This window comes from Haliotis cracherodii, unplaced genomic scaffold (genome assembly GCF_022045235.1).
Source record: "Haliotis cracherodii isolate W230 unplaced genomic scaffold, xgHalCrac1.p SCAF_13, whole genome shotgun sequence".
In the NCBI taxonomy this organism is placed as follows: Eukaryota; Metazoa; Mollusca; class Gastropoda; order Lepetellida; family Haliotidae; genus Haliotis; species Haliotis cracherodii.
In genome coordinates, this window is record NW_027266268.1 from 36,722,459 (window position 1) to 36,866,637 (window position 144,179).

The 144,179-nt window shown below is 40.2% G+C and overlaps 4 protein-coding genes and 1 pseudogene across 4 annotated transcripts; all 5 read left to right on the plus strand.

Annotated features, from left to right (window-relative positions):
* Positions 1–4,066: 4,066 nt before the first annotated feature.
* Positions 4,067–18,253, plus strand: LOC139459279 (ornithine decarboxylase-like). Its single transcript, XM_071240730.1, has 11 exons — positions 4,067–4,106; positions 4,256–4,437; positions 5,968–6,070; positions 10,362–10,438; positions 11,648–11,820; positions 12,772–12,909; positions 14,022–14,187; positions 15,174–15,315; positions 16,573–16,685; positions 17,141–17,358; positions 18,043–18,253. The coding sequence occupies exons 2-11, from the start codon at positions 4,357–4,359 to the stop codon at positions 18,125–18,127; spliced, it is 1,296 nt and encodes a 431-aa protein (XP_071096831.1). The 5' UTR covers positions 4,067–4,106; positions 4,256–4,356; the 3' UTR covers positions 18,128–18,253.
* A 12,486-nt stretch (positions 18,254–30,739) lies between these two features.
* Positions 30,740–62,211, plus strand: LOC139459280 (ornithine decarboxylase-like). The gene is made up of 11 exons (XM_071240731.1): positions 30,740–30,842; positions 48,490–48,589; positions 49,105–49,207; positions 49,716–49,792; positions 53,053–53,225; positions 54,058–54,195; positions 55,021–55,186; positions 55,886–56,027; positions 58,614–58,720; positions 59,542–59,759; positions 62,014–62,211. The coding sequence occupies exons 1-11, from the start codon at positions 30,775–30,777 to the stop codon at positions 62,057–62,059; spliced, it is 1,338 nt and encodes a 445-aa protein (XP_071096832.1). The 5' UTR covers positions 30,740–30,774; the 3' UTR covers positions 62,060–62,211.
* Positions 62,212–95,363: 33,152 nt separating this feature from the next.
* On the plus strand, positions 95,364–109,658 carry LOC139459281 (ornithine decarboxylase-like). Its single transcript, XM_071240733.1, has 10 exons — positions 95,364–95,444; positions 95,932–96,034; positions 97,131–97,207; positions 100,879–101,051; positions 101,626–101,763; positions 102,607–102,772; positions 103,472–103,630; positions 106,046–106,141; positions 106,747–106,964; positions 109,264–109,658. The coding sequence occupies exons 1-10, from the start codon at positions 95,364–95,366 to the stop codon at positions 109,307–109,309; spliced, it is 1,257 nt and encodes a 418-aa protein (XP_071096834.1). The 3' UTR covers positions 109,310–109,658.
* Positions 109,659–112,371: 2,713 nt separating this feature from the next.
* LOC139459282 (uncharacterized) lies at positions 112,372–114,165 on the plus strand (annotated as a pseudogene).
* A 10,829-nt stretch (positions 114,166–124,994) lies between these two features.
* LOC139458681 (perlucin-like) lies at positions 124,995–132,268 on the plus strand. Its single transcript, XM_071240095.1, has 5 exons — positions 124,995–125,082; positions 125,479–125,688; positions 128,190–128,290; positions 129,745–129,835; positions 132,036–132,268. Exons 1-5 carry the CDS (start codon positions 124,995–124,997, stop codon positions 132,266–132,268), a joined length of 723 nt encoding a protein of 240 aa, XP_071096196.1.
* The last annotated feature ends 11,911 nt before the right edge of the window (positions 132,269–144,179 follow it).

Here is a 144,179-nt window from a genome sequence, read left to right on the forward strand (position 1 = left end):
AATCGTTCGATGGTAATTCCTCTTTGTCAGAATGTAAGAAAGTGCTCGGTAACTGTTAATAAACTAAATATGGAATACATAAATAAAATTTGTATAACCATAACTATGTCAGACCGAATGATGGACAAATGTATGTTCAATTTGATATATTCTCAAACGCCAATTTGACAATTTTGTTAATCCGTTTGCAGCACCTCAACCAGCTGTCTTAACATTTACTTTCTGGAACCATATTTTTGTTTGTTTTCGTGGCTACTGCCTGTTTTTAGTTCAAAGATTGATTGATTGATTGATTGGTTGTTGTTTAACGCCGCACTCATCAATATTCCAGCTATATGAAGGTGCTCTGTAAATAATCGAAATAGTCTTGACCAGACAATCCACCCATCGATCCACCCATTTTGGATACGATGACATACATCAACCAAGTCAGCGAGCCTGACCACCCGATCCCGTCAGTCGCCTCTTAAGACAAGCAAAGTCGCCTTGTACAGCAGGCATGGGTTGCTGAAGACCTATTCTAACCCGGATCATCGTGGATGTTTTAGTTCAAAGCAATAAATGACAAATTACTCCAAAATGCGCTCAGGATGAACTTGCTTCCATTTTGCTCAGGAAATATGAAGAAAAGACCCCCCACATTAAGCTGACACGCCGTGATATAACTGGAATAATGTTCAAAGCTGTGTTAAAAGCCAACTCACACACCAATTGCTGCACAAAGTTTCATAGTGATACATTAAAACATGTTTATAGTTCTAACGCCAAAATACGCTCTTAATGTAAATTCCTGTCTTCAATAAATGTGTGAATGGATTAACGAGATGACTACTGTCTTATCTCCTCACGAGGAAAATGTGTCAGTTCGCCATCTGTTTGATATGATTGCCCCATGCAGAAACATATTCCAGCCCTGGAAAAAAAACACGTAAACTGAACAAAAGCGGCGACAGTGGTCAAGATTCCGAGATGGGCTAGGCAGGGAATCAGGGATGAGCGATCCTCACATGAAGGCGGGCAAGAGACAGCTGCAGGTACGCTCCTGTCCAACTATATTTACAGTCTTACTGGCTTCAAGAACTTTCCAGACAATGCCGTAAGGCTCTATACAATGCGGGACTAGTCTCTTCGATTCAGAAAGTTTATACACCACATACGCATCTGCAAATAGTAACTTCCTGACGACTGCTTAGATTGAATGGTACTACATTCCTGACAACTAATCACTTTCCAAATACATTGCAATGAGCGTGTGTGTAATGCACACAAACGAGCATCTCGAACACATTCAAGCGTCATCCATGACGGGAACAAGCAAGTGACGTTTCAGCTTCATTGGTTCAGTGGTAAGAAGATGATATTACAAGGCCTCAGTAAAGCTTTAAAAAAATCTTCTTTTGGTGTACATGTGGAGTTCATTTCCCAATTTGACGCGTCAGTGGCGAACAATAATCCGATGAATAATTGACTTGCCTTTGCATGTGTTTGTGACGAGTGCCACCGGTGGGGCATGATACTCTCAACATTTCGCGAACACCTGGTGTCATCACCTTTTGATGGTGATTCACAAACACCTGCTCATGATAAAGTCGGAATCGTACAGTCGAAATTTCTGATGAATATGTAAAGGCTTTTCTTTCGCTTTTATTTACAGTTCAGATACATCTATGGTGATATAATGTGGAAACACAGTTAACGTGCAACGTGTGTTCGTTGTTTCATGAAGGAATTGTAAACGGCGTTTGTCTTCCTCTCCGGTAATGAACCGGAAAGACAGATGGACATGCTGACCTTCCTCCACCTCACAATGATATGCAGGGGAGACAACAATTATCATTTAGATGATTGTGCGAGACATAAAAGTACATTATCGCTGTTATAGGCATGTTCCTCGCTAAAAAAATTCTTCCAGCCCATTAGCCAAGCATTATTGCAAAACTAGACAATCAATCGATGCATGAATCGTTGTGAAGTAATGTGTTCATTTTGATAATTACGTTTTTTGTTGTAGATATCAGTTATCAATTCGCCCACGATTGTACTAATTGTAAACACGCAAAGCGTCAAAGGTACATGTTGTTTGTTGTTAATTAATACTTATTTTCATTACAAACCTGACGGACCAATAGTAAATCATTTTTTTTCTCCTGCTTAACGCCACATTCATCAATATTCCAGCTGTACGGCGTCGGCCTGGACATAATGAAGGCTGGACAAGATAATCCAGCAATCCACTTTGTCAGGGTAGGCTGTCGCCCAATCAACCCAGCCACCCATCCGATCTATTTCTTACTGTCAATCCGATCTATTTCTAACCCGACATGCCACGGGGTGGTTCACATGTGGAAAACAACCCGGGATGTTTTCTTTGACTGCTGAAATGGTCTCATGTATCAAGTAATGAAACAAGTTGTGGTAGAAACCCCCTAACGCCCAACATAGGTCACGAGGCGTACCTGACGCCTGAAATTGAATATATTTGATTAAAAAATCTGTTCAAATACCTGAGGCTACCTAAAAAGCTTTCATCACAATTCAGTTAGGATCCACATACAACATTTGTCGGTCCTCCTTTGTTTTTCGATGGGACGAGGATAATATTTCAATATAAACATATGGTATATACTGTGTATTGCATCAATATGTATTGTTGTTATCTTAGAATATACTATGTCTTATAAACACTTAATAGTATATACTTGTATACAAACTAAGGTTTGGAATCGAATGTACTTTTACTTTAAGAAGTATACATTTATAATCATCACTCACAAAGTACACATCTTAAATGGCGACCTGAAAGTGAAAGTACCATAATTCATGTCAGTAGATCCTTAAAATTTTGTATATATGATATCTCAATAAGCCGAAGAGGTTTCCTTTGTATTCGGGGGAACGGGTGGCCCAGACGTCTAAGGCGCCGCGATTCGCTGTGAAGAGTTGTGGCCCTTGGGCACGCCAGAAACCTATGATCGTGGGTTCGAATCCCGGTTCGCGCCGATTATGGTTCTAGGTTTGTCAGCACCATACCCGTGCTCGTGGGTTTCACTGAAGTGGTAAACGTCTCGGGCCTGCATCACTTCGGGTTTTCTTTCCACATTAAGCTGACACGCCGTGATAAAACTGGAATACTGTTAAAAGCGGCGTTAAAGCCAACTCATTCACTCCTTTGCATTTCCGTAACACTCGAATCTGTGTACTAAAGTACTCACGGAAATGAAAAAAAAACTGTTTTTTCGCAATTTAAAAATCGACACAAAGTGTTACGTAGCTGTAAATACGAAATGACAAAACAACTCGAAACGTACTAGTCTGGATTTGCTAGTTTGATCTCAGTGAACAATACAAAATGTACTTTACAGGAGGTATTTTGTCGGCACTTCCAACATTCAAAAATAAAACTAAGTCCAAATTGACAGAGCAGAAACAGACTATAGGCATTATGCACCTGTTCTCATCTGTCGTCAGGGTGTCATAGGTCACCTTGATCCACTTACACCTGGTTATGCCCTGTTTCACAATAGTCTGTTTTATTCACATTTTTACACACTTTTACGTGTAAAAAGGCATAAAAACATTTGATACGCTGTATTTGTGCCACGGCCCAATTAGTACTAATTTAGTTGTTTGAATGTTTACATATTTTGTATATTAACTGCATTTATTTAAGATCTGAGGTCGAAAAAAACCAGGTTTTTTTCATTTCCGTGAGTATTTTAGTACATAACTAGAAAGGAACACATATTTCTGTCAACCTGGACATCTGCCGCGAAACACAGAAAAAGTTACAAATGCATTCGACATATTGATGTGAATACCACGACGATGACAAAGCTCCTCCTACCTGTCACCAAAAAGCCACCTCAAACCCCACACCAAACCCCACACCAAACCCCACCCACACCCCATCCCCAACAATCCAGGTTCTTCCTCGTCGCCAATAACTAAAGAGCCAGGGAAAACACAATTTCAAGCACGGATTCACACTGTAAAAACATTGGCTGTCACACTGCTCGGGACTACTCATAAATGCATTTTAACCTCAGAGATTGCATTACATGCTCTTAAACTGATACCAACCGTGGAGAGACAGCAGTTACAAGGCTGTAAGTATTGGAACATACATATATAGCTTCAAGCCATGTAAGCACAACGTCACATACCTCTGCCATTACTCATAGGGTCGATATTTGAATCAAATCTGTTTGTCTGTTAATTGTGATCAAATACAGTTTCCAGCTTTCACTTTTGTTAGATTTCTGGAACGTCATACGCCAGTCTGTAACGGAAGGCGAACTCGGACTGTTCTGTTTCAACCAGTGGTTTTACATAAATAAAGGATCTACCAGTGGAAGCATGGACCGTGTGATCCTGTACGAAGATGGCGAAGATATCAAAGACATCATCAACAAGATTATTACACAAGAAAGGAAAAAGGTACTACAATCTCTGCTTTGTATAATGTATGATTCATGTTTTTGATGAAATGAAAACCACAGTGAAGCATCTAGTACTAGTAGTAGTTTACTTACTTTAATCTGCTACTCCGTGACTGGTCTTCATCAACCCATACTTGTTGTTTTGTCATACTGTGTCATATTTTGTCAGCAGCTGTAGAACCAGATAATTTTCTAATTAAAACTATGATCCTGTATATTTTCTTAATCAAACACCTTGCTTTTGTAGCACACAATTTCTTTCTCTTCAACAGTCTGAAGCATAATTATATCACACCTTGACACAATGTAAGTTTTGTAGCAGACAATATATCTTTTTCTTCAACAATCTGAGGTACAATTTTATTTTTTAAGATTTTTTGTGGGTCAATCTATTTTAATTGATAACCTCCAGACCTATAGTTTAAATTTAAATCTAATCTCCCAGTTATCCACCGAAACAGAATCCCCTGTGCGTAAAAGAGAAAATAGCGGTGACAAATATTCGAATGTATCACTCAAAATCAGTGATGACACCAAGTGTTCGCGATAAGACGAAACATGTCCTGCCTTAGCGGTAGTTCCCGCAATTTGCATAAAAAAGTATTTTTAAGAGCGCTTGAAATAGCTGCCACTAACAATCATCGGAAACAGACTTACTACATCTACTGCCACATAACATCTGGCCCTTACGACTTGTGACACGGTAAGATTATGGAAGGGATACTCAAGGAAAGCTCTATACTATCAATGAAATCATGATTAACATGTGCAATTCTAGTTCAAAAACTGTATGTCATAAAAGAAACCAAAATGAGCGTGCCCGTGTTCAAAAGAATTTCAGTTATGTCACAGTGACTGAGATTTGGTAACCACATCGGTTATCCTACGAGCACAGCTATGATGCTAACGAATCATAAAGGAATTTCTGACTAGTTTCAAAATTTGCAACGGTTTGAAATGTGATAAATGTGAGTTTATTTTTATTTTTTTACAAGTTTACATTTTTTTATATGTGACCATATTACCAGAACTAAAACAAGATAATCAGACATGTTTCCATCTTGTGAAATATTTGTTTTCACAGTGATGTATGCTGATAGATGTGCTCTCAATGGTCATATAACCTCATTAACCCCGCAGCGCCAAGGATCTGGCTCAGCAAAACACTATTGCACAAGTTGGCACCCTCACTGGGACTTGGCATGTATTACATGGGGCAATGAGATAGTTTGCTGACCCCCCAGTTTATGAAACATTTGCTCATGCCCCACCACCATACACCCATCCCACCCCACCACCATACACCCACCCCACCCACCCCACCCACCCTACCCCACCCCACCCAACCCCATACATACACTTCACCTTGTCAGGAACACCTGAGATCATCAATATCTGATAGTGAGTCATAAACACAGGCTTATGACATTTCTTACGGTAACGTTTTGGTCACTTTTTACTTCTTTAAATCCAACTGTTGGTGCATAAACATTTTCATGTACGTGTTTATTATGTCTTTCATCACAAGGATAAACAATTTGGAGCTGCCTTCTATGCCATTGACCTGGGTGATGTAATGCTGAAAATGGACAGATGGCTTAAGCACCTCCCAAGGGTGGAACCACACTTTGGTATGTGGAATACAATTACCAAGTCATGTTGACATTTATTTTATTTTATGTCAAACATTGCTTTAGAGTATGCAAAAGAAAAATAATCATACGGTGAAACAATATTAGAATATCACAACACAGATCTGAGGACATTTTATTACGGGTCTTTTCAGAACGACCGTTTTCAAACTTTGACCGACCAATGAAATGACCAACGAGAATTCAGTATAACAGCATACAGGACAATTTTCAAACTGGTGACTTTGAAAAATATTTTGACAAAGTTCGCCCTTCGAAATTTGAAACATGAACAAAAGAACATTCTGGAATGTCTAACAGATGACCTAGATTCTATGGCAGTCTTTTCCGTTCAAATGTTTATGAAATTATCACAAATAAGTGACAGATACATGATTTTTTGACGGATTTAATCGTAAAGCCCGTAACTGTCACTCCGAATATCAGGTGTTAAACTTTTCGAAATTGCATGATTTGAAAGCACATTCAGATGTCACTTTTCTGAACTTCCCCGCGTTGGGACCCGGAGTCGCTATGAATTTGTCCTCAATTCCCATTGCTGGTCGTAAAAGGTGACCGAATTGGTCAACCTGTTTGCCGTTGGTTGCGCACCTGGGTTGGCGGAGGACGGGATTCTGGTGGTTCAGGGCATTGGAGACAGGAACAGATGTTCCTTTAGCCCAACTCACCACTTCGACCCTTACTTCACCAACACGGGTGGTAGAATTGGCTGGCCACGCCATGCCCTGTGCATGGAATACTTGATAATTTAGACATATCATATCACACAGGTTTGGGTCAGAATATATGATGAGCTTGAATATGTAAACTAAAGTTTTGCCGAGAGTCCTATGCTAGAAGGCTGTGGCTCATGGGCCAATCTGGTGACACAGACCACTGAATTCTGTGTTTTTATAGGAACAATGCCATAGGCCTAACCAGCCTGACATTCCTCCTGTTATTAACGACAGGTGTTTCTGGTGTAAAACACCCCTGTAGCCCTAGTGTTTGTAGTCTGTTACCTGTTACTCCTGCAACACTGTATTTGTTGACATTCCATGGATGATGGGGAGCAGGGTTGTTGAATCAATTTCCTTTCATTATGGCTACCTCACAGTTCCCTGGTTCTCGTACAAAATCAAAGAGAAGGCATATTGATACAGACACTGTTGTGTCTTCTGATGAGGCATCTATACTCAATGTTGACTCTTGGCCACGATATCTGGTACTGTCAAGACTGTTACTTGTCTCTGTTCCGACTTACTGCTTGTGGAGAGTGCAAAGAGACAACAATATGTTGTCTTCTCCAAGCATTTCATTTCGCAAATGCTGAGATTGTTGTCTCAGTGCACAAAATTCATGTCGAGGCATCTCCTCTTATGGTGAGGCGGGGCATCATTCACAGTCCCTCTCAATACCACTCTGCAGGCTGTTGCAGTACGGGTAACATTAAATATTGTTTTTACTTCGTGTTCTTTGTATGTCCCACCATCGTACTCTCTCCGACAGTCTATTCTTCAGGCACTGTATGACCAGCTCCCTAAACCATGTGTCATCAAGAGAGATCTGAATGGTCATAACCAACTTGGGGTACCGGTAGTACTGACAAGAATAACTAAGGGAAATTACTGGAGGATTTTTTCTTAACTAGCGACTTATACATTTTTAATGATGGTTTTCCTACATATCACAGGCGAAACATCTTTCTATTCCTTATAATCTAAAGCACGTTAGGTTGTGCTTATCCAAATGGATTATCAAGCACCATGCGAAAGACATGCTGAACAAACGAAAGTGGCTGAATTGACAATGTATGTAAACGTTGTAGACGGATGTGAAGACTACGTATGTACTCGCCGATGTGCCTTATCGATTCCAAAGGTGAAATGGGGTCAAACATCGTAATTCAAAATTATTTCACTGATACACCGACGTGCATGCACGTGTGATTGACGGCTGTGCAGCAAATGATTGACTCGCTGGTATGGGGTATCGATTCCAAAAGTGAGGTGAAGTTGGGTTCAATATCGAAATTCAAAATTATTGCACAAACTTTCATCAGGCTACTGGAGAATGAGCGAGGGTCAGATGATTCGAATTCGTCTACATGCAGCTCATTTGTTGTGTGCGCCCCTCATAAATCGTCATTTTGTCAACAAATGTCAAAGATGCACACAACCTCCAAACTGGTTGCTGGTCACGTGTCATGCTTTCAGATGAGTGCCGATTCACTATGCAAGTCCTTGATAGGTGTGGCGACGTCGAAATGAACGTGAAGCCTGTCTCATCTTGACCTCATGACAGATTTGTTGGTGGAGCGGATATGATGTGGGGTGGCATCACTATGACGCAGCCGACCACACTTCGTATTGTGCAAGGAAGGGTCACAGGACCATCAGGACAACATACTGACACCCTTTGTTGCCTTGTTTGCAGGGCGTGTGGATCGCCGCTTTAGTCTTTCAGGATGACAATACCCATGCTCACCGTGCATTGAACACACCAGGGACGTGATAAAATGCTGGTGCGTCAATTGTCATAGGCCGCTGACCACGTTGGCTGAACTTGTCTAGGCGCTGCAAGATGGGAGGGACAGACTGCACCAAATAATCGTTGGGAGAATCAAATGTGTAGATTGAAGGAATGCTTGACAAATCATGGCGTAATTAAGCCCTACTGATGCAAAAACGTCAACTTGCAAAACTTCCAATCTTATTATCGCCCTTCAAAATCGTTGGATGTCATAACATCTACTGTCATACTTCACTGTCAGTTGCAGTTCCATTTATGATTATCATACAACTATTACTAGGAAGTATCTCTTACAAACTTGGTGATATGAAGTTTTTTGTGTGTATCCCATGCCTTGTTTTAAAGAGTATATTTGCTTAATATTTAAGTCAAGATAAAGGGATTGGTCACTTTTCAGGTACTTCTGCTTCCGTGTGTACCGAACCAAGTGTATGTGCTTCTGTAACATGCTTGCTTGCTGCAAGCACCCAGAGTTTCAACTAGAAATAATCATGTGATTTGCTCAAATTGAGAGTCAAGGTTATGAAACCAGAAGTGCATAAAAATCTCTTATGAAGGTAGCTGGTGTTTTACGATACCAGATGGGATATCATGAAATATAATTTGTTTTAAAGCCTTTTTTAGGAGAGGTATTAAGAGAAATGGGAATATCTGTTTAAAAGCTGTATTGTATTGTGGACGTTTTCCCACTCATCCGGTGTCAGTGAGTGAGTTGTGTTTAACGCCGCTTTTAACAGTATTCCTGTTATATCGCGGCATGTCAGCTTAATGTGGGAGGAAAGCCTGAAGTGATGCAGATCTCAGAAGTTTATCACTTGAAACGGTGAAACCCATGAGCACGAGTATGGTACTGACAAGCCTAGAAACATAATCGGGCCGAACCGGGTTTCGAACCCACAATCATAGGTTTCTGGCGTGTTCCCAAACCGGAAACGATATCACTTTGTTATGTAAGCTAGTTATAGGCAGAGGACTTTCTGTTTCAAAGTTGTGATAATAGTTGTGTTCTATTATAATATTATAATAGAATCGCTTAAAGCCTTGTTATTAAGGTAGCTAAAGGTACAGTTTGGGGGCATTCAGGACAAAAGTGGTTGTGCATGTCGTACAATACTTGTCTAGTTTTGCTCCGATTATGGACAGTGGTGCTAACGTTGTTGGTCGTGCCTAACAACTTGTTGCATTATTTGAAAAATGTACTGGGATGTTTGTGTGTGTTTCTTTAAGACGCATTCCAATTTCACGATTTTGTTTTATTAGGTGGGTGGCTATGTCGTAATTTCAAGAAATAAGTGAATGCTTTTAAGACGTCAATTTCTGACTGCTTTATGCAGAGATTTCTCTCGATATGGTAAGGGTTTTGTCGCTTTATTTAATTATACTTCTGTGGTGGAGAGAGACTACTACAGTGAAAGGCACAGCGAAAGCTTTTCAACACCAGTTCTGAATTTAAAGAGAATATACAGGGTTTTGTAGGCATCCATACTTACTGTTAGCTGTTCTTGGCAATGATTCGCAAAACTTTCATCCGACAAACTGCTGTATTAAATGAAATTGTCCTTTTCACCATTGACGAATATTGCATTGAGATCTGTCCTCTGAAAACAGATCGCATCACAAAGCCAATTAATGTGCAAAATAATAATAATGGCACATAATATTTGTCATTGCAACACAATACGAATATAACTCTTGAGGACGATTTGAACTACTGTTAAAAAATCAACCATAGACATGCTGATCATTATCTGTGTTTCAGCTGTCAAGAGTAACAGCAACCCACAGATCCTCTCTCTATTAGCTGACCTCGGTGCCTCATTCGACTGTGCCAGCAGGGTAGGGTTATGGTCTCATGATCGCTCTTTCCATGAATGTGGGAATAATCAATGTGCATGTAATTTAAGTTGTCCATAATCAGGAAATGGAACCTATTCTGCTTTTGAGATGGTTCATCGTTGACCAAAAATGGTATAAGTAACATTTAGCAGTCTAGAATTAAGAATTGAAGTTATATTTGTTGACGTTCATCATAAATCGGCTCACGTGAGGCATTGTCTTCATCAGCTGATGAACGTCAACAAATACAACTTCGATCCTTATATTGACAGATACAAATCAAAACAAATACACCATTAAACACCAACCTTTAATTATTTGAAGTGAACTGTATCGACGCGGAGATTCGTGACGTCGTGACGTCATCGGTCCTTATCATTGCATTTGGAGTGACATCCCTAGGTTTTACAAACGGCAGAAAATGGCGGCTACAGCTATGTCATTCACTTGAAATGAGCACCCAGATAAAGTTAGCGTTTGAAAGAAATCCAGACCCGGCTGATGGAAATGGGTTGATATTAACGTTCTGCGAAATTTTGGTCTGTGTCTGAGTCATACTACAGCTGCTGATGACGGAGATTCTCAAAGTAATATACACGACAGTGTAGAGCTCAGAGAATCTTTTGGGTAAGTCGAGCATTCTCTGTCATAAATTCGAATGGACTTCGTCATATACATGATCTGTCTGGCCCCAAAGTCTGCATCATTCATAGCCTTGATCAATGCCGTCAGTTTTCCCTAATGATTTTTAATGTTATGTTAAGACATTGAGGAATTCCCATAAAGTAGTTCTGTACATGGATGTCTCCGCTGATTGACATCGTAATCACGTGACATACTGACGTTCATCGGGAAATGAACGACAGTCAGCTTGGTAGTGTTCACCTAGGCGAGGTCACCCGCTACTGTCAATATTCAACGATGAACAACCTCAAAATATATAGACAGAATAGGTTTATATCCATTCTTCCATGACTAAAATGGACTCTTTTTCTTGTGCATACATTCAGTGTAGTGATAAAGTCAGATATGGTTATCGACTACTTCAAATTTATTTTTTAACCAATAAAGTTAGATCATCCTCCAATGGCATGGTCTAATTGATAACATGCCAAAATAAAGAAAATAAATTATTCACCCAAGTAACTGAAATGGTAATTTCAATGATCATCTTCAAATCCCGAAGATCGACTGTTTTGGTATTTTCAGGGTGAAATCGGGACTATTCTTGATATGGGACTGGGACCAACCCGGATCGTGTACTCCCACAGCGTCAAACATCCCACTGACATCAGATATGCACAAGCGAGGGGCGTCGATTTGATTGCATTTGATAACGAGGAGGAACTGGTCAAAATGAAGTCGCTGCATCCTAACGCCAGGTATGTAATTATATGATTATAAATACAATGAAAGCCATGAACAAACTGACAAAGGCAAGATTACACTGCAGCTACTCATCACACAGGCTGTTAGGTGTCAGTTAGTAAATCAAACTTCAATATAATGCATAGACATACTTGACGGCGCTCTGATATGAGGGTGTCATTGAGGGTGGTTCTCTGAACGGTAATGCGATTTTAATTACCAATTCTCCGAGAGAAACGATAAAAGATATCATCCATTCTAAATATTTTATATGCAGTTAATCAACGACTAATTACTGCTTTTTTGTACAAAAATCGAAAGAAAGCGAAAATACGACATACCAATCAGACTGCGCGTATGACATACATCAGGTACTTCGATCAAAGAATCCCTCGGGAATAATATTTGATTTTACAAATGTCTTGCATCTAAAATATACCCTAAATATGTTTTTTATAAAGTATGACAGAACATATTAAACTAATTCCCGATGTGTTTTAAATAACATCTGGAACATATATGACATGGGGGAAATATACGTGAATCATTACGCAACGAGTTGACAATTCTTTTACCTATGCCCATTTGCGCTTTGACGGAAACAGTCGCAAAAACGGCCACGAGAGAGGCACGGCTCGCTATTCGGCTTGTCCCGGAATAACACGAGTTGGTCACGAATGATCATCAAGAGAACGAGTGTGTGAAAGCGCTCGGTTCAAATTTATAATAAAGAGGTACTCCCCTAGTATCTACTCTACAGAGGGACTACATCAAATTTCAAAACACAGTAGGTTTATCTCCTCATTACCCTTTATTGCAGCTATACCGCATTCCTGCACAAAACGGTTCCTATTGTGGAGTTAAACTAGTGAGTGCACCAGATCACTATCCAAACAACTAACTTGTTCATGAGGTATATGGATTGACTGCTATTGATGTGTTTTGTTCATTTTGTACACATTTAGATTACTGCTGAGAATCCAGAGTTCCGACAAATATGAAGTGGAACACCACTTGAGCGTCCAGTATGGATGCGAACAGAATGAAGTCCGGTATCTTCTTGGGAAAGCCAAGAACATGCGACTGAATGTGGTGGGAGTCAGGTACTTTCCGTTCCAAAGGTCGATACATTCATTCAGTCTAATTCTGAACACTGGTCGGGCTAGTCAAGGGGGTTAACGTTTTCGAATGCCACTTTGTTGTGCCAGTTCGATTGTATGGTCGGAGTCACAAAAGGTGCTTCACAGGAACCAGTCAATAAAGGGACCTGAGTGTACTTCTACTTCTACATACAAGCCGAAATAATGCCAAGGTTATAAATACACGTACCACTGAACATAATTAACCTAATAATATAAATTAACATTAACATAATCACAACGTGCATGCAGAACTGGCCTCAATGCGAACAATGCCAAAAAGGAAAGAAATTAAGCGATTGGAATGAATATGAATATTCAAAACTGAAGATACTCACACTGTGGTAAGCCATAATCTTTGAACAAAGAACATGCCGGCCGAGGTACACGGAGTACACGTACCTTACATAGATGCATTGAGAAAAACAAATCTCCAGGACTGAAGAAATCATATGTCATGCCTCAACATACAAAACATATTACGTGTAACAGAACGTTTGACATAATTTCGATTTTCGCTGCTTCAATAATCTTCTCGTAACTTCAATGATTTTCTCAAAACTACGAGATTTTTCTCGTTACTGCAAATATTTTCTCGTTATTTTATCTCAAAACTCGTTGTTTAGAAATGTTTTCTTTAAATATTTTCTCGTTGCTTTGATCTTTTTCTCGTTACTAGGACATGTTCAAATATTCGAAAAAATTTTTTTCGTTATTTCAATTGTTTTCTCGAAATTTCGATATGTTTCTCGTTACTTAAATTTTTTTTTCGTTATATTGATTATTTCATCATTGTTTAAAAAAGAAAGAAATTGGATTTACTATCTTCACTTATTTTCTTGAATGTACGAGTTCTTTCTAGTTATTTCGAATATTTTCTCATTATTTCAAGTTTATCCCCAAAACTCAAAATTTAAAGCTTATGTTCAACTTTAAAATCGCTTGATTTGAGTTGCCAATAATTTCCAGTTGTTCTCACATGATTTGCGAAATGACAAACTTGTTACTATATAAGTTTCAAATCCGTTGCGTATAGATGATAAATCTAAGCATATTCCATTGTATGCATCTGACAGTTTCCATGTTGGAAGTGGCATAGTGGATGGCAGAGTCTTCATTGATGCTCTAGAGAGAACTGACAGGGTGTTCAAAATAGCCTCTGAACTCAACATGTCTCTGAGTGTGGTGGATATTGGAGGAGGGTTTTATGGGCACAAGACACCACCGGCCGAATTTGAAGAGGTAATATCAGATTTCATACAGGCACAGATCGATGAAAACATAGTGTCCTTGTTTCCTTGCAGTGTTTTGAAACGTATATTCTTTTTACAAAAATACAATTGTGTTCTGAACAGATCATCATTTCAACAAGAGCAAGTATAATGCAATGTCAAACTAGCAATGCCTGTTCAACTCTTTGGACTGTGTTCATAGCTGTTTCATACGGGTTTCACTCAGTCGGAAGAGTTTTGTGAGTGTTTGTCATGGGAAGCCCAAGAACCAGGAACCACGACTAATGCGCTGACAACACACATGAAATGATACACTGTAATAAATTAAGCGACAAAACCCTTTCCACATCCAACAGAAATCCCTGCATAAAGCAAAGTCGACAGTACGATTCCGACCATATCATGAGCATGTGTTTATGAACCATTACCAAATAGTGATGATACCACGTGAAAGGGTGAGCGTATCCTGCCCTACCGGTGGCACCCGTCTCAAGCGCATGAAAAGGCAAGTCAATTGTCCACCTCCACAAACACGGGTACATATGGTTCAGACCCGTGAAGATTCCGGGGTAGAATAGGTCTTCAGCAACCCATGCTTGCCGTAAAAGGTGACTATGCTTGTCGTAAAAGGCGACTAACGGGATCGGGTGGTCGGGTTCGCTGACTTGGTTGATGCATGTCATCGATCCCAAATGCGTGGATTGCTGCTCATGATATTAATCACTGGACTGTCTGGTCCAGACTCAATTATTTACAGACCGCCGTCATATAGCTGGAATTTTGCTGAGTGCGGCGTAAGACAACAAACCATCCATCCATACATATGGTTCAAGTCAAAATAGGGAATTGCATCAAATTTGGAAATGTCATCCACATGTCTACCATAAAACTTTTTGAAAGCTTTACTGAGACCTTGAATGCGTAACCTTGACCAAACAAATTCTGAAACAAAGAATAATTGGTGGGTGGTAAGCTTGTGTTTATTGGTGTGTGCAGGTTGCAAGACACCTCAACGACGCCCTGGATGAGTACTTTCCTGATGAGAGAGGAGTTAGGATCATTGCAGAGCCTGGCCGCTTCTTTGTGACTTCGTGTGCGACCTTGGTCATAACAGTTATAGGAAAGCGGATCAGGCGTGGTTCGTTCTACACTATGTAGCATAATTAAACTAAAGGGGTGGCTTGAGTAGTGAGATGCAGAATAAACGAGTTCCTTTAGAATTTGCATATAAAGGAATATATATCGGTTGGTATTTACTTGGCTCTGTAGTAATGGATGCAGTAATGGTATCATCTGGATTTGTCCAAGGCGGATTAGTCCATTTTTTTGTCAGTTAACAGTAAATATGATTCTATGAACTAGGAAATTGTTTTCATCAACCAAACATATCTAAATGTGCTCTACCCATTCTCGTTGCAATTGATCTTTGTGTAATGCACAGCTGTTCTCCAATATCATAGAGTTCATCATCTTCTCGTAAGGGGCGACTAACGGGATCGACTGGTCAGGCTCGCTGACTTGGTTGATACCAGTCATCGTAACCCAACTGCGTAGATTGATACTCATGATGTCAAATCAGTAGATTATTTACAGATCGCTGTGATACAGCTGGAATTCTGCTCAGTGCGGCGTTAGAGACAAACAAACAAACAAACAAACAAACAGGTTCCTTGATGATGGCATGTATCAAGAGCACGTTAACCTTCACATTTGACCATCACCTCTCCAGGAAATCATGACCTCTACTAGGGAATCTTACAAAATGATAATAAATACAAGAAACAAAACTCTTTCCTTATTCATAAGTGATCTCTGTCTAAAACAGAGTCGATTGTACGATCCCTCCCGACTATGTCATGAGCATGTGTTTATGAATCACCATCAAATAGTGATGATACCAGGTGTTTGTTTAAAAGGATTAAGAAGTTGAAGTTAGAGAGAAGAAAACCCAATTACTTTGATTTTGTTTTGGTTTCCGAATTTCAGTGACGACACTATTTCGATTGTTATCACACTATGCATCAAGGCTTCACCATTTGTAAATCACATAGCTGCAAACACAATTTTTGAATGTCTCTTTACAAGAGGAAATAGTAAATGACTGGTAAATATATTTTTCCCCTCCTGAGATAAGCATTAAGTTCCTCTCTCACACATCTGATCAGTGTACGATAATACGAGCGACAAAACCTTTTCTAAAAGCATCAGATGCCATTTCTCGAATCTCCCGCCATATTGCTTCTTTACTTACAAAACTCCCAACACATGCAAATGCAAGTCAAATTTCATCTGACCAAACAGGGGAAATTTAAATAGGTTCTTGGACACTGATGCATCAAATTTGGAAAGAAAGGCGTGAAACAGCTGTCATACATCAATCATTGTATGTCTTCAGGTGGAAAAGAAGGTGAAGACGAGTACCTATACTTTGTGAACGACAGCATCTTTGGGACCTTCAACCATACCTTCAAAAGATGCAGCAGGGCCGAATTACCATCACTGCTAAAGGTAGGATTTAACGTCTGTACCACACTATTTGGAACCATTTTTAACTAGTAATGATTCACAAAACGGACGGATTGATCATGAATGCAATGAAATGCACAATACCTTTTGAAGACAGAAAAATGTCATTCTGAACGGAAACAACGAGGACGTGTTTTCCCTTTATTCCTGCAAAGCAATGTGTTTCCTGAAGCCTAAGCAAGAACCGATCATCAAAACTCTCTTAAACACAGCTCCCACAATGTGTTGCTATGACTATGACTAACATGATATTAAAGATACGTAAACACGCTCAGTCAACGTTTCCCAATTGCTATGGATATTAATGAAATTTCTTACGTATATATTATATTGAGAAACATACTTTTTGTGAAAGCGAAACATGACATAATAAATCCCCAAACTGGCAAATACATGGAAGTACTTGGTCACATAAGTCCTCCGTATTTCTGTTCCAGGACCCGCGCAGCGAGGAGACTTTCAAGTCCAGTGTCTGGGGACAGACCTGTGCTGGTGACGACTCTCTCTTCGAGGAGTGTTACTTACCAGAGCTTGAAATTGGAGACACATTGTTTGTTGAGAATGTGGGCGCTTACCCCATGTCGATAAACAAAGACGGATCTTTTAATGGAATGCCACAACCGATACCAATCTATGTCTGCAAGAAAGAAGCATGGTAGGATATATTTTCTGGACTATTCCTCAGCTTGATGTTTTGGCTGGGAATTTGTATGGATACGAGATACTGTGTCAGCTATAGTTTTGAGTCTAAACATGTTTTGGTTAATAACACATTGCAACAATGTAATTTTTGTGGTAGACAATTACTTAATTGATCGACCCGTGAAAATTCCGGGGTAGAATAGGTCTTCAGCAACCCATACTTACCGTAAAAGGCGACTATGCTTGTCGTAAAAGGCGACTAACGGGATCGGGTGGTCAGGTTCGCTGACTTGGTTGATACATGTCATTGATCCCAATTGCGTGGATCGATGTTCATGCTGTCAATCACGGGATTGTCTCGATTTTTTACAGACCGCCGTCATATAGCTGGAATATTGCTGAGTGCGGCGTTAAACAACAAACAAACAAAACAAAAAACTTAATTGATCTTAATAGTCTTAGACTATTTTGTTTCGATATTCCCCCACTCCTACCAAATAACAAAGGATCGGTTTCTTACAATGGTGCAGGGGTCTTGGCTTACCACACGTGGACAGATGTAAGATCAATGTGTTTACTGTGTTTCATCTCACATCAACTATTACCTGCTTTGATGCACGATTAGGAGGAACTGTTTGTCAGTGCTTATTTTGCACACTTTTAATATTGACCTTCATATCTGATTTAATTCTGCCAGGAAATCCCATATCAACATGGTACAGAGAGCATCTCCCGCGAACAAATGCGTGCCAGGAAACATCACTGAAGAGAACATCTTTTGAAATGGACGAAGGAACCTTCGGGGATATACACCCACCATGTTAACTCTAGTTATAGTTGTGTCTGTTGTTTTAACGCCGCATTCAGCAATTTTACAGCTTTGTGACCGTCCTCTGTAAAAAATAAAGTATTTGCCAGACAAAACAATAATAGATATTATGTGTAAATTCTTGAAACGACGGGATATGATGTCAAGCAATCAACGAAGACGCCTAGTTGGTATGATCCAGTCAAATGAGTGGCTTCGTTCCAGACGCATACGTTGCTAAGGGCCAGTTCTTAGCCGGAAGCAGGCCTAGGGCTCCTCATTCTAGTGAAATGCATGCGGATCATGCCACAGACGCTTAACAACATATTTGTTTATTTAACTTCTCATCCTGTTAACATTACCCGTGAAGATTCGGGGTAGAATGGATCTGCAGCAACCCCTGCTTGCCGTAAAAGACGACTATGCTTGTCGTAAAAGGCGACTAACGGGATCGGGTGGTCAGGCTCACTGACTTGGTTGATGCATGTCACCAGTGTTCTGGTAGCACTGCTGCATTTTGCATATATGCGTCTTGAGGGCTTGAACAATATATCAACATAACCATTTTGCAACCACATACGTTTGAAGGAAATTTTGAGCTGTTAAAAGCTTTCACAGAAATGCACGTGACTACAATGCAATTTCATAACATATACCTTTGTCTTTCATATACACAAATTTGTATTGTTATGTTAATAGGGATTCATTAACACATGCTCATGATTTAGTCCGAAGCGTACAATTGATTCTGCTTTAATCTGAGATGTCTTATGAACAGTTGATAGTAGTGAAGGTTTCAGTTATCCGGGCACCGGTGTCTAAAGCGACGCAGATTTGCGACCCTCAGGCGTCCCAGAAACCTATGATTGTGGGTTCGTATCCCAATTCGTCCTGATTATGTTTGTAGGTTTGTCACCGAAGTGGTACACGTCTAAGATCTGCATCACATGGGCTTTTCTCCCGCATCAAGCAACAAGCCGTGGTAATACCCGCAATACTGCTTAAAGCAGCGTTAAACAAACCCACTCACTCATACACTTTCAGTTATCAGCTCATTCATTGATTTATAACTGCAAACGATACTCATTAAAACATAACAGAATCTTTTTATCACACGTTTTGTTTTGCTTAAACAAGTGCACGATTAGTGATTAATGTCTATTTCAGCGAAACCACATGAAAATGAACAGATAGACACACAGTTGTTTATTTATGTTCCCATTTGTTACATTTACATATATATTAAAAGTACTGAGCAATTCATTATATACATTCTGAGAGACAAAAGAAATTATGAGATATAAAATAAATAATTCAAAGCAATTATATTTAACATTCCACATGCATATCACATACCTCCTTCGGTTCAACATTAAAAAGTACACATGCACCTCGTCTTCGACATCGGCTAAACAATGAAAACATTTCTGTTATCCACCGGTACGCTTTCATAACGTCAAGTTGCTATCCTCGCAGAAGCTACTCCACACCTAAACTTTGTTAATTCAGTACATACATACAATCTTTTTAAGCACACTTGATATTCTGAAATCTTAAAACAAAACTATTTAATCTGTCAGGCATGTTCGTGAAGCGACACCAATGTCTTGCAATGCTTGTCCACTCTCCAACAGTGGGTGATGCCCAAACCATGACCACATTTATTGCAACATTGGAGGCATATTGTCAAAGGCCAAGCCAACTCTACTATATTTTTTCACGTGAAATGATTTGGTATAAAATTTCTTGAAACTACGTTATTTCAATGAAAGTTATTCTTGGTATTTGTTAAACGAGTAGTTGTTCACCTGAAATAATACAACCTTCTAATATTTTGAAGCTGAATAATATTTTTTGTTTTGTTTTTGTGATACGGATTTTCTAAGTCATCATGAAACTTCTAGTCTGTCATACATAGTTAGAATTGTAAGGATGTTTGTTCAAGCAGCACATCATTCATATGGTCTGTAGGTATATGTTTTCAGTAGATGTAGTAGTCGTGATGACTCCTCGGTTAGTGTCCGTCTGACAATTGCCTATTGAAAAGACTTGATCCGGTATGGTGGTCAGGCGCGAGATTCAAACCATGTTCATGTAACGCCCAGTCAAGAAACTTCTAGTCTGACATACATTGATTACATGCCTTTGAAAAGCAGCAGTCTGTGACGATACATTTCTATACCATAAATGAATTATATATACATAATGAAAAGAGACATTATATTGAAAATATTTTAAACAAAATAACATTTCACTCTCACAAGGCTGTAACCTAGTACATAGCTCTGACGATGGTTCAATTAGTGTTCACTGAGTGTGACAGAAGACATTGGTGACTGAAATGTGTTGAGGGAACAAAGTGTTTTCACTGTACAATATTCATGAAATACCGTTTACGTACGTGGACGAACAGGTCGCATAAGGTCAGGTCAAGAACAGGTTATTAAGTACATGGTGATGTGCACGTCATGGTAGTAATAACTCTGATCGGCTGAGCTCAATGAGGTCAAGGTCAGGTTATTAAGTACAAGGTTAAGTTCAAGTGTTCGTCACGCTTAAGAACGTCTATTGTTCCATTGTTATGGTATTGAATGCCTCAGGCGACGTGTCTATTATACCATTGTTCACTAATTGCATTCCATAGGTGACACGTTCATTGTTCCATTGTTACAAATTGAATACCTCACTTTTAATGAAGGCGTTCACGCTATGATACCATTGTCAATGGAGGCGTTCATGCTATGATTCCATTGTCAATGGAGGCGTTCACGCTATGATTCCATTGTCAGTGGAGGCGTTCACGCTATGATTCCATTGTCAATGGAGGCGTTCACGCTATGATTCCATTGTCAATGGAGGCGTTCACGCTGTGATTCCATTGTTCCTCTGTTGTCTTCACGACGCGGCAAATATATATCTGCTAACATGACAATTATATAATTCTTTGAAATAGGCATGACATTGTCTTTTATGACATGGCATGTGCAAATATAAATGCCATGCTTGCATCCCAAGTACCAAGTTGTTCTCTGTGCCTTAGTTTTGGTACCTCCCATCTGACTATGGGGGAGTACCCGGGTTTGCTGCCAGGAATATAGCCCTTCTGGTTAATACAGAGGGATGCAGTGTTGGGGAGTCTTCACTTGTCCCGAAATGTTCTGGTTTGGGTTCAACAAGGCTGATCTTCCTGGGAGAAGTCCCATTCGCTGTCTGGGCTGCATGTAGAGGGGACAAGGGCCCTGAGCTGATGATAAGCCTAACCTGACTGCGCCCGGATTCCCCAAATTGTCACCCAAACCTGTTGCATTTTTATTCTTAATCTGTATATGCTAACAATTCTAATAACATTGGGATCCTTTAAAAAGTGACTGAGTGAGTTAAAATTGTAAATAACATTTCAGCCATTGTGACAATGAAAAGTTATACATAAGAAACACGTTTTGACTTTATAAAAGCCTGTTAACCAAGGACAGTTAAATGATTAGACTATCACAGAAAAAATATCAATAACGTGTGCATATAAAAAGGCACTATACATCACAATAAAATAAAAAAACGGGCTATAGATCATGGCCACCATACTTGGGACCATGGAGACTAACAGTACTTCTGCAACCTACATCATATCAGCAGCAGGATCAACACCATCCCTTCAGCTGCTGGCGCTGGTAAGTATACTACGATAATAAATGAAGTAGGTCTGCATTTACTTAAAATGTTGAGGAACTTAAAGGAGGACAATAATTATACAGTACCCCTCCCCCCTTCTCGAGGACACACACACACTAACAACCTCAGTTAAAACGACATTTTTTTGTTACAAAACATTTCAATAACAAATGTCAAACAATTCTATTTCTTTTAAAAGCAAAAAAATAAACGAATCCTGGCATTATTTGAAGGTGATGAATAGGAATGTTTATCCCTGGTGAAGGAAAAGTCAAGGAGGTCATGCCAGGCCTGGCCATGCCAGGTAACAAGTACCATCTTTTAACGTACTTTGGTGTGACTCTTTCCGGGGATCGAACCCCGGACCTTCCGCTCTACCACGGAGGCCCTTCTAAGATTCATAGTGACAAAACACTCTCCAGAAGACTGACAAGAGAGATGACTTCGTCTTTAAAATAGTCAACTTTCCCTAGTTGTCGAGCGTCATCCCTGCAGCTCCAGCCCTTGTCTACATTTCACAAGACGCGTGAAGATTCCGGGGTAGAAGAGGTCTTCAGCAACCCACACTTGCCGTAAAAGGCGACTATGCTTGTCGTAAAAGGCGACTAACGGGATCGGGTAGTCAGGCGCGCTGACTTGGTTGATGCATGTCATCGATCCCAAATGCGTGGATCGATGCTCATGATGTCAATCACTGGATTGTCTGGTCCAGATTCGATTATTTTACAGACCGCCGTCATATAGCTGGAATATTGCTGAGTGCGGCGTTAAACAACAAACCAAACCAAAAACATTTAACAATCTATGAGGTTCAATCGGGCATGCTCTACAAATGTTGTGTGGTAGACATGTAGAATGCTTCTCCAAATTTGACGCATCATTGACAAAAGTGATGTATTTGGACTTAACGATATGTAACTGTGTGTTTTTCAGGTTAACTATTGATTTGCCTTTGCGCGTGTTTGTGACGGGTGTCACTGGTGGAACAGTGAGTGAGTGAGTATGGTTTTACGCCGCTTTTAGCAATATTCCAGCAATATCACGGCGGGGGACACCACAAATGAGCTTCACACATTGTACCCATGTCGGGAATCGAACCCGGGTCTTCGGCGTGACGAGCGAACGCTTTAACCACTAGGCTACCCGACCGCCCCCACTGGTGGAACAGAATACGCTCACCTTTTGGCGAACACTTGGTATCATAACTATTTGATAATGATTCATAAACACATTATCATGATGTAGTCGGAATTCTACATTCGTCTCTGCTTTTGGTAGAGATACGTTATGAATATGGAAAGGGTCTGAATGCTTTTAGTATCCCATCGGTATATAATATCCGTCCGTCCGTCTGTACCATATCTCTAACATGTCTTCTTTCATGAAACTTTGTACACACAAACACCATCTTTTTAGGGATGTTTTAGAAGTTTTATTCTTTCCGTTTCCATGGCAACAACTTCATATTCGTGTGTTTGTCCGGACCATACTCTAAAACTAATAATCATTGTTTCATGAAATGTTGCACACACAAAGACCAGGTTGTCAACTGATGCCTTTGGTCTTGATATTTTTATAGAAGTTTTGTTTGCTTTCCTTTTTGCACGGCGCCAAGGTTAACTTTGACTTTGTTCATAGTGTTGTATCTGTCAGGACCACATCTCTAAATATCACTGATTTGTCATCTTCTGATGACTCTTGTTTGAATATACATGTGGTGCACTGAGTAGTTTTAGAAATGATGGGACCCGCGAAGATCCGTTGTAGACTAGATCTTCAGCAACCAATGCTTGCCGTAAAACGCGACTATGCTTGTCGTAAGAGGCGACAAACGAGATCCCGTGGTCAGGCTCGCTGACTTGGTTGATGCATGCCCTCGATCCAAAATTGCGTGGATCGATGTTTGTGATGTGAATCACTGGATTGTCTGGACCAGACTCGATTATTTACAGACCGCCTCATATAGCTGGAATATTGCTGACTGCGGCGTTAAACAACAAACAAACCAACAATCAAAAGAAATGATGGATATTTATAAATAATATATTGTGGTTGAAGGAAAAGGTTGTTTCAATAGTTATCAGCCAAATACAAATTGGCCATTTTATTTTTAATCAACTGAATAATACAGTCATAAGTAACTTTTCACCTATACAAACATTAAATTGTTTGATAGGCATTACTTAGAAGTTGACGGATGACAAGCTAGACACAATTTTAAGGATAATAACTTCTTTAATACTGTGAAAAGCGACGTTTCGGTATAGATCCTTGCTTGACCACGGTATAAGGAAACGTCCCCTTTCATGGTATTAAAGAAGTTGTTATCCATAAAATTGTGTCTATCTTATAAAAAACATTTAAGTTTATATATATTTCAGTATAATTAAGTAAATGCGATTTGGGATCGATCACTTGATATTCCAGTGGGTGGGGTGGGGTGGTGGTGTTTTGTATTGAGATTAGATATTGTATCAGCTACAGCCTCCAAACCAGATATTTTATAATTTGAAGTCATGCATTTCGTAGATGTTAACTACTTTGGTGAAAGTCATGCGCTCAGGTATGGTGCTGAAACTAGGATTCGAACCCAGGATCTAGCATGCCTACGTAACTCCTCATATTAAACACATCTCTGCACAGCAAATTGCGGCGCCTGAGTCGACTGGGCCGCCTTCTCCCCTATGTGTAGAAGTGTCATCAGCACCTGCAGCATGCATGTAGGGAGACCATGTGTACCTAGGTTTGTCGACGAAGTGTGTGACATATATGTACTACATGCAACCAATCCAGTTATACGTAACAACTGCGAATAATTATGTGTACCTGAGCGCATAGTAGATTACTACTTCCCTTGTCTGTAAACAAAGGGACGATTAGAGTGCTTTGAAACATGTAATATGTCTGATAAATAACAACATGGCAGCAAACACAATACAAATGCACACCTGGAACAGCATTAGGTATGCATTTATCGGTAGATTGTCAATTGTCTAGTGACACTATCATGGAAATTCAACAATCCATGTCCCATGAAGACAAAGGAATTATAACTGGGGAGTATTGATATCCATTCATGTAAAGGTAACAAGTGTTTTCATTCTGCTACTCGCTTGGATTGTGCACCATAGCCTTAACATAAAAGCGGAAGAGTGTCCAATTTCTAACTTGCAATGTAATTACAGACAAACATATTCTAATAACGAACCCTTTCTCGTCAGTGAAATAATTCAATGTTGTCAATCAGACGTGCACAAGCAGTCAGCCTTGGTAATATGTGAAGATGTGCAGACACTCGTCCATTGGTACATGAATATAAAAACATTTTGATACACACAGTATGTACATCTCTCTCTATATATATATGTATATGGTTTAAACTTAATTTTATTTCAAAAGAAATCTGGATTGGTAAACAAGCCAAACTTGCTTATGTTAATACCTCTCCAGGTAATAACTTGACAACAGCTGGTTATATATCAGATTATATGTAAGATAGTGCTAAACATAAACATACTAAATGCCCAAATGAATTATATGAAGCCAATACAAGTGGTGTCTGTGAAATAAGATATAGCAGTTTTCCATTACTTCATGCGTAAAATTAAGCTACGCGAATCTTTTGCTTTTGACAATGAAATCGTGAACTGATTTAAGAAAAGTCATGTTTGTAGAACTGCTGACTGAACTACTGCCATGTAATATCGTTTTTAGATCATACCCATGTGTGTAGAAATGCATAGTGTTTCTGATATTATGGTATTTTTGACAGGTATAGAACAAATGAATTGCGTCTTCAAAGTGATACCCAGAAGTGCAGTCTGATATGTCTGATACATGTCGTTTAAACTTATCAGCGTTAAGGTCACTGCAGCCGAGCCTAAGGCTGGACAATTTGGCTTAATCTATGACCGTATTTTAGGTCAAAATTATTAACAATTGTATCAGAATGATTAATTAAGGATTTGAATTCTTTTAATGAGCAAGAATTAGTAACTTCATTGGGTAGAGCGTTTCACAGGTTAATCGTATCCGGAAGAAATGATTTAGCATAGGTCTGGGTTCTACATTTGATCGTTTGTATGTTAGATCTATTTCTAAGGTTATAATTGCTATTATCAGAGACTGGACTTGGAATGAGATCCTTGAGATATACAGGTGAAATACTGTTTTTCATTTTGTAAAATGTAATCAGTTTGAAGCGGTGTCGTCGTTCTTTTAAGGACTGAAAGTTTGTTTCGTTATAAATTTTAACATGACTGGTACCCCGAACCGCCCCACAAATAGCTCTCAATGCGTCCAAATGTAAATTTTCGAGTAACAATGATTGTTCGATTGTAAGTAGTCCCAAATATGACAGCAGTAGTCGAAGTTTGGTAGGATAAAAGATGTGTACATAGTTTCAAGCGTATGTCTTGTTAGACTATATTTAAAGCTCCTTAGGCAGTTGATCATTGGACTGATTTTTCTAATAATTTCGTTAATGTGTTTTTTCCATAACAATCAGATTGAAGTGTAATTCCTAAATGTTTATGACTTTGTACTTCTTCAATAACAGTAGTCTCCATGTATAAGTTTGGTCTAAAACCAGAATTGACTTTGCGACTGAATGTTATAGTTTTGGTGTTATCGGGGTTGAAACCTACTTGCGATTTTTGGGCCCAGTTTGAGATTTTTGCCAAATCATTGTTGATACAATTTTCTGCAGAGATTTGATCATCAATGATGACATATATAGATGTATCGTCTGCGAACAGGCGTATATTACTCTCGATACCTTCGACAATGTCGTTTATATAAACAATAAAAAGCAGTGGTCCAAGGACTGACCCTTTGGGGACCCCAGCTTGTACAAATTTTGATTCTGAGGTATAACCATTAATGTCTACCTTTTGGACTCTATGTTCTAAGTAGCTTTCAAACCATTTCAAAAGATCACCTTGGATACCGTAAGCATTGAGTTTATAAATAATTCCTTTGTACCATACTCTATCAAAGGCTTTGCTGAAATCGCAAAAAACAGCTCTGATTTCTTTACCTTCGTCTAATGCCCTAGCAATAAAATTATATAGGTAAGTGAGTTGATAAGATGTGGATACACTAGGCACGAAACCCGACTGTAAATTTGTCAACAATTCGTTTTCTCTGAAAAAGTTAAACACATATTTGAATATACACTTTTCAAGAATTTGGGCTAAGCAACATGTTAGAGCTACAGGTCTACAGTTTGAGCATTCATGTACATCGCTTTTATGTGAATTGGTGTTACTGATGCTTGTTTCCAAACTAACGGGAAGGTTTTGTTTTTGAGCGACAAGTTAAATAATTTTGTCAGGATCGGAGCTGGACGAGTCGCTGTTAATTTAAGTAACTTGTTACCTATACCATCTGGCCCTGTTGCCTTAGTTGTATCTACAGAAAGAAGAATATCTCGAACTTCTTCTTGATTTAAATTCACAGATAGCAATGGATCGTCGATTGTATATGGAAGGTCAGAATCGGGCTTTCTTACTCTTGCTTGATCAGTGAAAAATTAATTTAGGACATTTGTAATATCTTCAATATCATCATATAAAACATTATTTGATACTAATGACGGAAACGACGAAGTACCATATGAAGTATTTATGATGTTATCTATTTTTAATTCATGAGCTCTTTTGGCTATTCTGACTGATGATATTACTTTATTCCTGCAAAGCCTAAATTTTACCCAATCTGACGGTCGATTTCTGTTTTTAGCAATTTTGTGAATACGATTACGTTTCCTAATAAGAGAGCGTATCTCGTTATTTATCCATAGAGGATCCTTTGTTGGTATTGTGACAGTCTTAGTTGGAATGTATTTATCAAATATGTCTTTAAGTTTACAAGTCAGATCTTCAGTGATAATGTTAATATTATCAGATGAGAATAGGCTATCCAGGTCGATCTCATTAATACCTTGATTTATACCATCTGCATCTTCCAAGGGATAGTTATATATTTTTCTCTTAAACGCGTAGTTTCTGGGTATAGTTTCTTTTATGTGATCAAAGATAGGGCAGTGATTGCTACAGATTGGATCAAGTACACCAGAAGGCCTCACATTATTTTCACAGGATACGAATATTAAATCGATCAAAGATTTAGAATTAGAGGTTATTCTTGTGAGATTTAAACCATACATAGATTGTAAATGTTCAATCTTTTTAGTGGTTTCGCATAGAATATCTAGATTGAAGTCGCTAGTAACAATAGTAAACATATCAAGATCAACAGCATTGCCTATTGATTGATCAATTAAATTCCAATAATTGGCACATTTATCGGCACGATAAAATGTAATAATTAAGTAATTTCGAGTTTTACATTTAACCTGTATCCATATCGCCTCAAGCTCGGCAAGTTCTAAATTTCTCATTATTTTAGCGTTTAGATTATGTTTAACATAAGCGGCAACCCCACCACCACGTTTTGTTCTGTCTTTTCTAAATGGAGATTGAAACCGGGAATTTGTATTTCATTGTTTCGAATATCTTCACTTAACCATGTTTCAGTCAAACATATTACATCGTATGGCCCAAACTCAATTTATCCCTGAGACTACGAACATTTAGGTGTATAATATTTAAGTCTTTTAAGTACTTAGGTCCAGGATGAGGGTGAACATCTCCACAGCAGAGGAGTAGAAAAATTAAGAATATTGATAGTCGCAGATTATACAAACATCGAAATTTAAAAATGTGTAAAAAAATCAGAAACTTATATGAGTATTTAACATGAAGTGTAACTGCAAATGTACCCACTGCTTGTCTATATTGTGATATGTCAACCGACATTGAATGTTAGTATGATAACCAAAGGCACAGTGGGTCTCAAAAGAAATGGAAAAACACACAGACACACACAAGCTACAGATGTGGCTCGGTACAAGATACATAAATAAGCACTATTTGGGTTTTCTTTTCTTGGACAATAAACAAGTGCGAAACATTTATCAAAAACAGAGATGAAAAAGTGAATGAACAACACAAACATAGTTTTCTCGGTTCGAGAAACAAAATATCCGATAAAAACAATCAGGGATAATGCATATCTTAATATTAGGGTTTCACATCAATACAACAGAGAATTACAGCTGTTGGACATAATCAAGTGTCATACTCAAGGCGAATGATGGCCAATGTTATACAGTAATTATAGTTGTATGCTGTATACTGGGATAGGGCGAGAGACACGATTAAGTTACATAACATAAGTTGGCTGCACGCTTCACGCAAGTGGTTTTAATTCCGTTGGATACCTGTTACAATAAAGAAAGAAAACATAAAAAGTATTTGTTGAATACAATTTTAAGACAGTTATACAATAGATGTATTAAATAATGTTTGGTTGAGGGAAATATATAGCGCTGTATCAGAATGAGTGGTCAGCCGGGGTTTTAATAAGTCAGCAATCATATCATATACAAGCAAAGTGGATCACATCAGTGTTTCGACATTGAATTCGTAAACCTTACTGGATTGTGATGGTAATTTTAAACCATGATTATAGAGTATTTACTATTTGTAGTTATTTAATATGTGATTAGCTGTGACTTGATTCAATTTACATAAGTTAACATTTAAAGTAGGACTGCATACAATGCATGTGTCCATAAATATGCAGTAGAATGTCATACACCGCATGGTTTATTTTACAAGGTCATTGGGTTGAGGTACCAGTACATGTACAGTTTAAGAGAAGAAGAAGAAGAAGAAGAAATTGTTTTATTAGCGTGTCACATGCTGCAGTACAAAATATATTGACATATAAACATCATTAAAAAACAGTACCCAGCCAGTTGGCCTACGAGACACTAATTACATAATGGTACATTTAAAATATAAAAAAGAAAAAAGAAAAATTAGTTGTAACTTTGTATATTACTACACCCACACCCACACCCACACCCGCACCTGCACCCATACACCCACGCCCACATCCGCATTAAAATCCCGCTCAAAGCATGCAAACAGGTAAGCATACAGAACGTTCACAGCAATCTCATACAAAACACAGCAATCTCATGCAGAACATTCACAGCAGTCTCATACAAAACACTCACAGCAATCTCATACAGAACACTCACAACAATCTCATACAGAACACTCGTAGCATTCTCATACAAAACACTCACGGCAATCTCATACATGTCATACATCTATACACACATGTGTCCATATACACACAACTTAATTCATCAATCGTGTATACTAACCTACATGTATAACCAGCATACATACTAACATACCAACCTACATACATACCTATATCCATCAAACATAAATCAATCCGTATTATACATACACAGGCCCATCCATACCTATGTCCGTTCAAACACACCTCAATCCAAATATACTAACACACATACAACCATACATCCATACATATATATATCCATTCAAACACACCTCAATCCAAATATACTAACACACATACAACCATACATCCATACATATATATATCCATTCAAACACACCTCAATCCAAATATACTAACACACATACAACCATACATCCATACCTATATCCATCCATACACATATCGATCCATATATACATACACACATACAACCATACCTATATCCATCCATTCAAACATCAGTCCATATATACATACACACATACAACCATGCCTATATCCATCCATAAACACATCAATCCATATATACATACACACATACAACCATACAAGAGTCGTACTGAATACAATATGAACATACATTAAATACAACAGATAATATAAATGAGAGGCACTGTATACTAACGTACATAAACACACTCGCCTACACACCTACGTGCATATATTAGACAATGCATAACATTATGGATGGGATAAAAAGTAATTAAAATAAAATCTAACAGTTTATATAAAGTTTACGGCGCCTGTACATTCTGTAGACAAGGGTGGCTAGGGATTTACTTATTCATGGAGTATTCATTAAATAGCAGGTCTGTTGAAGTAGAGAACAGGTCGGGAAGGAGGGCTCCATGGAGGTAATATAATTCCATAAATCATATCTTAAATCAGAATAAAAGTTACATTCAGTTAGAAAGTGGATTTCATCTTCGATTGCTTTAGAGTCACACATTTTACATATCCTTTCTTCCAATGGGACAGTCGGTCGTGAAAATCTCCCGGTCTCTATTTCAAGAGATAAAGTTCCTGTACGTATTTTTGCGAGTGTACTTCGATAAGATCGGTCCATTATAAGTTGAGCATATGGTTCAGTGTTAAGCAAGCCCTTAAAGAGTCTATATGTTCTAAGTTTGTTACCGTTTATAAGCCCTCGATCGTTCCACAGCTGACGTAGCCAGTCATGGTAATCATTTGATATAAGCCAAGTCTTTATGTAGTCCATGTCAGGAGGTGTTAAATTAAATATATCCAAAATAGGAAGTTGCCACGACTTGATAAGTGTAAAAACCTTATTAGTCCATGATTTACGATAATTACGTGACCATAGATGGACTTTACTACTCACCCGAATGTTGTCACAGTTTTGTAGACGATACCATAGTTGTAAAATTTCTAACTTTTGCTTGGTATAAGGCGAATATCCCCTCGAACTGACAAGTTTGGTGACTTACAGCCCACTCCGAGAAAGAATCTACATGCTCGGTTTTGTACAGCATTGATACAACTGAACTGACGTGTGCCCCACACAGCAGATCCGTATGAGAGAATCGGTTGCACAAGGTTTTCATATAACTTATTAAACACATCGTAAGCCATTCCTCCACTGGCTTTGAATTTACACACAATCACACCTAGGGCACGATGAGCTATCTTGGCTATTTCCTTGGCTGTGAAATTAAGATCTAGGTGTTCATGAAACCAAACACCAAGATATTTATATACATGAGTATAACACACTTCATTTTCACCGATAGTGAAAGTAACACCTGATATACTGGAACCTCTTGACCGGAAATGGACAACATGTGTTTTCTTCAAATTAACAGACATAAGAGAATAGGTGGCCAATAATTTCTATGCCGTAAGCGCAGCACACTGGGGTAATACAGGAGACTCAATTAACTAACATAACATAAGCTGCTGCACGCTTTACGCAAGCGACCTCAATGCGAGTCTGTCGGCTGTTTTCATACCGTTGGATACCCATTACAATAAAGAAAGAAAACACAAAAAGTATTTGTTGAATACAATTTTAAGAGAGTTATGCAATAGATGTTTTAAATATTGTTTGGTTGAGGGAAATATATGGCGCTGTAATCAGAATCAGAATGAGTGGTCAGCCGGGGTTATGAATATGTCAACAATCATAATATTGTTTAGACATTGAATTCTAAAACTTCCTGGATTGAGATGGTAATTCTAAGCTATGACTATAGAGTATTTACTATTTGTGTTATTCAGTATGTGATTAGCTGCGACTTGATCAGTTTGTGTAAGTTAATACTTAAAGTATAATCCTTTATGTTTTGATCAGAAGTGGATCAGGACATGAAGAGTGTATTCATATTCCAACTTTGATCAATTTAAACATAAGTTAATTAGTGCATATCCAATTTGAATCTTATACCTGAGTGTACGTTATATATGTCAAAAGTAGAATGGAATATATGTTATAGACATGTTTGTTGTGATCACATACTTGTGTACTAAGACTGTACATATTTGAAATCAAAAGTTTAAATAAAATACACCTTTTCAGTCAGAGGTACATATTGTGCATGTGAAAAACAATCCATACCCACATTGCAAACTTCACATAATATACATACATATAAATACACATACATACACACACACATACACTCACACATATACATAAACATACACACATATACATACACACATACACACACATATACATACATACACACATATACATACACACATATACATATATACATATACACATATACATACTTACATATATATACATATACATATACATACATACACATACATACATACACATACATATACATACATATACACATACACATACAAGTATATGTATATATAGTTGTTTTTTGGTGTTTTTAAATTTTTTTTAAAGTTTCCAGATATAAGAATCTATCTTAAGCATGTGCCAACAGATTTTAAGTGCACCAACAATGAACACATGAAAGTAATTTACATAATCATAGGATTGCAATCTATGAATGGGCCAATAGTTTCAAAACACATTCATATTTGCCAAAACCACATGATTAAATCATCAACTGATAGGATCTAGGAATGCATACAATGCATACAATGCAAGAAGATAATCACCACATGAATTATCTTTCAAGATCTTTGGGTTGAGGTACAAGTACATGTACCAACCGTTAATAACACCATTGATAACCAGTACATGTTCATTTACAGAATCCTGGAATGTGAAGACTATTTTAAACACAAAGTCACTCATCATATGATGTTGCTGTACACACTCCTAGGAATTAATATATGCAGTTTGTATGTACCTTGTCAATCACCACTTAGGTTCTTAGGTGTTGGGCTTTTGCTTAGCTGTAAAAGCACTGTTTTCCCATACACTTCCTGCCAGTGAAATTATGTTTTCACCAGATACAGGAATATGTCTTATACATGTGCCAACAGATTCTAAGGGCACAGGCAATGAACACATAAAAGTAATTTACACAATTATAGGTTTGCAATCTGTGCATGAGCCATCAGATTCATACACATTCATATTCGTCACAGCCGCTTTATTGAGTTATCGACAGATATGATTTAGGATGAATGCTATGCCTGTGTACACAGACATTCAGTAGATAGTCAATCACCACATGATTTATCTACACAGCCCTTGATTGAGGTACTAATTCATGAACTAAAATTGTATAATCCCATTTATTACCAGTACATATTTAAGCATAAAAACAGTCACCACCTGCTATTGTCTCACTCACTCCTAGGAATGAATAGGTGCAGTTGATATGCACACTGTCAATCACCACTTGGGTTTTTAGGTGTTGGGGTTTGGCTCAGCTGTATAAGCATCTTAAGTCTGTTTTTTTCATACACTTCCTGTAAGTGGGATCTTGCTGTCACTTTCATGAGTTTCCTATCTTTATGTTTGACTAGGATAACCCCTGCAGTCACCAAGGTTGATTCTATTTTGTGGTCGGTGACTAAACCTCTGGCTTGTTTTGCTAGGAACGCCCTTGTTTTTGAAAGGTCCTCGTTGATGTAGGCTTTAGCAGAATTTGGTGACATATTCTTCAGCTAAGATCTGTTAGCGAGTGGTGCACGCTTGGTAGCACTGCTGATGAACATCACAATTATGGATCTCGGGTTTGACTGGGGTGTTGTCGGGAATCTCGGCACTCTGTGGCTAATGTCGATATCCGCCAGGGATATATCCATACCAATTGATTTAGCGATGTTAATCACAATCTCATCGGTTGACTCTTCTGCTTTTTCAGGGATACCAATAATTCTGATTTTATTCCTCCTTGTATACTGCTCCATTCTGTCTAGCTTATCAGACAGATTTTCTATTACCTCATCTTTCTCGTCTCTTTTGGACTTCAATTCAGCCACCTCGCTTGCTAGTTGCTTGTTTTGCTCGATAAGTAGAGACATTTCCTCCCTCAGGGTAGGTCTAATAGCCTCACCTACAGCTGCACCTATAATCCTGAACACATCGTTGCTTTTCAGGGCTACAAGTAGCTGGTTTATAAACTGTCCAGCATCTAGAATATTAGACGCATCACTATTCTCCAGGTCACTCATAGCTGATACTGGTGTGTCACAATGGCTATCACAAATTCTGAGTCGGAGTCACTCACGTTTGTCGACAATTGACACTGTCTTTTATAGTCACTGTCCGAATCGGGGGAGGTGAACACTTCGTCAAGATTTCGTTTAGTTGAAACAGGTGTGTTTTCCATAAGTAATCTCTTTACCACATATCTTCTACTCCGTTGTGAAGTTAGAGCATGGCCTTTTATGTTTACGATATATGACACTGACATAGATAAAAGAAAATAATTAAAATAACGATCAAAAACAAATTCAATTAATGTCTGTTTGTTTGTTGTTTAACGCCGCACTCGGCAATATTCCAGCTATATGACGGCGGACTGTAAATAATCGCTCTAGACCAGACAATCCAGTAATTGACATCATGAGCATCGATAACGCAATTGGGATCGATGACATGTATCAACCAAGTCAGTGAACCTGACCACCCGATCCCGTTTGTCGCCTTTTACGACAACCACAGTCGCCATTTAGGGCAAGCATGGGTTGCTGAAGACCTATTCCACCCCGGATCTTCACGAATGCTACAAAAATGTTACCATTAGGCTTTCGTAGCTGACAGGCATACTGAAATATAGTCACATGCATACAGGTAACTGATCATGGACATAGATAAATACACCAACTGTACACTGATATGTGTTCATGTGTGTGTTCATGCATTTGCAGCTATAAACACGCATGTGGATAGGTGTGTGTTTTCACTGGCATACATAAATAATCAAACATGTACAGATGTGTCATGATATACGTACAGAAATATATACACCTCTACAGAGACGTGTGTTCATAAATCTACAGATACACACACATGTACACTGACGTGTGTTCACAGATATGTGTTTATAGATCCACAGAGGTACACACACCGATGTGTGTTCAAAGACATAAAATATAGACACACGTGTACAAAGACAAGTGTTCACAGACATACAGAAATACGCACATGTCCATAGATCAACAGAAATGCACTGGCGTTTTGGTATAGACAAATTAAAAGATATACAGACTAAGTAAAAATTAAGGACAAGTACGAGTTCAACATTTGTTTTGCTAACATCCCGGCCGGGGCTCCTCCCATCTATCACACAAAGCTCCTCCCACAATTCAGGTTTTCTCCCTCAGGCCACTGGCAAATAAAACCGGGTTTATACAACCGTGGCACAATTTCATGCGCGGGTTCACACTTTGAGACCACTGGCTGTAACTGCCCTCGACAACTATATAAGTAATATGATGATATACACTGACCAAGGCCCCGTGTCCGTGTACTGATGCAAGCCTTGTCGAGACATCCCTCATAAACGGCTGTGAGTATATGCATATGCACCTACTGAAGGAGCAGAAAGTAGGCGTGTGGTCACACGAATCTATTGTCATTTACAGTGCATTTCGTCAGTACCTTCTGCTTGTTTCGCGCATTTCTTCCGCTTCTAAAGGTATTATCGTGCCTCTTTTGCGGCATTAACTTTCGTGCCATTGTCAAGATAAATTGTAACAAGATCGCGCCACTTTCAAGCCAACAAAGCGACACGTTTGTGCCACTATTTCGCAACTTTTGCAACACAGTAGGCAAGTATCTACTCAAGTTTGCCACATTTGTCATACAACCTGCTGTTTTACTTTCATTGTTCCTGATTTGGGATACTTGGTTTTTAATCTGGATTGTTTGGACTGCAAGGTCGTTAATCTCTGTATATTTTCAATACTGATATTGCTATTCTAGTTAGGTGGTAAATCTAAAATGATCACCAGCTGCAGTGTATGAATACTACAACCTCCATCACGCTTAGTAGATGTACATGACTGCAACAAGGCTAGAAAGGAATCACAATCACAATCTTTTATAGGCCAATATGACCTTCAGGAATACTCTCAAGCAACTAATGTTCAGTGCATGTCTAGTATCCCATAAAATCTCTTTATTCCGGATGTATTCAAAAATACTCTTCATTCTGGATGTATTCTGACTAACTGAGGAATGTTTTACGCCGCTTTTAGCAATATCCCATTAATATCACGGCGGGGGACACCAGAAATGGGCTTCACACATTGTACCCATGCCGGGAATCGAACCCGGGTCTTCGGCGTGACGAGCGAATGCTTTAACCACTAGGCTACCCGCCCGCCCCTCTGGATGTATTCAATAGTCCGGACAAAATTGTTTTGTTCTGAAGGCTTTTTTCTGTGTTAAAGCAAGTCTTTCACTTACATATAACGACATTTAGTACGATTTGTATGCTATGGATAAACTATATTATTCACTTTGTGCTAAAATACACTTTTCGAGATGTAACGATTTGTGACTGTGGATTAAACCTAGGGTGACCAAACAACAATCAGAGTTGAAGTAACTGACATGACCGCCACAAAAGAAGACACAGGCTGTCTTTTCTATTGGAAAGGATATGGCTTCTGGGAGGCGGAGTGGGACGTCAGGTTGGACTGTCATAAGATGGCATATTCTGTTACGCGTTTAACTGATTGTTGTTGAAACAATGTTGAATCAAGGTCGTGCTTCAACGTTTAAATGACATTGACGTTTGGTTAGATTTGAAAGTTCAACATTGAATAAACATCAGGTACCATGGTTGAAGTTTGGTTGGGTGTTGGTTGGATAGTTGTTGCATTCAGCTCTATAGTACAATATAATCAGGTCACACCCCAGCTAACACACTACGTTTTCACAACGTTTGGTAATGTTGTGGACTGGTAACATCGATATATAACATTTCCACAACGTTATAATTACGTTACTGTGTAACGTTTTTTTTCACGTCAAAACAACGTTGCACATTTACGATGTGAAAACCTTGTGTAACGGATACCTTACGTTTTTTTTCCACAACGTCATACAACGTTGCACAGTTACGTTGTGAAAACGAAATGCAAACGGTGTGTATCGGATATCTGACAACGTTTTTTTCACAGTGTCATTAAACGTTGCACATTTAAGTTGTGAAAACGTTGTGTATCGGATATCTGACAATGTTGTTTAACTATGTTAGTGTATTGTTATACAGTTTTCTTAATGATAGTCAAAGGACTGGAAGTGTTTCATCAAAATGAGTAATGCATTACTTTCCCATATGTTCAGCATAAGGTACTCCATCTCTAAATATTATAATGTCCTGAACGTAATTGCTTCTCTCTTAGACAACGTTAGTATTACATTACAATGTATTGAAAACCATGCAAATTTACGTTATGCAAACGTTGTGCTTTGGACATCATTCAATGTGTTCGTACTTCCGTTTCTGAAACGTTGTAGCGACGTCATACAGTTTATTGCTTCACGATACTCGTAGGAGTAGAAGACTTTTGAAGTGTTTCATCACAATCAACTTGATTTCGTCAGAAAACTCAGCCAGTAAGGCATATGGAGAACATTTCCAAATGTTACGCATCAGTGATAAATATGATCTCCGATGCAATTCCCTATTTTGACATGATCCACATGTTTTTCAGGTGAACAGTTAACTTGAATTGCATGTGTTTGTGACAGATTCCATGGTTGGGGCAGAAAACACTCATCTTCTCGCGAACACCTGGTATCATCACTACTTGATAAACACAAGTCATGATCATGATAAAGTCGGAATCGTACAATCGACACTGCTTTGTTCAGAGATTTCTGTTGGATATGAAAAGGTTTTTGTCGCTTAATCTGGATCTGTAAAATGTTTCCATACTTTGAGGATTTATGTGGCCTCTGATGGACATGTTCAAAATCAGTCGGTTCTGACACCCCATCGAACCCTTCAATGAAAGGGAAACAATGTATGTACACAATAGATGACTCTCATTGACAGGGTTGGGAATTTAAGTGGTTGTTCACAAAAGGACAATACTGCCTGTTGTCGAATCAATGTTGGGCGGCGACTTTGATCTCGCCTCAAACCATACATGTTATATATAATGAACCATTAAATGATGATACACATTTTAGAATTGCAGGAAAATAAACAAGAATCGTTCTTGTTGCATATCAAGGCAAAAAATCATCTGTTATTTACTTTAAGTGTCGTTGTGCCAAGTATTTTCCCATTAATGTTTACATAGTACTTCAGCCTCCGTGGTCATGTGGAAGAGTGTCTGCCCTGAGATGGGAGGTCTGGGGTTTGATCCCCGGCCGCGTCATTAAAAAATACGTTAAAAGGTGGTACTTGTTGTTACCCTGCCTGGTTCTGGTGCTCGGCATAAAGGGACCAAAACAAGCACTGGTAGGCTAGGAGTCAGTATACTGTGTCTGATTGGGTTATTCGTGTTACACTGCGACATGGGATAGCACTCGGCATTTGTCCGGACCAGTACAAGCAGCCACACACACTCATGTACATGCACGTCACTTTAATCTTGCAATAATGTTGAACGCGACGTTAAACCCCATTTCACCATTTCACTTATAACTTCAATAACGATCTGGCAAAGCTCAAGTTGGAGAAAAAACAGTCGTTGACGTTGAATGAATATATACATAGTACCTGACCCGTGAAGGTTCCGGGGTAGAATAGGTATTCAGCAACCCATGCTTGCCGTAAAAGGTGACTATGCTTGTCGTAAATGGGGACTAACGGGATCGGGTGGCCAGGCTCGCTGACTTGGTTGATGCATGTCATCGATCCCAATTGCGTGGATCGATGCTCATGATATAAATCACTGGATTGTCTGGTCCAGACCCGATCATTTACAGACCGCCGTCATATAGCTGGAATATTGCTGAGTGCGGCGTTAAACAACAAACCAACCAACAACCAACGTACCTACACATGACGACGATCTGAAATCCAACGATAGAAAAACTTACTTACTATTCTATGGTATGCAAGAAGGAAACACAAAAACAAAATTCAAATTTCAAAATTTAGCATTGTGAGACAGAACAGGTTCTCAGGAACTCATGTTAGCCGTACTAGGCGACTAAAGGGATCGGATTGTCAGGCTCGCTGACTTGGTTGATACATGTCATCGCATCCCAGTTGCGTAGATCGATGCACATCATATCAGTCACTGGGTTGTGTGCTCATATTCGATTATTTACAAACCGCAGTGACAAAGCGGGAATATTGTTGTATGCGGGATTGCACAAGAACGAAACGAACAAAACAATAATACGCAAATAATCCATCGCCCATCCGTTGTACCACAGCAACGTGATTATACGTACCTGACACATAAGAAGCTGTTTTCGAAGCAAGATCTTTTCTGAGAGGAACGGGGGAAAGTGTGCAGTCCGACCTTCCTCCCATGTTAAAAAAAGACACGTGCGATTCTCGGAAGGCAAGCAAGGGAGATATGGAAACGCGACGGATTTTGGACCCGTGTCCGTGTAATCTGAACAGACATTGTTATTGAAACAAAGGACCCTCGTTTCCGACTAAGGCGCCGCGATTCGCTGTGCTGAGTTGCATCCCTTGAGCACGCCAGAAGTCCATGATTGTATATGTATATCTGTAATTGTGATATTAAATATTAAAAGCGACAAAAACATTTTCGTAATCATAAGAAATCTCAAACACCGACAAAAATAGGCAGAAGCAAGAGTACACTGCAATGTATAATGTGTTACTTAAATCAATTATTGCCAATAACTTGACCCGGCTTAATGACATTTTACTGAGAAAATGATAGGCAGCATGTGACGGATGAGGTGTTTGTGACAGTTTCCTTAACGATATCAAGCCATTTCATGCCAGTCCGTGTTTTAGTGCCAAAACTGAAGCATCTCTGATGAAGGAGCAGGAAGCTGCTCTGAAACGTGTAAACAAAGAATAAAAGAAGCTGCTGTCGATGTATTCATCATAATCATGTGTTTATGAATCACTAGCACTAGCTAGCTGGCTGCTAAGCACCTGGTTTAGGCTGATTTACGTGTGCTATCTAATCCAACATGTTTATGCGTGATGTTGTCATTGGCAGAAAACACAAACAGAAAAAGAGGACACCAGCTGTCATCTAAAGTCTGTCTGACCTTCATCAACAGTTTTAGTTATTCCCACTGACAAGGCGTCAAGTAACATAAGGGAACACGGATGGCCCAGTCGTCTAAAGCGCCGCGATTCGCTATACAGATTTGCGTCCCTTGGGCGTTTGATTGTGGGTTCGAATCACGGTTCGCCCCGATTATGTTTCTAGGTTTGTCCGCACCATACCCGTGCTCGTGGGTTTCACCGAAGTGGTAAACGTCTGAGACGGCATCACATCGGGCTTTCCTCCCACATTAAGCTGACACGCCGCGATATAACTGGAATAATGTTAAAAGCGGTGTTAAACCCAACTCAATCACTCACTCATTTGTGTGTCACACATATTAGCAACTAAATATCTCTGTTTTGAATTCCTATATGTGCCAACATAGTCTCATGACAATATTGAGATACAGGGAAAGACCTTATGAAGTGTAGTGATTTGGGGCACTGGTGGCTCACTCACAATGTGATGGTTGATATGTCCCTTGTGTTTTCAAAGGTTTGAGTCATGCATTATTTGTTTTGTTATTCCCCTGTTCTTTTGAAATATGTTTTGGTAGAACCAATGTTTCTAAAGCCGTGAGATCGTATGTTTATACCATGTTACACTTTCAACTGATTATCAAAGATGGGGAAGTCAATTTTAAAATAGCAGGGTGACTGTTACCTGACATGCCTGAATGTAAATAACTCTACAGCCATGCTATTATCTTCCCATGCACGTGAATGCACGCCTTTCCCGCAAACCTTGAGACAGAGGTCACGTGACTGCCTTCACTTCAAGCGAGTATTACACGCACATGTGTATTGAGTTGACAGTTGTATAAGATGATTACCAAAGACTGTAGAATGTGAGTACTGTTAATCTTTCATCATGTTGGTACATTTCCATATTGCTGGTTGATATACACCCTGTGTTCTCGCGGGTACCGCTTTTTTGTGGTTATTACCCTATGTTTGATGTAGAGTTTGAATAAAACAATGTTTCATAAGCGGTTTTCGTATGTGTATGTGATTTTTAATCCACTAACGCACTGTAACTGAATTGAAACTGTTAAACTTACAATCAATGGACTATCGAAGATCGGGGAGTTATTTATTTTATAGTTACAGGATTGCTCTTTTCTAAAGTGCCTGTATGTATGTATGTCTACAGTTGTAAGGAAAACATTGCAATTATCTTTCCATGACAGTGAATGCACGTTATCCACATATCCGGGTTACGTGGCTGTCTTTAATTCAAGCATATGTTGTTACCGAGATGACAGCTGTTTTTAATTACAACCAAAGACTGCAGAGCGTATTGCGAATCTAGGGGGATATATATATATGTATATATATATAATGGGAGGAAATGTAACTCGCATTTTTTTAAGGTTTGATTATAAATAAAGCGTCAAAATTCTTTCCATATCCAATAGAAATCTCTGCATAAAGCAGTGTCATGGGTCGATTAAGACTTTATCATGAGCTAGATGATTCGTCAGATTTGAAAATGTCCTCCACGTGTCTACCATAAATCATTTTTTAAAGTTTTTACTGAGGCATTGAATGTTGTAACCTCGACCAACCAACTTCTGAGCAGGAGTTGTATGACACTCTTTGAAACCTTTGTGGAAAGAGCATGCTTGATTGTATCTCTAAAGTTGTGTAATGTAAACACCCAAGGCTGGAGCTGCTGGAATATTGCTCGACATGAAGGGAAAGTTGACCACTGGAAAGTTGAAGTCATCCCTCTTTTCATACAGTCTCGTGGAGAGTGTTTTGTCAATCTGAATCTTTATACATAGATCTAAATATGAAACAGATGAGGCGGTCTCATGGTCTCCTTCATTTCCAGTTCAGGTGGGTAAATCAGTGGCTATTTGATGGTTATTGAATGACATCAGATCATCGATATACCTGAAGCTTAAGTTAAAGCTTTTTGGCCAAATAACCTTGTTTTCGTAATCATTGTGCCAATCCGAGCATAAATTCCGATTCATATGCATAAAGAAACAGATCCACCGTACGGAAACAGACAAACATAAATTGTTATCAAGTTGAATGTTTCCAAAACAGTCATATTTTATGTTTGTACAACACTTAAATCATTTACATATTGAAACTTGGTCTAGATTCTCGAAACGATGGTAGCTAAGATTAATCTTAACAACTTACGTTCAAAGATGAGATATCTTAAGGTTAAGATAAGATAGATTTTCGAACCTATCGTAACTCTGACAGAGAACTCATTTGTGTTAGAGATTGAAAAAGCGGGGTATTTCCCAATGACGTCACGGGGATTTCCAAGCCGCTAGCAATAAAAATATGGAGAAGTGACACGGAATTCATGATCACATTCATTGTTAGGTCACAATGTCTAACAAGCAACTATTTGAGTGACATTCCGTACAATCCTACATATGTCCTACATGTAGACGTTTTGTACTTATGATATAAAGATGCCACGACAACCCGAACACAAATAGCCTTCGTTTTTAATGCAAAGGCTTTTTCAAACCCAATAAATGTTAAATCAATAAGTGTTGTGTTACCACAAATGCCTCTCAAAAAGGTTAATCTCTATTAGAATTGAAATAATGTGCCGAAAGATACTTCACTATTTTCCCTGCTAATGGTCCTCTCGAGAGTGCGCTGAACTTCAAATAAACACATAGCGACAAATCAAGGCCGAAAGTAAGGGACGTTATTCTAAATGACAATGACGAGACCATTGATCGAACAGCAGGCCTAGGCGTTCAGCATTTAAGATGAGTGTTCAAGTCTGATGATACATGATGTGATACAATACTGCATGTTTTTGTATGTTTATGTCAAAAGTCAAGTTTATAGAGAAAACACCAACATTATACCTGGAAACACTCAAAACAAAAATTGTTCAGGAAGCAGCGCACCCACGATCGAGACAGTTACAATGACAATGTAAGCTTGTTAAGTTTGTCTTGCTATTTATACATCTCATATATTTCACGAATAAACAAAGGACTCAAATACAATATAAAACTATTTTTATTTAGATGATGTAATTATATTTTTTTATCTGTCTAGATTTTCAAAATTTGAAAGTGATATACTAATTTTCGTTCAAAGGGAGACAATTTAGGAATTGTCGAGTTATGTTGTCTCATGGACCATGCCACATGTTGACGTGAACATACACATAATGTAGTCCTCTTCTATCTTTTTTACTTAAGAAGAGCTAATAAGAGTTCAAACTTTGCTGCTTTTATGACATTTTAAATCCAATGCGAACCTATTTTTAATTTGATTTTGCAAATCGCCATTCTTGAAAATACGATACAAATCTGGGCGTAACTTTTGCTGTCAAAATTATTAAAAAATGCTATATGTAATGGAATAAATCTATGCCGTTAATCATCTGTTGCAGTTGTTCAATTTAACGGTAAGGCTATTTTTCAGGGTATTTTCATTTGCAGAAGCCCGAGGTCTTCCATTAACTGCCCGACGAAGGAGGGCAGTTGAAAAGACAGAGGGCTTCTGCAAATGATAATGCCCTGAAAAATAGCGTTACCGTTATTATAGCTGAAATGGATCGAATTTGTTATCAAATAAAATGAAGCAACAATATCGGTTTTGAAACATTTACTGCAATCAAGACGAATGTTACTAACCCGCTTTTACAAATATGGAAACGTCATAGAACAAACCAGATGACGTCACTATTGAACGTGACGTCACCTAACAACGGGCGTGATAATGGCCCGTCGTCAGCAATATGAGGGCATTATCAAGTTACGGTGGCCCGCTCATTTCTGATAACATGCGGGCGGTTTAATGATAATTCTATCCATTTTAGCTATAACAGACAATATTTGACTTTCAATAACATAGATGTCCTACGTGTTGTTTTTAAAAGCCTATATTGTTTAATCGAATATACTACACAAATATTTGATACTTGATTTCCTTGTTAAATCAATAAATATACTCTATAGTTAATATTCAACTGTTAAAACCGCTCGTCCCACACCATTTCAGATGTAAAACCTAATGATGGTTTTGCACTTCATCACACATGTAGATTGATATAATTTTATGAAATAAGAAAATATAGACTAAAGCATTGTCGCAAATGCGATCCAGAAAATAAAACAACGGAACTCTGCGCTTTATGAAAACTGTAACGTTGGGCAAGGTTTAGCCTGGCGAATACAAAGGGAAACCACTCTCAGTTAGAGCATGAAATGAGATTAGCTGCCCCTGAGTTATCAATAAGGTCACGGTCATTACTATAGCCTGCCGACATTAAATCCTTCCTAAATTATCAAAAAGGTATGTTGTTTCACACCTCTTCAGCATGGACTCGGATAGAAATGTATTGTCAGCTATCGACTCCATAGTTATGTGGATCGCTGTCGCGATTAAGAACATTTCTGACTTCAAATATTTGATGCGTCCTTCGTGTTTTCGAAGTGTCAATTTGAATCACACAGTTTTACAAAATGAAATGTCTATGTTTGTGCGTAAAGCAGACTAATTGTTTGACAAAATATCTATGGCAAAGTATGCCGCCAACTTGGATGAAGATAAGATAAACTTACGAACGGTAGATCTATGGGTCTATCTTAGATTTACGACAAACTTAAGATAGCTTAGGGCTACGATAATTTCGAAAATAGGCTACGATAGCGTACGATTTCCTTACGATTACATTGCGATAATTTTAGGGCTACGATCGTTTCGAAAATCTAGGCCCTGTATTACATAAACAATTGACTATGAAAGATCGGGGAGATGTAACCATACGTTCATGCTGCTGGTAAATGGAGAGGTGGTAGGTTTATTTCGTTATGTAGTCCGTTCGCTCGTCACGCCGAAGACCCGGGTTCGATTCCCGACATGGGTACAATGTGTGAAGCCCATTTCTGGTGTCCCCCGCCGTGATGTTGCGGGAATATTGCTAAAAGCGGCGTAAAACCGAACTCACTCGCTCACTCACTCGTTATGTAGTCCATCATACTCAATTATATCTATGAAAAAGGCAAGGTAAGGGAAAAAATCATTGCAATATTTTTTTGCGAATATTAATTGTCCAATATATTTTATCATAAAATCATAAAATCAGTAGAAAGTATTTACATGTCCAAGTGAAAGTGCCGAATCACACGCTCGGAAATCAACTTCTAAAACTGACATATTTAAAGCGTACAAACCTGAACTTGTATTCGTCACAGCCAAGTGACGACACCTCTTAGATTTTGGAATTTTCTGTAAATCAATCTGCGCTTTTGCCACAGGAAAATACTGTTTGTTGTCTGTAATTTGTTTTATATCCCAAATCGTGCTAGATGATTAATATGTTCACTGACTCATTGATATATATTTTAAAGTTTTCATTCAGTACAGTGTGTTTTGAGATACAAGTTGTGTTATATATGAAATGCCCCTCTTAATCACAAATTGTCTTACCAGTCAACACGCTCGAGTGAATTTATATGTGGGACCTGTGAAAATCCGGCTTAGAATAGGTCAAGCAACCCATGCTTGCCGTAAAAGACGACTATGCTTGAAAGAGACGACTAACGGGATCAGGTGGCCAGACTCATTTACTTGGTTGATGAATGTCATCGTATCCCAATGACGTGAGCTCGATGCTCATGATGTCAATCAGTGGATTGTCTGGTCCAGACTCGATTATTTACAGACCGCCTTCATAAGCTGGAATATTGCTGAGTGCGGTGTCTAAGGTGAATCATGTGAACAGCTGTTTGAATCCCGAATCCCCTTCATCTGTTCTGGTTTGTGGCAGTTACTTGACTCTGATATTGTTGGTGTTAATAACGTATACTCATTTATTCGGAATTATTTTCCCTACCACGCCTGTGACGAGTGATAAGCGAGAATGGTTGTCCGCCGCTCGTAGCATTATCCCAGCAATATCGGGGGCACGGGTGGCCCAGTCGTCTAAGGCGCCGCAATTCGCTGTGCAGAGTTGCGTCCCTTAGGCACGCCAGAAACCTATGATTGTGGGTTCGAATTCCAGTTCGCCCTGATTAAGTTTCTAGGTTTGTCAGCACCATACCCGTGCTCGTGGGTTTCACCGAAGTGGTAAACGTCTGAGACGGTGAGACCTGCATCAATTCCGGCTTTCCTCCCACATTAAGCTGACACGCCGTGATATGACTGGAATACTGTTCAAAGCGGCGTTAAACCCAACTCACTCACTCACTCACTATATCACGGCGGGGGACACCAGAAATAGGCTTCTCACATTGTACCCAATGGGAAATCGAACCCGGGTCATTGGCGTGAAGACTGGACGCTTTAACCACAAGGATACCATACCGCCCACACTGTGATACGCTTTGTAAGTATTTTGACTGTTGCAATGTACATAATAAATTTCTACCGCCTCCGCGGTCAAGTGGTAGAGCGTCCGCCCGGAGAGCGGAAGGTCCGGGGTTCGATCCCCGACCGCATGATACCAAAAGACGTTAAAAGGTGGTACTTGTTGTTACCCTGTCTGGTGCTCGGCATTAAGGGGCAAAAACAAGGACTGGTCGGCTCGGAGTCAGTGTACTGTGTCTGAGTGGGGTATTCATGTTAAACTGCGGCTTGGTATCTCGGTGAGCTAGACACACAAACACACACACGTACATGCACGTCGCTATATAAGTGCAATAATCTTGGACGCGACGTTAAACCCCATTTCACCTCACCACAATAATATATTTCTTGTCCATGCTGTGATTCATTTCAAGAGAGTTATGCGTCTAGGCTATTTGCCATTCCACTTCGAGGTAATGTGTTTTGCATCACGCCGCCCGCAGTAATGTTATTCAAATTTCGGGAAAAATATGCTTGTACATTTCGCTGTAAATGTCAGGGCGGCGGTACAGATGCTATCATGCCTGTTATATGGATGAAGAAAATGATATATCAAATGCCGTTCTCTTCAGGAAAGCAGATACATGCATGTCCAAATGGAGGAAATGCTAATATGTGCGTCACACGTATTAGCGAATAGAAACATTTGTTAACAAATAATATCTAATTGGTTGATATAAAACGTGTAAATATGTTGTATCTATGAAGAAATACACATTTTGTCTGGACATGACCATGTAAAGCTTGGTATTATCAGTGTATGTAACCGACTACGCATCTCTAACATATAATATGAGTGAAACAAAGACGATTTACACATTCTTAATATAGCTGCATGTATAAATCTGTACTTTCAATTCGGATATAGGAGGAAGCAAAACACAATAGTATTTCTTCAATAATACGCCTTCATGAAAATAACTTTTACTGGAGAGGTATTAACATAAGCCGTTTGGCTTGTTTACCGATCCAGATTAATTGAATAAACATATGTTTACATCACAATAGTATCTCAAAACATTGTGTGCCAAATACAGTGTATATGTTGTGGGCTTGTGGGGCATAAGTGACAAAGTCTTTTAGTCGTACCAGGATCCGACAATCACCCTAATTACACTACGAGGGTGATCTTGGATTTCACAAAGGTGGTAACGTTTACAGCCCCGGCTAAGCGCTCACATAAATCCGACATGCAGTGATATGACTACTATTACAAAAGGAGGGACCCGTGAAGATCCGGGGTAGCATAGGTCTTCAGCAACCCATACTTGCCGTAAAAGGCAACTATGCTTGTCGTAAGAGGATCGGGTGGTCAGGCTCGCGGATTGGGTTGAATCATGTCATCGATCCAAATTGCGTGGATCGATGCTCATGATATCAATCAATGGATTGTCTGGTCCAGACTCGATTATTTACAGACCGCCGTCATATAGCTGTAATATTGCTGAGTGCGGCATAAAACAACAAAACAACCAAACCAAACCAACAAAAGGAGGCCTTAGCCGAAATCTCAGTACACAAACTCTAGCTTGTGACGGAAAACACAGACAATGAGAACTGTTTTGCTTACCTTCAGGAAGGCAGACGTTACAAGTATGGACAGCATGGTACTTTACGAAGATGGTGAAGACATCAAAGACAAAATCAACAGAGTTATTACACAAGAAAGGGAAAAGGTATTCTCTACATTTTGTTAGAAAGGGCTACTTCTTGTCAAGATGCAATGGAAGGATACCGAATACAAAGTGGAAAATCGACCAGATCTACTTTCATTGCAAACTGGGCGCACGGGTGGCCCAGTCTTCTAAGGCGCCGCGATTCGCTGTGCAGAGTTGCGTCCGTTGGGCACGCCAGAAACCTATGGTAGTGGGTTCGAATCCTGGTTAGCCCCAATTATGTTTCTAGGTTTGTCAGCATACCCGTGCTCGTGGGTTTCACCGAAGTAGTAAACGTCTGAGACCTGCATCACTTCGGGCTTTCCTCCCACATTAAGCTGACACGCCGTGATATAACTGGAATACTGTTAAAAACGGTGTTAAATTTAACCCAACTAACTCACTCATTGTAAACTTAATTCTTACTTAACTTTGTAAGAGTAACATGTACGACCTGCAAAAACCGTTCAACATTATGCGATTTGTTGATATTTTGTGTCTAGCTAAAGACGTTTATGAAATATTTTCTTTTCTAGGATGAATATTATGAAGATGCCTTTATTACCATTGATATGGATGACGTCATTAAACAGTTGAAACAGTGGCGAAAGTATCTTCCAAGAGTGGAGCCGTACTTCGGTACGTAGAAAGTAAACTGTCAATAAACAAAAGCAACAAAACCCCTTCATGGAGTCTACTGTTCGATTCTAACTATGTCATAATTATACAGGGCGGTCGGGTAGCCTATTGGTTGAAGCGTTCGCTCGCCACGCCGAAGACCAGGGTTCGATTCCCGACATGGTTGCATTGTGTGAAGCCCATTTCTGGTGTTCCCCGCCGTGGTATAGCTGGAATATTGCTAAAAGCGGCGTTAAACCATACTCACTCACAATTATGTGTCTATTAATCAGTATCAAGTGGTGATGATGCCAGGTGTTCGTGAGAAGGTGAGCGTATCCAGCCCCACCGGTGGCACCTTCACAAACACATGCAAAGGCAAGTCAAGTGTTCACCTAGAAAAAAGACACGGGAACATAAGGGTACAAATCAAAATAAGGAATTACATCGGACATTCGTTTTGTCATTGATTGAAACAAAATATATATTTAATGGACCCTGTGCGGGCAATGTTTACATCGGATTTCAGCTATCAAGAGCAACAACGACCCAAAGATTCTCTCTCTCCTAGCTGATCTCGGTGTCTTCTTCGACTGTGCCAGCAAGGTAGGGAAAATTGTCTCTTAACAGCCAGTATTGTTTGATAGGCATTACTGAGAAGTTGACGGATGACAAAGTAGACACAATTTATGGATAACAACTACTTTAATTACTGTAAAGGCGACGTTTCAGTATAGATCCTTATACCATTGTCAAGCAAGACTGAATGATGAACATGATAGAGAATATATACTCAACAACGAAAGTTCCTGTGACACCAATGTTTTGTGTATTTTTCAAACAAGTAAAGTTTTGTTTTCAATATTGTAGTACATGTATGGAATCAAGTCACAAAAACGCAACTGCTACAGAAAAGCATGCATTCAATGCAAAAGTTTACTTTTATGCAAGCCCCATGCATTTCACTACCCAAGAATGGGTATAAAAACATGTGCGTTAACGGGATTCCATATGTATTCTTTAGCATCGTGCTGACAACCACTCAGAAAAACAACAAAATTACTCAATTATTCAACATTACGAAATGCCGCGCCTGTCCGAAAATGAGCGTCTGCGAGCCATTGGTATGCTTGAAGCAGGATCGAGTCAACTTGATGTTGCAAGACAATTTAACGTCCACAGAAACACCATTTGGTGTTTATGGCAACGTTTGCAATGCGAGTGATCTGACAGGTCAACATGCCGTTGTGATAACACACACGTCATTGATTATTGCGTAAATGGGTGACATGTAAACACCCAGCCACGTGGGCAGCTTCACAACATCAAACAATCAAAATATTTTTCAACAAACGCGAAAGTCTTTGGTTTCAAAACCGACCTGCTATGTCATCTTCACATCTTCATAAAATGGTATTTATTCAGTGAAGTCCAACACACACAAATTAGTTCTGCTCTCGTAGACCTATTCGAAACAAGTTGTGTCCTGATGAATGAGAGCGGTGTTATTAAAACATTCAACATAATATGTATTAAGGTATCAAACGTATTCTTGTGTACTGTGTCTTGTGTATATTTGCAGTTTATGAATATCATTTCGCAAAAGACCGCCTCCGTGGTCGAGTGGCAGAGCGTCCGCCCGGAGAGCGGAAGGTCTGGGGTTCGATCCCCGGCCTCGTCATACCAAAAGACGTTAAAAGACGGTACTTGTTGGTACCCTGTCTGGCGCTCGGCATTAAGGGGCTAAAACAAGGACTGGTCGGCTAGGTGTCAGTATACTGTATCTGAGTGGGGTATTCATGTTAAAACTGCCGCATGGTATCTCAGTGTGCTAGCACTATAAATCGGCATCAGTCCGGACTAGTACAAGCAAGCAGACACAGACACACACACACACACAGACACACACAGACACACACGGACACACACAGAGACACACACACGGACACACACACACACACACACACACACACACACACACACACACACACACACACAGAGATACACTTCACCTTACCTCACCATTTCTCAAAATATCAACGACTATCGGTGATTTTTAGCAGTGTATTTTTTAGTCGTGTTCGTCTTGCCTTCATCTGGAATCTGCATGACAAATACAAAAAGATCGTGAAAACCCTGATAATGGTCAAAAATAATTTCATGTGATGAAAGTAGGTTCTTCTCGTTTCCGTCACATGTTTTCGTTGCTCAGTAGCAATGGGTTGGGGCAGCGGCTCACTTGTCCGAAAGCTCCTCGTGCAAAGGCACTCTGTGAAACATTGCGGGTCCCCGTGACCCAGATTTTAATTCCCTGTTGATTCCTCTTGGGGCATGCCAGATGTCATTTGTGTAAGGCTATCCATATAATTTATGTGTTTCTAATGTTGATCCCCAACCTCAACCAACAAGGGAGCGGGTGGACGAAACGAAATGTATAATTATAAATATAAAAACATGTCTTTCAATAATTGTGTAAATTATTTTATGACATTTTTTCGAAGGTTTAAAGCACTTTGTACTCGTGACAATGATCCACTAATCCCAAGATTCGCCACTGAAGTTCTGTAGCACTTGCAAAGGCGGGAAGAGAGGCACCATCTTGTTGATTCGAGACAGCCGGATTGATGTCATCTTGAATTGGAACTTTCTCAACCATTAAGTCACAAATGTCATAATGGAAACGACCAAAGGCTAGCCTGATGTCGCAAGCAGTAATCAGATACGCGCTCGGGGCGTGGTTACTAGGTTTGTTTGTTTGGTGTTTAACGCCGCACTCAGCGGTATTCCAGCTATATGACGGCGGTCTGTATGGACCAGACAATCCAGTGATTGACATCATGAGCATCGATCCATGCAACTGGGATACGATGAAATGCATCAACCAAGTCAGCGAACCTGACCACCCGATCCCGTTAGTCGCCTGTTACGACAAGCATGTTTTGCTGGAGACCTATTCCACCCCGGATCTTCACGGGTCTGGTTACCAGGAGATCACGTGGTCGGAAAAAAGGCATACAAAACGTTTTCTGATAGTATTCACGAAAAGAATTCTTTACAAATTAATTTATTAATTCATTCCGAGAACCCTGAAGGTGTGTGTGTGTGTGTGTGTGTGTGTGTGTGTGAAATCGAGATACATATGGATCATTCCGAATATATCTGAGAGAGAGAGAGAGAGAGAGAGAGAGAGAGGTGCGGTAACTTTGCGTTCAAGATAATTTATCTGAAGTAAGTAGGGCTGTCCGCGTTTTTGTCTGAGTTCCAGATCTTTACGCGAAATAATATATACATTTTCGTATATAAATTCTTCCTGCTGAAATGTGTGCACCGATCTGATAAAAAACACTTTGTACTACCACTGCACCGTCATGAAAGAACCGAGGCAAATCGACATCATTTTCGTCATAAATTAATTTAGACTAGTACAAAGTGTTTAAACCTTCCAAAAAAGATTTTTAAAATGATATATTTCGTCCTCCCTTGTTGGTTGAGGATGAAGATGAGAAACACATACATTATATGGATAGCCTTACAAAAAATGACATTTGGCATGCCACAAGAGGAATCAACGGGGAATTAAAATCTGGGTCACGGGGACCCGCAATGTTTCACAGAGTGCCTTTGCACGAGGAGCTTTCGGGTAAGTGAGCCGCATCCCAAACCCATTGCTACTGAGCAACGAAAACATGTGACGGAAACGAGAAGAACTTCTTTTTCTTTTACACTAGTTGGACAATCTGTCTAATAATTGATTTTTTTATAATATTAAAAACAGACAATACTTCTGTTTCTGTTGATGAAATAAATCTTCAAGTGAATATCTAAAAGACTTGACAATCAAAAATATTTTTTTTATTTTCCTTCAGAATGAAATGGCCTCTGTTCTTGGTTTGGGTGTGGAACCAAGTAGCATTGTCTTCTCCCACAGTGTCAAATGTCTGAGGGACATGAGATATGCGGCGGCTAAGGGAGTGGATTTGATGGCATTTGATAATGAGCATGAACTCGTCAAAGTAAAGTCACTTCATCCCAATGCAAGGTATTATATCTGTAATTATGAAAAAAACACAGGCCAAAATATATATGACAGACGCAAGAATAAACTGCAATGTATTATGTACCTCAAGAGCAGAAGATCGGGGTTCGATCACCGCCCGCTATAAACACAAAGAGTGAGTGAGTGAGTTGGGTTTTACGCCGCTTTTAACAGTATTCCAGTTATATCACGGCGTGTCAGCTTAATGTAGGAGGAAAGCCCGAAGTGATGCAGGCCTCAGACGTTTACCACTTCGGTGAAACCCACGAGCACGGGTATGGTGCTGACAAACCTAGAAACATAATTGGGGCGAACCAGGATTCGAACCCACAATCATAGGATTCTGGCGTGCCCAAGGGACGCAACTCTGCACAGCGAATCGCGGCGCCTTAGACAACTGGGCCACCCGTGCCCCAATATACACAAAGACTTTAAGAGATGTTACCCGGTCTGGTGCCCATGCTAAAACATGGACTGGTCGGCTAGGAGTCCGTATTTATGGGATATTCTGAGTTGGATATTCATGTTAAACTGCGGCATGGTATCTCAGTGAGGTAGCACTATAAATGGGCATTAGTCCGGACTAGTACAAGCAGACGCACGCACGCACGCACGCACGCACACACACACGTCGCTATATAAGCGCAATAAGCTTGGACAAGGCCTCAAATACCATCACATATCTATGTACCGCTTAATTAATTGATTGATCCATGCGTGACATATAAGGCCGCATATAACCAAGGCAAGTATGGTACCTAAAATATATGTACGTCCAGTACCTACAATGTATACTTTCAGCATCATTTAGATGTTTGTTGTTGTATCCATTCAGATTGTTGCTGAGATTAAAAGCTTCTGACAAATATGAAGTGCAACACCGTTTGAGCGTCCAGTATGGATGTGACGAGCACGAGGTCCGGTCTCTTCTTGCCGCAGCTAAGACCATGGGGCTGAATGTTGTGGGAATCAGGTACTGTGTGTGTTCCTCGTTCTCTGTGATATATCTTTGACAAAACGGTGTTGTTATTATCCAATCAAACGTGGACATCGATGCGTATGCCATGTGCTTTCAGCACTTTGATTATTTTGCGAGTTGATGTTTGGTTGTTGCTTAACGCCGCGCTCTTGCAATATTCCAGTTATATGAAGGCGGTCTGTAAATAATGGAATCTCAACTAGACTATCCCGTGAGTGACATGAGCATCGATCTACGCAGTTCGTTATTAAATACCATGTCATGCATGCGCACTCGCGAGTTCGACGTCTGACGCCTGGAGCCGTTTTCAGTTTGCGCCATATCGGTTCATTCCTCGGTATCTTGTACATAACGGAATGGGACGAGTGTCATTCTTAAGTGTCTGTAGACTAAAGTCACGAGACACATGCCTACCCGTAACCTTCATAAGTTTCAGTCACCTATTCGATCCTTTCCGTTCAGTTCCGTAACGTCGAAGGCATGACTAGGTTAATTTACACTAAGTTCCACAGTGTGGACGTAGCTCTGTCGGTTAGCAGTCGGGCAGCAGTCGGGCTTACAACCCGAAGGTAGTGAGTTCGCGTCCAACGGATTCTCACAAAAACTGATTGCTTGTCTCACTGCTGGGACATGTGACCTGCGACAGAGATCGTCCTCTCGAGAAGCCCTGTTACTGCATTCTAAAGGTGCTCCCACGTTTGTGCATTGAAATCAGGATGATATGTAATTATAAATAAACAAAGCGCTCATCGTGTCCTAATGTATCCAATATACAAGCACTCGTCGATATGTATTGTTTGTATTGTATACTTTTGATAGTTTCCATGTTGGAAGTGGAATCTTGGATGGCCGTGTGTTCATTGATGCCATAGAGAGAGCTGACAGGGCCTTTACCATTGCCTCGGAACTCAACATTTCTCTGAGTGTGCTGGATATTGGAGGGGGGTTCATTGGGCACAAGGCATTTATTGTGGAGTTTATAGAGGTAACTTCATAAATACCCACAGGCAAACGATGGTACTTTTGTATTGGAAAGTAAGTTGTCACTATCATAACATACTCAGCAGCATAAACCATATTGAATGGGATTTTAAATGATTGTTCTGGTGCTGAACGTGAGTAAGGTTTTTATGCTGAAATATTAGTTCCGAAGATTGGTATTATCTGGCATAAAGAAGTCGGTTTGTTGTTCTTTGCAGTACATGCAGTCAGGGTCCATAATATTAATGTACATATGCAGGAATTAAGACATGGCGGTTGCTAGTTGTTAGTATTTTACATGATTTCTGTGTGATTTCTCTTCTGAATAGTTGCATACTAAAGATATTTGACATTGCTTTCCGTTAGTGCATTTGAACAAAAACTTCGTATTATTCTGGCCTGGGAATATTGCAACCAATTTAATTATCACTAAATGCAGTGTAAAACAATCAATGAGTCCTCATCTTTTCTTGACTGATCATGAAATTAACACTCTTAACAGCGTTGAAGCAGTGATTTAGTCGCGCAATGATAGTAATTGGTTTTACTTTTCAAGGAAAGCTAAAGTGGGAGTCATTATCAGTTTGGCGAAAATAAGACGCTTATGTTGAGGTACTGAAGCTAAGGTCCTCCACAGGAGTAAAGGAAGCTGCACATGAGTCGCGCAAGTGGATGGTTAACTAGTTGTCATTGATGTGTACAGGTTGCAGGTCTTCTTAACAGCGCCCTGGAGGACCACTTTCCTGTTAAGAGAGGAGTGCGGATAATAGCAGAGCCTGGCCGCTACTTTGTGTCATCGTGTGCAACATTAGTCGTATCCGTTATTGGGAAGAGGTTAATACAAGGTTGGTATGCTGAAGATATCCAGGTATCCAGGACATCAAATGATCGGTGGTTTAAATGTTGAAGATTTAATTATTTGAATTTGGGACTCACCATTACAACTTTCTTTCTCTCTTGTAACTGTAACCCCCTCCAGGATATATAATTATTAGTGCTTTTGCTGAATTATTATGTAACATAATTACACAAGACCCATAAGATTTAATGTGTATATCTTTGATATGATTCAACTTGTATATAGACAGTCAAGTGTTGATACATGTCATACAAAAGATACAGTAGTCTGCCAACTTATTAGGTATGTAAACAGTAACTGTCTTTAGTGTAAAACGTATTGCAAAACTGGGTCGGTAGTGATTAGTGATATCATTTGATTGAAACGCCATGGTAACCAATGACGTCCCAATAGTGTGCACAACATTGTGATGCAATTTGAGGTGATATCTCCTGGGACAGATCGCTTGATCTTACGCAAACGATAACACCGAAATATCTAAAAACGTTCTTGTTTAGGTACCGCAAATCAGTGCCGAATTGTGGACCCAGAGATATGACAGAAACCTTTCGTTGTGGATTTGAATACCTGGTTCACTATAACCGTGGTTTTGGTTTGGTTTGTTGTTTAATGCCGCATTCAGCAATATTCCAGCTATATGACGGCGGTCTGTAAATAATAAAGTTTGGACCAAACATTCCCTCGTTAATATCATGGGCATCGATGCACGCAATTGGGATCAATGACATACATGTACATCAACCAAGTCAGCGAGTCTGACCACCTGATCCTATTAGTCGCCTCTTACAACAAGCATAGTCGCCATTTACGGCAAGCATGGTTTGCTGAAGACCTATGCTAGCCTGCATCGTCACTGGTCATGAAAGTCTCAGATTTGCATCACTCCTGATCATGATATCAATGAAAAACTTTTCAGTCAGTGACATGCACAAAAGTTAAGCGCCACCGTATTCATAGTCTCTTGATGTCACGTGTGGGAATAAGAAATACGAAATATGATGATGAATGACTGAATTAGGCTTCCATAGTTTGATGCACCCAAATTTGTCCAGATACCACAAGGAAAGCGTGCTTTACGTGTTGCTGCTGTTCTCCTATCCTATAAATAGTGAAATTCAAGTTTCAGACACGTGGTTGCATTTTGCTCCTGTGTGAGATTCCTCTTCCAATAGAGGTTGAAAATCAGCCATGGTGAGGAGAAAGTTAACGAACGCTGAAAGATGGCAAGTGATAGGCATGAAAAATGCTGGCATGTCATGCAGGGCCATTGCAAGATAAATGGGTCGTCATCACAGTGTTATCACTCGTTTGATTGTCAAACATGGTCAAACCAATGATGTCAACGACAGGCATAGGTCTGGTAGGCCAAGAATGACCTCTAACAGAGAGGATAGACGTCTTTTCAGGATAGTCAGACGAAATCCATTTGCCACTTCAATAGATTAAGACTGCAGTGGATTACCCATCAGAGACTCTCGACGATGACCGTAAGGCGTCGCCTCAGAGCGGCTGGTTATAACGCCAGAAGACTAGTAAACTGACTGAGAGGCACATGCGGAATCGTCTGATATGGTGTCGTGCCTGTAGTCGATGGAACTTGGCCAACTGGAGAAGGATCCATAGGTCTGACGAGTGTTGATTGCTGCTACGAACTGTTGATGGTCGAATACGTGTTTGGAGGCAACGTAACACTCGTTTTGCACCAAGGAACAACAAGAAGACCTTAGCATGTGTCTGTCATGATATGGGGTTGTGTTTCCTTCGGCTGCAAACTTCCGCTGGTGACAATTCGTGGAAACCTGAATGGCAAACAATACCAAGATACCGTTCTTCGTCCAGTGGTGGTCCCTCATTTTGACAACCATCCTCTTCAGACAAGACCTGTTTACATGGACGACAATGCTAGACCACACAGATCTCGGGCAGTTTTGGCTTATTTGCGTCAAGAAGCTATTGCCACTCTTCCTTGGCCGGCCTGTAGTCCGGATCTTTATCTGATTGAGCATCTCTAGGACATTCTTGGCCGGACAATCAGACATCGTGATCCCCCAGTTCAAAATCTCGCTGGACATGAAGCCACACTTCATGAAGAATGTATCCGTTTGCCTCAGAGAAGCATTCAACGACTTGTAATGAGTATGAAGGGTTGAAGCTGTGGTCAGTGTCCGTTGATCTTACACACGTTACTGACGTTTCTGTCTTGCAATAGACTCTGCACTCCCTAGGGTGTCAATGTGACACCTGATATGGTCTGCTGATATCATGACAGTTACAGATAAACTTGCTTTGGGACAACTTTTGCATCACATGAGGTTTACATATACGGCTTATAACAATCGTACATCTCGTTATAATAGTCATCATTAAGTGCCAAAAGTAACAGCTAACAAATATGGTGTGAGGCGCTTAACTTTTGTGCATGTGTAAATATAACAAAATGTTTCCAAACCAACGATCACATCATTGTCACCTTCAGATGGAAGTCTCAGATTTGCATCACTCCTGATCATGATATAAATGAAAAACGTTCCAGTCAGTCACTTACAAATATATAACAAAATGTCACTTTCAGATGGAGTTGAGGAGGAAAGTCTTTACTTTGTGAATGACAGCGTCTTTGGTACCTTTAACGACGCCTTCACGAAATGCACTCAAGCAAAACTACCATCGTTGCTAAAGGTAGGATCTAAAAGATTTATGACTTAACTTCTCACAAATAAGGAAGAGGATAATGATTCTAAATGTTTGAAGATCCTAAAGGACCACGGAGGTCGATTAGCATAACTTGTCCTTTGATTCACGTGCACACACACGTAAATTCACTGACCCGTGAAGATCCGGTGTAGAATAGGTCTTCAACAACCCATGCTTGTCGTAAAAGGCGACTAACCTGATCGGGTGGTCATGTTCGCTGACTTGGTTGATGCATGTCATCGTATCCCAATAGCGTGGATCGATGCTCATGATGTCAATCACTGGATTGTCTGTCCAGACTCGAATATTTACAGACCGCCGTCATATGGCTGGAATATTGCCTATTGCGGCGTTAAAAAAACACACAAAAAAAACAAAACATGTGGCGATATTTGTGAAGATCCGGGGCGGATTAGGTCTTCAGCAACCCATGCTTGCCGTAAGAGGCGAGTAACAGGATCGGGTGGTCGGGCTCGCTGACTTGGTTGATGCATGTCATCGTTTCCCAACAGCGTGGATCGATGCTCATTATGTCAATTACTGGATTGTCTGGTCCAGACTCGATTATATCCAAACCGCCGTCATATGGCTGGTATATTGCTGAGTGCGGCGTTAAACAAAAACAAAACAAAAAAACAAAACATGTCGCGAGACCCGTGAAGATCCGGGGTGGAATAGGTCTTCAGCAACCCATGCTTGCTGTAATTGGAGATTGTGCTTGTCGTAAGAGGCGAATGTTTATGCATGTGCTGTTACTATTTTCCATTCTCAAAAAGGTGACTACTCCCTCCGTATTGCTGTTCCAGGCTACGCGCAGTGACGAGACTTTCAAGTCCAGTGTCTGGGGACATACATGTGCTGGTGACGACTGTCTTTTCAAGGATTGTTACTTACCAGACCTTGAAATCGGGGACCGGTTGTTTGTGGAGAATGTGGGCGCTTACCCCATGTCTATGGCCAAGGGCAGGTCCTTTAATGGAATGACACAACCGATACCTATTCATGTCTGCTCTAAAAAAATCTGGTAAGAAACGTTTATTTTATGACTTACAAATATATTTAGTGTCACTTTGCGAAACAACCGATATAAACGGGGGACAAATTCATTAGTGCATTAATGTGTTAATGCTCTTATATTTCATCCAATTACCTCTTTTGCTGTCTTCTACGTCGGCCTTTTTTGGCCTTTTTTGGCCTTTTTGTGCCTAATGGAGTCTGTTCAATGGGATAGTCGAAACGGGTTATTCTCTGACCTTCTATATACTGAACAACAGAAGTTCCTGTGACATTGAATAAGATTTAATGCAAAGTTATGTTTTTTAACCACATCTAAAACAATTTCGATTTGCCACAAATAAAAGTCTCCCGTAAGTGTTCAAATGATTTAATTTGCCATACTGACTTCAGAAAATGCGTGATGTCATAAAAAATCATTAACATGCTAAAATGTCAATATACAAATCAATAGCGTGTGTGTCCACCTCTGGTTGCGATGCAAGCAACACATCTTCATCTCACTGAATCGACCAGGCGTCACACAAAGTCCTGTGGGATATCTGTTTCGAAGTTCCTGGAGTGTCTGTGGAACACGTAGTTGACGTCGAATGCGCCGATCCATCTCATCCCACATGTGCTCGATGGGTGTGAGGTCACGGGAGCAAGCCGGCCAGTGGATGACATTCACGTTGTTTTGTTGAAGAGAATCCTGCACAAGTCGAGCAATTCGAGGTCGGACATTGTCATGTTGAGAAGAAATGCCTGGGCCATGACGACGCAAAAACGGTAGAACAACAGGGCCGATGATCTCGTCGCGGAAGCGCTGTCCATTGAGATTTCCCTCTACCACTATCAAACGGGTCCTCTGTCTTGCTATCATCCCACCCAATACCATAACGCTGCCACCCCCGAACCGATCCTCTTCCATGACACATTGATTGACGTAGCGTTCACCTCGACGTCGGTACACTCGAATCCGTCCATCGGTGAGGTGAAAACAAGAATCGTCAGTGAATAGAACTTGCATGGCCGTCCAGCGTAGACGCTGTCTGCACCACTGTAGACGTGCTTGACGAGGGTTTCCTGTCAAAATGGGACGTCTGGCGGGTCTTCTGGCGACAACCCCTGCACATCTGAGGCGACGACGTACGGTTTGTGAAGATATTCGTCGAAGGCCAGGGATGCTTCTTGCAGTCACTGTTGCTGGCTTGAATAGATTTCGTAGGTGTGTTGTTCGAATCCAGTTGTCTTGTCATTTTTTTGTTACGCGTGGCCTGCCACTCCGAGGATGGTCTCTGACCGCATTCGTATGTTGCCAACGTTGCCATAAACACCAAATGGTGTTTCTGTGGACGTTAAATTGTCTTGCAACATCACGTTGACTCGATCCTGCTTCAAGCATACCAATGGCTCGCAGACGCTCATTTTCGGACAGGCGTGTCATTTCGTAATGTTGAATAATTGAGTAATTTTGTTGTTTTTCTGAATGGTTGTTGTCAGCACGATGCTAAACAATGCATATGGAATCCCGTAAACGCACATGTTTTTATACCCATTCTTGGGTAGTGAAATGCACGGGGCTTGCATAAAAGTCAACTTTTGCATGGAATGCATGCTTTGCTGTTGTGACTTGATTCCATACATGTACTACTTAACTTGTTTGAAAAATACACTAAAATATTGGTGTCACAGGAACTTTTGTTGTTAAGTATATTTACTTTAACTAAGTCGATGTTTTGCGTGTGGACTGAAGTGCCCCAGTTTTATCAGAACCTCACTAGCATTTATCAATTATGCTGAGTCAACAACAAAAGAAATTAAGACATTAAAACCGTACCCTACTATGTTGCGAAACAAACATACTTCTTAAACGTTTTTTTCATTATTTATAGTAAGCAGGTTCTCTGCACTTGGACATATTAAGTCCAAACTAACACATCGTTTCAGTTTCAGCAAGATCAGTCAATGCGCTATCGTGTGACTGCCTAACACCTTGATTGTTGTGCGGCGTCAGGCAACAAACATATTTTATGCAAATTATGTGAATAGCGGGTGCAAGGCAGGACATGCTTACCCTTTACGCGCACACGTGGTGTCATCACTGATTTTCAGTGATCCATTCATGTAATTTTCACCCCTATTCTGCCTTTTACGCCTATTGGTTGCCTAGTCACATAATCGAAACTGATAATCGTTTTATATTTCGGTGGTGAACGTGCCAAATAAAACAGCCCAAAATTGTAAGGAAGCTATTTGTGATATTTTTCTTTTTTTTCAACTAGGAAATCCCATTACTGTAAACCCAGAGGAAAACGCCATGTCGACTGAGCAGCAAAGACCTGGAAAATTCCTTAAGGATAAATGAACCAAGTTAACAAATATGGAAACAGATTTGAAGTGCATTATCATCTACTTTTGAAAGTGCTATATGTATCTTAGCAACGTGTACACTGGAGGTACAAAGGTGCAGCATTTTTTACCAAATTGTATTCCCAAAAAGAAATATTCAAAACAATTCCATTTTAAGAATAGGATTTTGAATATTATTTGGGAGGTATTTAAACATGCCATGTAATCAGAATGAATGAGTTGGTTGTATCAAGACAAAAGTAACCCATGTTATGTTTGATATATCATAATAAAATGCCGTGCCGAGTCGTGCAGTGGACAAATAGACGTTGCAAGTGGTCTGTCCTTAAAGTGTAAGTTGGACAGTGATCCTTATTTTCACTTACTTTTCAATGTTATTCTGTATCACAGCAAAAACCTTGTGATGGAATATTAATGACACGACTGATTTGCAAATACCTGAACCTCAAACAAAAAAAAACATATATTTGACGTGGGTGATGGAGCCTCGAAAAACACGACTTCATCTTCATAATGTTCATACCAGAGAAACGCAATAGACAATACAAACAGAAGCACACGCACACGAACGCACGCGCACATCAGGGTGAAATCACACAATCACAATAAGTACATAATGAATTCAATATTTTCCCTTCATAGAAAGACGAGCCTGGCAAATTTCAATGATATATTATCGATTGTTACCACCATGCTATTGTCATATGCCCTGTTATGCAATCCCAGGGTTCCATTCAAGATGTCTACCTTTGTATTCTAAACCGTGACACACTATTGAATAAATCAAGATAGTCATCTTTTGAGATTATGTATGTGTGTATTCAGAGGTCTAAACGCCGGACAGCTGATCACACTCTATGCTGTTGGTCTGATCTTAATTGTGAAATTATTACATGTGATAAATATACAAATACTTCGGAACTCGAATCATGTTAAATATTAAGTTGAGGGAAACCTATTTATACTAATTACCAACATATGAATATTATAGGGAGATAACAGACATGGCACACATCTGCTTTTACCATCTGTTATTGTCCTATTAACTAATGTAGAAAAATGCATGTACCAGTACTCTTAATCATATTCAACATGTGGCACGTAATGTACACACTGTAATACAAATGTTATAATACAGTGAAAGTGTGCTACTAATAAGTTATAAACCAATACAAATTAGCCTCTCATGCAAACGCTAGATAATATTGAGAATACAACCTAACATATAACATACCTTAAGCATTTAAACACACAGAGACACACGTGCATTGGCAACCATTCGTGTGGCCTGGCCAACATGTAGTCAAAATGCCTGGTTTCTCATATTCTTCGTAAGTCATGGCATGGCGCTAGTATCGATACAAGAATGCTGAATCGACGTACTGGTGTGCAGGAAACGCAGGTGAATTTTGATTTTCATGGAAAAAAGTCGATACTTTCTACCATGGTCGTTTGTTAAGCTGCGTTTTGGCGACCAATAATTTGTTGCCGTTAACAATATTTTTGGATACAGACTTTTACAGAGGACAACAGATTAGCTATGAAGGTGTCGTGTGAGTACTGACTTAAAATACCTTACTTATAAATATACACACTACCTACTACATTATTAACAAAACAAACAAAAACACGTTCGGCCATACGTGTATGTCAGAAGTGTTGCCATTACCTGTGGACAGCCTCCGTGGCCTAGTGGTAGAGCATGTACCATGAGAGCGGTAGGTCGGGGGTTCGATTCCTGGCGGCGTCATAAAACAAACACGTTAAAAGATGGGACTTGTTGTTTTCCATCCTGACGCTCGACAACAAGGCTAAAACTAGTACATGTCTAGTCGGAATCAGTAAACTGTGTCTGAGAGGGGTATTTCAGTGAGCTCGCACTATAGGATCGGCATCAGTCCGATATAGTACAATCATCCACGCACGCAGTCAGGCATGCAATCTTTTAATTTTGAACGCGACATTAAACCTCATTTCATCTCACCACCGTTTCCTGTTTGCATGTGAGTATATTTCTTTTCCCCCGTGAACATGGTGTTGTATCTGGCGCCGCCTTGACCAGTATGTCAGTGGAAAGGCAGCTGAATGTGAATGCCAAATCTAGGATGCTGCAGACATACGCCAAGAACAATAGTCAGGGTCAAAAGCCAGGGGGAATAACCATGGGGGAATAGCCAGGGAAAGGTCATGGTTGGTTGGTTTGTTGTTTAACGCCGCACTCAGCAATATTCCAGCTATATGACGGCGGTCTGTAAATAATCGAGTCTGGACCAGACAATCCAGTGATTGATATCATGAGCATGGATCCACGCAATTTGGATCGATGACATGTATCAACCCAGTCAGCGAGCCTGACCACCCGATCCCGTTAGTCGCCTTTTACGACAAGCATAGTCACCTTTTACGGCAAGCATGGGTTGCTGAAGACCTATTCTTCCCCGGAATCTTCACGGGTGTATTGTTATGTTGATAGTGATTCATTAACATATGCTCATGATATAGTCCGAATCGTACAATTGATTCTGCTTTAATCGGAGATTTCTTATGAACATGGAAAGGGTTTGTTTTACTTGATTATTCATTCCTTTGATAGTAGTATAGGTTCAGTTATCTGGGGCACCGGTGTCTAAAGCGACGCAGATTTGCGACCCTCAGGCGTCCCAGAAACCTATGATTGTGGATTCATATCCCAATTCGTCATGATTATGTTTGTAGGTTTGTCACCGAAGTTGTACACGTCTAAGATCTGCATCACATGCGCTTTCCTCCTACATCAAGCAACAAGCCGTGGTAATAACTGCATAACTGCTTAAAGCAGCGTTAAACAAACCCACTCACTCATACACTTTTAGTTATCAGCTCATTCATTGATTCATATCTGCAAACGATACTCATTAAAAACATAACAGAATCTGCGATCACACGTTTTGTTTTGCTTAAACAAGTGCGCCTGGCATGATTAGTGATTAATGTCCATTTTAGAGAAACCACATAAAAATGAACAGATAGACCGACAGTTGTTTATTTATGTCTCATTTCTATACAACATACTTGTTTCATTTGTTACATTTACATATATATTAAAAGTACTGAGAAATTCATTATGTACATTCTGAGAGACAAAAGATTAAAAATTAAAAAGAACACATGGGCCTCGTCTTCGAAATCGGATAAACAATGAAAACATTTCTGTTATCCACCGGTACGCTTTCATAACATCAAGTTGCTATCCTAGCAGGAGCTACTCCACACCTAAACTTTGTTAATTCAGTACATTATCGTTCATGTCATTTTTTTCCAATTTCCATACATACAATCTTTTTAAGCACACTTGATATTCTGAAATCTTAAAACAAAACTATTTAATCTGTCAGGCATGTTCGTGAAGCGACACCAATGTCTTGCAATGCTTGTCCACTCTCCAACAGTGGGTGATGCCCAACCCACGACCCCATTTATTGCAACATTAGAGGCATATTGTCAAAGGCCAAGCCAACTGTGGTGGCTCTACTCTGAACAGCAGTAACAGCTGAAACATTATTCATACCCACATTGCAGACCCATCCTCATGTCCTAACCACACAATACTATCGTGTAATTTCGAATTAAAGAATCAAAGCGCATACCTCCAATGAACTTACACATAAGCATACGTAATCCAAGCACCCTATTGTGATATTTTAACTCTGTAACTATCATTGCTTTAAAATCAAAATGCTCAGATAACCTGAGACCCAGACAGCTGAATAATAATTTCCAACAGTAAAATCGTACTTCGTCTTTTCATAAAGACGGGCTTCTAAAATGTACAATTTATGATTTTTTCAGGGTTGATATTAATCTCATCTTTACAGTACCAAGTGGGTAGATATAAGACGTCAACGCCAGACAACAATCAGTCTCGTGTAAAACATGTCACTTCATTCTCAGCCTGGGGCGGTCGGGTAGCCTAGTGGTTTAAGCGTTCGCTCGTCACGCCGAAGACCCGGGTTCGATTCCCGACATGGGTACAATGTGTGAAGCCCATTTCTGGTGTCCCCCGCCGTGATATTGCTGGAATATTGCTAAAAGCGGCGTAAAACCATACTCACTCACTCACTCACTCATTCTCAGCCAATCATGCTCAGTCAATCCGCATAAGCTGCAAGGTTCAAAGTATCCATATTAATATAAATCCCAGTAATGCTGGGTACATAAATACACAGGTTAAATAGTAGTGGGGACAGCAGGCCCTTTTACGACCAGCGAGTATATTGTTCTTGATATTGTTCTAATGTTTGGCCAAATCAGAACCAAGCTCCATGATCCATTACATCAGACATCTGTCTCAAGGGTTTGAAATTTGTTAACATGGAAATAGCTGTCTTAAATATGAGGAACATTCTCAAAAAAACTTTAAATTTCAGGAATCGCCTACAGTTTCGTTTTCCTATACGAACATAATTTCATCAACAAAATATCGTGAGGAGCCTCCTACCATTTGGGATCACAACTTAAACTTATTGTGGATGCACACGCCTAAAAAGACGAGAAACCTGCTGGTTGCCTTTCAGAGTTGGTTAGTCAGTGCGTGTTGTTGTTCTTGGTAGTATAGACAAACTAACAAAGAGGAAGCACAATTGGAACATACCTCATCTGTCCCAGCCGGGCTTCATCCAAAGGCAAGCTGTCGAATATGAAAAGTGTGTAGTTGTATGTTCCCACTGACATGGCCTCAAATATAGTGACCATTATCTGTTAGCATCACCACATTAATTACTGGATCAAAGTTGGCATATCAGATAGAACAGCACTGCAACAAGTTACATCTCAAAGGAAGAGGGTATATACTTACTGCTTCATCAGGTGAATGAACATAAACCGAAACGTTGTGTTCCTCATGATAAAGAAGTTCTGATCGATAAATTTTCTTCCCGTGCATAACTTCTAAATGCCTTTCAAAGACAAGTTACATCTTTATCGTCAGAGATTCAGCACAATGTTCGATGACTCAAGAGTTCCATCCATGGTGCGACCCAGAATATGTATAGGGCGTCATGGAACATAAGTAGATAGATATCTGCCGCGTCGTGAAGACAATAGATGAACAATGGATGAACAATAGAGGAACAATGTAATCATTGCGTGAATGCCTCCATTGACAATAGAATCGTTGCGTGAACGCCTCCATTGACAATGGAATCATAGCGTGAACCCCTCCATTGACAATAGAATCGTTGCGTGAACGCCTCCATTGACAATGGAATCATAGCGTGAACGCCTCCATTCACAATGAGGTATTCAATTTGTAACAATGGAACAATGAACGTGTCACCTATGGAATGCAATTAGTGAACAATGGATAATAGACACGTCGCCTGAGGCATTCAATACCATAACAATGGAACAATAGACGTTCTTAAGCGTGACGGACACTTGACCTTAACCTTGTACTTAATAACCTGACCTTGACCTCATTCGATCAGAGTTATTACTACCATGACGTGCACATGACCTTGTACTTAATAACCTGTCATTGACCTGACCTTGTGCGACCTGTTCGTTTCACGTACGTAAACGGTATTTCATGCGAATGTACCGTGAAAACACTTTGTTCCCTCAACATATTTCAATCATCAATGTCTTCTGCCACACTCGGTGAACACTAATTGAACCATCGTCAGAGATATGTAGGTTACAGCCTTGTGAGAGTGAAATATTATTTTGTTTTAAATATTATCCAAACAAACTACATATGTATGTTTTAGGTTTCAATATAATGTCTCTTTTCATTATGTACATATAATTCATTTACGGTAAAGAAATGTATCGTCACAGACTGCTGCTTTTCAGAGGCATGTAATCAATGTATGTCAGACTAGAAGTTTCTTGACTGGGCGTTACGCGCCTGACCACCATACCGGATCAAGTCTTTTTAATAGGCAATCGTAAAACGGACAGTAACCGAGGAGCCATCACGACTACTACATCTATTGAAAACATATACCTACAGACCATATGAATGATGTACTTCTTGAACAAACATCCTTACAATTCTAACTATGTATGACAGACTAGAAGTTTCATGACTTAGAAAATCCGTATCACAAATACCAAACAAAAAATATTATTCAGCTTCAAAATATTAGAAGGTTGTATTATTTTACATGAAACTACTCATTTAACCAATACCAAGAATAACTTTGAAGAGAAGAAAAGAGAGTGAAATAACGTAGTTTCAAGAAATTTTATACCAAATCATTTTATGTGTAAAAATATTTGGATGAAAAAAATCGTGCTCCATGTTGATTTCATTGACAAAATACAGTCGTGTCTATATATATTTATCTTTTTTGATAAAATATTTTGTTCTACATTAATTTTCCTTCAAAACTAAGCATAAAAATAATTGAACCCGTTATAGAGTTTTTCATTTATAATGAATCATAATGAAATGTTTGACCTGGATTTAGCCGATGTGTCGCGATACACCATGCAGAACCATGGCATACGTTATCTCCTCGTTACGTGACCATGGTTTGAATCTCGCACCTGACCACCATACCGGATCAAGTCTTTTTAATAGGCAATCGTAAAACGGACAGTAACCGAGGAGCCATCACGACTACTACATCTATTGAAAACATATACCTACAGACCATATGAATGATGTACTTCTTGAACAAACATCCTTACAATTCTAACTATGTATGACAGACTAGAAGTTTCATGACTTAGAAAATCCGTATCACAAAAACAAAACAAAAAATATTATTCAGCTTCAAAATATTAGAAGGTTGTATTATTTCACGTGAAAAACTACTCGTTTAACCAATACTAAGAATAACTTTCAAGAGAAAAAAATAGAGTGAAATAACGTAGTTTCAAGAAATTTTATACCAAATCATTTCACGTGTAAAAATATATGGATGAAAAAAATCGTGTTTCATGTTTATTTCATTGACAAAATACAGTCGTGTCTATATATATTTATCTTTTTTGATAAAATATTTTGTTCTACATTAATTTTCCTTCAAAACTAAGCATAAAAATAATTGAACCCGTTATAGAGTTTTTCATTAATAATGAATCATAATGAAATGTTTGACCTGGATTTAGCCGATGTGTCGCGATACACCATGCAGAACGATGGTATACGTTATCTCCTCGTTTGTATTGACATATTATCAAGATATGTTTGGGTTGTTGTCCTTCACAGCAAAAGCAGGATACTGTTTTGGAAGGTTTCAAAAACATTTTGGTGTTTCTTTGTAGTCGGTAGATTTCATTGTCTCTCGACAGGACGTGCCTCAGAGAGAGTCTGTCGACCCAACTGCACTTGTCATAAGTCACGTATCCAGAGACATTAGCATGAATAATGTACAATAAAAGCTTTCATCCTATGACATTATTTATGTAAGAACTAAGTCATATCATTAAACACATTTAATGTTTATTCATTTAAGTTAATTGTATGAGTTTTAATATATAAAAAGTGAAAAAAACGGGCTATAGATCATGGCCACCATACTCGGGACCATGGAGACTTACAGTACTTCTGCAACCTACATCATATCCCTAGTAGGATCAACACCATCCCTTCAGCTGCTGGCGCTGGTTAGTATACTACGATAATAAATGAGGTAGGTCTGTATTTACTTAAAATGTTGTGGAACTTACAGGAGGACAATAATTTCACAGTACCTCAGCGTGGATCGATGCTCATGATTTCAATCACTGGATTGTCTGGTCCAGACTCGATTATTTTGCAGACCGCCGCCATTTAGCTGGAATATTGCTGAGTGCGGCGTTAAACAACAAACCAAACCAAAAACGTTTCACAATCTTTGAGGTTCAATCGGGCATGCTCTTTCTACCAAACTTACAGCTTTACAAATGTTTTGTGGTAGACATGTAGAATACTTTTCCAAATTTGACGTATCATTGACAAACGAGATGTATTTGGACTTTACGATATGTAACCGTGTCCTGTTCAGGTGAATTATTGATTTGCCTTTGCGCGTGTTTGTGACGTGTGTCACTGGTGGAACAGAATACGCTCAACTTTTGGGGAACACTTAATTGGTATCATAACTATTTAATAATGATTCATAAACACATTATCATGATGTAGTCGGAATTCTACATTCGACTCTGCTTTTGATAGAGATACGTTATGAATATGGAAAGGGCTTGATTGCTTTTATTATCCCACCGGTATGTAATATCCGTCCGTCCGTCTGTACCATATCTCTTCTCATAAAACTTTGTACACACAAACACCATTTATTTAGGGATGTTTTAGAACATTTATTCTTTCCGTTTCCATAGCAACAACTTTGTTCATATTCGTGTGTGTGTCCGGACCATATCTCTAAAACTAATAATCATTGTTTCATGAAAATTTGCACACACAAAGACCAGGTTGTCAACTGGTGCCTCTGGTCTTTATATTTTGATAGAATTTTTGTTTGTTTTCCTTTTTGCATGGCGACAAGGTAAACTTTGACTGTGTCTGTCAGGACCATATCTCTGAATATCACTGATTTGTCATCTTCTGATGACTCTTGTTTGAAATAATAAACATGTGGTGGACTGAGTAGTTTTAGAAATGATAGGACCCGCGAAGATCCGGTGTAGACTAGATCTTCAGCAACCCATGCTTGCCGTAAAAGGCAACTAACCATATGAGGCGACTAACGAGATCGGGTGGTCAGGCTCGCTGACTTGGTTAATGCATGGCCTCGATCCCAATTGCGTGGATCGATGTTTATGATGTGAGTCACTCGATTGTACATGTCTGGACCAGACTCGATTATTTACAGACGGCCGACATATAGCTGTATTATTGCTGAGTGCGGCGTTAAACAACAAACAAACAAACAAAAGAAATGATGATCATGATGGATGTTTCTAAATAATCTATTGTGGTTGAAGGAAAAGGTTGTCTAAATAGTTATCAGCCAAATACAGTTTGGCAATTTAATTTTTAATCAACTGAATAATATAGTTTATAGATATTTCAGTATAAGTAAGTAAGTGCGATTTGGGATCAATCACTTGATATTCCAGTGGGTGGGGTGGGGTGGGGTGGGGTGGGGTGGTTTTGTATTGAGATTAGATATTATCATCCAAAACTGGCTCCCACGGGAGATATCCATTGGATGAGATCAAGCGTTATTACCCACGTGGTGAAGATACAGGTGGTAAGATACTAAATCCGTACGTCACACGTGTGTCGTACAAGGTTGACCTTGTTTTATTCGTTTTGATTGGATAACCGTGACCTCTGTCACACCGGGACTACTTTTTTCATTCATAAAAAATCGCGAGACGTCATTCATTTTGCGACATCAAGGCAGAACTGAAGAAATTCATGAGAACGAGAGATATTTACAAACACTTTATTAAACCAAACAAGATAGTCACACGCATCAAATTCGGTTTGCATTCAATATAAGTTATGCATAGAGCTCCTACAGACGTATAATCGAGCTAGATCTATAAATCGATTTACAAATTTACGACTGCCGATCGAGCGCGTCCCTTGAGCGTGACGCACCCGACCATTTTCGCAACTTTCAATTTGATTTAACGTAAAAGGATAAGCGTGGTGAAATGAAGTCTGTTTAAACTATCTGGACAGATATCTAGACTTACTTGGGATGATCCGGTCGTGCCATCGGTGTCCCCTTTGAAGCGTATTTTGTGGCGCTGTTTCGGTAGGTGTTGTTCATGAATGAACGAACACGACAGCACGACCAGATCACTTAAAGTTCACAGTTCCGATAAAAATCATTCGAAAACTCCGTGGAAGTGTGCCTGACTTCTGATTTTGTGGCCCAAACATCCCAAATGTGAACAGTAACATTCCCTATCTCTAGCGTAAAACGCTGTGAGTGAATCGCGGTTGTCTTTTCTTATTCCGGTGGCGACCTTGCCCTTTGATCGTTCGAAGCTGTCACTGACATGCAAGCAGACTTGAGTTTGTTGATTTTCACGTCTTCAGTAAAGGGTGGTACAGTTAACATGAATGTCTTTGGCGAACAGTCTGATTTCCCTCTTCCAAAATGGTACGGACATGATATAAATTCAGCTGATAGATCAAGGAAACCGAGCCATTTTGATTGCACAGACAGGACCCCTGCAGTGTGACCGACTGTTGGTCCGATATTCAAAGCGCGGCGCTAATGTGACATTTCAAATTTTCTTATCGGTGTCCTGCGTACTAACAACATGGCGCTTGAATTACCATAAGTTGAAGACTTTCTTCCAAAAGGATCTTGAGCGTCGGTGCTGGTTTGTTTGCAAACAGAACAGCAGGCGCATGTTGTTAATGCGTATGCATAAACATGTCAACAATGCCCATATTTGGTCATATATCAATATTCATGCACAACCAGATTTTGCAACCGGTTTCAGTTTGGTCTGTCAACTAACGAAAGTTGTTATGTATTTACACTTAAATATATATTTAACGTGGGTAATAAATAAAATACCACACTCATTCTCGTTAGATACCATTTTTACGAAACTCGTGAACTTTCTATGGTATCTGACCTCGCTTTCTGCAAAGTAAGTTGCGGCGCCTAAGTCGACTGGGCCCCTTTCTCCCCTAAGTGTCATCAGCACCATGTAGGGAGACCATGTGTAACTAGGTTTGTCAGCAACGTGTGTGACATATATGTACTAGATGCACCTAATCCAGTTATACGTAACAACTGCGAATAATTGTGTGTACCTGTGCGCACAGTAGGTTACTACTTCCCTTGTCTGTAAACAAAGGGACGATTAGAGTGCTTTGAAACGTGTAATATGTCTGATAAATAACAACATGGCAGCAAACACAATACAAAGGCACACCTGGAACAGCATTAGGTATGCATTTATCTATATCATGGAAATTCAACAATCGATGTCCCATGAAGACAAAGGAATTATAACTGGGGAGTAGTAATATCCATACATGTAAAGGTAACAAGTGTTTTCATTCTGCGACTCGCCGGAATTGTGCACCATAGCCTTAATATAAAAGCGGAAGGGTGTCCAATTTCTAACTTGCAATGTAATTAAAGACAAACATATTCTAACAACTAACCTTTTCTCGTCAATGAAATAATTCAAGGTTGTCAATCAGACGTGCACAATCATTCAGCCTTGGTAAAATGTGAAGATGTGCAGACACTCGTCCATAGGCATATAAATATAAAAACTTTTTGATACACACAGTATGTACATCTATATATATATGACACTGACATAGATAAAAGAAAATGATTAAAATAACGATTAAAAAAAAATTCAATTAATGTCTGTTTGCTTGTTGTTTAACGCCGCACTCGGAAATATTCCAGCTATATAACGGCGGTCTGTAAAACACGCATGTGGATAGATGTGTGTTGTCACTGGCATATATAAATAATCAAACACGTACAGATATGTCATGATATACGTACAGAAATATATACACCTCTACAGACACGTGTGTTCATAAATCTACAGAGATACACACACATGTACACTGATGTGTGTTCACAGATATATGTTTATAGATCAACAGATGTACACACACCGATGTGTGTTCAAAGACATAAAATATAGACACACATGTACAAAGACAAGTGTTCACAGACATACAGAAATACGCACGTGTGTCCATAGATCAACAGAAATGCACTGGCGTTTTGGTATAGACAAGTTCAAAGATTAAACAGTATAAATTAAAGACAAGTACGAGTTCAACATTTGTGGTTGTTTTGCTAACATTCCGGCCGGGGCTCCTCCCATCTGTCACACAAAGCTCCTCCCACAATTCAGGTTTTTTCCCGCAGGCCACTGGCGAAAAAACCGTTTTTTATACAACCGTGGCACAATTTCATGCACGGGTTCACACTTTGAGACCACTGGCTGTTACTGCCCTCGACAACTATATAAGTAATATGATGATATATACTGACCAAGGCCCCGTGTTCGTGTACTGATGCAAGCCTTGTCGAGACATCCCTCATAAACGGCCGTGAGTATATGCATATGAAGCGAAGCCACTGAAGGAGCAATAAGTAGGCGTGTGGTCACACGAATCTATTGTCATTTACAGTACATTTCGTAAGTACCTTCTCCTTGTTTTGAATCTTCCGCTTCTCAAGAGGCACTAACGCGGTATTATCGTGCCTCTTTTGCGGCATTAAGTTTCGTGCCGTTGTCAAAGATAAATTGTAACAAGATCCCGCCACTTTCAAGCCAACAAAGCGAGTAGTATAGGTAATAGGGGTTCTGCCGCAACTCCACTGGAACCGGATTTATATACCTATACCACCACTACAGAGGGAATTTTTTATGCAAAAATGACTATGCGAGATTAAGTTAAATTGACTCTAGCTCACCACCACAGGTGGCATTTTTTATGCTAAAATGATTATGCGATTTAACGATTGTCATAAGTCGTATTAAAAGAAACATCAATATTAATTGATAATGAATAAAATTTACTATAGCCCACGAGGATATTGGAAAGGTATAGGAGCAATACAAAAATTAACCACCACGGCTAAGGTATCTAAAGATGTGGCCAAGGATTGGTTAAAGAAACAAGCGATGTGGCAAATATACTTACCAGCACCGCGTTATATACCGAGAAAGAAGTTTGATATTTTTACAACGAATGAAGTTCATCAGGCTGACCTCTTGTTTCTTCCCCACGATAAGGTAAGACGCAAAACGTATTAATGCTTTAACAGTAGTGGATGTGGCTAGTCGATACAAAGAGGCTGAGCCATTAACCTCGAAAGATTCAACAGAAGTAGCTAATGCACTGAGTCGCATATATAAACGCGAACCACTAAAATGGCCTAAGCTATTTCAAGTAGATCCCGGTCGCGAGTTTATGGGATCAATAACTAAACTGTTAACAAGGCATGATGGCTATCGTCAAGCAGTCAAGCTATCGTCAAAAGATTTAACAGGACATTAGCGGAACGTTTGTTTGGCTATCAGTATGGTATCGAAATGAAAACCGAGCGATTGAGATCAACTGAATGGGTGACACGATTATCAGCTGTTGTATCAGCACTGAATAATGAAGTAACGAGATTAATAGGGAAGAAACCATCCGATGCGATTAAAATGAAATCCGTGACTTCCGAATCTTCTGCATCGAGGAGAGGCAAAGAACGAAAACTTCCGGATAGAGTAAGGTTAAGATATTTATACCAGCCCGGTGAACTCGAAGGAGGCCTACGTCGCGCAACCGATCCCATATGGTCCCTTAAGACATATAACAGGAGAGCCTACTCTTTATTATCTTCAAGATGGACCGGGTAGGGCATTTGTACGAGAAGAGTTGTTCATAGTTCCCAATGGCACGGTATTACCACCATAACCATAAGCATAGGTAGTTACACCATCATTATCAATCCATCTCTTTGTATCTAAGGGGGATAATGATGTCTTGTTCATTCTTAATCCATATATCCTATAATTATAACTTCTTAAAGAGTTCATCTCGTGTTTGAAAGTTCTACCATTGAATAATGATTCTTTATACTGTTTGTGTTTGATATGCTTTTTTACCACTTACTTCTTAACGCACTTAGCTTTTCTTATCTCTCCATTATCGGACTCTTTTATAGAATACATCTTAGGTCTTAATCCGACATATTCCGCTATAGGAGTCCCAGCACATTCATCCTTCATCTTACCTAACACCTTTTTATTTACTACGCCGTGCAGTGGATTATCTTTTGGGTAATCGCTCGCGTCGTACATATCTATTTTTTCTGCCATATCTTTATATACATCCTCGGTTTGTATTTCCATCAACCAAGAATCTGCGTCGGTATATACCACCTCGCATCTATCGCCGTATTGCTTCTTAAGTTCGTTGTAATAAATGTCATACATTAAGTGTTTTGAAAAGTCGAGAATACTCATACCGACGTTCACCGGTCTGTTGAATTTTATATTACAATACTCCCTATTATACCGGGAAGTGCACCCGCGGCTTTCTCGGCGAGCTTTCCCAGTGCTGAACCTAATGCTTTTAAATGCTTTTTTATCCACTCTTTTATACCATCCGACGTAGGCGGTGTACTACTACCTGTACCACCTGTACCGCCACCGGTTAACGCGAGAGTCAAAGTCGATATAATAAATCCCAACGCGGTTAAAATACTGGCAATGGTTATTCCCTGTTCTCTGAACAATGTTTTAATTTTATCGGCCAGTGTAGTGTCATCGTTGAGGACTTGATCGATGGTTTCTCGAATTTTACTGATTTGCGAACGAAGTGTCTTTCTATTACTCGAAGCTGCTTCGAGGTGGGCCGATCTTTCGTCTTCTAAGTTACGCAATCTTTCTGCAACGCGACGTCTACTGAACTCATCACCCGCCTGTTCAAGTTTTCTTTTCTCTTGATCTATATGCTTGTCGATTTCGGATATCTTGGATATATTATTGATGAGTGCTCCCCGCATTGTTTGCATTTCCTTGTGAAGACCTCGTAATTCCCTAATACTGAACTCAAAGGATGGTGATACCTGTAACTGAGGATCATCAATGGTGGTCAAGGTTTCTTCGAGTCCGTCCGAGGCCACCTTCGAGGAAGCTTCCAAATTATCTATGTTAACGAGATTATCCCGTGTAGTTCGAAGAGCCTTAGTAGTCTTTGGGGGAAGTTTTTCTCGTCGTGAGTAGTCCACAAAACCTAATTCATCACAAACAATGCCGAAGCCGTGTTTAGTGTATATCGTAGACAAGGCTAGGGGCTTACGAGTATGATAATGCATAAGGTCAATATCTGGAGCGCCACGCAGTCAATTTACCCCATCACTATCTACCGTAAACTTTAAATACTCACGACCAATAGGACTAATATCTTTAAAGGAATTGTAATAATCATCAACGGCATCCTTGATGGTTGATTGTAAAAGTTCATCCATAAGATTCGGGCCAACAAAGCTGGTTTCATCAATACCCTCTTCGATTGTACTAGTATCAGTTATGTTATCAAGATCAAAATCAGTCATTTTTATATTAAACATATGGTTATATAATTCCAATATAACAATGTCTTCGCAATATGGACGCAAGTTAAACCCACAACGTAGACTTCGAGATCCATTAGGGGTCAAAGCAGTAACTGTCAGTCTGTAACTATAACTAATAACCCTAGTACCATCGATCAGAATCAAATGCTTCTTGTTCGCTTTCCTAATCTCGGCGCATACGATGTCCGACTAGCATTTATGATTATTTTGACTTCTACCGACGTTAACAGGGAGCCCGTTCAGAACATAGGTCATGCTATCATTAAGAAAATGGCGATTTAAATTAGCGGTAATGAGGTTTTAAGTATCGACGATAGCGATGTATACTATTGTTACATGGATCTCTGGAGAACGGATAAAGAGCGGGAAAACTTACAATACCAAGGTATTTGTAATCGGAACACATTGAGACTGCGTCTAGATGCTTCTAGTGGTGATAGTACCGTTGTAAAAGATAAGGCCGTTGCCGACGCATCAGGTAACCGATTCTATATTCCCCTAGACTTTGAATTACTAGATTCCCACATGCCTTTTTATCAAGCATCCCTAGGCGATAGGTTAGAATATGAATTCACTTTTAATGACTATGGCAGAGTAATCAAAACCGGTGGTGAAGATGCTAGCTATTCCATTGACAATATCTCGCTGGAGTATGATATGAGAACAGATCCCAAATTAGCCAGACAAATTCATAACCAGTATACAGGAAGTTTAGCCATTTTGTACGATTGCGTGCTGCGACACCGAAAGATCACAAGGGACAGAAAAGATATGATGTGGAATATCAATCTAAACGTCCCCACAAGGTCGTTGAAGGGTATTTTAGTGTTGTTCCCCTCCGATGAGGACCCCTCCGATGCATTTAAAAGAAATACCAAGAAGTTCTACAATCCCAAGATTACAAAAGTAGAATTGACTATCGAGGGCGTTCCTAATCAACTATATAGCCAAGGAATGCTAGCGTATCACCAGTGGGATGAGATTAAAAAAACTCCCTTCTATAAAACGAAGCCGAGAAGTTAACGTGGTCGTGAAAGATCTGTCTCTCGGGAGTGTATCGATGGGTGAATACCTCACCACGAAGTACGTGCTATGGCTCGACATGCGAACAACGGACGATGACCAACTACACGGCAGTGGGAGGAGAATAGAAAATGCTAGCGAGGGTGTCACTATACAGATAACGAAGCTCCAGGAAACGGCTGGTAAATTAAACATATATTTGTACGTGATTATGGATGCGCAACTTAATATACAGAATGGAAGATTCGTGCAAGCAATCTATTAATAATCTTTTACCTAAAATCCGCACTGTGCTATCATATGCGGGCAAACGGGCTGTGGAAAAACAGCGTTTATTCTAGATATTTTACAAATTCATTATAGGGACGTTTTCGATCATATTATTATTCTGTGTCCGACTATAAGCGTTAATAAAACATACTTATCGAGAGATTGGGTAATGAATGACGACGGGGTACACAGAGTCGATCCGGGCGATCGTGTACAAGACTGTTTACGAGTATGTCAAGAGAAATACAAAGGAGAATCAACCTTTTTCGTAATAGATGATTGTAGCGCGAGTAAAGAACTCACAAAAAAGAAAGATATGCTTTCGTATTTAGCATTCTCCGGACGGCATACTCAACATAGCGTTTGGGTACTTACTCAAAAATACAACTCTGTCCTGAAAGATCTCCGAGAGCAAACCAAATGGGTAGAACTGTTTCATTGCAAAGATCGAGATTCATTCGAGGAATGTTTAAGCGAAAATGATGTAATTTATACCAAGCTCAAGCGAGATGAAGTCAGAAAACTGTTAGCGGCAACGAAGCACTGTAAACTCGTATTAAAAAACGATCAACCAGCTGCTTATGCAATTGCTTAGCAAAAATGTAGCAACTGCTTAGCAAATATAGCAACTGCTCAGCAAAATGTGGCAAAATGTAGCAAAATTACGATAAATTGAACATTAGCGGTTAATATGACATAAAATGTGGTTTGAAATCATCATTCTTTCGCAACAGCTCATTATTATGGGATGTATTGGATATGTCATATTACATTATGTTAGACTTAAATATCTCCTTAGGTATTACATTATGGAATGCGATGAACTCATTGAACAAATGCTCAAAGAATCTGAAGAACATGTTACAGATAAATCTTTAGATAAACATAGAGAAAGACTCGCTGCTTTGGTAGCCGGTGGAAAATGTTCCCAATATTTTGGGGAAAATTATACCATCGAAAAAATTGATAACATGACTGATGAAGAGATTAAAAAACTGTACGCACGTTAAGAGTCTAGACTGGGAGCTACCATGACTAAAACGATAGGGTCGGCTATATTACAACTATACACAGTCGTAGCTAGTACGTTTCTCCCTATCCCGGCAGAACATCACATGTTTTTTTTGCGGATCTCTCGAGAAAGACCCATTCATTGAACACGCTATAAGCTCAGTGAGCTGTGAGTTTTATCATAGATACAGAATGTTCTTAGCTCCACTAACCACAGCTTTAATAACAGCTAGGTATTGTCAATTTAAACATACGTGCCCACTTAATAATAATGGAGATTCAACAGGTGACACCACAACAGATTGTGAACGAGGAAATGACTGCACAACCACAACAGATTGCGGAACAACGAGTGAATGAGTAACCACAACCAGCGATTGTGAATGAGAAAATACTAGTGACAAAGAATCCTTTGAAAATAGCAGCTGGGAGAAAGGGTGGGCTGGCGAGGAAAGCGAAACAATTGCGATGATGGTTGGTGGAGCTATTGTTAATGCTCTAGCTTATATTATAAATAATGGTTGATTCCATATTTAAGTTGTGATATAGTATCATTGTATATTTAATATGTATGTTACACTCCCAGGAATAACAAATGGTCAGTCTATTCAACTGCTTCATACTATCGATAACTCGGATGGTCAGCTCGAAGTCGCTATCTGTGACGTAACGTATTACCCGTGGTGGACCAATATAAATGCTGTGAGAGGTAATAATGAGATGTCTACATTTTATAAAGGAAATAACATTATTATACCTGATGGGTATTACAGCGTATGCTCACGCAATGATGAAATTTTTAAGCCTAATGGAATGAGTCTCACACAAAATGAGTTGAGTGGGACAGTGAATTTCAGCACTGGAGAAAAAAGTGTAATTCTTTACGAGAACTTAGCAATTACACTTGGATTTGCACGGTCAGGAGCATTAACACCCCAAAAAACAGTGAATGTAGTTACAGTGCCCGATCTAGTTCCGCCCGATTTAGTTCCCTATAAAGAGTTGTGCATCCATCTTGATCAAATAAGCACCAGGAATAATATTCAACTAGAAAGTCCTTCAACTCTGCTCAGATCTATTACAGTGAAAAATGAAAAATACAATAGCAGTAGAACGGAATCTTTCTCAACATTACAATATAACAAAATTAAAGCGGGGTATTATTTCAGACCTTAAAATTTCTGTATTAGATGTAAAACACCAACCTGTTCTTATAGGATACTTAAGTGTAACTCTCCATATTATAAATAATGGTTGATTCATCAGGCCATGGAACGCTCAGACTATGTAATACAATTGCGCTTTCCGATCTCGGAGACACAGAAGGATTCCGTAAACCCGGTACCAATGGTAAGTTATACGCTTTACACTTACACGATAATGTATACAAGCGGAAATAAGTAACATTCACTGGTAATCTAGAAGATTTAAGCTATGTCGACGTTAGTAGACTCATTAAAAACTCTTCATACAATGTTATTCTCAACGACGATAATAAATGGACTATTGTCGAAGCAAACATCGAGTGGCTACTGAATATCGTCATTACCCCACCGTATGTGATGATGGGTAAGGCGCATAATTTAACTATGATAATAAATAGTGGCATCGTACTCGCGGCTTATATCCCGTTAAAACGAAAAAGTGTGTTAGTCACCCCCTGCCAGAAAACCCAGGTCATATGTTCTACAGTCGTCCGGCAGTAAAAAATGTTAGTTTAAATTTGGTTACGGAATTCAATGATATTAAAGTTAACCTGAGTGCAATACCTAATATTTCTATGCTTATTATTGAAGTCTTGTTCGGAGATGCACCTGATGATGCCTTCGAAATATTACCAGGTCTATCGATTAAATGGCAAAAGAAACACGAGCGTCAACGTTGCAGTATTATTCATATTGGAGCATCACCCGTTGCAACCCTCGAGGGGGTCCAAATTATTAAAAGTGACAGCATTTCTCTTACTAAGATATTCTTGCCGTATAATATTCATTTGATAAGGTTGATGTATACTCTCAAAACATTTAAGCAAGACCAATTAAAGACTATTGTATGACCGTCATATACACTATTGGTTTATATCCAGCGCTCGATGAAGCATTTGAAAAGATGGGTACTGTTGATGGATTACACCAAATAAGCGACATAAAACATCGAATAGAGAAGGATAGGGAGTTGAGACTTGGATTGTATAAAAAGTATCGCAGAGCCGTGAATGCTCTGGACGGAGTTGACACCGCACTTGTAGCAGCTGGCATGGGACTTGGTGTAGCAGGTGTTGGTTTATTATCAACTATAAACGCCGCGCCTATCGTGCTCGGCATGGAAATAGCGGCTGGAGTCTCAGGACTGGCAGGAATAATGAGAAAATTCATTTCTCGTAGGTTGCAAAAGAAAGCATTAAAACACGATAAGATTCGGATACTCCCCAAAGCAAAGTTGAACAGCATTGAGGATCAAATTTCGACAGCAATGGCCGATTGTAAGATATCCGAGGATGAGTTTCGTTTAGTGCTGTCGGAACTCACCAAATACAACGTAATCAAGCATGAAATTCGATCAAAATCTCGTAAGACCAGTGGTATTAGCGAAGACGAGAAAAAAAAGTTCATAGAACAGGAGAGGCAACAAGCGCGTCAATTATTCCGTGCCAAAACCAAAGAACTGGTTGGAGATTAAACATAGATTGCTTACTATCATTAGATCACATTTAGACAAATGCTTACATAAATATATAATAATGGAGAATTATAACCCAACAATCGAAAAAGCTATTAAATGGAGAGAATTACCAGAAGGTTTTTATTATATCAGTGATGTCAAACCAACCAAATACGGTTATCAATTGTTTCTTATCAATTTCCAAGAAGAGTGGAGTTATATAGTCTGGTCTCCTAGTAAAATGAACGAAGAACTTAATAAAAATGTTGAATATCGCTTTATTGATAAAAATAATAAAGAATATTTTCATTACCATTTAGGCTCATCTGAACTAATGACAACATTGATTGGCCCCAGGTGTTGGTGAGCTGGAGCCAATTTAAATTAATCTCATGACTACCATTGAATCGCATAGTCATTTTTGCATAAAAAATTCCCTGTGTAGTGGTGGTATAGGTATATAAATCCAGTTCCAGTGGAGTTGCGGCAGAACCCCTATTACCTATACTACTAAGCGACACGTTTGTGCCACTATTTCGCAACTTTTGCAACACAGTAGGCAAGTATCTACTGACTTTTCCCAAATTTGTCATACAACCTGCAGTTTTACTTTCACTGTTCCTGATTTGGGATACTTGATATTTTCCCTGAGATGCTAATCTGGATTGTTTGGACTGCAAGGTCGTTAATCTCCGTTTATTTTCAATACTGATAATGATATTCTAGTTAGGTGAAAAATGTAAAATGATCATCAGTGTACTAATACTACAACCTCCATCAATCTTTTGTAGGCCAATATGACCTTCAGGAAAACTCTCAAGCAACTAATGTTCAGTGCATGTCTAGTATCCCATAAATTCTCTTTATTCCGGATGTATGAAAAAATACTCTTCATTCTGGATGTATTCTGACTGACTGAGTATGGTTTTACGCCGCTTTTATCAATAACCCAGCAATATCACGGCGGGGGACACCAGAAATGGGCTTCACACATTGTATCCATGTCAGGAATCGAACCCGCGTCTCCGGCGTGACGAGCAAACGCTTTAACCACCAAGCTACCCGACCGCCCCTCTGGATGTATTCAATAGTCCGGACAAAATTGTTTTGTTCTGAAGGCTTTTTTCTGTGTTAAAGCAAGTCTTTCACTTACATATAACGACATTTAGTACGACTTGTATGATATGGCGACTGGTGGATGTTTATATTATATTATTCACGTTGTGATAAAATTCACCTTTCGAGATGTAACGATTTTTGACTGTGGATGAAACCTAGGGTCACCAAACAACAATCAGAGTTGAAGTAACTGACATGACCGCCACAAAAGAATTTTCATTTGGAAAGGTTATGGCTTCTGGGAAGCGGGGTGGGACGTCAGGTCGGACTATCATAAGATGGCATATTGTGTTACACGTTTAATTCATTGCTGTTGAAACAATGTTGAATCAAGGCCGTGCTTCAACGTTTAAATGACATTGATGTTTGGTTAGATTTGAAAGTTCAACATTTAATCAACATCAGATACCACGGTTGAAGTTTGGTTGGGTGTTGGTTTGATAGTTCCTGCATTAATAGGTTAAGCTCTATAGTACAGTATAATCAGGTCACACCCCAGCTAACACACTACGTTTTCACAACGTTTGGTAATCTTGTGAATTGGTAACATCGAGATATAACGTTTTCACAACGTTATAATTACGTTACTGTGTAACGTTTTTTTCACAACGTCAAAACAACGTTGCACATTTACGATGTGAAAACATTGTGTAACGGATATCTGACAAAGTTTGTTCCCACAACGTCATTCAACGTTGCACAGTTACGTTGTGAAAACGATGTGCAAACGTTGTGTATCGGATATCTGACAACGTTTTTTCACAATGTCATTAAACGTTGCACATTCAAGTTGTGATCATGAAAACGTTGTGTATCGGATATCTGACAGTGTTTTTGAACTATGTTAGTGCAAAGTTACGTTATGCGAACGTTGTGCTTCGAACATCATTCTATGTGTTCGTACTTCCGTTTCTGAAACGTTGTAGCGACGTCATAAAGTTTATTGCTTCACAATACTCGTAGGAATAGAAGGCTTTTGAAGTGTTTCATCAACATCAACTTGATTTCGTCAGGAAACTCAGCCAGTAAGGCATATGGAGAAACATTTCCAAATGTTACGCATCAGTGATAAATATGATCTCCGATGCAATTCCCTATTTTGACATGTTCCACATGTTTTTCAGGTGAACAATTAACTTGCCTTTGCATGTGTTTGTGACAGATTCCATTGTTGGGGCAGGAAACACTCATCTTTTCGCGAACACCTGGTATCATCACTACTTAACAAACACAATGTCAAGATCATGACAAAGTCGGAATCGTACAATCCACACTGCTTTATGCAGAGATTTCTGTTGGATATGAAAAGTTTTTTTTTCGCTTAATCTGGATCTTTAGAATGTTTCCATATTTTGAGGATTTATGTGGCCTGTGATGGACATGTTCAAAATCAGTCGGTTCTGACACCCCATCGAACCCTGCAATGAAAGGGAAACAAATTGTGTACACATTAGATGACTCTCATTGACAGGGTTGGGAATTTGAGTGATTGTTCACAAAAGGACAATACTGCCTGTTGTCAAATAAATGTTGGGCGGCGACTTTGATCTCGCCTCAAACCATACATGTCATATAATGAACCATTAAATGATGATACACATTTTAGAATTGCAGGAAAATAAACAAGAATCGTTCCTGTTGCATATCAAGGCACAGATTCATCTGTTATTAACTTTAAGTGTCTTTGTGCCAAGTATTTTCACATTAATGTTTACATAGTACTTCAGCCTCCGTGGTCATGTGGAAGAGTGTCTTCCGGAGAGCGAAAGGTCTGGGGTTTGATCCCCGGCCGCGTCATTAAAAAATACGTTAAAAGATGGCACTTGTTGTTACCCTGCCTGGTTCTGGCGCTCGGCTCAAAGGGACCAAAACAAGTACTTGTAGGCTAGGAGTCAGTATACTGTGTCTGATTGGGTTATTCATGTTACACTGCGACATGGGATAGCACTCGGCATTTGTCCGGACCAGTACAAGCAGACACACACACTGACGTGCATGCACGTCACTTTAATCTTGAACGCGACGCTAAACCCAATTTCACCATTTCACTTATAACTTCAATAACATCAGGCAAAGCTCAAGTTGGATAACGTTGAGACAAAACAGTCGTTGACTTTGAATAAATATATACAAAGTACCTGACCCGTGAAGATTCCGGGGTAGAATAGGTATTCAGCGACCCATGCTTGCCGTAAAAGGTGACTATGCTTGTCGTAAAAGGCGACTAACAGGATCGGATGGTCAGGCTCGCTGACTTGGTTGATGCATGTCATCGATCCCAATTGCGTGGATCGATGCTCCTGATATAAATCACTGGAATGTCTGGTCCAGTCATATAGCTGGAATATTGCTGAGTGCGGCGTTAAACAACAAACCAACCAACAACCAACGTACCTACACATGACGACGATCTGAAATCCAACGATAGAAAATCTTACTTACTATTCTATGGTATGCAAGAAGGAAACACAAAAACAACAGGAAGAATACACTGATCCTTCCTGCGAAAATCGTTAATAACGACATGGATTTCAAAATTTAGCATTGTGAGACAGAACAGGTCTTCAGGAACTCGTGTTTGCCGTACAAGGCGACTAAAGGGATCGGATTGTCAGGCTCGCTGACTTGGGTGACACATGTCATCGCATCCCAGTTGCGTAGATCGATGCTCATGATGCCAATCACTGGGTTGTGTGCTCATATTCGATATATACAAACCGCAGTGACAAAGCGGGAATATTGTTGTATGCGGGGTTGCACAAGAAAGAAACGAACAAAACAACAATACGCAAATAATCCATCGCCCATCCGTTGTACCACAGCAACGTGATTATACGTACCTGACACATAAGAAGCTGTTTTCGAAGCAAGATCTTTTCTTAGAGGAAAGGGAGAAAGTGTGCACTCCGACGTTCCTCCTAATCGACTAAGGCGCCGCGATTCGCTGTGCAGAGTTGCGTCCCTTGAGCACGCCAGCAGCCTATGATTGTATATCTGTAATTGTGTTATTAAATATTAAAAGCGACAAAAACATTTTCTTAATCATAAGAAATCTCAAACACCGACAAAAATAGGCAGAAGCAAGAGTACTCTGCAATGTATAATGTGTTACTTAAATTAATTATTGCCAATAACTTGACCCTGCTTAATGACATTTTACTGAGAAAATGATAGGCAACATGTGACAGCTGAGGTGTTTGTGACAGTTTCCTTAACGATATCAAGCCATTTCATGTCAGTCCGTGTTTTAGTGCCATAACTGAAGCATCTCTGTGCATCTCTGATGAAGGAACAGGAAGCTGCTCTGAAACGTGTAAACAAAAAATAAGAGAAGCTGCTGTCGATGTATTCATCATAATCAAGTGTTCATGAATCAGAAGCATGGTGTTGCTAAGCTGCTAAGCCCCTGGTTTAGGCTGATTTACGTGTGCTATCTAATCCAACATGTTTATGCGTGATGTTGTCATCGGCAGCTAACACAAACAGAAAAAAGGGCATCAGCTGTGGGCTAAAGTCTGGCTGACCTTCATCAACAGTTTTAGTTATTCCCACTGACAAGGCGTCAAGTAACATAAGGGAACACGGATGGCCCAGTCGTCTAAAGCGCCGCAATTCGCTATACAGAGTTGCGTCCTTTGGGCACGCCTGAAACTGTTGATTGTGGGTTCCGGTTCGCCCCGATGATGTTTCTAGGTTTGTCAGCACCATACCCGTGCTCGTGGGTTTCACCGAAGTGGTAAACGTCTGAGACCTGCATCACTTCGGGCTTTCCTCCTACATTAAGCTGACACGCCGCGATATAACTGGAATACTGTTCAAAGCGGCGTTATACCCAACTTACTCAATCACTCATTTCTGTGTCACACATATTAGCAACTAAATATCTCTATTTTGAATTCCTATATGTGCCAATATAGTCTCATGACAATATTGACATACAGGGAAAGACCTAATGAAGTGTAGTGATTTGGGGCACTGGTGGCTCACTCACAATGTGACTGTTGATATGTCCCTTGTGTTTTCAAAGGTTTGAGACATACATTACTTGTTTTGTTATTCACCTGTTCTTTTGATATATGGTTTGGTAAAACCAATGTTTCTAAAGCCGTGAGATCGTATGTTTATACCATGTGACACTATCAACTGATTATCAAAGATGGGGAAGTCAATTTTAAAATAGCAGGGTGACTGTTACCTGACATGCCTGAATGTAAATAACTCTACAGCCATGCTATTATCTTCCCATGCACGTGAATGCACGCCTTTCCCGCACACCTTGAGACAGAAGTCACGTGACTGCCTTCAATTCAAGCGAGTATTACACGCACATGTGTATTGAGTTGACAGCTGTATAAGATGTGTTGTTAATCTTTCATCATGTTGGTATATTTCCATATTGCTGGTTGATTTACACCGCGTGTTCTCACGGGCACCACCTTTTTTTGGTTATTATTATGTTTGATGTAGATTTTGAAAAAAACAATGTTTCATAAGCGGTGTTCGTATGTTTATGTGATTTTTAATCCACGAATGCGCTGTAACTGAATTGAAGCTGTTAAACTTACAGTCAATGGACTATCGAAGATCGGGGAGTTATTTATTTCATAGTTACAGGATTGCTGTTATATAAAGTGCCTGTATGTATGTATGTCTACAGTTGTAAGGAATATATTGCAATTATCTTTCCGTGACTGTGAATGCACGTTATCCACATATCTTAAGATTCGGGTTACGTGGCTATCTTCAATTCAAGCGTATGTTGTGTACCGAGATAACAGCTATTTCTAATTACAAACAAAGACTGCAGAGCGTATTGCGAATCTAGGAGGATATATATAGGAGGAAATGTAACTCGCATTTTTCTAAGGTTCGATTGATCGATTCCGACTTTATCATGAGCTAGATGATGCGTCAGATTTCAAAATGTCATCCACGTGTCTACCGTAAATAATTTTGAATTGAATTTGTAACGTTGATCAACCAACTTCTATGACGCTCTTTGAAATCTTTGTGGAAAGAGCATGCTCGATTGTATCTCTAAATTTGTCAAATGTAAACACCCAAGGCTGGAGCTGCTGGAATATTGCTCGACATGAAGGGAAAGTTGAAGTCATCCCTTTTTTCGTACAGTCTCGTCGTGAGTGTTTTGTCAATCTGAATCTTTATGCATAGATCTAAATATGAAACAGATGAGGCGGTCTCATGGTCTCCTTTATATCTAGTTCAGGTGGGTAAATCAGTGGCTATTTGATGGTTATTGAACGATATCAGATCATCGATATACCTGAAGCTTAAGTTAAACTTTTTGGCCAAATTACCTTGTTTTCGTAATCATTGTGCCAATCCGAGCATAAATTCCGATTCATATGCATAAAGAAACAGATCCAGCAGACGGAAACGAGACAAACACTAATTGTTTTCAAGTTGAATGTTTCCAAAACAGTCATATCTTATGTTTGTACAACACTTAAAGCATTTACGTATTGAAACTGAGACTAGATTTTCGAAACGATCGTAGCTAAGATAAATCTTAACAACTTACGTTCAAAGATAAGATATCTTAATGTTAAGATAAGATAGATTTTCGACCCTATCGTAACTCTGACAGAGAATTCCTTTGTGTGTTTTGTGTGTGTGTTTTGTATGAGATTGCTGCGAGGGTTCTGTATGAGATTGCTGTGAGTGTTCTGTATGAGATTGCTGTTAGTATTCTGTATGAGATTGCTGTGACTGTTCTGAATGAGACTGCTGTGAGTGTTCTGTATGAGATTGCTATGGGTGCGGGTGTGGGTGTGGGTGTGGGTGTGGGTGTGGGTGTGGGTGTGGGTGTAGTAATATATAAAGTTGCAACTAATTTTTAATATATTTTTAAATGTACCATTATGTAATTAGTGTCTCGTAGGCCAACTGGCCGGGTGCTGTTTTTTAATGATGTTTATATGTCAATATATTTTGTACTGCAGCATGTGACATTCTAATAAAACCATTTTCTTCTTCTGTGTTAAAGATTGAATAAGCGGGGTGTTTCCCAATGACATCACGGGGATCTCCAAGCCGCTAGCAATAACAATATGGAGAAGTGACACGGAATTCATGATCACATAGTTAGGTCACACTGTTTAACAGGCAACTATTTGAGTGACATTCCGTACAATCCTACATATGTCCTACATGTAGACGTTTTGTTCTTATGATATAAAGATGCCACGACAAGCCGAACACAAATAGCCTTCATGTTCAATGCAAAGGCTTTTTCAAACCCAATAAATGTGAAAGCAATAAGTGTTGTGTTACCACAACTGCCTCTGAAAGAGGTTAATCGCTATTAGAATTGAACAAATGTGCCGAAAGATACTATTTTCCCTGTCAATGGTCCTCCTGCGAGCGGGCAGAACTTCATATAAACACATAGCGACAAGTCAAGGCCGAAAGTAAGGGACGTTATTCTAAATGACAATGACGAGACCATTGATCGAACAGCAGGCGTTCAGCATTTAAGATGCGTGTTCAAGTCTGATGATACATGATGTATACTCGGTCAGTTTGACAATACTGCATGTTTTTGTGTGTTTATGTCAAAAGTCAAGTTAATAGAGAAACACACCAACATTATACCTGGAAACACTCAAAACAAAAATTGTTCAGGAAGCAGCGCACCCACGATCGAGCCAGTTACAATGACAATGTAAGCTTGTTAAGTTTGTCTTGTTATTTATATTTCACGAATTAACAAAGAACTCTAATACAATATACAGCTATTTTTATTTAGATGATGTAATTATATTTTTTTATCTGTCTGGATCCATAATTATTTTCAAAATTTGAAAGTGACACTAATTTTCGTTCAAAGGGAGACAATTTAGGAATTGTCAAGTTATGTTGTCTCATGGAACATGCCACATGTTGACATGAACATACACATAATGTAGTCCTTTTCTATCCTTTTTAATTCAGAAGAGCTAATAAGAGTTCAAACTTTGCTGCTTTTATGACATTTTAAACCCAAACGAGCATGGGAGCCTATTTTTTATTTGATTTTACAAATCGCCATTCTTGAAAATACGATACGAAAATCTGTGCGTAACCTTTGCTGTCAAAATTATTAAAAATTGCTATATGTAATGGAATATACCTATGCCGTTAATCACCTGTTGCAGTTCTTCACCAGACAATATTTAATCACTAACATAGATTTCCTACGTGTTGTTTTTAAAAGGAAACAAAATACAATTACTTTTTCTAGAAAAATATTTTATGTATTCTTTAATCGAATATACTACACAAATCTTTGATCACATGGATTTCCTTGTTAAATCAATAAATTCACTGTATAGTTAATATTCAACTGTTAAAACCGCTCTTCCCACACCATTTCAGATGTAAAACCTGATGAGAAACGCTTATGGTTTTGCACTTCATCACACATGTAGACTGATATAATTTTATAAAATGCGAAAATATAGACTAATTTTTTGTCACAAATGCGATCCAGAAACTTTAACAACGGAACAACTCTGCGCTTTATGAAAACTGTAACATTGGGCAAGGTCTAGCCTGGCGAATACAAAGGGAAACCACTCTTAGTTTGAGCATGAACTAAGATTAGTTATCAATAAGGTCACGGTCATTACTAAAGCCTGCCGACACCTTCCGTTTTTATCCTTCCTAAATTATCGAAAAAGGTATGTTGTTTCACACTTCTTCAGCATGGACTCGGATAGAAATATATTGTCAGTTATCGACTCCATAGTTATGTGGATCGCTGTCGCGATTAAGAACATTTCTGACTTGAAATATTTGATGCGTCCTTCGTGTTTTCGAAGTGTCAATTTATATCACACAATTTAAAAAATTAACTGTTAATATTTGAGCATAAAGCAGACTAATTGTTTGACAAAATATATATGGCAAAGTATGCCGCCATCTTGTTTGAGATAAAATAAACTTATCTTATCTTAGATTTACGACAAACTTAAAATAGCTTAGGGCATGATAGTTTCGAAAATAGGCTACGATAGCCTACGATTTCCTTACGATAACTTTACGATAATTTTAGGGCTACGATCGTTTCGAAAATCTAGGCCCTGGATTACATAAATAATTGACTATGAAAGATCGGGAAGGTGTAACCATAAGTTCATGCTGCTGATCAGTGAAGAGCTGGTAGGTTAACTACGTTATGTAGTCCATCATACTCAATTATATCTATGAAAAAGGCAAGTTAAGGGAAAAAATCATTGCAATATTTTTTGCTGATATCAATTGTCCAATATATTTTAAGTCAATCTCCGAGGGGGGAAATCATAACATCAGTAGAACGTATTTACATGTCCAAGTGAAAGTGCCGAAGCACACGCTTCCAAAACTGACATCAAGTTTACTAACCTGAACTTTTATTCGTTAAAGCCAAGTGCTGACCTCTCTTAGATTTGGGAATTATTGCAATAGTGGAATACTGTTTCTTGTCTGTAATTGGGTTTATATCCCAAATCGTTCCAGATGATTAATATATACTACTCAAAATTTGATAAGGATCGTAGATATTTTTCTTAATAAAAAAACAAAATAACTGCATAACTGGCAATATTGTGTTCAAGTGAAACCAAAAACGTCTCCAACACACGTGCACGTGCATTTCATGCCATGGGAAATGCGTTTCACATCACAGTTCATGCTTTTGCTACCATTGCACGATTTCCAATCAGGCAACGGTCTCTGATGCATTGTGAAACTGGAAACTCAATTGAGTGTTTACACTACGTTTATCTACGCAATGCCCCCTCAACGTGTAAGGCGTTGCCTGACGACAGAACAACTGGGCAGATGTATTGGAATGCTTGATGCTGGCTATTCACAACGTGACGTTGCCAATGCACTAAACGTCAGCCAGAGCGTTGTAAGCAGGGCCTGGTCCCGACAGCAAAATTTTGGTACAGCAGCACACCGACATGGGGGTGGTCGTCAGAGGTCGACAACCCAACGCCAAGATCATTTTGTGGCTCTTCAGGCACGACGTCATCCCATCCTGGACAGCAACCAGCCTACGTAACGACCTCCTGAACGCCTCGGGGTTGAATGTGTCCACTCAGACGATACGGAATCGTCTTCACAATGCAGGTCTCTACTCGAGAAGGGCATGTGTCCGAATCTTCGACACCGGCGGGAGCGATTGGAATGGGCTGAAGATCATGTCACTTGGACACGGAGCGATTGGGTTCCAGTTCTGTTCACCGATGAGTCCAGGTATTGTTTGGACTTTACAGACAGGAGGCAGCGGGTGTGGCGACGACAACGTGAACGTTATGGTGGTGGTTCCATCATGGTCTGGGGTGGAATCAACAGAGATGGAAGGACAGATCTTCATGTCTTGGAGAGAGGAACAATGACGGGGGTGAGGTACCGGGATGAGATCCTCGATGTGTACGTCAGACCCTACGCTGGTGCTGTTGGCCCTGAGTTCATCCTGATGGATGATAACGCCCGTCCTCATCGCGCCAGGGTGGTTGAGCAGTACCTTGAGCAGGAGACAATTGTCCGCATGGATTGGCCAGCGCGCTCGCCGGACTTGAACCCGATTGAGCATGTCTGGAACATGCTGCAGGTTGCCCTTTCACGCCGTAGAGCACAACCCACGACTTTGGCAGAGCTCGGAAATGCCCTCGTGGAAGAGTGGAACAACCTTCCCATTGGGAACGTCCGGGTGCTAATTGACAGCATATCTCGACGTTGTCAGGCCGTCATTGATGCAAGGGGAGGTCATACTCGATATTGACACTTCATCGACTAAGTGTTATGATGGACTATCCCTCATAACTGTGTAATTCTTTCTCTTGTTTGCTGTTAACATTTTTTAATGAAATGCCTTTTGGTGTTTGCAGATTTCAAACATTCCATATTGATACAAGTTCATGCCGTTCATGCATTTTCATTCATAACATGATTAAACACGTTTCTGAGTCAGAGTCATGTCTTTTGTTATGTTTGTGGTAACTTACACACATATCACCTAGTGATCCTTATCAAATTTTGAGTAGTATATGTTCACTGACTCATTGATAAATATTTTTAAAGTTTTCATTCAGTACAGTGTATTTTGAGATACAAGTAGTGTTATATATGAAATATGCCCCTCTTAATCACAAATTGTCTTACTAGTCACCACGCTCGAGTGAATCATGTGAACAGCTGTTTGAATCCCGAATCCCCTTCATCTGTTCTGTTTTATGGCAGTTACTTGACTCTGATATTGTTGGTGTTAATAATGTATACTCATTTATTCGGAATTATTTTCCCTACCACGCCTGTGACGAGTGATAAGCGAAAATGGTTGTCCACCGCTCGTAGCATTATTCCAGCAATATCACGGCGGGGGACACCAGATATAGGCTTCTCACATTGTACCCAATGGGGAATCGAACCCGGGTCATCGGCATAAAGACTGGACGCTTTAACCACAAGGATACCATACCGCCCACTCTGTGATACGCTTTGTAAGTATTTTGACTGTTGCAATGTGCATTATATAGTTCTACCGCCTCCGTGGTCTAGTGGCAGAGCGTCCGCCCGGAGAGCGGAAGGTCCGGGGTTCGATTCCCGACCGCATGATACCAAAATACGTTACAAGATGGTACTTGTTGTTACCCTGTCTGGCGCTCGGCATTAAGGGGCTAAAACAAGGACTGGTCGGCTCGGAGTCAGTATACTGTGTCTGAGAGGGGTATTTATGTTAAAATCCGGCATGGTATCTCAGTGAGCTAGCACTATAAATCGGCATCAGTCCGGACTAGTACAAGCAGCCACACAAACACACACACGTACATGCACGTCGCTATATAAGTGCAATTATCTTCGACGCGACGTTAAACCCCATTTCACCTCATCACAATAATATATTTCTTGTCCATGCTGTGATTCATTTCAAGAGAGTTATGTGTCTCGGCTCTTTGCCATTCCACTTCGAGGTAATGTGTTTTGCATCACGCTGTCTGCAGTAATGTAATTCAAATTAAGGGAAAACTATGTTTATACATTTTGCTGTAAATGTCAAGGACGGCGGTACAGATGCTATCATGCCTGTTATATGTATTAAGAAAATGATATATCAAATGCCGTTCTCTTCAGGAAAGCAGATACATGCATGTCCAAATGGAGGTGATGCTAATGTGTGCGTCACACGTATTAGCGAAGAGAAACATTTGTGAACAAATAATTTCTAATCGATTGATATAAAACGTGTAAAAATGTTGTATCTATGAAGAAATACACATTTGGTCAGGACATGACCATGTAAAGCGTGGTATTATCATTGTATATAACCGACTTCGCATCTTTTACATATAACATGATTGAAACAAAGATGATTTACACATGCTTACTACAGCTGCATGTATAAATCTGTACTTTCAATTCCGATATAGGAGGAAGCAACACACAATAGTATTTCTTCAATAATACGCTTTCATGAAAATAACTTGTACTGGAGAGGTATTAACATAAGCCGTTTGGCTTGTTTACCGATCCAGATTCATTGAATAAAAATATGTTTACATCACAATATTATCTCAAAACATTGTGTGCCAAATACAGTGTATATGTTGTGGGCTTGTGGGGCATAAGTGACAAAGTCTTTTAGTCGTACCAGGATCCGACAATCACCTCAATTAACACTACATGGGTGATCTTGGATTTCACAAAGGTGGTAACGTTTACAACCAGGGCTAAGCGCTCACATTAATCCGACATGCAGTGATGTGACTTCTATTACAAAAGGAGGGACCCGTGAAGATCCTTGGGGGCATAGGTCTTCAGCAACCCATACGTGCCGTAAAAGGCAACTATGCTTGTCGTAAGAGGCCACTAACAGGATCGGGTGGTCAGGCTCGCGGATTTGGTTGAATCATGTCATCGATCCAAATTGCGTGGATCGATGCTCATGATATTCATCACTGGATTGTCTGGTCCAGACTCGATTATTTACAGACCGCCATCATATAGCTGGAATATTACTGAGTGCGGTGTAACCCAATAAAACAACCAAACCAAACCAACAAAGGAGGCGTTAGTCCAAATCTCAGTACACAAACTCTAGCTTGTGACGGAAAACACACACAATGAGAACTGTTTTGCTTACCTTCAGGAAGGCAGACGTTACAAGTATGGACAGCATGATACTTTACGAAGATGGTGAAGACATCAAAGACAAAATTAACAGAATTATTACACAAGAAAGGGAAAAGGTATTCTCTACATTTTGTTAAAAAGGGCTACTTCTTGTCAATACGCAACGGAAGGATACCGAATACAAAGTGGCAAATCGACCAGATCTACTTTCTTTGCAAACTGGGCGCACGGCCGGCCCAGTCGTCTAACCGATTCGCTGTGCAGTGTTGTGTCCATTGCGCACGCCAGAATCCTATGGTTGTGGGTTCGAATCCCGGTTAGCCCCGATTATGTTTCTAGGTTTGTCAGCTCGTGGGTTTCACCGAAGTAGTAAACGTCTGAGACCTGCATCCCTTCGGGCTTTCCTCCCACATTAAGCTGACACGCCGCGATATAACTGGAATACTGTTCAAAGCGGCGTTAAACCCAACTCACTCACTCATTGCAAACTTAATCGACTTTGTTAGAGTAACATGTACGACCTGCAAAAACCGTTCAATATTATGCGATTTGTTGATATTTTGTGTCTAGCTAAAGACGTTTATGAAATATTTTCTTTTCAAGGATGAATATTATGAAGATGCCTTTATTACCATTGATATGGATGACGTCATTAAACAGTTGAAACAGTGGCGAAAGTATCTTCCAAGAGTGGAGCCGCATTTCGGTACGTAGAAAGTAAACTGTCAATAAACAAAAGCAACAAAACCCCTTCATGGAGTCTACTGTTCGATTCTAACTATGTCATAATTATACAGGGCGGTCGGGTAGCCTATTGGTTGAAGCGTTCCCTCGCCACGCCGAAGACCAGGGTTCGATTCCCGACATGGTTTCATTGTGTGAAGCCCATTTCTGGTGTTCCCCGCCGTGGTATTGCTGGAATAGTGCTAAAAGTGGCGTATAACCATACTCACTCACAATTATGTGTCTATCAATCACTATCAAAATTAATGGTGATGACACCAGGTATTTGTGAGAAGGTGAGCGTATCCAGCCACATTGGTGGCACCGTCACAAATACATGCTAAAGCCATTCAAGTGTTTACCTTGAAAAAAGACACGGGAACATAAGGGTGCAAATGAAACTAAGGAATTACATCGGCCATTCGTTTTGGCATTGATGGACAAAAAATATATATTTAATGGACCCTGTGCGGGCAATGTTTACATCGGATCGGAGGTCTGTGTTTGCATTTTAGAGACGTTAAAGCTGTAATCAGCCAAGTGTCAGCCTCATGGGCCTTGTGGTTTCAGAGGTATGTTGAAAATGTCAGCGATGGATGAACAACTGACCACGCGGTACAACTAGACGTACCTGACTTTCAGTGATGTGTTTTAGGGATGTTAATAGGCATGGGTATTCTAAGTTTTAGTTTCACTAGTCGATCAGATAGATATTTTTTTACATTACGGAAACGGTTATCTTGCTGTAAGTTAAGATCTTAAAATAACAGACACATACCCCATTACAGTTACCTGGTATGTCAGTGTGCAAGCATTATCAGGATTGACACTAGCAGCCACACACACACAAGTGCATGTGCAAGTGAAATTATCTTGAACGCGAAGTTACCTCTCTCTCTCTCTCTCTCTCTCTCTCTCTCTCTCTCTCTCTCTCTCTCTCTCTCTCTCTCTCTCTCTCTCTCTCTCTCTCTCTCTCTCTCTCTCAGAGAGGGACAGCTATGCAAATACAAATATACAGATATTGTGTGTCATTGAGATATATTCAGAGATATATTGGTCCATATGTGTCTCGATTTCAGCTATCAAGAGCAATGACGACCCTAAGATCCTGTCTCTCTTAGCTGATCTCGGTGTCTTCTTCGACTGTGCCAGCAGGGTAGGAAAAATTGTCTCTTAATAGTCAGCATTGTTTGATAGGCATTACTGAGAAGTTGACAGAAGACAAACTAGACACAATTTATGGATAACAACTTCTTTAATTACTGTAAAGGCGACGTTTCATTATAGATCCTCATACCATTGTCAAGCAAGACTGAATTATGAACATGGTAGAGAATATATACTCAACAACTAAAGTTCCTGTGACACAAATATTTTGTGTATTTTTCAAACAAGTGAAGTCTGGTTTTCAATATTGTAGTAAATGTATGGAATCAAATCACAAAAACGCAACTGCTACAGAAAAGCATGCATTCCATGCAAAAGCTGACTGTTATGCAAGCCCCATGCATTTCACTACCCATGAATTGGTGTAAAAACATGTGCATTAACGGGATTCCATATGTATTCTTTAGCATCAGAAAAACAACAAAATTACTCAATTATTCAACATTACGAAATGACACGCCTATCCGAAAATGAGCGTCTGCGAGCCATTTGTATGCTTGAAGCAGGATCGAGTCAACGTGATGTTGCAAGACAATTTAACGTCCACAGAAACACCATTTGGTGTTTATGGCAACGTTGGTAACATACGAATGCGGTCAGAGACCATCCTCGGAAGGCAGGCCAACTGGATTCGAACAACACACCTACGAAATCGATTCCAGCCAGCAACAGTGACTGCAAGAAGCATCCCTGTTCACAAACCGTACGTCGCGCCTCAGATGTGCAGGGATTGTCGCCAGAAGACCCGCCAGACGTCCCAATTTGGCAGGAAACACCGTCAAGCACGTCTACAATGGTGCAGACAGCGTCTACGCTGGACGGCCATGCAGTGGGGACAAGTTCTATTCGTTGACGTTTCTTGTTTTCACCTCAGCCACAGCGATGAACGGATTCGAGTGTACCGACGTTGAGGTGAACCTTACGCCAATCATTGTGTCATGGAAGAAGATCGGTTCGGAGGCGGCAGCGTTATGGTGGGATTACAGCAAGACAGAGGACCCGTTTGATAGTGATAGAGGGAAATCTCAATAGACAGCACTACCGTTTTTGCATGTTTTGCTCGGCTTGTTCAGGATTCTCTTCAACAAAACAACGTGAATGTCATCCACTGGCCGGCTCGCTCCCGTGATCTCTCGCCAATCGAGCACATGTGGGATGAGATGGACCGGCGCCTTCGACGTCTACTACGTGTTCCACAGACACTCAAGGAAATTCAGACCGCCTCCGGAGAGCGGAAGGTCCGGGGTTCGATCCCCGGCCGCGTCATACCAAAAGACGTTAAAAGATGGTACTTGTTGTTACCCTGTCTGGCGCTCGGCATAAAAGGGGCTAAAACATGGACTGGTCGGCTCGGAGTCAGTATACTGTGTCTGAGTGGGGTATTCATGTTACACTGCGGCATGGTATCTCAGTGAGCTAGCACTATAAATCGGCATCAATCCGGACTAGTACAAGCAGCCACACACACATACGTGCATGCACGTCGCTATATAAGTGCAATTATCTTGGACGCGACGTTGAACCCAATTTCACCTAACCTCACCTCAAGGATATTCGAAACATGCTCCTGCAGATATGGACAGATATCCCACAGGACTTTGTGTGACGCCTGGTCGATTCCATGAAACGAAGATGTGTTGCTTGCATCGCAACCAGAGGTGGACACACACGCTATTGATTTGTGAATTGACATTTTGGCATGTTCCTGTGTTTTTTTTAATGAAATCCCGCATTTTCTGATGTCAGTATGGCAAATTAAACCATTTGAACACTTACAAGAGGCTTTTATCTGTTGCAAACCGAAATTGTTTCAGATTTGGTGAAAAAACATAACTTTGCATTGAATCTTATTCAATGTCACAGGAACCTTTGTTGTACAGTATATAGTGTAGGTGGAGGATTAACAGTAGAGCATTAACTGTAGCAACAATTGCATACATGAGTGGGTAACAACAGAGAACACATGAGGTGGAAGCCAATGAGACATGAAGCCAATCGAACAGGATAACTTTACACAGATGTGGTGATAATTGCTTAATGAGTTCATCGTAGGCGGGTGGGATGAAATAGCCATGATCTTGTGGCTTGTGGTGGTGGTGCTATCCGCTATTATAATGTGTATTTTGCTGTCATTTTATACCTCATATGCCGAGGATCTTGGCCTGAGCGTAATAATGTTCTGTTCTGTTCTGTTAGTATTTGTTTCGTGAAGTCATGGAGGTATGGACCATGTTCATCATTCAGGCTTGCTTGACAATAGTATAAGGATCTATACCGAGACATCTCCTTTACAATTATTAAGGAAGTTGTTATCCGTAAATTGTGCCTCCTTTGTCTCGACCGTCAGTAATTTATAAACCAGGAACGTGTGAGGCAACTTCAGGAAGGGAAGTGTGTGAAATACCATTATGCATTACCCTTCTTATCACTTAAAGCGGTATTTTCGGTAGGAACAACCGTACTCTCGGTTGGCGGAGGTTATAGGAGTGATCTGACAGGTCAACATGCCGTTATGATAACACAGGTCAACATGCCGTTATGATAACACAGGTCAACATGCAGTTATGATAACACACAAATTTCGTAAGGATAAGAATTTATGGAGAACAACTTCTTTATTACAATTAAGAGCGACGTTTCGGTGTAGGTTCTAACAGCGTTATCTAGCAAGTGATTTACAGAGTGTAGTAAGCAAGTATATATTGTGTATATTTGCAGTTTATGAATATCATTTCGCAAAAGACCGCCTCCGTGGTCGAGTGGTAGAGCGTCCGCCCGGAGAGTGGAAGGTCCGGGGTTCGATCACCGGCCTCGTCATACCAAAAGACGTTAAAAGATGGTACTTGTTGTTACCCTGTCTGGCGCTCGGCATTAAGGGACTAAAACAAGGACTGGTCGGCTAGGTGTCAGTAACTGCGGCATGGTATCTCAGTGTGCTAGCACTATAAATCGGCATCAGTCCGGACTAGGACAAGCACACACACACACACACACACACACACACACACGCACGCACACAAATCTCACCTTACCTCTCCATTTTTCAAAATATCAACGACAATCGGTGATTTTTAGCAGTGTATTGTTTAGTCGTGTTCGTCTTGCCTTCATCTGGAATCTGCATGACAAATACAAAAAGATCGTGAAAACCCTGGTAATGGTCAAAAATAATTTCATGTTATGAAAGTAGGTTCTTCTCGTTTCCGTCACATGTTTTCGTTGCTCAGTAGCAATGGGTTTGGGCAGCGGCTCACTTGTCCGAAAGCTCCTCGTGCAAAGTCACTCTGTGAAACATTGCGGGTCCCCGTGACCCAGATTTTAATTCCCCATTGATTCCTCTTGTGGCATGCCAGATATCATTTGTGTAAGGCTATCCATATAATGTATGTGGTTCTAATGTTGGTCTCCAACCTCAACCAACAAGAGAGCGTTTGGACGAAACGAAATATATAATTTTAAAAACCCATTGCTACTGAGCAACGAAGACGGAAACGAGAAGAACTTCTTTTTCTTTTACACTAGTTGGACAATCTGTCTAATAATTGATTTTTTTATAATATTAAAAACAGACAATACTTCTCTTTCTGTTTATGAAAATAATCTTCATGTGAATATCTGCAAGACTTGACAATCAAGAATATTTTTTTTATTTTCCTTCAGAATGAAATGACCTCTATCCTTGGTTTGGGCGTGGAACCAAGTGACATTGTCTACTCCCACAGTGTCAAATGTCTGAGGGACATGAGATATGCGGCGGCTAAGGGTGTGGATTTGATGGCATTTGATAATGAGCATGAACTCGTCAAAGTAAAGTCACATCATCCCAATGCAAGGTATTATATCTGTAATTATGAAAAAGCACAGGACAAAATATATATGACAGACGTAAGAATAAACTGCAATGTATTATGTACCTCAAGAGCAGAAGATCGGAGTTCGATCACCGCCCGCTATAAACACAAAGAAGTTAAGAGATGTTACCCCGTCTGGTGCCCATGCTAAAACATGGACTGATCGGCTAGGAGTCCGTATTTATGGGATATTCTGAGTTGGATACTCATGTTAAACTGCGGCATGGTATCTCAGTGAGGTAGCACTATAAATCGGCATTAGTCCGGACTAGTACAAGCAGACGCACGCACGCACGCACGCACACACACGTACCTATATAAGCGCAATATGCTTGGACGCGACGTTAAACCCCATTTTACCTCACCTCAGCCTTCTGACAAGGCCTCAAATACCATCACATATCTATGTACCGCTTTATTAATTGATTGATCCATGCGTGACATATAAGGCCGCATATAAGCTAAGGCAAGTATGGTACCTAAAATATATGTACGTCCAGTACCTACAATGTATACTTTCAGCATCATTTAGATGTTTGTTGTTGTATCCATTCAGATTGTTGCTGAGAATAAAAGCTTCTGACAAATATGAGGTGCAACACCGTTTGAGCGTCCAGTATGGATGTGACGAGCACGAGGTCCGGTCTCTTCTTGCCGCTGCTAAGACCATGGGGCTGAATGTTGTGGGAATCAGGTACTGTGTGTGTTCCTCGTTCTCTGTGATATAGCTTAGACAAAACGGTGTTGTTATTATCCAATCAAACGTGGACATCGATGCGTATGCCATGTGCTTTCAGCGCTTTGATTATTTTGCGAGTTGATCTTCTGTTTGGTTGTTGCTTAACGCCGCGCTCTTGCAATATTCCAGTTATATGAAGGCGGTCTGTAAATAATGGAATCTCAACTAGACTATCCCGTGAGTGACATCATGAGCATCGATCTACGCAGTTCGTTATCAAATACCATGTCATGCATGCGTACTCGCGAGTTCGACGTCTGACATCTGACGTCTGACGCCTGGAGCCGTTTTCAGTTTGCGCCATATCGGTTCATTCCGCACCACTCGGTATCTTGTACATAACGGAACGGGACGAGTGTCATTCTTAAGTGTCTGTAGACTAAAGTCACGAGACACATGCCTACCCGTAACCTTCGTAAGTTTCAGTCACCTATTCGATCCTTTTCGTTCAGTTCCGTAACGTCGAAGGTATGACTAGGTTAATTTACACTAAGTACCACAGTGTGGACGTAGCTCTGTAGGTTAGCAGTCGGGCTTACAACCCGAAGGTAGTGAGTTCGCGTCCAACGGATTCTCACAAAAACTGATTGCTTGTCTCACTGCTGGGACATGTGACCTGCGGCAGAGATCGTCCTCTCGAGAAGCCGTGGTACTGCATTCTAAAGGTGCTTCCACGTTTGTGCATTGAAATCAGGATGATATGTAATTATAAATAAACAAAGCGCTCATCCTGTCCTAATGTATCCAATTTACAAGCACTCGTCGATATGTATTGTTTTTATTGTATACTTCTGTTAGTTTCCATGTTGGAAGTGGAGTCTTGGATGCCCGTGTGTTCATGGATGCCATAGAGAGAGCTGACAGGGCCTTTACCATTGCCTCGGAACTCAACATTTCTCTGAGTGTGCTGGATATTGGAGGGGGGTTCATTGGGCACAAGGCATTTACTGTGGAGTTTAAAGAGGTAACTTCATAAATACCCACGGGCAAACGATGATATTTTTGTACTGGAAAGTAAGTTGTCACCATCATAACATACTCAGCAGCATAAACCATATTGAATGGGATTTTAAATGATTGTTCTGGTGCTGAACGTGAGTAAGTTTTTTATGCTGAAATATTAGTTCTGAAGATTGGTATTATCTGGCATAAAGAAGTCGGTTTGTTGTTCTTTGCAGTACATGCAGTCAGGGTCCATAATATTAATGTACATATGCAGGAATTAAGACATGACGGTTGCTAGTTGTTAGTATTTTACATGATGTCTGTGTGATTTCTCTTCAGAATAGTTGCACACTAAAGATATTTGACATTGCTTTCCATTAGTGCATTTGAACAAAATCTTCGTATTATTCTGGCCTGGGAATATTGCAACCAATTTAATTATCACTAAATGCAGTGTAAAACAATCAATGAGTCCTCATCTTTTCTTGACTGATCATGAATTTAACACTCTTAACAGCGTTGAAGCAGTGATTTAGTCGCGCAATGATAGTTATTGGTTTTACTTTTCAAGGAAAGCTAAAGTGGGAGTCATTATCAGTTTGGCGAAAATAAGACGCTTATGTTGAGGTACTGAAGCTAAGGTCCTCCACAGGAGTAAAGGAAGCTGCACATGAGTCGCGCAAATGGATGGTAAACTTGTTTTAATTGGTGTGTACAGGTTGCAGGTCTTCTTAACAGCGCCCTGGAGGACCACTTTCCTGTTAAGAGAGGAGTGCGGATAATGGCAGAGCCTGGCCGCTACTTTGTGTCATCGTGTGCGACATTAGTCGTATCCGTTATCGGGAAGAAGTTGATACAAGGTTGGTATGCTAAAGATGTCATAGATGTGATTAGGTATCCAGGACATCAAATGATCGATGCTTTAAATGTTGAAGATTTAATTATTTGAATTTGGGACTCACCATTACAACTTTCTTTCTCTCTTGTAACTGTAACCCCCTCCATTATATATAGGGGCGGTTGGGTAGCCTAGTGGTTAAAGCGTTTGCTCGTCACGCCGAAGACCCGGGTTCGATTCCCGACATGGGTACAATGTATGGAGCTAATTTCTGGTGTCCCCCCGCCGTGATATTGCTGGAATATTGCTAAAAGCGGCGTAAAACCGTACTCACTCACTCACTCCATGATATATAATTGTGAGTGCTTTTGCTGAATTATTACCATAATTACACCAGGCCCATAAGATTTAATGTGTATATGTTGTAGACCTTATGTGTAACCCTTAGTCACAAGAGATTACAGTCCACGGGTTTGTGAGAATATCAGTTTATTCAGTTGAAGGCATAAAGAAGACACTCCTGAAACAATTTAAAATCACAATCTATCACATGTTTCAGAATAAATGTACAATAACACATTAAATGTATAGTATCGATCTGCTTCTTAATAACTGATTACATCATTACAGCAGATATGCAAATATATTTCTGCCTCGATATCTAATCAGTGCAGATGTACCTTCATCTACAAAGACAATATAATTACACATTATTAAACGCATAACTGAGGAAATCATTAAATCATCACATAATCATATTATGCATACTGAATGCACAACACGAACATATTATATAGATAAACTATATACAAAACATACCCTGGGTGTGACACGAGAGTGTAACATGCCTTCTGCCAGTCGTCTCATTCGACAGTCACATGACCCTAAATACTGATACAATATTAATTATAATATTGTAAATAACATATATAATCACGGCACATACATGCAACACTGAAATACAACTTCAGTCATTCAGTCATACAACTATCAATAAATACATGCATACATCTAGAAAGATATGTACAAAGTCTAGAAATACACCAGATTTACTAAATAATAGCAAATATGCATCAAATACCAAAATACACAAAGTACCAAATAACCAATGCATTGAAATATAAAATATATGTATAGATAAGCAATACTCATGAATCAGACCCTAATCTCATCACACTCACCTCATTCACTCAACCTATCGTTTGATTATGTTTACAAGTTATTTAAAACCTATTTTATTACTTATGTACTTGATTTAAACTAATGATTGAAAATATAATGTTTAGATTGATACAGATTAATTATGATCACTAACCTTGATTACTTGATGCTCAATCCATTGCTTTGCAGTGCAGGTGTGTGTGCAGTATTAATATTAGCAATGGCAGGTGAGAAAGGGATTTGAATTGAAAGGTATACTAATTGGCTCACCACAGGTAACCCTAATGACGAGCAAACAATAGAACAAAACACCCTTGGAAGTAAAATAGACTGGACCATTGACCTTTGACCCAGTAGAAAGTTATCAGTAGCATATACTGATAAGGACACAACTAATGATGGATAGAAACCAGGAAATGACACAACCCTCTGTTGAATCAACAAGCTGAAATAGAAAAGACAAGTTACTTTATCTACATTTAAAATACTAACATATTTACAAGCTGCAGAATTAACACCTACTACATATATCTTTGATAAGATTCAACTTGTATATAGACAATCAAGTGTTGATACATGTCATACAAAAAGTACAATAGTCTGACAACGTATTAGGTATGTAAACAGTAATAGTCTTTAGTGTAAAACGTTTTGCAAAGCTGGGTCGGTAGTGATTAGTGATGCCATTTGATTGAAACGCCATGGTAACCAATGACGTCCAGATAGAGTGCATAACATTGTGATGTAATTTGATGTGATATCTCCTGGGACAGATCGCTTGATCTCACGCAAACGATAACACAGAATATCTTAAAACGTTCTTGTTTAGGTGCTGCAAATCATTGCAGAATTGTGGACCCCAAGATATGACAGAAACCTTTCGTTCTGGATTTGAATCCCTGGTTCACTATAACCGTGGTTTTGGTTTGGTTTGTTGTTTAATGCCGCATTCTGCAATATTCCAGCTATATGATGGCGGTCTGTAAATAATAAAGTTTGGACCAAACAATCCAGTAGTTAATATCATGGGCATCGATGCACGCAATTGGGATCGATGCCATTCATCAACCAAGTCAGAGAGTCTGACCACCTGAACCTATTAGTCGCTTTTTACAACAAGCATAGTCGCCATTATCGGCAAGCATGGGTTGCTGAAGACCTATGCTAGCCCGCATCTTCACGGGTCATGAAAGACTCAGATTTGCCTCACTCCTGATCATGATATAAATGAAAAACGTTCCAGTCAGTCACTTACAAATATATAACAAAATGTTACCTTCAGATGGAGTTGAGGAGAAAAGTCTTTACTTTGTGAATGACAGCGTCTATGGTACCTTTAACTGGGCCTTCAAGATGTGCACTCAAGCAAAACTACCATCGTTGCTAAAGGTAGGATCTAAAAGATTAATGACTTAACTTCTCACAAATAAGGAAGAGCATAACGATTCTAAATGTTTGCAGATCCTAAAGGGCCACGGAGGTCCATTAGCATAACTTGTCCTTTGATTCAAACAACACTTTGTCATGCACACACATAAATTCACTGACCCGTGAAGATCCGGTGTAGAATAGGTCTTCAGCATCCCATGCTTGCCGTAAAAGGCGACTATGCTTGTCGTAAAAGGCGACTAATGGGATCGGGTGGTCAGGCTCGCTGACTTGGTTGATGCATGTCATCGTATCCAAATTGGGTGGATCGATGCTCATGATATCAATCACTGGATTTTCTGGTCCAGACTCGATTATTTCCAGACCGCCGTCATATCGCTGGTATATTGCTGAGTTCGGCGTTAAACAACAAACAAAACCTAAAAAACAACAACAAAAAACATGTGGCGAGACCCGTGAAGATCCGGGATGGAATAGGTCTTCAGCAACCCATGCTTGCTGTAATTGGAGATTGTGCTTGTCGTAAGAGGCGAATGTTTATGCATGTGCTGTTACTACTTTCCATTCACAATAAGGTGACTACTCCCTCCGTATTGCTGTTCCAGGCTCCGCGCAGTGACGAGACTTTCAAGTCCAGTGTCTGGGGACACACATGTGCTGGTGACGACTGTCTTTTCAAGGATTGTTACTTACCAGACCTTGAAATCGGGGACTGGTTGTTTGTGGAGAATGTGGGCGCTTACCCCATGTCTATGGCCAAGGGCAGGTCCTTTAATGGAATGCCACAACCGAAACATATCCATGTCTGCTCTAAAAAAATCTGGTAAGAAACGTTTATTTTATGACTTACAAATATATTTAGTGTCACTTTGCGAAACAACCGATATAAACGGGGGACAAATTCGTATTTTGGCATTAATGTGTAAATACTCTTGTATTTCATCCAATTACCTCTCTTGCTGTCTTCTACGTCGGCCCTTTTTTGGCCTTTTTGTGCCTAATGGAGTCTGTTCCATCGGATAGTCGAAACGGGTTATTGTCTGGCGTTTTATATACTGAACAACAAAAGTTCCTGTGACATTGAATAAGATTTAATGCAAAGTTATGTTTTTTACCACATCTGAAACAATTTCTGTTTGCAACGAATAAAAGTCTCAAGTAAGTGTTCAAATGGTTTAATTTGCCATACTGACTTCGGAAAATGCGTGATTTCATAAAAAAAAAACATGAACATGCTAAAATGTCAATATACAAATCAATAGCGTGTGTGTCCACCTCTGGTTGCGATGCAAGCAACACATCTTCGTCTCGTTGAATCGACCAGGCGTCGCACAAAGTCCTGTGAGATATCTTTCCATACCTGCTGGAGCATGTTTCGAAGTTCCTGGAGTATCTGTGGAACCCGTAGTTGACGTCGAAGGCGCCGATCCATCTCATCCCACATGTGCTCGATTGGTGAGAGATCGAGGGAGCGAGCCAGCCAGGGGATGACATTCACGTTGTTTTTGATGAAGAGAATCCTGCACAAGTCGAGCAATAAGAGGCCGGACGTTGTCATATTGAAAGGTAATGCCTGGGCCATGACGACGCAAAAACGGTAGAACAACAGGGCCTATGATCTCGTCGCGGTAGCGCTGTCCATTGAGATTTCCCTCTACCATTATCAAACGGGTCCTCTGTCTTGTTATCATCCCATCCAATACCATAACGCTGCCGCCCCCGAACCGATCTTCTTCCATGACACATTGATTGACGTAACGTTCACCTCGACGTCGGTACACTCGAATCCGTCCATCGCTGAGGTGAAAACGAGACTCGTCAGTGAATAGAACTTGTCCCCACTGCATGGCCGTCCAGCGTAGACGCTGTCTGCACCACTGTAGACGTGCTTGACGGTGGTTTCCTGTCAAAATGGGACGTCTGGCGGGTCTTCTGGCGACAACCCCTGCACATCTGAGGCGACGACGTACGGTTTGTGAAGATATTCGTCGAAGGCCAGGGATGCTTCTTGCAGTCACTGTTGCTGGCTTGAATAGATTTCGTAGGTGTGTTGCTCGAATCCAGTTGTCTTGTCGATTTTTGGTTACGCATGGCCTACCACTCCGAGGATGGTCTCCGACCGCATTCGTATGTTGCCAACGTTGCCATAAACACCAAATGGTGTTTCTGTGGACGTTAAATTGTCTTGCAACATCACGTTGACTCGATCCTGCTTCAAGCATACCAATGGCTCGCAGCCGCTATTTTTCGGATAGGCGTGTCATTTCGTAATGTTGAATAATTGCGTAATTTTGTTGTTTTTCTGAGTGGTTGTTGTCAGCACGATGCTAAAGAATACATATGGAATCCCGTTAACGCACATGTTTTTATACCCATTCTTGGGTTGTGAAATGCATGGGGCTTGCATAAAAGTCAACTTTTGCATGGAATGCATGCTTTGCTGTTGTGACTTGATTCTATACATGTACTACAATATTGAAAACCAAACTTTATTTGTTTGAAAAATACAATAAAATATTTGTGTCACAGGAACTTTTGTTGTTGAGTATATCTACATAAACTGAGTCGATTTTTCTGCGTGTGGACTGAAGTCCCCCAGTTTTATCAGAACCTCACTAGCATTTATCAATTATGCTGAGTCAACAAAAAGAAAATTAAGTCATTATAACCGTCCCTTCTATGTTGCGAAAGAAACCTATTTCTTAAACGGCTTTTCATTCCTGATAATGAGCAGGTTCTCTGCACTTGTACATATTGATTCAAAACTAACACATCGTTTCAGTTTCAACAAGATCAGTCAATGAGCTGTCGTGTGACTGCCTAACACCTTGATTGTTGTGCGGCGTCAGGCAACAAACATATTTTATGCAAATTATGTGAATAGCGGGTGCAAGGCAGGACATGCTTATCCTTTACGCGCACACGTGGTGTCATCACTGATTTTCAGTGATCCATTCATGTAATTTTCACCCCTATTCTGCCTTTTACGCCTATTGGTTGCCTAGTCACATAATCGAAACTGATAATCGTTTTATATTTCGGTGGTGTGGTGAACGTGCCAAATAAAACAGACCAAAATTGTAAGGAGGGTATTTGTGATATTTTTCATTTTTTTCAACTAGGAAATCCCATTACTGTAAACCCAGAGGAGAACGCCATGTCGACTGAGGAGCAGACCTGGAAAATTCCTTTAAGAGAAATGAACCAAGTTAACAAATATGGAAACAGATTTGAAGTGCATTATCATCTACTTTTGAAAGCGCTATATGTATCTTTGCAACGTGTACATTGGAGGTAAAAAGGTGCAGCATGTTTTCCCAAAGTGTATGCCCCAAAAAAGAAATATTCAAAACATTTTTAGATTCAATAGAATTTTGAGTATTATTTGGGAGGCATTTGAACATGTCATGTAATCAGAATGAATAAGTTGATTGTATCAGGACGAAAGTAACCCAGATTATGTTTGATATATCATAATAAAATGCCGGATTCGTGCAGTGAACAAATAAACGTTGCAAGTGGTCTGTCCTCAAAGTGTTAGTTGGACAGTGATCCTTATTTTCACTTACTTCTCAATGTTATTCTGTATCACAGCAAAAGACTTGTGATGGAATATTAATGACACGACTGATTTGCAAATACCTGAACCTCAAAGAGAACATACATATTGGAAGTTGGTGATGGAACCTCGAAAAACACGACTTCATTTTCATAATGTTCATTCCAGAGAAACGCAATAGACAATACAAACAGAAGCACACACACGCACGCGCACATCAGGGTGAAATCACGCCAACACAATAAGTACATAATGAATTCAATATTTTCACTTCATAGAAAGACGAGCCTGGCAAATTTCAATGATATAATATCGATTGTTACCACCATGCATTGTCATATGCCCTGTTATGCAATCCCAGGGTTCCATTCAAGATGTCTACATTTGTATTCTAAACCGTGACACACTATTGAATAAATCAAGAAAGTCATCTTTTGAGATCATGTATGTGTGTATTCAGAGGTCTAAACGCCGGACAGCTGATCACACTCTGTTGTTGGTCTGATCTAAATTGTGAAATTATTACATGTGATAAATATACAAATATTTCGTAACTCGAATCATGTTAAATATTAAGTTGAGGGAAACCTATTGATACTAATTACCAACATATAAATATTATAGGAAGATAACAGACATGGCACATAACTGCTTTTACCATCTGTTATTGTCCCATAAACTAATGTAGAAAAATGCATGTACCAGTACTCTCTATCATATTCAACATGTCGCACATAATTTACACACTGTAATACAAATGTTATAATACAGTGAAAGTGTGCTACTAATAAGTTATAAACCAATACAAATTAGCCTCTCATGCAAACGCTAGATAATATTGAGAATACAACCTAACATATAACATACCTAAAGCAATTAAACACACAGAGACAAACGTGTGGATGAAAAGCATTGGCAACCATTCGTGTGGCCAGGCCAACATGTAGTCAAAACGCCTGGTTTCTCATATTCTTCGTAAGTCATGGCATGGCGCTAGTATCGATACAAGAATGCTGAATCGACGTACTGGTGTGCCGTTGATCAGAAAAGGCACAAGGAAACGGAGGTGAATTTTGATTTTCATGGAAAACAGTCGATACTTTCTACCATGGTCGGTTGTTAAGCTGCGTTTTGGCGACCAATTATTTGTTGCCGTTAACATTATTTTTGGCTACAGACTTTTACAGAGGACAATAGCTGAGCTAGGAAGGTGTCGTGTCAGTACTGACTTAAAATACCTTACCTTAAATATACACACCACCTACTACATTATTAACAAAACAAACAAAAACACGTTCGGCCACATGTGTATGTCATATGTGTTGCCATTACCTGTGGACAGCCTCCGTGGCCTAGTGGTAGAGCATGTACCATGAGAGCGGTAGGTCGGGGGTTCGATTCTTGGCGGCGTCATAAAAAACACGTTAAAAGATGGGATTTGTTGTTACCCTGCCTGACGCTCGACAACAAGGCTAAAACTAGTAAATGTATAGTCGGAATCAGTATACTGTGTCTGAGTGAGCTCGCACTATAGGATCGGCATCAGTCCGATATAGTACACGCATTCATGCACTCACACGCACACGTGCATGCAATCTTTTAATCTTGAACGCGACATTAAACCTCATTTCATCTCACCACCGTTTCCTGTTTGCATGTGAGTATATTTCTTTTCCCCCGTGAACATGGTGTTGTATCTGGCGCCGCCTTGACCAGTATGTCAGTGGAAAGGCAGCTGAATGTGAATGCCAAGTCTAAGATGCTGCAGACATAAGCCAAGGACAATTGTCAGAGAGAATAGCCAGGGACAATAGTCAGGGTCAATAGCCAGGGGGAATAACCATGGGGGAATAGCCAGGGACAGGTCATGGTTGGTTGGTTTGTTGTTTAACGCCGCACTATTCCAGCTATATAACGGCGGTCTGTAAATAATCGAGTCTAGACCAGACAATCCAGTGATTGATATCATGAGCATCGACCCACGCAATTTGGATCGATGACATGTACCAAGTCAGCGAGCCTGACCACCCGATCCAGTTAGTCGCCTTTTACGACAAGCATAGTCGCCTTTTACGGCAAGCATGGGATGCTGCAAGTCATGGAGAATAGGTAGGCAGAATAGGCAGGGAGAATAGTCATGGAGAATAGCCAGCGACAACGGCCATGTAGAATAGTCAGGGAGAATAGCCAGTGACAACAGTCCAAAATTCACTAAGTTTACAAATCAACTAAACTTATTGCACAGCAATTACGATGGCAGTACACAATAGAGTGGCAGTACACTATTCAATGGAAGACATCATATGATGTCACTGATCAGTATCCAGTACAATGTTACAGTGGTAATGGCAAAAGTCAGAGATAATTAAGTTTATTACTAATTAATAAAATGCATTATTTTGGTAATTTTACATTATTCCAATTCAATGGGCCTTCTGCCCTGTTTTTGTGGTCCAGGGTCAAAGGGAAGCTACTCTTCCTGGTTTAATAGTGCAAGGCACCTTATTAGTGTATTATTCAGTCTTTGCTCTTCGTATGCACTAAACAAAGGGAAGTAATCCATGTTTCAGCTGAATTTAGTTGCTACATCCTCTTTTCATTCACATAACTCCACCAGTAAAACGTTTTTTATTTCCACACGTAAGTTTTGTCAGTTTTGCTGGGAAGAGAGATGTCGGGTCGCCGGAGAAGCAAGAGGAAGGGTAGTGCAGCAAGCAGGCAGTCGTCGCAAGCAAGGGGGTCTGCTTAGAGGCGTCGAGGGTCGCAGAAAGTTGCACCAAACGATGTGACGTTTGAGAGTGCTTTTCATAGAGACTGGGAAAATGGCGACAGCAGCATGGCCGAAGCAGAGGTCCATGTGGTCCCAGAGGCTATAGACGAGATACCGCCTGTTACAACTACTCCTTCAGGAGGGGAGTCGGTGCAAATTGGTTTTTATCCTAATAATGCATATACCCCATCAGTTAACTCACAAATTTATCCTCCCGGAATTTCAAATCATGTCCCTCAATCCCAGTATCATAACAATGCACCTTGCGTGGTTAGTAACCCAAATCATGTCCCTCAATCTCAGTACCATAACAATGCTTCTAGCATGGTTAGTAACCCAAATCAAGTCCCTCAATCCGAGTATCATAATAATGCACCTAGCGTGGTTAGTAACCCAAATCATGTCCCTCAATCTCAGTATAATAACAATGCTTCTAGCGTGGTTAGTAACCCAAATCAAGTCCCTCAATCCCAGTATCATAACAGTGCTCCTAGCGTGGTTAGTAACCCAAATCATGTCCCCTAATCTCAGTATCATAACAATGCTTCTAGCGTGGTTAGTAACCCAAATCATGTCCCTCAATCTCAGTACCATAACATTGCTTCTAGCATGGTTAGTAACACAAATCATGTCCCTCAATCCCAGTATCATAACAATGCTCCTAGCGTGATTAGTAACCCAAATTATGTCCCTCAATCCCGGTATCATAACAATGCTCCTTGCATGGTTAGTAACCCCAAATCATCATAACAATGCACCTATCGTTGTTAGTAACCCAAATCATGTCCCTCAATCTCAGTGTCATAACAATGCACCTAGCGTGGTTAGTAACCCAAATTATGTCCCTCAATCCCAGTACCATAACAATGCTTCTAAGATGGTTAGTAACCCAATTGCTCCTCATAATTCGCAAGGCATTCCCATGTTTCAAACTGTTGCCATGTTAAATATGCCACCACCTACAACAACACAAAGTGTGGATGATAACCGGGGTTGTGATGTCCCTGTCAACATTAAAAACAAAATATGGAATGGTGAGTACATCAATTTTGCACTATTGCTTAAACCAGACAGAGATTTGATGGATTATATGACAACTTCGGCAGTATTCATTAGTAGGCCCAAGTCTCAAGGCAAGAGAATTGAGAACATTTGTGATTGGACAACGGCTTTCACAACTTACATGAGTATTTATGTCCAGCGCAGGATGGGCATGGTTCAAGGTTTTCTCAAACACATGAATACTGTCCATTTAGCAACGTCTCGTCATACTTGTTTGGGATGGAGAACCTATGATGAACAATATCGTCTTCGCCAGGCTGGTGACCAGTCTCTAGCATGGGGAAAATTGATTGTGGAATTGTAGATGTTGTTTGTACAGACACCTTACCATCAACAGGTCAGTTCTGTGTTTTCTGGATTTCAAAAACGACGTCAGCACATTTCAAGGAAAATTACAACGACCGGCAAACAACACATGTAACAACTTCAGTCGGAGCAAGTGCTTTAGACAAAAGTGCAAGTACCGACACAGCTGTTCCGCATGTGGAAGCGATGCCCATCCAGCCAGATGTACATCAGCCAGCACTCCTTCCAGAGTTATACAAGCTCGGTCGAACACCAGTCAAGACACAAGTGCTGGAACGTATGGCAAAGCATTTTTCCGGATCAGGCTCAAGCTCCGTTTCTCGTTAGTGGTTTGAAATATGGCTTCAAGCTAGGATATGATGGTCCAGTGGTAGTGCTATGGCAAGAAATCTCAAATCTGTTAAAAATAATCAATTTATGTCACACTTAAAAATCCAAAAAGACTTGGACTTGTGTAGAATAGCAGGCCCATTTGACTTCCCTCCTCTACCACATTATAAGGTTTCAAAGCTCGGATTGGTCCCTAAGAGTACTCAAGGAGATTATAGATTAATACACCACTTATCTTTTCCAGAAGGTCACAGCGTAAATGATTTTATTGATAAAAGTTTGTCTTCAGTTCAGTACACCACATTTGACCAGGCAGTTCAAATGGTTCAGCAGCTAGGGCAAGGAGCTTTGCTGGCTAAGCCGATGTAAATGGGTTGTTCAGCAAGTTGCTCTTTGTTTGAAAGATTTTCAACCTTTATTGAATGGGCTTCAGCACAAAGATTCAGCAATGGAAAAAGCAAACATTACCTTGACGACTTCCTTTTGGGGGGTAAAAAAGCTACAAACCACTGCCAAATCGTTCTGGATTCATTCATTTCGGTATGTGCTGATCTTGGTGTACCAATAGCTACAGAGAAGACAGTGGGGACAACAACAAAGCTGACATTTTTAGGCTTGGAACTAGACTCGCTCAACATGTATGTGCGTGTGCTGGAGAAGAAGCTCTCTTATTCGTTAGACGCTATAGATCAATTTTTGGCATGTTCAAAGGTTAGATTTTAGGAAATGCAGTCGTTACTTGGTTTACTTAATTTCCTGTGCAACGCAGTTCCATCAAGCAGATGTTTCCTCCCACGAATGATTAATGCAACATGTGGTAGGATGCCTCACCACCACATAAGATTGTCAAAGGACATGAAGAGTGACCTAAGAGTTTGGCAGAGATTTTTGAAGGCGTTCAATGGAGTTTCCATAATGAAATCAAGGTTTTGTGCTTCAAATGCTGATCTGGATTTTTATACTGACAGTGCTGGTGGACAAGGCAAAGGTTTTGGTTTTTATTTGCAGGACGACAGACCTGTGGAGCTTGGCAGAATCATTGGGTACAGACTAATATTACCTTCCTTGAGTATTTTCCCATTGTAGTTGCAATTGCAATATGGGGTCCTGAGGTACTCAGGGAAAAGGTCACATTCCATTCTGATAACCAGGCAGTAGTCGAGATCATTAACAAGATGACCTCAAGATCAGATCCAGTTGTGTCTTTGGTTAGGCACCTTGTCTTGTGTTGTTTGGAGTTGAATATCACCATTAGAGGTGAGTACATTGAGGGGAAAACAAATGTTCTTGGTGATGCACTTTCGCGTTTTCAGTTAGAGAAATTCAGGCAGCTGGCTCCAGAGGCAGATTTGGCGGCTACTCTTATACAAGACACAGTTTGGAAGACTGTGGAAGAGAAGTTAACCGATTACTAGTGGCGGCTATTTCACACAATATGAGGAAGGCTTACCACGGAGCACTGACCAGCTTTTCATGCTTTTGACAACAGTTAAACTTTCCTTATCTTTGGCCGGTACCATTAGGACAACTTACAACATATAATGCATTTTTGTCCCTGAAAGGTTTGCCCCACTCGACACAATGTCAGCAGCTTTCAGCGATAAGCTACCAATATAAACTCACAGGATTGCAAGCAATTTTATCGTCCGAAAGATGCTGGAAGGCTCCAAATGACTCAAGGGTCATAGGGACGGCAGGGCTCCAATCATGTATTCCATATTGATTAAGTTGCCTCAAGCTCTTAATGCTATTTGCAGTTCTCCATATGAAGCTATTTTGTTTAAAAGTGCATTTTTTCTGGCCTTTTTCGGTTTTATGAGAGTTGGCGAGTTGGTTTACACTGACCATCTTCATTTGGAACGGCCTTTTAGGATTTCAGATGTCACAGTCCAGGGGACAGTTTTAGAAGTAACCGTGAAATTGTCGAAGACATATCAGTTAGCAAGGGGTTGCACACTCCACATCCAAGGTAATGCAAGTGAAATATGTCCACTAAAAGCAATGAAGCGCCACCTTGCACGTCGTCCAGCGGGTTCAGTTTTTTCTGTTTTGCCATAGGAAATGTCAGCCTTTAACAAGATACCAGTTTGCAGCTATGATTTTCTAAATGCATCAGATATATGGGACTCGACCAATGTAAGTTCAAAATTACACTCGTTCCGCATTGGAGCAGCCACTACTGACGCAGACATGGGCGTGTCATCGGAGACAATACAGTTGTGGGGTCGATGGAAGTCTAAGGCGTACTCAACTTACATTAGACTCTAAACTTTGAATGCACAATCAATGACTTCAGGTGATTTGATATATATAAAGTAATTATTATTATTCCAGATGTATGGATAATAGGCTCATCATTCATTTATTGGGCCCATCGTCAGTCGTTGAGGTTGAAACTGGGAAACAACCTGGGACTGGCTTACTTAGGGTTACGTTTTTACTGGTTTGGAAAGCGGGGGATGAAGTGGTCAGACTTGTGCAAGTCGTTCAGACACAATTAGGCCGTCTACCTCCCCCAAGTCTAATACTCTTGCATTTGGGATCAAATGATCTTTTTGACCAGAATATTGGTTCCCTCGTTTGCCATGTTACTGATGACATCTACTACCTGGCTCAACTGCTGCCAAGTACAGTTCTTGTTTGGTCAGAAGTGCTACCACGGTTATACTGGCATGGAGCTGTCAACCCAAAGGCCATAGAAAGGGCTGGACGTCGACGGAACCAAACTGGGGCCACAGCAGTGTTGCATTGGTGGGAGGCGCTGTATTTATCACAAGCTAACCATGTCTGAAACAGGATTTTTCCGCCATGATGGCGTACATCTTTCCAAAGTCGGAAATGCATTGTTTGTAAACACTTTACTTTTCAGCACTTCATGGCAGATACTGAAGTAAAAAGTAAGGTATTTTTGGCTAATTAATCTCTTGCTCCATAATAGTAATCACAGTACAAGTATTGGAGGAGTTGTGTATAGACACATCTCGTGGAGGGACACTTTTGGGCTGGGAGTTGTGATTTTGGTGTTTTGGGGGTCTTTGAGGCATACCCTCTAGGCTCTATTGTGTAATGGTGGTTGTAGAGCCTACAGCAGACCCCCTATGCGCTTTTCCCTGGGGGGTCCCATTATTTGGCTCTGTATGGATTACCCTCGGAGCCGCGTTTGCTGTTCTGTCCGGGCACCTTCGGGTTGACAGTCAGCCTTGTTTAGCGTTTCCCAGCCCGGAGTGTTCTCCAGTCCTTGTACTTGTCTGTATATAAACCTGTGGCCTTACATCCAACTCAAATCTTTGTGTTTTTTCTTGCAATTGTGTAGGCATCTACATCTGCAAAAGCATTATCCTAAAATAATAATATCTATTCAACTAGCGGCGACAGTGGTCAAGCTTCCTAGATGGGATGGGCAGAATGAATCAGGGATGATGAGCGATCTTCACGTGAAAGCTGGTTCCAATGTAATGGAAATATGTGAGAGATACGTAGACACGCTCTTGTCCCACTGACACTAATACTAATACTAATACAGCCTAACAAGCTCCTGGAAATTTCTATACAGTGCCCTCCCTACTTCTTTCAGTGGCATTTAGAAGTTGGAGTGATGAAGTAAGACGAGTTCTATGTATGAACAACTTCTTTATTACAATTAGTGCGACGTTTCGGTTGCTTGATAAAGGTGTTAGGATCTACACCGAAACGTCGCACTAATTTTAATAAAGAAGTTGTTCATCCATAGAACTCGTCTTACTTCAGTGCCCCCACTAGCTGTAGTTTTACGGTACTAGAACATTAAAGACGTTTCTAGTTTGTAAACATCAAACTTATTGCCTATACACCACTAGGTCATGAACAATCAATGGTAATGCTTTACGATTATGTTATATTCTTATCAAAGACATACATGTACATCTGTCCACATACGTCTGAAATAACAGATATCTTTTCGAGGTTTGTGAATATTTATTCAGGGAAATGGCAAGGATACAGTGACACATGCGAGTTTTATGCACTGAACGCAGGCACCGAGATGGATGCATACATGTACATAGATTTGATAGACTGGTTATAACAAGATTTGTTAAATTTAGATTTAAGTACATGAAAAAAACCGCCTATTTGGGCATTGTCGGAATGTTGAGATGGTTAAGTTAGATCTTACGTTTAAGACATTATGTCAAAGTTGATTTTGATCTCGGTAATTAATTCTGAATATGCAGTGTCCTCTGCGGGTCCACTTACAGACTGTACTCCTGGTCAGCTTTAAGCACATTCAACATATAACAATCGACCCACTGGTCTTGGACATTATATAACTTCATGCACGAAAAGTATGAGTGGATTCATAAAGGGCAAGCATAGTAAAAAATATTGCGAATTTGTTGTGAATATCAATTAAAAATATATTTAAATCACTTCCCGATAGACAAAAATATAATATTCGTACAAAATATGATCAAACGCGCCATAATGTGATTCCAAAACAAAGTTATTTAGGCATTTGGCCTAAAGTTGTGTTGCCTAAAGCGGGGTGTTACAGATGTTTTCATTGGCTGATATGTAGACGTTGTTGCAGCGTCAACCTACCATATAACTTATTCTGTGATGCTAACTACCTACAGAGATACACCAGGAAGCAGTCAGTCAAAAGCAAATCTGAAGGTATGGCCGTTTCCTGTAATCAAACACAATTATCACCATTGCATAGATTATTGAGTGTGTTGAACGACCTTTCATCTTGACATTGTGAAAATGTCATATAGGAATTAATGTCTGTTACTAGCTGTTCGGGGGCACGGGTGGCCCAGTCGTCCAAGTCGCCGCGATTCGCTGTGCAGAGTTGCGTCCCTTGGGCACGCCAGAAAGTTATGATTGTGGGTTCGAATCCCGGTTCGCCCCGATTATGTTTCTAGGTTTGTCAGCACCATACCAGTGCTCGTGGGTTTCACCGAAGTGGTAAACGTCTGAGACCTGCATCACTTCGGGCATCCTCCCACATTAAGCTGACACGCCGTGAAATGACTGGAATACTGTTAAAAGCGGCGTTAAGCCCAACTCACTCACTCACTCACTCCACTCCCATCCGAGGGTCCTTCTGAAAGGAAGCGTGATAGCAGTGATACACGAGCTGTACGTCCGGAACAACAGTTCTCAAATTTATATCCGGAACAATTAGGTTTATATCCGGAACTTCTAACTTTATATATAAGGATCTATGATAGACGTTTGTACATGTTTTGCTGACGTTAGCAATTTAATTCCACAACATCAACAAACGTGGTTATGCTTCCGTATGTATTCCATGCTGTGTCCAATCACCATGGATCACTGTTTCGCTCTGTCGTCACTGACCTTATGGCGAATAGATATTTTATGATACAATGTGCGTCGTAATCTAATTGGTTGAAAATATTCTCAAACGGGATTTTAACATCTAACGGACTTTTCAATGCGTATGAGAGGCGGTCGGGTAGCCTAGTGGTTAAAGCGTTGGCTCGTCACGCCGAACACCCGGGTTCGATTCCCGACATGGGTAAAATGTGTGAAGCCCATTTCTGGTGTCCCCCGCCGTGATTTTCTGGAATATTGCTAAAAGCGGCGTTAAACCATACTCACTCACTCACTCAATGCGTATGAATACTTTTCTTGATGTGTTTTTCTCAATCAATGTTGGTTTTCAGTGGGACTACTCGCTGTATATGAGTGAGCGAGTGAGTGAGTTTGATTTTACGCCGCTTTTAGCAATATTCCAGCAGTATCACGGTGGGTAGCCTAGTGGTTAAAGCGTTCGCTCGTCACGCCGAATACCCGGGTTCGATTCCCCACATGGGTACAATGTGTGATGCCCATTTCTGGTGTCCCCCCCGGGATATTGCTGGAATATTGCCAAAAGCGGCGTAAAACCATACTCACTCACTCCCTGCTTCCCAATGACAAAGCATTAACATTCCCTAAACCTAAAAAAAGCCCGGAAAAAAGCATACACTTGAAAATTGGATTTTACCAAACAATTGCAAACGTTACTATCACTAGGCTGAACACAGTCGCCGAAATACTTCAAACTTAATGTTCAAAACACAACTATGATACCCGTATCAAACGCATCACCATCCAATAACCATTTGGTGCTTGTTTTCAGCCCCCATCAATCATGTGTTTACTCTCTATTGCCAGGCAATGTACAGCGTAAGGTAACCTCGTTTTGAAATGATGAATGTGGTTTAAAGTAATAATCCTCCTCGGTTCCATTGGTGTGTGAGTGAGTGAGTGAGTATGGTTTTACGCCGCTGTTAGGAATATTCCAGCAATATCACGGTGGGGGACAACAGAAATGGGCTTCACACATTGTACCCATGTGGGGAATCGAACCCGGGTCATCGGCGTGACGAGCGAACGATTAACCACTAGGCTACCCGACCGCCCCCGCATTGGTGTGAGTAGAAGAAATAATAAATAGTACTTATAAACAACACGGGTCAAAGTCAAGTCAAAATTAGTTTATTTGTGTGTAGGCCTTTGGCCCATATACAAGAAAATGCAGTGCCAATAATACAATGTGAAGCACATTACATAGATTTTACAACTTCCTGTCTTTGTTTATACGCATAATATACAAAATATTGCATACGTTTTAATAACTCATCCGGAGTTGTACACAATAATATTTTTGAATGTATATATAGTTGAAACTTCCAATACAATTCTGCCAAATAAACTTTACGCAGCTCAGTATAATGTTTACAGATCAATACGAAATGATATTCATCTTCAACAGACATATTGCCAACAGGACACATACGTAAACATGATTCAATGGATTGCCATCTACCCTCGTTCTGTCGTAAAGGTAAAACGTTACATCTTAATTTAATAAAAACACTGCGTACATGTTTGCCATTGTAAATGCTCAAGTATCTTTCAGGTTCAAACAGTGTTTTATATTCTTTATACAACACATATGGGTTCTTACTGTTGAGTGTTGACATCCAGTTTTGACGAAATTCATCTACAAGACAACTTTCAAGTGGATGAGTGAGTGAGTGAGTGAGTGGGTGGGTGGGTGGGTTAGTGGGTGAGTGAGTGAGTGAGTATGGTTTTACGCCGCTTTTAGCAATATTCCAGCAATATCACGGCGGGGGACACTAGAAATGGGCTTCACACATTGTACCCATGTGGGGAATCGAACCCGGGTCATCGGCGTGACGAGCGAACGTTTTAACCACTAGGCTACCCGACCGCCCCCGCATTGTTGTGAGTAAAAGAAATAATAAATAGTACTTATAAACCACACGGGTCAAAAACCCAGGCTGACCTCCCACGCAATACTCCATACGGGGGAAGTAAGACGTTCGTTTATGTTTAGTGGCAAATGTGGACATAATTTGAGGAACAGGAATCACCTCCCTGAAATGGGGCAGTTTGATGATGGATACGGAGCTTCACAGCGAGACATCCTTACACAATGTCAACATGACATACTTGTGACTCCTACTCAAACACGAGCACAAGGTCTTTGTTGCAGTACATGACTCAGGTTTAAAGCTGCTTTGAGTTATTTTGCAGTATTTCAGTTGCATCGCTGCAACTTGATGTTGGAGGAAAGATCAAAGTGAGGCAGGACTTTTACCCCTTTACCACTAGGAGTGAGTGAGTTGGGTTTAACGCTGCTTTTAACATTATTCCAGTTATATCGCGGCGTGTCAGCTTAATGTGGGAGGAAAGCCCGAAGTGATGCAGGTCTCAGACAGTTAACCACTTCGATGAAACCCACGAGCACAGGTATGGTACTGACAAACCTAGAAACATAATCGGGGCGAATCGTGATTTGAACCCACAATCATAGGTTTCTGGCATGCCGAAGGGACGCAACTCTGCACAGCGAATCGCGGCGACTTGGACGACTGAGCTACCCGTGCCCCCTGTATCTCTTACAACCCAAATACATGTGTGGTGATGACAACATAATCACAATAAGGCCGAAACTGGGATTCAACCCATGGTCATAGGATCCTGGCACAAATAAGGACGGCAACTCTTCACGGATAATTGCAGTCCCTTAGACGCCGTATCGCGCCCAGTTGTCTCCTAGCGTATTAGGGGCGCAATCGGACCAGTCTTCTAAGGCGCGTCAATTCGCCAGAAATGTCTGATTGTGGGTTCGAATCCCGGTTCGCCCGGTTATTTTTTTTGGTTTGTCAGCACCATACCCGTGGGGTATCAGGTTCCGTGTATACGAACTTGTACGACGTGAGTTGGATTGAGGAGTGGATCAGTCGTAGAACAGTGGTTACAATTAATGAATTGCCTCGAGTACAATTCCTCTATCGCTGTGATTCTTTTTGAAGCATGTTGTTGCTAGGCAGTATGTTCATGGCGTACATGCTATGGTTTTCAGTACTATTCAAAGCGGCGTTAAACCCAAATAACTCACTCACTTCGAGCTTATTGTAAAATGGAAGGAGTAAGTGCGCTGCAGTTTGGCTAAATAAAACTTTATTAAATGGAATAATTGAAAACACGGATCGAAGGCAGCGTATTTTAAAGTATAATATATTGTAAAATATATAAAGGATATCTGCCACATTCACGATATAACCATGATATGTATATTTGTTTTTACATGCATATAAGTGTACACTTTCTATTTGTTCGAAATTGTTCACATGTTGATAATTTGCCCTCCATTTCTAAATGCAGTTACCTTTGTTTATCCATATTTACCGTTAATTTCCATTGTTCACGATAATTATTTGGTTCCTTAATTTTGTTTCTGTGGACAACACATAACTGAAATAGACGCAATATCATCTGCAAATATTACAGGACATAAATAAACCATATCCGGGTGTACTTTTAATCATTCGTGCGGTTATTTTTAATTTGAGTTGCTAGTTCATTTATAAATAATGAAAATGAAAAGGGACTATAAACAATCTTGTCTTATTCCGGCCTGTATATCAAAGGTTTATTCCTTACACACCCTTGAATATTCTCATAGATGTTACTGAATAGATTATTAATTTTATAAATTGGATCATTAGTGTTTAAAATGACCCATAGTCTTTTTCTTTGTACAGTGTCAATTCTTTTGCAAAGTCTACACATAATGGAAGGAGTATCCCCCTTTTACATTTACGTGTCTTTGCACAATACTGTGCAATATAAACATGTTATCAATTGTTGTGTAACCTTGTCTAAACTAATGACTACACTGAAACTGTTTGTAGTGAGATGTAAATAAATTATTAATACATCCAGGGTGATTGGGACATGAAACTGGAAATAATTGTCGACTAAATCCTTTTGAACCTCTTAAACAAGGGATACGCGACAAGAACACAGGGAAACTACAAATGGCACAGTCTATGACGGACCTTTGACCCCCCGGCATACTTCCGGTAAACAAAGTAGAAATACAAACAAAGTAATAAAGTAACACTTCTGTGACGTCACATGCACTGTTAGCGATGCATCCGCGACAGTAGTAGCCTGGAAGCCCTCGTGGAAGTCACTTGTCAAGAGGGAATTCTCAAATGCATTGGATAGTATTGTTCCGACTTGATCACATACTTCATGTGGCGCTACAGGGTATTTTGTGAAGCCAACGTTATGAAGTAAACAAAAGAAATGCAATGGCTTAAATGTTTTCCAATGCGATGTGTCCTTGCAGCGACGCAAGCATCTATCACAGTGTCACTTCCTGGTGACACCAAGGAGTCACAGCTCGCCTTATCCGCCATGCACGAATCTGGCCGTGATGTGGTGTTGGTGTGACGTCACCCCGCTCCCATTGGTTGTGAACGTTTTCGTGACGTTCCGTTCCTGCGTCCGAAGACGTTTATACGTCGTTCTGTTTATTGCCATGGTATTTCAGTGCCGATGTGTTCAATGTGATCTATAAGTAACATAAAATATTATATTTTATTTGTGTGCGTGCGTGCGTGCGTGCGTGTGCGTGCGTGTTTTCCCGAACATTTGTCGTGTGTTATTATAAGGTAACCGGTGTACAAAGATGAAAAATAAATTATATGTTTGTTACATTAACCAACTTGATATAATTAAGATAAACTTATTTCTAAAAAAATATAAGGTGTGTGTGTCTGTGCGTGCGTGTGTGTGTGTGTGTGTGCGTGTGCGTGCGTGTGCGTGTTTTCCCTAACGTTTGTCGTGTGAGATAGGGTAACCGGTGTCCAAAGTAGAAAAATAAATAATTATATGTTTGTTACATTAACCAACTTGATATAATTAAGAAAAACTTATTTCTTAAAAACATGAGGTGTGTGTGTGTGTTTGTTTTGTGTGTGTGTGTGTGTGTGTGTGTGTGTGTGTGTGTGTGTGTGTGTGTGTGTGTGTGTGTGTGTGTGTGTGTGTGTTTTGTGTGTTTTGTGTGTGTGTGTGTTTTTTTTTTGTGTGTGTGTGTTTTTTTTGTGTGTGTGTTTTTTTTTTTTGTGTGTGTGTGTGTGTGTGTGTGTGTGTGTGTGTGTGTGTGTGTGTGTGTGTGTGTTACCCACTTCAGAACAGCTGTCTGAATGAAAGCTGAACTATGAAATGACCAAAAGTCGAAATGGTAATCGCCGTCCTGATAGAGGAGACCTGGGGCAGTAGGGACACGTGTAAACGCATTACCACATATAGTCTTCCTGATGAACGACGGACGTCCCAGGAGCTGTCCCTCGGCCCTGAATTCCCTTTACTTCCCTTGAACATGTATAAAAGTCAGGACTTCCTACGATGTTGATATTCCGTAGCCTCGGTACTCACTCACAATGGCGTTACACTTAACCGCTCTGTTTCGAGTAGTAGCCGTTGTATTGCTGATGGAGGCGATCTCCAGCATGGCTGTGATCAGTACGAACAGACAGAACCGCACCGATAATTTAACATTGCCAAGGCTCAACGACAAGTTTGGAAATGGAAACAATGGTAATACTCATTCTGCACAAGTCAATAATGACTGCACGGTACTACCAGTATATGTTGGACACAGAACTACTGATACTTTGGACGCTACACAGATGCCGGTCAGGTATGAAAACTTTTTTAAAACTAACGGCTGTTCTTCTGTTCCTAATTATCTTGGCGAGGAAGATGGGCCCTTACCAACAACGACATCTACGTACCGACCGAGTTCATCAGCTTCATCGGGTCTGAAAGTTTCTGATGGTCAGTCAAATTTGCAGAATATTCCTCCGAAAAATATATCCGAAGACAATTCCAAATTGGAACCCAGGTCCAGTGATTTTAACACAAGACAAACAGACTGGACAAGTAAAAGTGTTTATCCTACAACCCGTTCGGACTCAGTAACCTTTGTTGTAGAAGAGTTGAAGAATAAATTTGAATTCCTCAACAAGCGAGCAGACAGACTTTCCGTGCATCTTAATGAAATGGAACAAACGTTGTCTAGGCAAATCGACACAACAGGTGCCCGCCATGTGCAGACATTGATAGACCTGAAGGATATTCAGGAGCAGCTGCAACCTCTTGGAGACAACTACCGAAGTTCGATACTGTTTGATTCCAGAAACGGTAAGATTGATCAGCACACATGTGCAACATTTCACTAGCAAGCCAAGATGAGAGTCTAAACCAATGTTTATTTGTCCCCATAATAACATAATGTCCCTGCCACAACAAAGTGATAACTTGATTGCTTGATTTGTAGGTTGATTTAAGAAAAAGGACCATATGTATACTTTTCTAAGAATAGGAGGTTTTATATACGGTTTAAATATATTTGTATTTCATAAATGAAATCCGTGTCGATAAACAAGCGAAAACATGATTTTTATATACCCCTCAAAATATGTTAAAGAACACCCAATTCTTTTTACAAATAACTATAGGTAATGTATCATGCCTAGACAGCTTAAATATAGTTATATGAAAAAAATCGTGTGTTCTTATGAGTAGTATATATACCGCTCCGGGAAAACATTTCAGCTGTTTTCTTAATAAACACATGTTACAGTTAAAGAAAATGTACAATACGTCAAATATATCTGTAACTGTTAGCGTGTTGAGGTTAAAGGAATGCAGTATTACAATTTCAATATTTTATCTAAAATTTATTTACATTATGATCACTATTCGAATCTTTTGCATTGTACAATACATTCGTCATATACCTGTTGTGTCACTAATGTCACAAAATCAAAACACGCCATGCTTGTCGTAAGAGGCTGCTAACGGGATCGGGTGATCAGGCTCGCTGACTTGGTTGACGCTTGTCGTATCTGAACTGCGTGGATCGATGCTCATGACATCAATCACTGGATTGTAACGCTGGAATAGTGCGGCGTTTAACTAGGAACAAAACATCATTGCGAAAACAAACATTTCTGAAGCGAGTTAGTTCGTTATTACCAATAGTAGAGAGTATTGATCACTTACTCTACTTTTGACATATATACTTAAGAATTAAACGTCAGTTTGGATGGGTTCGTTGAAGTGTGAACGATTTAGAAGCGCTGGTTAAACTGTGTGAACCTACGAGTTTGCGAAAGTTTAACCAGCGCTTTTAAATCGTTCACACTGTAATGAACCCAACCAAACTGACGTTCAATTCTTATAATTTCATACTTTGTAGTTTACTGGTCTCGCCGAATAATATCGTTACAATGTTTGCTTAAATTTGAAGTCCTCTGGTTTAACCTAAGAACATTGCAACAAGGTTATTTCGTCGGTATTTGCCGGCTCTCGGTCACATACGTTTCCCCACTCATACTCAGTTACGCAAAGAAAAATAGTTCTTTGAATATATACAACATAATCTAGAAATATGTCAACATTATTTCATTCTCTGAACAAATTTACAAACAATATTTGGGATAAATAAAATCTTAAAAATAGGTTACAGGACGGTGAACAAAAATATAAACATGACCTCCATACACCGAGTCGAGGTCAACCTTCAAGTGCGGTTTTATATATGACGTCACATAAGTTTGTAAAGAGGTAAGGAGGCTCGAGTCGAACGGGAGCATAAGGATGAAATTTATAGTTACAGCTGTTGAAAACGACAACGATGGAAAACACCCCGACGCGTGAACCCTCTCGTGGCACTAGCAAATTGGGAATGTCACCTATTTATGAATGTGAGGAATCGACTGGTGGGGATTGAACAGAGTGCTCTGAAACTTGCGTGTTTTGTGTTTATTTTCAAAGTCAGGGTGTGCTGTATTTGGAGTTTGGGATTTGTCGCGTGTGCTGTAATACTTTGCTTAGCTGGTGTGTCTTGTCACCTGAGATGGACCTACTGCACGACCAGCTTCATTTCTATGCCCCGTCACTCATGTGCCGCCGCTTCTCGGCCAAAAATGCACGGAGAAGGTCGGCCAACTCAGAAACCGGAATAGTAGATTTCTAATTCCGTCTACGTATATTTCCTCGTCTCCGATGACCAATCGGTAAAACAGGCAAGTTTTTTTTTTATCAGGAACAGTCGCGTTTGCTCTGTGTCAGCGGCCACATCTGAGCACTGCATTGTTTTCAATGTTGCTAGATTCCTGTCATTTCCGAAAACAAGGCATGAAAGTTATTATCGCTCAATAGAATTAATTTTCTTTACTTGCGTTATTAGTATTGAAAGCCATTCCATATCCAAAGCACCGTGTGGACAATCCATTTTGTTTCATGTAGTAGCTAGACGACATCAAAGACAAGAACTAAAGCATTAATTAATTTATTTATAAGTCAGATGAAATGTTACAAGATCAGGCCAAAATACTAAATTAATGCATAATATTGCTGATAAATGCAGGGATTAAAAATAAAATAGAAAAACGAATTGATCGTAAACACAGATCGAGAATTCGGGGAAACTCGGGAAAGTAGTTCCGGCAAAAGTTCACACGATCAATTTCACAAAAAACATTGTTCACATCGTGTGAACTTGTTTTGTCCGTTCACAGGTGTGTGAACTCCAAATATCAGATCACGTGACTACCCATTCAGCATGAAAGAAACACTGTTAACTTCAAAGTATGAAATTATATACAATTTTTCTTATGTTTTCTGTTACCAAATAGGCTGTCCTGAGCGATTCACACAATTCCCAGCCAAGGAGGATTCCACCAAGTCCAACTGCTTCTGGTTCTCCAACTTCGTCGGTTCATGGGCAGAAGCTTATGTAAGCTCAATGAAATACCTTCTTTTACCAACATGAAGTAAACGATGGTCTCATCTAGGCTCCAGACGATCGTGTGGCTGATGCTGGGGTGGGACTTCATAAGGGCTGGGGGCAAAAGAAGGGTGGTTATTTGAAGGTGAAAGGTGTGGTTTTACGCCGCATGTACCAACATCCCGACAGCATCACGGTTGGGGTTAACCAAAAATGTTCTCACACAGTGTTCTCATTATGAAAATAGAACCCGGGCCTTGGGCGAGACGAGCGAACACTTGAACCACTAGGCTTTCCTTACGTCACGTGACTCTGATCATGGGTAGATTAGAAGCCTCACCCGCATTTCATGTTCGGGACTTTCACCACACTCATCTCCAACAAATACATGAAGTATTCATGTACAAAGGTGCGGGAGTGTCCCATACGGTATTCCATCCGGACTAGCGTCCATTCACTCACTCTGATAAACAATGGACCTCGTTTCATTTATCAGTATTCATATGATGTCCACATGCGTTTGACTTTTTTGCCAAATGCAATCTGTTTTGAAACTAATCGAAACTGTTGATTCTCTGTCAGTGATGTTATATTTATAATAATGTTTTATTTATGGTTTATTAGTGGAGGAGGGTGGTCGGGTAGCCTAGTGGTTAAAGCGTTCGCTCGTCATGCCGAAGACCCGGGTTCGATTCCCGACATGGGTACAATGTGTGAAGCCCATTTCTGGTGTCCCCCGCCGTGATATTGCTGGAATATTGCTAAAGCGGCGTAAAACCATACTCCCTCACTATTAGTAGAGGAGGGATGCGTTTACGTTTCTAAACGTTTCACCCCATCCATGCCAGGAACGAAAATATGCCTTCCCTAGATATTATTTTTTTTATTTTGATCTAATTTTTATAGAATATGTGCATATGTGCAGATTTAAGCGGGGAATCTGTTAATTCACAAATTGCATCTATCGAAAATATGACGAAAACAATTACCTGTTCATTGTGGCCAGTTCGAACGCAACGCTCGCATCCTTCCAAACGGCTTATGGCAGGTGTGGTATTCTGTGTCAAGACCCAAGGTTTGTGAGAAGGGTCAATAATTCGAAAATATTAAAAAGAAAACTCTACATCAGCAACTTTTAATCAAATGCGGATATACCTTGAAGATCCGGGGTAGAATAGGTCTTCAGCAACCCATGCTTGTCCTTTTAAGGCGACTGTGCTTGTCGTAAAAGGCGACACACGGGATCGAGTGGTCAGGTTCGACTTGGCTGATGCATGTCATCGATCCCAATTGCGTGGAGCGATGTTCATGATATTAATCACTGGATTATCTGGCCGTCATATAGCTGGAATATTGCTCAGTGCGGCGTTAAACTACAAACAAACAAACCTCAAAAGCTAATATATATATTGGAAAACAATGACCTGATCTGGTGTATGTAACTGTGTCTTGAATAATTCCAGACTTACTGCCGTATGATGGGATCTAACTTAGCCATGGTAAACAACCGCCATCTCCGTAGATTTGTCACCAATGAAGTGAAGAAAAGACGCGGTTAGTATGAAGTGCATGTCCTTTTAGTGTGAGTGGGTGGGTGTTTTTGCAGCTTTGAGGACGAGTTCATATCATGACGAGGTACACCATGATTTGACCCATTGATCAAAGCCTTGTTTCTGTGATCGTCATCCTTGAGTCTCATAACATTCTTTTCCAAATATTTTTGTCACGTCCAATATTCCCAAAGACTTAAATATTGGAAGTGCCAGGATCATACCCGTACCTCTGGGTTTCACACAAACGTCGAGACGAGAACCTGTTCGGCTTTTCATCCGACGGGCGGTGGGGTCGCCTTGTGGTAAAAGCGTTCGCTCATCACGCCGAAGACCCGGGTTCGATTCCCACATGGGTACAATGCGTGAAGCCCATTTCTGATGCCCCCCGTCGTGATAAAAGCGGCGTAAAACTGTACTTACTCACTCTTCATCCAACATGATGCTTGCAGGAGTGAATGAGCGATTGTTTTCTAACGCCGCATCAGCAACTATGCGACTTCTCGCTGACATCACGTGGTATTCTGAGTGAGTGAGTGAGTTGGGTTTAACGCCGCTTTCAACAGTACTCCAGTTATATCGCGGCGTGTCAGCTTAATGTGGGAGGAAAGCCCGGAGTGATGCAGGTCTCAGACGTTTACCACTTCGGTGAAACCCACGAGCACGGGTATGGTGCTGATAAACCTAGAAACATAATCGGGGCGAACCAGGATTCGAACCCACAATCATAGGTTTCTGGCGTGCCCAGGGGACGCAACTCTTCACAGCGAATCGCGGCGCCTTAGATGACTGGGCCACCCGTGCCCCTGATATTCTGAAATACGGTTAAAAGAGGCGTGGCACAAAATGCCACAACCACATTGCAGGATACGTGTACCATTGAAGTATCCAGCGTGAGAAAGATGTGGCACCCTTACGTGTACTGTATTGGATTCGAACCTTGTAGATATAGCAACCACATCGTCTGTATAAGTGTGTGTCACCTTGAGTGGATGGATAAAACCCGTGTTGGTTCGAACCTCGATCATACCACCCATCTACCAAAGTGCGTCACATGGATGGGAGAGAGTACACCCTTGGAGGGATCAAACTTTGTAACTGTCGAACAAGCAATTTCTGCCATAAACTCGTGCGCTTTCCTTTTTTATATTGGGCGGTGATGTAGCCTAGTGGTCAAAGATTTCGCTTGGCACGCCAAGGACCCGGGTTCAATTCCCAACATGGGTACAATGTGTAAAGCCTATGTCTGGCGTCCTCGTCGTGATATTGCTGGAATATTGCTAAAAGCGGCGTAAAACCATACTCACTCATTCTTTCGTCATCACTTCCCCACTGGGAACCCACGATAGAATAGATCCCAAGTTACCCCAAAGTCGGAAGTAACTGCTTGCCCGCTATCCCGTAGCTGATAACATTTCTGTCGGGATAGGAGAAATTTATTCCTACCTGCTCGGCTATCTAGGAACTTTCAGGACGTATTACTGATTTTAGATGACAACCAGTGTAGATTTGCTTAGTCAAGGAAATGCTTTACTGCAAATCCCGACTGCATGGCGTCGTGTTGGCATGTATGGTTATAAGCTTGCTTGTTTACGAACTTTTACAACGTGAGTTGGATTAAGGAGAGGATCAATCGTAGAACAGTGCTTACAGTTCCCTCTAGCAAAATTGCGCTGTATCTATCGCTGTATGTTTTTAAGCATGTTGTTTCTAGGCAGCTGGTTTAGGCAGTATTTACATGATTGACATTCTGGGTTTGTCAGCAACCTGCTCGTGGGTTTCACCAAAGTGGGAAACGTCTGAGACGTGCATCAGTTTGGACTTCCCTCGCTCAATAAGCTGACGCGCCGTGATATGACCCGAATACCTTTCAAACGCGCATTAAACCCAAACCAGTGATTAACTCTAGCTTGAAGGGCGCGAAAGTATTTCACACAATGCCAGCAACTAATGCTTGTCTTAAGAAGCAACTAAACAGATCGCGTGCAAAGTTGGATGACTTGGTTGCAGGGATTGCGCGCGTGTCATAGAACCTTAACGACGTGGGGCATTGACCATAGAAGCAACAATTGTTACTTTTTTGTCAAGACTCGATTATTTACAGGCCTTCGTAATATTGCTAGGTAATTGCTGACTGCGATATTAAACAAACAAACAAAAAAACAAATCAACAATCTTCATAATTCGCATTCGTCTTTTAACAGGGAAGTTTTACTTCCTGGGCGGGACGGATCTTCCCAAAGAAGGAGCATGGCGCTGGTTTTCGGCCAAGAAACATTTCTTTCATCGCATGTGGAAGAAGCGGGAACCCAACAATGCCGCGGGGGCTGAACACTGCCTGGCTATCAGCCGGAAGAAGTGGGTCGACATCAAGTGCGACAGGAGAATCAACTTCATCTGTCAAATAAACCTCAGCTCTGCAGACCAGGGGAGATAACCTTGTATTCAGCACGCAAGAGAGTATTGAATGGTCGGATTCGCTCGTTTACGAAACAAGATAACATAATATTATGATATCGTCATTTTATTCGTTTACTTGATCGAATGAACCTTGGATGTAACAACGATATAATTCCCTGCATGCCTGTCCAGATAGACTAATTGGAACATTTGACTTATAACCGGAGCTACGGCTCCAAAGACAAAAAAATAGTCGTCCACGTTTACGCTTTTAAAATCTGTGTATATCTGATAAGATGTTCCATTTCCGAAAATATCATTGTTTCATTCTCTCATGATGGAACACATTGAAAGTGTTCGCCAAATATAGTATTCATCACTAGTTCTAGGTGCATTTCTACAGATATTCATTTCACCAGTTCCTGATTGTATGATCGATAATGGCGCTGTACACAACACTGTTAAAGTAAACAACATTCAACAGGTATTTTACGTGAAAAATACCCAACAGGCTTGACGATGATGGACAAAATGGTTGATTTGGATTCCGGTTTTTCTGCGAGGTCAGCCATGTTTGTCTGGTAGGTAATGAGACCAGAATGGATGGAACGTGTCTATACTGACACCGAACAAGCATTACATAGATAGAACATTAGGGAAATATGTTATGCTAATCAGCTTGACGAAACATTACTCATGAAGACCCATTGTTTTAGTCAATAGCAAACTTCATATTTGGTGACAATAATCACTGAAAAAGGAAAAGACATGTTGAATTTCAACCTGTAAATGCTATTTTTCTTTCAGATAAAAATATAAAATTCCTCAGTTTGAACATATTTGATGCCCTGAAACAACATTTGTTGTGATCTGTTTAAATTGTGCAGACACCCCTTTCACAAGAAAAAATAGCTTGCTTGGAAGAAGAGCCCGAAAAATAATCACAAAAATATCAAAAACAACACATGAAACACAACCATCTATAGACCCATCTCTCTGTAATTCGGAACCCTATCTTATCAAGCATTTATCGTAGATTTTCACCGGCAGGAAAAGTGTGATTTAATACCGTCCCTTTAAGCTGTTGCTTGTTCAAACGGGCATCGTTTTCACACATACCGTCAATATAATGACAGATTACATTTTGCGTTATCCAAAACAGAGCAAAATAGCTAGAGTGAACAAATGGCTGATGGGCAATTTTTTTTACAAATGTGTTCCATTTCTATTGAACTGTTGTAACTGTCGCCATGATGCGTGGGACGTTGTACGCATGTCATGTCTGGAATGGCGCCACGAGGCCGGAAACACAAGGCCAGGAAATAAGGCGAAGAATACCTCAATCAAGAGTTAGCTCCCTTTAATCACTCATTCACCCTTGATGCCTTCCTCGCTCGCACCTGCAACAGGGAGAATCACCAGTGAATTAAGTCATGAATGCATTGGTATTACTTAACGTATACATTCGATCGTCAGAGGCGCTGTGGGCATATTTTCTTTTATATATTTTTTAAAATGCATGATGTACGCTTATTTATTTTGAATATGGCTTGATACAGAATAAACAGCAAGAAAATTTTGTTGTGCTGTGATTTTATTTAAAGGAACACCCACCCACACCCACACCCACACACACACACACACGCACGCGCGCACACACACGCACGACGCACGCACGAACACACACACGCACGCCAGAGATTACCTGCCGAATCAGATTCCATTGGGGGTAAAAAGGCAAAAGAGCGATGAAGAAATTTATATGAATGGATCATTGAAAATTAAGGATGACACGAAAAGGGTAAGCAAAATATGTGATCAAATATTTCAATCAAGTGAAACAACAGGCGTACTGGTTAAGATCGTTAAGATCATTCACATCATCACCGTGGTCGTGGGTTTCACCAAAATGGTAAACGTCTAAGACCTGCACCACTTAGGGCTTTGCTCCAACATTTAACTGACACGTCGTCACATAGCTAGAACAATGCTCCAAGCGGCGTTAAACCCAACTCACACACTCACTCACAGCAGCGACAGTGTATACGTACTCGCAGCAGGACAGGCCTTCTTCGTCACACATACAGTCGAAACATGGGTAGGGTGGGGTGGTCCTCTGGAAGTCGCCATTGTCAAGGAATTGGAGCCTCGGTAAGCCAGGGGCACAGAACTCCAGCCTCTGTCCATCTTCCACTACAAAAGAAACAAGTGAGGTGGAATGGACATTATTGAAATCATATAATGACGGGCGTGGTCTTTTAATGATATAAAAAAACCATAAAGTATTTTTTCTGTGGAAAACATATTTTTTGAAATTATCAAAAAACGTGACAGGCCCTAATGTGTGAATGTTATAACGCCTGGTGCTTTTTGTATTTTATACGGATACTGCAAGCCATGTCTGACAATATGGCGTGTGTGTGTGTCTTTGTATGTGTGTGTGTGTGTGTGTGTTTGTTTGTTTGAGTGTGTTTGCGTGCGTGTGTGTGTGTGCGTGTCTGCGTGCGTGTGTGTGTGTGTGTGTGTTTGCGTGCGTGTGTGTGTGTGTTTGCGTGCGCGCGCACGTGTGGGTGGGTGGGTGTGTGTGAGAGAGAGGGAGAGAGAGAGAGAGAGAGAGAGAGAGAGAGAGAGAGAGAGAGAGAGAGAGAGAGAGAGAGAGGTAGATTGTACTAGTCCAGATTAATGTTGATGCTAAAGCTCTAGCCCACTGAGATACCATGCTGTAGTTTCAACATGGCACCCCAGAGTGGGGGGAGTAGAAGTGAGAATGGCGGTAGTGGAAGTGAGAATGGCGGGAGTAGAAGTGATAGTGGCGGGAATAGAAGTGAGAATGGTGGGAGTAGAAGTGATAGTTGCGTGAATAGAAGTGAGAATGACGGGAGTAGAAGTGATAGTGGCGGGAATAGAAGTGAGAATGTCGGGAGTAGAAGTGATAGTTGCGGGAGTAGAAATGATAGTGGTGGGAGTAGAAGTGAGGTGAGGTGAAATGGAGTTTAACTTTGCGTTCAAAATTATTACACTAATATAGCGACGTGCATGCACGTGTGGATGACAGCCCACAGAAGATTATAAACAAGAGTCATGGCATACCTTCTGTAATCTCCAAATGAAACAAACAAATACTAAAACAGTCTGGAGCAAATAACACGCAATCAGGGGTTAGCGTCAACCTACAAAAAATTCCCAAGAATGCTAACGCCCATACTGTCAAAGAAAAGACCATCATTCTAGCTGAGCACCTCTCATCTGTCAGCAGCAAAAACAGTTCCAGCAAAGAATTCAACCAGGAATTATACTTATGACTCAGATATTACAACATCCGCAAAGTAAGCATCTGGTATACGATATACCATTTACTGTGACAGAGTTTGATGATGCAACACAACATAGAACAAGAACAGCGCCTGTTCTTGACACAACGGGAGCACGGGTGGCCCAGTCGTCTAAAGCGCCGCGATTCGCTGTGAAGAGTTGCGTCCCTTGGGCACGCCAGAAACCTATGATTGTGGGTTCGAATCCCGGTTCGCCAAGATTATGTTTCTAGGTATGTCAGCACCATACCCATACTCGTGGGTTTCACCGAAGTGGTAAACGTCTGAGACGTGCACCACTTCGGATTTTCCTCCCACATTAATCTGACACGCCGTGATATAACTGGAATACTGTTAAGAGCGGCGTTAAACCCAACTCACTCACTCACTCTTGACACAACCAGGTTACGATATATTGAAAACCCTCCTGATTAAACAAAGAGCTTACTCACTGAGTTGTACAACACGATATGGTCCAAAGGAGAAGTCCAAAAAGCATGGAAACATGCTGCAGTTATCCCGCTTCTAAAGCAAGGGAAAGACGAAGCACTGCGATACTCCTATCGACCGATCTCACTCACTTCAAACATGTGCAAATCCACGGACGCCATGCATCAAAATGGGAATCACATCAAACCTGATCAAAGCGGTTTCAGGAAGCGACACTCAATTTTAGATCATGTACTATAACTGGAAAATGAAATAAAAAGAAGCTAAATAAAACAGATAATACCCAGCCGCAGTATTTCTGGACTTCAGCAAAGCCTTCGACGTGGTATGGAATGACGGTCTCCTCACAAAAGTAGCACAAAATGGAATAGAAGGGAACATGTCAAACTTCATAGACAGCTTCCTGCAAGACAGGTCGCTATCTGTTAAAAAAGGAAAATAGGGAACAATCAATCTGATCCTATGTCACTGGACAATGGCACGCCACAAGGCAGCATTATAAGCCCAACCCTGTTTAACATCATGATCAATGATCTATTTCATCATGTCAACTCTCCTACGCAAATGTCTAAATTCGCTGATGACGCAGCAATATGGGTAATGTAGACAGATATTTCACAAATCTGAAAACAACTTCAGTCAGCTATGGACGGAGTAGATCAATAGTGCACTAAATGGGGGTTCATCCTTTCAAGTGGAAACAACTGTGGGACTTCTATTCAAACGCAGGGGAACACATTTTATGATACCCCGTCTCTCCATAAATGGCAAACCAATCAAATTCGAAAAATCCGCAATATTTCTAGGTGACATCCTAGATCAGTACCTCATCTGGAGCATACGTGGAGGTTATCACGCGAGTGTGTTTGGGGATGGTAAAGATCCTGCATTAGGAATAAACATTGTATTTAGCGAGCCTAATACAGGATATTTACCATCCCCAAACACACAAGCGTGATTACCTCTTTATCATATTATGTCATTCTTTAATTCTGTGCATCAAAATCGCTTTCCCTCTCTCACAAACATTACCTAAACATTGCGCGCATTGATATTGATTACGTCACAGGGTAAGTGATGTGTCAGTCGGACAGTGACAGTAGCCAATATAGTTCCAATTGAAATCTGTTTCTTATACAGTGGCGAAGCAACATATTGTTTTTAATTGCCTTTCGCGGCAATCCATCGGTCTGTCCGCTTGAGTAACTGCCCTTTGTCACAGGGAAGCTACTCTAACGCTAGTCTATGAGACGTCACGGCCACGGTCAGACGTTGTTGACAGTCGGTCTGTCCTGTCATAACGTTAAGAAGTGTAGTCAGATGTACACACAGCGACAAAACCAAACAAGGTAACAATTCAAACATATTTCGGCCAAATCCAACTATTTTAATTTGTGGAGAAGGTTTCAAGCCGCAGAGGTCAATTTATATCTCCAAAGTCGCCAAAACTTATAAAATGCCTCAGCTACGTCACAGCTAGACACTGATTTTCAGCATATTAGACTGTTCTTTTGATAATGATAGTAATTATCCCTGTAGTTTATCCAGATTCCCGATGGTTAATTCTGACTCGATCGCCGAATGACGAGGGCGATACCATGTTTGTTTGTAAACAGTGAAAGTAGTCCCTAGTTGACCTTTGATATTTGCATTTCGATCTGCATATGACCCCAGCGGATATCGTTTTTATCCGTTGGCTTTATCCTGCCGAGAAACCTACCCATTATATGATAAATATAAAATATGTGGAACACAGATGTCAAAAAGACCTGAACGTATTACGTGAAATGTTAGGCTCATCTTGGGACACTTCGAGGGACACTCAGCTGGACCTCTACAAATAACCTTTCAGATAAAAAATAGACTATGGTCTATAGACTTGAGCCGCCTCGCCAGAATGCAATACAAAGCCCTAATGCTAACCACAGATGCAGGAACAGGTACTTCACTAGGAGTACTACAAGGGAAACAGGAGAACCCCAGAGAAATACAGCCAAGAAAAATCCCTCACTAAAGCCATCTGGATTATTTGTAAGTGAACTCACTCGAAGTCACAACTGCCTCCAGATAGTCACTACAAAGGGTTACCCCATCCATGGACTTTAAAAACTCCAAAAGTTGACACTGCTGTAACATCAGAAGTCACTAAAAAACTCAACCCTACTACGATCAGTTACTATCACTAAACTTCCAACTAAGTGGGACAGTTGGGCCCAAATATACACTGATGGATCCAAGACTCGCTAAGTGCACTTCAAGCCATCAGCGGCAGAAACTCAAACTCCAGGCCAAACACAGTCAACAATATTCTATACTAAAATACAAAACTATCGACCAAGGGCAAGGGATGGAGCTGGGTTGGATCCCGTCTCAAATAGATATTCATAGAAATGAAAAGGCAGAGAAACTGGCAAAGCTAGCTCAAGACAAAGCGAAGATTCAGCCTATTCCCTTTAGTAAACTAGAGATAAAAAACAAAATCAAAGCTTCCATAGTCCAAAGATGGCACGCCCAGTGGACAGAAGGCTACACAAAATTCAACCCAAGATCCACCAAAAGCCATACTCATACTTAAATGAAAGGAAAGTTAAAATTGTAATCTCACGCCTCAGACTCGGCCACAAACAGCATTATGACTAGGTTTGTCAATATCAATACAAAAACAGAAACTCTATGAAAACTAAAACTCGCAATAGATATGTGTTAAACTTATGAGTGTGCTACCCCCTCCGTGATATGACAAACGACTCCCCTTGCTATTGGGACTCTACGTAACGCACACAGACACACACACACACACTCACTCAAACACTCAAACATACACACTCAAACACACACACTCTCTCTCACTCACTCACACACGCACAATCTCTCTCTTGTACACACACACACACACCCTCTCTCTCACTCTCTCACTCTCACACACACACTCGTTCTCTCACTGACACACACAGACACTCTCCCTGACTCAAACACACATACATGTATACACACACTCACACACACACACACTCTTTCTCACTCTCTCTCTCACACACACACACACACACACACACACACTCTACCTCTCACACACACTCGTTCTCTCACTGACACACACAGACACTCTCCCTGACTCAAACACACATACATGTATTCACACACTCACACATATACACTCTCTTTCTCACTCTCACACACACACACTCTACCTCTCACACACACACTCGTTCTCTCACTGACACACACAGACACTCTCCCTGACTCACACACACATACATGTATACACACACTCACACTCTTTCTCACTCTCACACACACACACACTCAACCTCTCACACACACTCGTTCTCTCACTGACACACACAGACACTCTTCCTGACTCACACACACATACATGTATACACACACTCACACACACACTCTACCTCTCACACACACTCGTTCTCTCACTGACACACACAGACTCTCTCTCTGACTCACACACACACACACACTCTCTCTCTCTCTCTCTCTCTCTGTCTCTCTCTCTCTCTGTCTCTCTCTCTCTCTCACGCACTCTCTCTGTGTCTCGTGCTCTCTCTCTGTGTGTCTCTCACACCCACACCCACAGAGTTATCATGGCCGGGGGACACGTTCTGACCACGGCACGCTGTACACCCTGACAATGACAGATCCAGACCGTGTATACCATTATCTATGGCGCCCATCGGACCGATCAATGCACCAATGTAATAAGAATCGTATTAAGGCACTAACACATTGTGACATGATCGATGGGGACTGCAGTGATGTCGCCTTCACTCACGGAGGCCAGTGTGTGTTTTGGGAAGGAAGCGGCAGTGGCCTCAGCCAACAGGTGTCCCAGTGGTGTCATTTGTGGGCGCGTCTTCATCACACGTCAGCTGCACATTACGAGACGAAATTTGATCTCTAATTATACATATGTGGTGAGGTGAGGTGAAATTGGGATTAACGTCGCGTCCAAGATTATTGCACTTATGTAGCGACGTGCATGTACGTTTGTGTGTTTGTGTGGCTGCTTGTACTAGTCCGAACTGATGCTAGCTCACTGAGATACCATGCCGCAGTGTAACATGAATACCCCACTCATACACAGTATACTGACTCGAACCCCGGACCTTCCGCTCTCCGGGCAGACGCTCTACCATTAGACCACGGAGGCGGTCTATACATTATTTGTGGATCCGGGGGATAGGGTTAGAAAGAATGCAAGCCGGGCAAGGAATGATGTATACATACGAGTATATACATGTATATATTATACTCAACACAACATCTGAAGGGTCAGCCATATAGTGAAGGACGATACAAATGAAGGTCTCCTATTCAAACCAAAAACTTAAAATGATAAAAAATGATGTCATTAAAGACCACACTAATGTGAAGGTTTGTGGTTGTATTAATGAAAACAATAGTTGAGCCATGGAAAGCAGGTAAGAACTGACCAAATTTTCACAAATTTAAGCATTTTGTTCATGGTCACAAATTCGTATCGCCCGAACACAACCAGTTGTCAGTAGTGCAAATCAGAGTATTGACACGTGATTTTGAACCTCATTAACAGAAGTGAATGAAAGGAAACCTTCATTACATATATAAATGAGTACAGGGCGATTCAACATATATTCTCTGTAACACAGGGTAATTTAACATGCGTATATAGATAGATATTTATGTTAAACAACACAGTACAAATCAACGAATAATATTGGGTGGTGAGCTGGGGAGTGTTTTCATTCGGTGTGTGCGGGGACGATCATTTCGTTTCATTTGAGTAAAACACTTATAACGTTTGAAAATTGAGCTGTTTCAACTATACTGGAGCATTCATCTTTCGTTTAGATATTTGTTCATCTGTCGTTTAGATATTAAATGTCTGTGAAGTAATTTTAGTTGTCGTTTGTAAACCGTTTTGAAGCAATGGCAATGATGTTCGAGATGTTACTTTCAGTTTATCCCTAGACCTCCACTCCGGGACTGTAGGACAATAAGTCGGCAACAAGCAGAGTAGGTGATCACCCGTTTCGCAAATACAGGAAGAGACAAATTCAGCCAAACACGGGAAGAGGCAAATTCAGTCAAACTCTGGAAGATCCAAATTCAGGCAAACACAGGAAGAGGCAAATTCAGGCAAACACAGGAAGAGGCAAATTCGGTCAAACTCTGGAAGAGGCAAATTCAGGCAAATACATGAAGAGGCAAATTCAGGCACACACAGGAACAGGCAAATTCAGGCACACACAGGAACAGGCAAATTCAGACAAACACAGAAGGGGCAAATTCAATCAAACACAGGAACAGGTAAATTCAGACACACAAGAAGGGGTGAATTTAGGCAAACACAGGAAGATGCAATTTCAGTCAAACAAAGGAAGAGGCAGATTCAGTCAAACACAGGAAGAAGCCACTTCAGGGAAACACAGGAAGAGGCAATTCAAGGAAACACAGGAAGAGGCAAGTTCAGTCAAACACTGGAAGGGACAAATTCAGTCAAACACAGAAGGGGCAAATTAAGGCAAACACGGGGGATTAAGGCACACACAGGCAAACACAGGCATGTACAGGCAAGTGGGCAAATAAACAAAAACACAATGATAGTTAACAAGGATTGGTGGATGTAAGTTTCAAAACCTGTCACTTACATATGTACTTTGTTTCAATTTGTGCGTCTCCGAGGCGATATTTAGAAAGAAACAGTAGTACTCTTGACGCCAACCTGCTTAACATTCCGTATCGCGGGACTTTCCATACTATTTCGTAAGTTTCGTTATTGTTGAAATTATAAGAAGATACCCGTAGTAACTCATTGTATAAATATTTTATCATGGGACTGATATACTGCATAATAGCTATTCGCTGTATGCAAATACGCTAGTATGTTTCGATATTAGATATGCCCAATGCTAATGAAAAACATATTGTATACTAGTATATCTTTAACAATAATATATTAATCAGGCTGACAGGGAGTGAAATATATGAATTAGACGAATAGAGTACAAAAAATCAAAAGGTTTTACTAAGCAATACAGTTTAGGAAAATAGACTTGTTAAAAATTTCACAGTGCATGTAGTTCTTGAAATGTTTAATGAGATGAGCACTCAATTACAAGCATGAAACAATTTTGCCTTTCTGCACTCGAAAAGTATATCATCGAAACAAGAATTTTCCGATGCATCCTAAATGAAATCTTTCATGGTAAAATAACCAACTTTTATTTGAGTGCACAATGCCGTTTTACATACCAAATTAACACAAGCCAAAGAGATAATATATCAATCTTTCTCATTGAAGTTATTTTAAAATTCTCCTGACCTTTAAATTCTCAAACGAGGACTGTGAGGAACTTCCTATGCTAACAAAGTAAAAACAACACAGGGGAAACAATTGTAAATTACAATATGCAGCATCCGGTAATTTAAACAGTTCGAACTCACATGTGAAACGTTTGAGCTCACCAAAGAAGCATTGGTACTGTAGTTTCCCAGTCACAGCAACAAAATATCCCGCAAGAATGAGTCCAAACACTGCTGTTCTCATAGTGTATCCTTCCGCTAGAAACTCACGTGTTCTTCGTCAACTGCCAAGATGTTCCATATATATAGAACGTTGTCTCCCTCGGGGGTTGCGTGACAGGAAAGGAAAACCAGTCACCGAAATGAAGCGCATTCATTGTGTGCTCTCCGTGACGGGCATGGGGAGGTTTAATAACAATTCATAGGTTTAATCGGAAGATGCTGTATGGTAATAAAGACAAATTAGTCAGTTCTTCGTAAGGCGTAGTGGGGAAGGAGTGCAGTTGGTATGTACGTCTGCCAGAAAGGAAACTTACAAGATGGTGACCTGTATGCGAAGGAAATGGCGGAGGGATTATACCGTTTAGGTTTTCACTGCCTTTGATTTAAATGGCATATCAAGTCTCACGGCGGTGTCTACTCCGCGACAACATGGGCAATGCCTCACGACATCTTCACGGTTTATGGAGGCAACTGATTAGGGGAGTGAATGTGGATTTATGGCTATTTTATAACGTCGGTGTACAGGGAGTAGACAGAGTGTAGAGGAATAAGCGGTCGATAGCGTGAGCATGGTTCCACGCTGTGTGGAGCTTGACCAAGGCGGCGTCAATCAGTCTGTCCAGATGGCCAACTTTGCAGTAACCATTAACATTGGCTTAAAACAATTAACACAGCCTAATATGGAACAGCAACATACGCTTATTAACACAAGCCTAATGTGGAACAGTATCATTAGCTTATTAACACACGCCTAATGTGGAACAGTAACAATAGCTCATTAACATAAGCCTAATGTGGAACAGTAACATTAGCTTATTAACACAAGCCTAATGTGGAACAGTAACAATAGAGCTTATTAACACAAGCCCGATATGGAACAGTAACATTAGCTAAGTAACACCAGCCTAATGTGAATTTGTAACATTAGCTCATTAACACAAGCCTAATGTGGAACTGTAACAGTACCATGTTAACACAAGCCTAATGTGGAACAGTAGCATTAGCTTATTAACACAGCCTAATGTGGAACAGTAACAAAAGCTTATTAACACAAGCCTAATGTGGAACAGTAACAATAGCTTATTAACACAAGCCTAATGTGGAACTGTAACATTAGCTTATTAACACAAACATAATGTGGAACTGTAACATTAGCTGATTAACACAAGCCTAATGTGGAACAGTAACATTAGCTTATTAACACAAGCCCAATATGGAACAGTAACAATAGCTTATTAACACACGCCTAATATGGAACAGTAACAATAGCTTATTAACACACGCCTAATGTGGAACAGTAACAATAGCTTATTAACACACGCCTAATGTGGAACAGTAACAATAGCTTATTAACACAAGCCCAATATGGAACAGTAACAATAGCTTATTAACACAAGCGTAAAGTGGAACAGTAACAATAGCTTATTAACACAAGCGTAAAGTGGAACAGTAACAATAGCTTATTAACACACGCCTAATGTGGAAGAGTAACAATAGCTTATTAACACACGCCTAATGTGGAACAGTAACAATAGCTTATTAACACAAGCCCAATATGGAACAGTAACAATAGCTTATTAACACACGCCTAATATGGAACAGTAACAATAGCTTATTAACACAAGCGTAAAGTGGAACATGAACATTGGAAATTCAGAAATCTAA

Excerpts from the sequence above, each read along its gene's own strand:
- LOC139459279 (XM_071240730.1), top strand. The coding sequence starts at position 4,357 with ATGGACCGTGTGATCCTGTACGAAGATGGCGAAGATATCAAAGACATC. Across the intron at positions 4,438-5,967 it reads TTACACAAGAAAGGAAAAAG|GATAAACAATTTGGAGCTGC; the intron begins GTACTACAATCT and ends TTTCATCACAAG. Across the intron at positions 10,439-11,647 it reads CATTCGACTGTGCCAGCAGG|GGTGAAATCGGGACTATTCT; the intron begins GTAGGGTTATGG and ends TGGTATTTTCAG.
- LOC139459280 (XM_071240731.1), top strand. The coding sequence starts at position 30,775 with ATGGAGTATTCATTAAATAGCAGGTCTGTTGAAGTAGAGAACAGGTCG. Across the intron at positions 48,590-49,104 it reads TTACACAAGAAAGGGAAAAG|GATGAATATTATGAAGATGC; the intron begins GTATTCTCTACA and ends TTTCTTTTCTAG. Across the intron at positions 58,721-59,541 it reads AACTACCATCGTTGCTAAAG|GCTACGCGCAGTGACGAGAC; the intron begins GTAGGATCTAAA and ends TTGCTGTTCCAG.
- LOC139459281 (XM_071240733.1), top strand. The coding sequence starts at position 95,364 with ATGGACAGCATGATACTTTACGAAGATGGTGAAGACATCAAAGACAAA. Across the intron at positions 103,631-106,045 it reads AAGGTTGGTATGCTAAAGAT|GAGAAAAGTCTTTACTTTGT; the intron begins GTCATAGATGTG and ends GATGGAGTTGAG. Across the intron at positions 106,142-106,746 it reads AACTACCATCGTTGCTAAAG|GCTCCGCGCAGTGACGAGAC; the intron begins GTAGGATCTAAA and ends TTGCTGTTCCAG.
- LOC139458681 (XM_071240095.1), top strand. The coding sequence starts at position 124,995 with ATGGCTGTGATCAGTACGAACAGACAGAACCGCACCGATAATTTAACA. Across the intron at positions 125,689-128,189 it reads ACTGTTTGATTCCAGAAACG|GCTGTCCTGAGCGATTCACA; the intron begins GTAAGATTGATC and ends GTTACCAAATAG. Across the intron at positions 129,836-132,035 it reads TGAAGTGAAGAAAAGACGCG|GGAAGTTTTACTTCCTGGGC; the intron begins GTTAGTATGAAG and ends GTCTTTTAACAG.